At 46.3% G+C, this 144,179-nt stretch overlaps 2 protein-coding genes and 1 long non-coding RNA gene across 5 annotated transcripts; 2 read left to right on the top strand and 1 right to left on the bottom strand.

The window, feature by feature from the left end:
* Window positions 1–37,316: 37,316 nt before the first annotated feature.
* Window positions 37,317–62,569, bottom strand: LOC119448846 (uncharacterized). Of its 2 annotated transcripts, none has more exons than XM_037712057.2 (10): window positions 62,407–62,569; window positions 58,869–59,072; window positions 55,721–56,131; window positions 51,547–51,683; window positions 50,785–51,081; window positions 49,340–49,408; window positions 47,979–48,074; window positions 43,785–43,895; window positions 40,253–40,314; window positions 37,317–37,393 (listed from the first exon to the last, which is right to left on the bottom strand). In XM_037712057.2, coding segments are annotated over exons 1-10 (1,512 nt in total). In that variant the 5' UTR covers window positions 62,531–62,569; the 3' UTR covers window positions 37,317–37,392. The 2 variants fall into 2 exon arrangements, with proteins under 2 accessions (XP_037567985.1, XP_049522769.1); XM_049666812.1 differs by having other exon boundaries at window positions 55,721–56,125.
* A 23,573-nt stretch (window positions 62,570–86,142) lies between these two features.
* Window positions 86,143–100,932, top strand: LOC125945198 (uncharacterized). Its single transcript, XR_007466687.1, has 3 exons — window positions 86,143–86,259; window positions 88,029–88,173; window positions 100,824–100,932. It is a non-coding gene; the product is annotated as an uncharacterized LOC125945198 (long non-coding RNA).
* Window positions 100,933–108,832: 7,900 nt separating this feature from the next.
* LOC119450523 (ecdysone-induced protein 74EF-like) lies at window positions 108,833–143,240 on the top strand. 2 transcript variants are annotated; one of them, XM_037714007.2, is made up of 9 exons: window positions 108,833–109,641; window positions 123,243–123,364; window positions 124,650–124,759; window positions 127,246–127,386; window positions 128,170–128,234; window positions 131,169–131,415; window positions 138,888–139,160; window positions 140,439–140,769; window positions 142,726–143,240. In XM_037714007.2, the coding sequence occupies exons 1-9, from the start codon at window positions 109,232–109,234 to the stop codon at window positions 143,031–143,033; spliced, it is 2,007 nt and encodes a 668-aa protein (XP_037569935.1). In that variant the 5' UTR covers window positions 108,833–109,231; the 3' UTR covers window positions 143,034–143,240. The 2 variants fall into 2 exon arrangements, with proteins under 2 accessions (XP_037569935.1, XP_049521894.1); XM_049665937.1 differs by lacking the exon at window positions 127,246–127,386.
* The last annotated feature ends 939 nt before the right edge of the window (window positions 143,241–144,179 follow it).

Genomic DNA, 144,179 nt, shown 5'->3' with positions numbered 1-144,179 from the left:
ACACTGATGCAAATTCATTCAGCAAAATTGAAGGACCTAATTCATCAGTGCATTGAAGCAGTGAATCATCTGGTATAAAATAATAAAGGTCTTTGAAGTCAATTGAAAAGGACAAACAGGCTTTCGTTACATCGTGAGCTGACAAATCGCTTTACTGTACCAGAGTCCTTTTTTTACAAAAACTGGTCATCCACTTCTAAACAATTGAGGTATTTCTGTAAGAAAAGAGCGACACATTCTTGCCAGGTGCCAATTTCTGAATTGATAAGCTTAACCGACATGTCAACTTGGTGGATTTTCGCATTGAAGAAAACTTCAAGAAAATCATTCTTTGAGTTGGGCATGCCCTTTAGAACAGATTCAAGGTTTAACCTGCCACAAATGCCTTTGGCATTGCTATTTATCGTTTTTCAATGAAACCGTGTTGTGACTCAAAAAAGGAAGAAACCGTGCTTCCTGCCTTATCCTGATTCAACTGAACTGACATTACTGAAAGACCACCCTCTTCGTCCACTGGGAGCACACACAACAAATGTTAAAAGGTAACAACGTTTTATCGGGAGGTTTGAGACAGTTGGCTGAAGACGTCGACACCGTCTGCTATGCAACGTTCGTGCTCTTGCTCTCAAGCACGCCGGGAGACCTACCTGACGGTAGCCAGGAGGTCTGGCGGAGAACACGCCTAAACTGCTAACTTAGGTCCGAGTGAAAGCACGTCACTGACAGGCTGGGACAAGTTGAAGCACACGATGGAAGGCGTATGTTTCGTATGTGGCAGTATGAATTGTTATCGATTCCAATAAACTAAAATATATTGCAAGAACCCGGCAGCACTGGAAATCGGAAACAAAAGACTTCTGTTTAGGGGATAAAGACTGCAAAGTATGGTCCTGGTTGACTAGGCTTCCAGCGCACTGCTTGTTGCGCGACCTTGAGCCGGTTTCTCCCTTTAGGCATCATTCTACGACTGCTGAGCCTTTGCGTCAATGCTTCTCTAGTATTCTCGGTATTGCCAAAGGGCAATGCCACAAGGCACGTGCGCAAGCCCTCACATGATGACCTTTACAATGTCGTCGCAAACAGACGGCCATGGCAGGCCATGAGTTGGTCATGAGGCAAGTTCAGCGTCGTAAAGCCGCGTTAATATTTACTGTTTTTACTGTGATCACTCTTTTAATTAGCATATTACTATACCTCGCACTTGACGATGACTTAGATATTGTAGTAGATGTTTACTTCATTTCATAGGCGGAAAGAAAGAGAAAGAAAGTTGCTGCTGACCAGAAAGTAGCTGTATAGTTTTAAATAGTGTGATTTGTATTGCCTTGCGTTAAAAAATATTTTACCACATAACGACGTCTTGTCGCCAGAGCCCGGGATGCTATCGCGGTCAGAGGATTCCTGGAATGAGGGACCCTCCCACCTAGAGTGATCCAAAGCTGAATCGCTCGTGAACAGTTTCTCGAAAATTAAAGTTTATTTCATCATTACCACATTTACTCTATGCTGATAAGTGTGTCCTCCGTGCTACGACCTCTTGTGAGATTCGCAAAAAAGTATTTTTTAATTATGGGGTTTTACGTGCCAAAACCACTATATGATTATGAGGCACGCCGTAGTGGGGAACTCTAGAATAATTGGGGTTCTTTAACGCAAGAAAGTTTATTAAATAAATAAACTAATAAAAATATCGTGCCTCGGGTGGCTTGAAAAGTGAGGTGCCCTCGTTTCGAGCACCTGTTCGACCAGTGGTGCAGCATCTTCTTCAATTTGTGTTCCTTTGATTCATGCTAAATTATTGACCTCATTGATATTTAAGAAAGCTGTTCGAAGAGAATGTGAACGCTAAATATGTCATCTGTTATAAATAGTTAGCACCGTAACTTCCCACACATGTTTGCAGTGAACGATAAGTTAGCTGTGCTGCGAGTGTTTCAAGTTCGTAAGCTTTTTGACTTCAGTTGTAGTGACACCGCTTATTACAAAATTTATTGAACAACTCAGTGACCAAGAACATCATGCTACAGAAAACTAAGCACTGGGACAAACCGCGTCTTTTCCCGCATACATAGGACACCCACCTGCGCGAGATTGCATATTCACCTAATGTCAAGCATGGAAGCCACTTGCAGAGATTGTGGTTGCTTGCCTAAATTTGAACTGTGAAGTATCTTAAGAAGGTAATTAAATTAAATGATGGGATTTTACATGCCAACACCCCGATATGATTATGAGGCACGCAGTAGTGGGGGACTCATAATCCAGATATGAAGCTAGATATGAAAACAGTTGGGCACCAGCATAACTTTTGTATATATTACTAAAAGATTCTTGGTTGCTAGTATTGGCTCGTTGTACTCGCTGTCTTTCAATATTTCTACATGCTAGCGCTACGTTTTTTGTACTCAAAACCCTTCTTTTTCTACGCAACAGGAAGAGATGCAGAGGCATCAAACAAGCACGTTGTGCTTCGGCGGATCAGCATGTTGTGAAAGTAAATTTCTATTTTATTGCATTTGCTTAGGTATGTCTGTGTAATTGCGTGTTCGCACTGTCATCAGCAAGCTGCGTCACCTTCCTCTTAATAGACATACCTTGAGTTCTTGCGATGCAAGATAATGTTTATTTTATCACTAGACTTGAAGATCATTCTGGCATCACGAAAGTCACTGTCGTCGTGCTAAGCATGAGTGAATTGAGCACTATACAGATACTGGAAGCTCCCGAAGGCATCACCGGATGCGTCCGATTCGCAGCATCTGAGATTTTAGTACACAGTCCCCGCGACAGCCAATAGAAGCGCTGAAATGATTCACCTATTATTTTGTCTAGCCTTAGAAATAAAGCTGGCGCTTGCTTATCGAAGACAGCATGCACGTTGCCTACTAAGCGGCGCAGCAAGCTACGCTACTATAAAGAATTGTCTCTTTCTCTATTGTTGTGGTGTTGAAAGACGCCTGAAGAAGCTTTCTTATTCCGTCGTCCTGATAGACAATTGCGAAGCTACGAAAAATATTTCTGCAGAGTTCTCAAGTTGACATGCATTGCTCAAAGGAAGGTTTCCACCCATAATATGTTCTCAGTAGAATGCGTTGCGGTTTCAGCACAGAAACATGACGTACGGGCACATCACGCACTTGTGCGGCTTCGAAAAATAACCAACAAAGCTTTCTTTTTTCGATGTTTGCCCCACTTGCGGAGATTAATCGATGCCTGTAAGGCTTTAGGAAACCTGGCGGTTCCACAGGCATGTTCAAAAACATCTCACTATTTCAACATTCGAAATCTGCATAAGTAAAAAAAAGTTGGGAGAGCTGGCACACTTGGAAACTGAGTGTTTTCAAAGCACAGTACAGGCATAAAATTCAACGCCATGCCTGTCCCTGTTTTCCTTTCCGTGTTGTGGTGTGCATTTTTTTCTTCTGTTTCTCTCATAATGCGACTATCAGCAGCAGTGTTTTTTGTAAATTCGAAGAAGAAAATGATGATAATAATTACTGCAGTGTAATTGCCTAGCTTTGGATGCGCAATCCTGAACCGCGGTCAGCAGAGTGGGTGGCGGGGAGGTTGCAAAGGTAGTATTATTGTACAGGGAGAAAGAACAGCAGAACGAAAATGGCAAGTTCGAGATATTTTCATTGCAGCGGCGTAATACGCGTCTGCGCGGTTTTCGCGCAGGTCTGTACATGCTAGTTATCGGCATACGCGTTTGAGGTGGTCAAGCTGTGGCTATATTTCAGAAACACCTCGACACTGACCCCGGAATAAAGATGGGTCCCCCACCGGAATCTTAGCTCATCCGCAATGAACATGCAGTCTGCTTGTGCCTTTTGAAATAGGCTCCCTGAATACCGCGGGAAAATGGGGAGGGTGACAGAAACGACAATGTTTGAAGAACGGCTGCCGCCGTAAATAACTTCGGATGTGTAGCACGCAAAACTGCCTTTAAAGCTCTAGCCCTAGCTGTGAAAGCTAAATAGCTAAAAGGACAACGCATTGACAAGTCGCACGTGTTGAGTAGCTTATTGGTGAAGCGGGTAGCGGGCTTCGGAAAAATCGGGACAAAGCTGTGCAGAACCCCGACAAATTATCGTTCGCGAAGCCACGTTTGCGTTTATGGCCAAAAGGTAAATGTGGATGCTATCTCGCATTTGGAGGCAGTTCGAGGTCAGAATCACCGCTAGCTGCTACCCGCACCACTGTTGGTGGGGGTTTATCGATAGGAAACAATGACTTCCAACACCACTCTAAGGAGCTAGTACAGGGAAGTTCACTGTGTCGTGCCGCGCCAGCAATGTATTTCTGGAGACACACGATAAGGGTAAGCTGAAATGATAACCACAGGAACATTGAGTGCAGACCAAAAGGAAAATAATTTAGCGAAGGCATTGATGGTGCCAAAAACATTATCCATGTAGTAGGAGCCCAGCCACACCTTTGCTATGGATGGCTTCACGGCGTACTCTGCACACTTTCCAGGAGCGGTGTCATGTGTGTCCCTGCGATTTGAGGGACCGACATGGCCATCTAGGAGAGTTTCTGAGAGATAAGAATTGTTCCAACTCTTTTTTTTTTGTTCTGCAAAGCTCGAAGTGAAGGGATGCTGATCAGAGCATAGGGGCCAGTGCCCCATTTCAACCCTTTTGTAATTCTTCGTTTTGTAGTACGTTTGTCACCTTTGCTTCGTGCGCATTTTCTACATGTTTTGGCAAGTGGCGCTTATGAAGCATTAGAACAAGTGTGGGCCCCAAAACCTGCCACGACATACTACAAATAGATTCCTCCGAGGACTGCGCAACAAAGCTAACCTTTCGTACCAGCATTACGGACACACCTTGAGCCCAGACTAGAAATATCGGGCCGTAAATATGCGGCGAAACTGTGGAACTTCATTTGTGTTAATTATTTAGAAAGGCGAATAAAATATGTGGTTCGCTTAACACGGAATTCAGCCTCTTGAAATAATCATCAGGTTAATTGATTAAAAAAAGGACATTTAGAATAAACTGATAATTCGAAAAGTGTTCCAGTAAGCGCACGAGACAACCTTGTGCTACTATACTTACAAGCCTTCAGGGCACTCACTTCTTAAGCACTGCAAAGTAGGGATAGTTGACTGACTTTACGGTTAAGCAATAAGTCCATTAATTTTGAAGCAAATTTCGATCACCACATCAAAATCAACAAATCAAGATGCGCGAGCGTTTTTAGATTGCCCCTGAATGAGAATGTGGCCACTGTTGCCAGGAATCAAATTGACACTGCTAATCGCTGTTCAGGTGTGAGGAGTTGTATAGTTATTGCGGTCACCAGTAATTTCCTTGCCTTTCTATATTTATTGATTAAAAATATTTAAAACTTCTACTACTACTATTTCGTGCACAGCAGTACAACGCCATTGCCGCTGAGTCACCACGACAGATGCTGACTAATCCAGCCAAAATTTTTATCGGCACCCAGATAAAGTTCAAAGCACCCCTGGTAGCTCAGTGGAAAACCTGATTAGGCACTGAAATCATTTCAATAAATGATAAATAATTTACTTAAATTTGTACCCCAGAAGGTAGTATGTCGGCCTGAGCTTTTGAGGCTGCTGAGGTACCTAAATTGCAGGACATAAGTACGTTTTGTAAATGTGTATTTTGCACATGTTGAATAGCAGGGCAGTAAGAAAGTAACACTTATTGAAAGATTCCGTAAAAACACTGCTTGGAGGAAAAAGTTTCGCTAAAAACTTTCGGTTCACCCTCTAATTTTCCAAGGACAGTTGCGGATATAAATTATGTATTCAGGAAATGATTCATGGGCCCGAGTACCATCACATTCAAATGCCTGTATTGCTGATATATATATATATATATATATAGATATATATATATATATCAGCAAAACGGTCATATATATTTAATTGTTCAAAGACCGAGCAAATAACAGCCGAGAAAGACGACTGAAAAAGCGACACGTGGTCAGCGCGAAGCGCCGCCAATCCCCATATAATAAGCAGAACTAGATAATGGGGTGGAAAGCTGGCCTTCTGGTGCAAGAAACACGAGATAGACAGTATAAAAGACACCCAGCGCTGACTTCAAATTCTATCGGAATAAGGATGCGTAGCATATACCGCATAAACTTGTGTAATGCCCGCAGTTTCTATTTCGTCTTTCTTTTTTTTTGCTTTATATTGATGAGGTGTGGACCTTTCCCCGGGGTAAAGTATTTTGGTTGAATCTCTTCGGCCATGTGTAGGCCCCGTGATTCCTTTGTATCAAAAGAGTGAACGCTGCTGTTTAATAACGCCGTGCACCAAAGTGCCCATAGTACATGTCTCCCGGTGCCCAGGGTCGGTTCGACCGCGAATTCGCATGATGCCCTCGTTCTCCGTGCGATCTGTGGTGCTAGATATGCTTATATCTTTAAACAACTTCACAATATGCAATCTGCGAAGACACCGCACATACTAAAGTACTGAAAGTTGGGCGAGTTGGTAGCCATTCATCTTGAAACTGCAGCGCGCACACCAGAAACGAGGACAATAAGGCGAATCATCGATGCCTGTAATGGCATCGATGATTCGCCTTATTGTCCTCGTTTCTTGTGTGCGCGCTGCAGTTTCAAGATGAACTGCACATCTAGCTCGAACTCGATGAACTAGCTCGAATCGAGACGCCGTGCGCTTTTTTTTTCGTTTTTGGCTACGGGATTGAGGGCGTAACTCGAGTGTATGCGGTATACGGCCGAACGAATTGGCAGACGAGTACCACGTTGTGCTCGAACCAAAACCGGTCACACGCACAGCAGCTGGCTCAGAAGTTCTGGTTGCGCAAATCGCATTTAAACCTGGTCATGGCACCGGGGAAGTTGGCGCTAGCGTTGCCGAGGCGTGCACCACCGTTGTCGGGTTCCTGGAGGCCAAGACGACGCAGACGTTTGGCCTCAACATCGCGCTCCCTCAAATCGGGGTCCGCGGATCTTCGCTGACATTTCGCCTGGGCTTCAGAAGCCCTCACGCTGGAATCGGTACGCCGATGGCGAGCCCATTCCCGAGCGCGTTCATTCTGAATGGGTTTCCATAAAATTGCTTCAAAACTAAATCTGTACGTTACTGAAGACAATGAATGACTTATACCCCCGTAAACGCCGCCTTCGCATTACGACGACAGAATAGAAGTGAAATTATACGCTGGAATGATTCGAGGCAACGCAGCCAGCTATCGAAGCAGACGACGAAGGCGCGGGCAGTGGCACACGTACGAGAGAAAACCGAGGGGCGCCAACGAGCCAGCTGCGGAAGAGGACGACGATGCTCGAGCCGATAATTTTGTGCGTACATGGACGCCACCGAAGTCAGAGTTATAACAAGCTTCGCTTGAATAAAAAGATAAGAATGGGCTACGCGAAGACAGTGAGAAACACGTAAACATACAAAAAATACATGATTACAGCGACCATTGAAACACTTTCACAAAATTTGTCACCAAAGTGGCCATTTATTCCTTCCTGCCAACTTAGCCTCCCTAAGGACCGTAGCTCAAATAAATAAAAAACCACCAAACGTTGAGAAAATTTATTCCCTTGAAACGTAATGCGTTTTTAATGTGTGTGTACTTCAGCTGTCTTTTACTACGTAATATCTGCCGCAGATTTCATTCAACGCCTACAGACATTAGTAAAATGGTGCATCATTATTGTTATCTCTTGTCCCATTCTTGGTTAATCACACCCACAATCGAATGCACCACTATTCCTTTTCGGTAATTTTAATTTCCCTGGAATATTGTGGTCCAGCTCTTTTCATACGCATTCATTGTTTCATTAGAGCCTGATTCTTTACCAATGTCAAATGTCTGGCCGAACCCATCTATACCCTCGCACCCATCAACGATCCTTGTGCAGTAGAAAAGCGTCCCTGTGCACACTCCTCTTTCTGTTAGAAGGTAGGTGTGGAAATGGGAAAGGTTGGCACTATCTTCTGCAGCGCTTGTGCCTACACGGCTCAACTGCACCCCTTTGTGCTGCCTCACTCATGACACACACGCGAAGCCCAGTATGCCCTGTCGTACCCGCGCACGCATCAACGATCCATGTGTACTACTAAGGAAAGGTTAGCGCTATCTTCTGCAGCCCTTGAGGGAGCACGGCTCAGCGCCAGATCCTTTTGTGGTAGAAAAGCCTCCCTGTGCACATCCTTTCTCTTTCTGTTAGAAGGTAGGTGTGAAAATGGGAAAGGGTGGCCCTATCTTCTGCAGCGCTTGTGCCTAGATGGCTCACCCCCCCCCCCCCCCCCCTTTGTGCTGCCTCACGCATGACACACACGCGAAGCCCAGCATGCCCCTGCGGTGCTCATGAACGAGAAGGCGGCGGTAGAGTTTCTCACGTGACCATGCGTCCTACCAATGAGATCACTAGACTGGAAATCTAGGAACGCCCTTCTGTTTCAGAGGCGGGGCACATGACTTTAAAAGACATCGCCGATCTGGGAATATTTGTGGTTAGAAGCCGAGACGAGTTTGCTCTGGAAAGGTGGCGGGATGGCATCGCTTCGGTAAGGTCTTTTTTTGGCTGTTGTTCAATTCTACTGTGTAAATTGCATTTTGTCGAAAGCCCATATTTCGCCTCCTCATTGCGGTCATATCTTCACTCTTTTAAGTTGCCTTCAGTTCTTCGAGCGTCAAAAGTGTGGTTAGTTGAGACGCAGCACGGTTTGTTTTCGTGGCAAACCTTCGCTGTGCTGCGGGGTCGTTCTGACGCCCGGCTACTCGCTGAAAAGTTCGCAACCAGCTCCGTCACACGGAAACTTTCATAGATCAGATTTTGGAAGGACTAGAATAAGCAAACGAGTGTCTTAGCATGACCACATTGTAAAGATAGTTCTGTTGTAAGCAACGCAAAAGCACACGCTAGATTTGATCCAGGTTGAAAAAAATTTAGCAGAATTTAGTGCGAAGTTTAGCTAGTTGGTTGAGGCTTACAGTGCTTTTGTTTTTACATGGACATGCACTCGTTTAAACTTCTTCACGACAACATCGCAGCCACAGTTGTCGGGATCACTCTAGGTACTTCAACCAAAGAGCTGCAATCTAACGTGTGTGAGGTTTAGCGAGATGGTTCTAGTTGACAGTGCTTTTGTTTTGTCACTGGGGCCACACTCGTTAAACGTCGGCACTACATCAACACAGGCATGGGTAATGTTGAATTCTCTACCTACATTATAAGGCGTCAGAAGTTTAGCGAGTTGGTTCCGGTTGACAGTGCATTTGTTTTGTCACCGGGACCCCACTCGTTTAAACTTCTCCACTACAACATCGAAGCCACGGATGCTGTTAATTTCTCCAGGTAATTCCGCCAAATGTCTGCAAGTATAAGGTGTCAGAAGTTTAGCGAGTTGGTTCCGGTTGACAGTGCTCTTGTTTTGTCACCGGCACCACACTCGTTTAAACTTCTTCACGACAACATCGCAGCCACAGTTCTCGGGATCACTCTAGGTACTTCAACCAAACGGCTGCAATCTAACGTGTGTGAGGTTTAGCGAGATGGTTCCAGTTGACAGTGCTTTTGTTTTGTCACTGGGGCCACACTCGTTAAACGTCGACACTACCTCATTGAAGACGCAGTCGTCTGGATAACTATAGATTCTTCCACTAAAAGCTTGAAAATCTAATGTGTGTTTCGCGAGTTGGCTCCGATTGACAGTGCTTTTCTTTTCTCAGTGGGGCCACACTCGTTAACGTCGGCGCTACATAATCACAGGCATGGGTAATGTTGAATTCTCTAACTGCAATAATAAGGCGTCAGAAGTTTAGCGAGTTGGTTCCGGTTGACAGTGCATTTGTTTTGTCACCGGGACCCCACTCGTTTAAACTTCTCCACTATGTCATCCAAGCCATGGCAACTGTTGATTTATTTATCTACCCGTCTGCAAGTATAAGGTGTCAGAAGTTTAGCGAGTTGGTTCCGGTTGACAGTGCATTTGTTTTGTCACCGGGACCCCACTCGTTTAAACTTCTCCACTACAACATCGAAGCCACGGATGCTATTAATTTCTCCAAGTAATTCCGCCAAATGTCTGCAAGTATAAGGTGTCAGAAGTTTAGCGAGTTGGTTCCGGTTGAGAGTGCATTTGTTTTGTCACCGGGACCCCACTCGTTTAAACTTCTACACTATGTCATCCAAGCCATGGCAAGTGTTGTTTTCGTTATCTGCAAGTAAGCAAATATAACGTGTATGAAGTTTAGTGAGTTGGTTCCGGCTGACAGTGCTCTTGTTTTGTCACCGGCACCACACTCGTTTAAACTTCACTTCTTCACGACAACATCGCAGCCACAGTTGTCGGGATCACTCTAGGTACTTCCACTAAAAGCCTGAAAATCTGGTGTGTGTGATGTTTTGTGAGTTGGATCCGGTTGACAGTGCTTTTCTTTTCTCAGTGGGGCCACACTCGTTAACATCGGCGCTACATCATCACAGGCATAGGAAACGTTGAATTCTCTACCTGCAATTATAAAGTGTCAGAAGTTTAGCGAGTTGGTTCTGGTTGACAGTGCATTTGTTTTGTCACCGGAGCCACACTCGTTTAAACTTCACCACTATGTTATCGCAGCCATGGTAAGTGTTGATTTATTTATCTACACTTCTGCAAGTATAAGGTGTGAAAAGTTTAGCGAGTTGGTTCCGGTTGACAGTGCATTTGTTTTGTCACCGGGACCCCACTTGTTTAATCTTCTACACTATGTCATCGCAGCCATGGCAAGTGTTGATTTCTTCATCTACAAGTCTGCAAGTATAAGGTGTCAGAAGTTTAGCGAGTTGGTTCCGGTTGACAGTGCATTTGTTTTGTCACCGGGCCCCACTCGTTTAAACTTCTCCACTACAACATCGAAGCCACGGATGCTATTAATTTGTCCAGGTAATTCCGCCGAATGTCTGCAAGTATAAGGTGTCAGAAGTTTAGCGAGTTGGTTCCGGTTGACAGTGCATTTGTTTTGTCACCGGGACCCCACTCGTTTAAACTTCTCCACTACAACATCGAAGCCCCGGATGCTATCAATTTCTCCAGGTAATTCCACCAAAAGTATGAAAATCTAACGTGCGTGAAGTTTTGCGAGTTGGTTCAGGTTGATAGTGCTTTTGTCTTGTCACCGGAGCCACACTCGTTTAAACTTCACCACTATGTTATCGCAGCCATGGTAAGTGTTGATTTATTTATCTACACTTCTGCAAGTATAAGGTGTGAGAAGTTTAGCGAGTTGGTTCCGGTTGACAGTGCATTTGTTTTGTCACCGGGACCCCACTCGTTTAAACTTCTACACTATGTCATCCAAGCCATGGCAAGTGTTGTTTTCGTTATCTGCAAGTAAGCAAATATAACGTGTATGAAGTTTAGCGAGTTGGTTCCGGTTGACAGTGCTCTTGTTTTGTCACCGGCACCACACTCGTTTAAAATTCTTCACGACAACATCGCAGCCACAGTTATCGGGATCACTCTAGGTACTTCAACCAAACGGCTGCAATCTAACGTGTGTGAGGTTTAGCGAGATGGTTCCAGTTGACAGTGCTTTTGTTTTGTCACTGGGGCCACACTCGTTAAACGTCGACACTACCTCATCGAAGACGCAGTCGTCTGGATAACTATAGATTCTTCCACTAAAAGCTTGAAAATATAATGTGTGTTTCGCGAGTTGGATCCGATTGACAGTGCTTTTCTTTTCTCAGTGGGGCCACACTCGTTAACGTCGGCGCTACATAATCACAGGCATGGGTAATGTTGAATTCTCTACCTGCAATAATAAGGCGTCAGAAGTTTAGCGAGTTGGTTCCGGTTGACAGTGCATTTGTTTTGTCACCGGAACCCCACTCGTTTAATCTTCTACACTATGTCATCGCAGCCATGGCAAGTGTTGATTTCTTTATTTACAAGTCTATAAGTATAAGGTGTCAGAAGTTTAGCGAGTTGGTTCCGGTTGACAGTGTACTTGTTTTGTAACCGGGACTACACTCGTTCAAATTTCTCCACTACAACATCGAAGCCACGGATGCTATCGATTTCTCCAGGTAATTCCGCCAAGTGTCTGCAAGTATAAGGTGTCAGAAGTTTAGCGAGTTGGTTCCGGTTGACAGTGCATTTGTTTTGTCACCGGAACCCCACTCGTTTAAATTTCTCCACTACAACATCGAAGCCACGGATGCTATCAATCTCGTTAACACACTCGTTAACATCGGCGCTACATCATCACAGGCATAGGAAACGTTGAATTCTCTACCTGCAATTATAAAGTGTCAGAAGTTTAGCGAGTTGGTTCCGGTTGACAGTGCATTTGTTTTGTCACCGGGACCCCACTCGTTTAAACTTCTACACCACGTCATCGCAGCCATGGTAAGTGTTGATTTATTTATCTACACGTCTGCAAGTATAAGGTGTCAGAAGTTTAGCGAGTTGGTTCCGGTTGACAGTGCATTTGTTTTGTCACCGGGACCCCACTCGTTTAAATTTCTCCACTACAACATCGAAGCCACGGATGTTATCAATCTCTCCAGGTAATTCCGCCAAGTGTCAGCAAGTATAAGGTGTCAGAAGTTTAGCGAGTTGGTTCCGGTTGACAGTGCATTTGTTTTGTCACCGGAACCCCACTCGTTTAATCTTCTACACTATGTCATCGCAGCCATGGAAAGTGTTGATTTCTTTATCTACAAGTCTGCAAGTATAAGGTGTCAGAAGTTTAGCGAGTTGGTTCCGGTTGACAGTGTACTTGTTTTGTAACCGGGACTACACTCGTTCAAATTTCTCCACTACAACATCGAAGCCACGGACGCTATCGATTTCTCCAGGTAATTCCGCCAAGTGTCTGCAATAATAAGGTGTCAGAAGTTTATCGAGTTGGTTCCGATTCTCAGTGCATTTGTTTTGTCACCGGAACCCCACTCGTTTAAACTTCTACACCACGTCATCGCAGCCATGGTAAGTGTTGATTTATTTATCTACACGTCTGCAAGTATAAGGTGTCAGAAGTTTAGCGAGTTGGTTCCGGTTGACAGTGCATTTGTTTTGTCACCGGGACCCCACTCGTTTAAATTTCTCCACTACAACATCGAAGCCACGGATGCTATCAATCTCTCCAGGTAATTCCGCCAAGTGTCTGCAAGTATAAGGTGTCAGAAGTTTAGCGAGTTGGTTCCGGTTGACAGTGCATTTGTTTTGTCACCGGAACCCCACTCGTTTAATCTTCTACACTATGTCATCGCAGCCATGGCAAGTGTTGATTTCTTTATTTACAAGTCTATAAGTATAAGGTGTCAGAAGTTTAGCGAGTTGGTTCCGGTTGACAGTGTACTTGTTTTGTAACCGGGACTATACTCGTTCAAATTTCTCCACTACAACATCGAAGCCACGGATGCTATCGATTTCTCCAGGTAATTCCGCCAAGTGTCTGCAATAATAAGGTGTCAGAAGTTTAGCGAGTTGGTTCCGGTTGACAGTGTGTTTGTTTTGTCACCGGAACCCCACTCGTTTAAACTTCTACACCACGTCATCGCAGCCATGGTAAGTGTTGATTTCTTTATTTACAAGTCTATAAGTATAAGGTGTCAGAAGTTTAGCGAGTTGGTTCCGGTTGACAGTGTACTTGTTTTGTAACCGGGACTACACTCGTTCAAATTTCTCCACTACAACATCGAAGCCACGGATGCTATCGATTTCTCCAGGTAATTCCGCCAAGTGTCTGCAATAATAAGGTGTCAGAAGTTTAGCGAGTTGGTCGGTTGACAGTGCTTTTGTTTTGTCACCGGCTCCACACTCGTTTAAACTTCTTCACCACAACATCGCAGCCACAGTTGTCGGGATCACTCTAGGTACTTCAACCAAACGGCTGCAATCTAACGTGTGTGAGGTTTAGCGAGATGGTTCCAGTTGACAGTGCTTTTGTTTTGTCACTGGGGCCACACTCGTTAAACGTCGACACTACCTCATCGAAGACGCAGTCGTCTGGATAACTATAGATTCTTCCACTAAAAGCTTGAAAATCTAATGTGTGTTTCGCGAGTTGGATCCGATTGACAGTGCTTTTCTTTTCTCAGTGGGGCCACACTCGTTAACGTCGGCGCTACATAATCACAGGCATGGGTAATGTTGAATTCTCTAACTGCAATAATAAGGCGTCAGAAGTTTAGCGAGTTGGTTCCGGTTGACAGTGTGTTTGTTTTGTCACCGGAACCCCACTCGTTTAAACTTCTACACCACGTCATCGCAGCCATGGTAAGTGTTGATTTATTTATCTACACGTCTGCAAGTATAAGGTGTCAGAAGTTTAGCGAGTTGGTTCCGGTTGACAGTGCATTTGTTTTGTCACCGGGACCCCACTCGTTCAAATTTCTCCACTACAACATCGAAGCCACGGATGCTATCGATTTCTCCAGGTAATTCCGCCAAGTGTCTGCAATAATAAGGTGTCAGAAGTTTTGCGAGTTGGTTCCGGTTGGCAGTGCATTTGTTTTGTCACCGGAACCCCACTCGTTTAATCTTCTACACTATGTCATCGCAGCCATGGCAAGTGTTGATTTCTTTATTTACAAGTCTATAAGTATAAGGTGTCAGAAGTTTAGCGAGTTGGTTCCGGTTGACAGTGCTTTTGTTTTGTCACCGGCTCCACACTCGTTTAAACTTCTTCACGACAACATCGCAGCCACAGTTGTCGGGATCACTCTAGGTACTTCAACCAAACGGCTGCAATCTAACGTGTGTGAGGTTTAGCGAGATGGTTCCAGTTGACAGTGCTTTTGTTTTGTCACTGGGGCCACACTCGTTAAACGTCGACACTACCTCATCGAAGGCGCAGTCGTCTGGATAACTATAGATTCTTCCACTAAAAGCTTGAAAATCTAATGTGTGTTTCGCGAGTTGGGTCCGATTGACAGTGCTTTTCTTTTCTCAGTGGGGCCACACTCGTTAACGTCGGCGCTACATAATCACAGGCATGGGTAATGTTGAATTCTCTAACTGCAATAATAAGGCGTCAGAAGTTTAGCGAGTTGGTTCCGGTTGACAGTGCATTTGTTTTGTCACCGGGACCCCACTCGTTTAAACTTCTACACTATGTCATCCAAGCCATGGCAAGTGTTGTTTTCGTTATCTGCAAGTAAGCAAATATAACGTGTATGAAGTTTAGTGAGTTGGTTCCGGCTGACAGTGCTCTTGTTTTGTCACCGGCACCACACTCGTTTAAACTTCACTTCTTCACGACAACATCGCAGCCACAGTTGTCGGGATCACTCTAGGTACTTCCACTAAAAGCCTGAAAATCTGGTGTGTGTGATGTTTTGTGAGTTGGATCCGGTTGACAGTGCTTTTCTTTTCTCAGTGGGGCCACACTCGTTAACATCGGCGCTACATCATCACAGGCATAGGAAACGTTGAATTCTCTACCTGCAATTATAAAGTGTCAGAAGTTTAGCGAGTTGGTTCCGGTTGACAGTGTGTTTGTTTTGTCACCGGAACCCCACTCGTTTAAACTTCTACACCACGTCATCGCAGCCATGGTAAGTGTTGATTTATTTATCTACACGTCTGCAAGTATAAGGTGTCAGAAGTTTAGCGAGTTGGTTCCGGTTGACTGTGCATTTGTTTTGTCACCGGAACCCCACTCGTTTAAACTTCTACACCACGTCATCGCAGCCATGGTAAGTGTTGATTTATTTATCTACCCGTCTGCAAGTATAAGGTGTCAGAAGTTTAGCGAGTTGGTTCCGGTTGACAGTGCATTTGTTTTGTCACCGGGACCCCACTCGTTTAAACTTCTACACTATGTCATCCAAGCCATGGCAAGTGTTGTTTTCGTTATCTGCAAGTAAGCAAATATAACGTGTATGAAGTTTAGCGAGTTGGTTCCGGCTGACAGTGCTCTTGTTTTGTCACCGGCACCACACTCGTTTAAACTTCACTTCTTCACGACAACATCGCAGCCACAGTTGTCGGGATCACTCTAGGTACTTCCACTAAAAGCCTGAAAATCTTGTGTGTGTGATGTTTTGTGAGTTGGATCCGGTTGACAGTGCTTTTCTTTTCTCAGTGGGGCCACACTCGTTAACATCGGCGCTACATCATCACAGGCATAGGAAACGTTGAATTCTCTACCTGCAATTATAAAGTGTCAGAAGTTTAGCGAGTTGGTTCCGGTTGACAGTGCATTTGTTTTGTCACCGGAACCCTACTCGTTTAATCTTCTACACTATGTCATCGCAGCCATGGCAAGTGTTGATTTCTTTATTTACAAGTCTATAAGTATAAGGTGTCAGAAGTTTAGCGAGTTGGTTCCGGTTGACAGTGCTTTTGTTTTGTCACCGGCTCCACACTCGTTTAAACTTCTTCACGACAACATCGCAGCCACAGTTGTCGGGATCACTCTAGGTACTTCAACCAAACGGCTGCAATCTAACGTGTGTGAGGTTTAGCGAGATGGTTCCAGTTGACAGTGCTTTTGTTTTGTCACTGGGGCCACACTCGTTAAACGTCGACACTACCTCATCGAAGACGCAGTCGTCTGGATAACTATAGATTCTTCCACTAAAAGCTTGAAAATCTAATGTGTGTTTCGCGAGTTGGATCCGATTGACAGTGCTTTTCTTTTCTCAGTGGGGCCACACTCGTTAACGTCGGCGCTACATAATCACAGGCATGGGTAATGTTGAATTCTCTAACTGCAATAATAAGGCGTCAGAAGTTTAGCGAGTTGGTTCCGGTTGACAGTGCATTTGTTTTGTCACCGGAACCCCACTCGTTTAATCTTCTACACTATGTCATCGCAGCCATGGAAAGTGTTGATTTCTTTATCTACAAGTCTGCAAGTATAAGGTGTCAGAAGTTTAGCGAGTTGGTTCCGGTTGACAGTGTACTTGTTTTGTAACCAGGACTACACTCGTTCAAATTTCTCCACTACAACATCGAAGCCACGGACGCTATCGATTTCTCCAGGTAATTCCGCCAAGTGTCTGCAATAATAAGGTGTCAGAAGTTTATCGAGTTGGTTCCGATTCTCAGTGCATTTGTTTTGTCACCGGAACCCCACTCGTTTAAACTTCTACACCACGTCATCGCAGCCATGGTAAGTGTTGATTTATTTATCTACACGTCTGCAAGTATAAGGTGTCAGAAGTTTAGCGAGTTGGTTCCGGTTGACAGTGCATTTGTTTTGTCACCGGGACCCCACTCGTTTAAATTTCTCCACTACAACATCGAAGCCACGGATGCTATCAATCTCTCCAGGTAATTCCGCCAAGTGTCTGCAAGTATAAGGTGTCAGAAGTTTAGCGAGTTGGTTCCGGTTGACAGTGTGTTTGTTTTGTCACCGGAACCCCACTCGTTTAAACTTCTACACCACGTCATCGCAGCCATGGTAAGTGTTGATTTCTTTATTTACAAGTCTATAAGTATAAGGTGTCAGAAGTTTAGCGAGTTGGTTCCGGTTGACAGTGTACTTGTTTTGTAACCGGGACTACACTCGTTCAAATTTCTCCACTACAACATCGAAGCCACGGATGCTATCGATTTCTCCAGGTAATTCCGCCAAGTGTCTGCAATAATAAGGTGTCAGAAGTTTAGCGAGTTGGTCGGTTGACAGTGCTTTTGTTTTGTCACCGGCTCCACACTCGTTTAAACTTCTTCACCACAACATCGCAGCCACAGTTGTCGGGATCACTCTAGGTACTTCAACCAAACGGCTGCAATCTAACGTGTGTGAGGTTTAGCGAGATGGTTCCAGTTGACAGTGCTTTTGTTTTGTCACTGGGGCCACACTCGTTAAACGTCGACACTACCTCATCGAAGACGCAGTCGTCTGGATAACTATAGATTCTTCCACTAAAAGCTTGAAAATCTAATGTGTGTTTCGCGAGTTGGATCCGATTGACAGTGCTTTTCTTTTCTCAGTGGGGCCACACTCGTTAACGTCGGCGCTACATAATCACAGGCATGGGTAATGTTGAATTCTCTAACTGCAATAATAAGGCGTCAGAAGTTTAGCGAGTTGGTTCCGGTTGACAGTGTGTTTGTTTTGTCACCGGAACCCCACTCGTTTAAACTTCTACACCACGTCATCGCAGCCATGGTAAGTGTTGATTTATTTATCTACACGTCTGCAAGTATAAGGTGTCAGAAGTTTAGCGAGTTGGTTCCGGTTGACAGTGCATTTGTTTTGTCACCGGGACCCCACTCGTTCAAATTTCTCCACTACAACATCGAAGCCACGGATGCTATCGATTTCTCCAGGTAATTCCGCCAAGTGTCTGCAATAATAAGGTGTCAGAAGTTTTGCGAGTTGGTTCCGGTTGGCAGTGCATTTGTTTTGTCACCGGAACCCCACTCGTTTAATCTTCTACACTATGTCATCGCAGCCATGGCAAGTGTTGATTTCTTTATTTACAAGTCTATAAGTATAAGGTGTCAGAAGTTTAGCGAGTTGGTTCCGGTTGACAGTGCTTTTGTTTTGTCACCGGCTCCACACTCGTTTAAACTTCTTCACGACAACATCGCAGCCACAGTTGTCGGGATCACTCTAGGTACTTCAACCAAACGGCTGCAATCTAACGTGTGTGAGGTTTAGCGAGATGGTTCCAGTTGACAGTGCTTTTGTTTTGTCACTGGGGCCACACTCGTTAAACGTCGACACTACCTCATCGAAGGCGCAGTCGTCTGGATAACTATAGATTCTTCCACTAAAAGCTTGAAAATCTAATGTGTGTTTCGCGAGTTGGGTCCGATTGACAGTGCTTTTCTTTTCTCAGTGGGGCCACACTCGTTAACGTCGGCGCTACATAATCACAGGCATGGGTAATGTTGAATTCTCTAACTGCAATAATAAGGCGTCAGAAGTTTAGCGAGTTGGTTCCGGTTGACAGTGCATTTGTTTTGTCACCGGGACCCCACTCGTTTAAACTTCTACACTATGTCATCCAAGCCATGGCAAGTGTTGTTTTCGTTATCTGCAAGTAAGCAAATATAACGTGTATGAAGTTTAGTGAGTTGGTTCCGGCTGACAGTGCTCTTGTTTTGTCACCGGCACCACACTCGTTTAAACTTCACTTCTTCACGACAACATCGCAGCCACAGTTGTCGGGATCACTCTAGGTACTTCCACTAAAAGCCTGAAAATCTGGTGTGTGTGATGTTTTGTGAGTTGGATCCGGTTGACAGTGCTTTTCTTTTCTCAGTGGGGCCACACTCGTTAACATCGGCGCTACATCATCACAGGCATAGGAAACGTTGAATTCTCTACCTGCAATTATAAAGTGTCAGAAGTTTAGCGAGTTGGTTCCGGTTGACAGTGTGTTTGTTTTGTCACCGGAACCCCACTCGTTTAAACTTCTACACCACGTCATCGCAGCCATGGTAAGTGTTGATTTATTTATCTACACGTCTGCAAGTATAAGGTGTCAGAAGTTTAGCGAGTTGGTTCCGGTTGACTGTGCATTTGTTTTGTCACCGGAACCCCACTCGTTTAAACTTCTACACCACGTCATCGCAGCCATGGTAAGTGTTGATTTATTTATCTACCCGTCTGCAAGTATAAGGTGTCAGAAGTTTAGCGAGTTGGTTCCGGTTGACAGTGCATTTGTTTTGTCACCGGGACCCCACTCGTTTAAACTTCTACACTATGTCATCCAAGCCATGGCAAGTGTTGTTTTCGTTATCTGCAAGTAAGCAAATATAACGTGTATGAAGTTTAGCGAGTTGGTTCCGGCTGACAGTGCTCTTGTTTTGTCACCGGCACCACACTCGTTTAAACTTCACTTCTTCACGACAACATCGCAGCCACAGTTGTCGGGATCACTCTAGGTACTTCCACTAAAAGCCTGAAAATCTTGTGTGTGTGATGTTTTGTGAGTTGGATCCGGTTGACAGTGTACTTGTTTTGTACCAGGGGGACTACACTCGTTAACATTTCTCCAATACAATCATCGAAGCAGGATGGTATCAATCTCTCCAGGTAATTCCGCCAAGTGTCCTGCAAGTATAAGATGTCAGAAGTTTAGCGAGTTGGTTCCGGTTGACAGTGCATTTGTTTTGTCACCGGAACCCCTACTCGTTTAATCTTCTACACTATGTCATCGCAGCCATGGCAAGTGTTGATTTCTTTATTTACACGTCTGCAAGTATAAGGTGTCAGAAGTTTAGCGAGTTGGTTCCGGTTGACAGTGCTCTTGTTTTATCACCGGCAACACACTCGTTTAAACTTCTTCACGACAACATCGCAGCCACAGTTGTCGGGATCACTCTAGGTACTTCAACCAAACGGCTGCAATCTAACGTGTGTGAGGTTTAGCGAGATGGTTCCAGTTGACAGTGCTTTTGTTTTGTCACTGGGACCACACTCGTTAAACGTCGGACACTACCTCATCGAAGACACAGTCGTCTGGATAACTATAGATTCTTCCACTAAAAGCTTGAAAATCTAATGTGTGTTTCGCGAGTTGGATCCGATTGACAGTGCTTTTCTTTTCTCAGTGGGGCCACACTCGTTAACGTCGGCGCTACATAATCACAGGCATGGGTAATGTTGAATTCTCTAACTGCAATAATAAGGCGTCAGAAGTTTAGCGAGTTGGTTCCGGTTGACAGTGTGTTTGTTTTGTCACCGGAACCCCACTCGTTTAAACTTCTACACCACGTCATCGCAGCCATGGTAAGTGTTGATTTATTTATCTACACGTCTGCAAGTATAAGGTGTCAGAAGTTTAGCGAGTTGGTTCCGGTTGACAGTGCATTTGTTTGTCACCGGGACCCCACTCGTTCAAATTTCTCCACTACAACATCGAAGCCACGGATGCTATCGATTTCTCCAGGTAATTCCGCCAAGTGTCTGCAATAATAAGGTGTCAGAAGTTTTGCGAGTTGGTTCCGGTTGGCAGTGCATTTGTTTTGTCACCGAAACCCCACTCGTTTAATCTTCTACACTATGTCATCGCAGCCATGGCAAGTGTTGATTTCTTTATTTACAAGTCTATAAGTATAAGGTGTCAGAAGTTTAGCGAGTTGGTTCCGGTTGACAGTGCTTTTGTTTTGTCACCGGCTCCACACTCGTTTAAACTTCTTCACGACAACATCGCAGCCACAGTTGTCGGGATCACTCTAGGTACTTCAACCAAACGGCTGCAATCTAACGTGTGTGAGGTTTAGCGAGATGGTTCCAGTTGACAGTGCTTTTGTTTTGTCACTGGGGCCACACTCGTTAAACGTCGACACTACCTCATCGAAGACGCAGTCGTCTGGATAACTATAGATTCTTCCACTAAAAGCTTGAAAATCTAATGTGTGTTTCGCGAGTTGGGTCCGATTGACAGTGCTTTTCTTTTCTCAGTGGGGCCACACTCGTTAACGTCGGCGCTACATAATCACAGGCATGGGTAATGTTGAATTCTCTAACTGCAATAATAAGGCGTCAGAAGTTTAGCGAGTTGGTTCCGGTTGACAGTGCATTTGTTTTGTCACCGGGACCCCACTCGTTTAAACTTCTCCACTACAACATCGAAGCCATGGCAAGTGTTGTTTTCGTTATCTGCAAGTAAGCAAATATAACGTGTATGAAGTTTAGCGAGTTGGTTCCGGTTGACAGTGCTCTTGTTTTGTCACCAGCACCACACTCGTTTAAACTTCTTCACGACAACATCGCAGCCACAGTTGTCGGGATCACTCTAGGTACTTCAACCAAACGGCTGCAATCTAACGTGTGTGAGGTTTAGCGAGATGGTTCCAGTTGACAGTGCTTTTGTTTTGTCACTGGGGCCACACTCGTTAAACGTCACTACCTCATCGAAGACGCAGTCGTCTGGATAACTATAGATTCTTCCACTAAAAGCTTGAAAATCTAATGTGTGTTTCGCGAGTTGGATCCGATTGACAGTGCTTTTCTTTTCTCAGTGGGGCCACACTCGTTAACGTCGGCGCTACATAATCACAGGCATGGGTAATGTTGAATTGTCTACCTGCAATAATAAGGCGTCAGAAGTTTAGCGAGTCGTTCCGGTTGACAGTGTACTTGTTTTGTAACCGGGACTACACTCGTTCAAATTTCTCCACTACAACATCGAAGCCACGGATGCTATTGATTTCTCCAGGTAATTCCGCCAAGTGTCTGCAATAATAAGGTGTCAGAAGTTTAGCGAGTTGGTTCCGGTTGACAGTGCATTTGTTTTGTCACCGGAACCCCACTCGTTTAAACTTCTACACCGCGTCATCGCAGCCATGGTAAGTGTTGATTTATTTATCTACACGTGTGCAAGTATAAGGTGTGAGAAGTTTAGCGAGTTGGTTCTGGTTGACAGTGCATTTGTTTTGTCACCGGGACCCCACTCGTTTAAACTTCTCCACTATGTCATCCAAGCCATGGCAAGTGTTGTCTTCGTTATCTGCAAGTAAGCAAATATAACGTGTATGAAGTTTAGCGAGTTGGTTCCGGTTGACAGTGCTCTTGTTTTGTCACCGGCACCACACTCGTTTAAACCTCTTGACGACAACATCGCAGCCACGGATGCTCTCAATTTCTCCGGGTAATTCCACCAAAAGTATGAAAATCTAACGTGCGTGAAGTTTTGCAAGTTGGTTCAGGTTGATAGTGCTTTTGTCTTGTCACCAGAGCCACACTCGTTTAAACTTCACCACTATGTTATCGCAGCCGTGGCAACTGTTGTTTTTTTACCTGCAAGTAAGCAAATATAACGTGTATGAAGTTTAGCGAGTTGGTTCCGGTTGACAGTGCTCTTGTTTTGTCACCGGCAACACACTCGTTTAAACTTCTTCACGACAACATCACAGCCACAGTTGTCGGGATCACTCTAGGTACTTCAACCAAACGGCTGCAATCTAACGTGTGTGAGGTTTAGCGAGATGGTCCCAGTTGACAGTGCTTTTGTTTTTTCACTGGGGCCACACTCGTTAAACGTTGGCACTACCTCATCGAAGACACAGTCGTCTGGATAACTATAGATTCTTCCACTAAAAGCTTGAAAATCTAATGTGTGTGAAGTTTCGCGAGTTGGATCCGATTGACAGTGCTTTTCTTTTCTCAGTGGGGCCACACTCGTTAACTTCGGCGCTACATAATCACAGGCATGGGTAATGTTGAATTCTCTACCTGCAATAATAAGTCGTCAGAAGTTTAGCCAGTCCGTTCCGGTTGACAGTGCATTTGTTTTGTCACCGGAACCCCACTCGTTTAAACTTCTACACCACCTCATCGCACCCATGGTAAGTGTTGATTTATTTATCTACACGTCTGCAAGTATAAGGTGTCAGAAGTTTAGCGAGTTGGTTCCGGTTGACAGTGCATTTGTTTTGTCACCGGGACCCCACTAGTTTTAAACTTCTACACTATGTCATCCAAGCCATGGCAAGTGTTGTTTTCGTTATCTGCAAGTAAGCAAATATAACGTGTATGAAGTTTAGCGAGTTGGTTCCGGTTGACAGTGCTCTTGTTTTGTCACCGGCACCACACTCGTTTAAACTTCTTCACGACAACATCGCAGCCACAGTTGTCGGGATCACTCTAGGTACTTCAACCAAACGGCTGCAATCTAACGTGTGTGAGGTTTAGCGAGATGGTTCCAGTTGACAGTGCTTTTGTTTTGTCACTGGGGCCACACTCGTTAAACGTCACTACCTCATCGAAGACGCAGTCGTCTGGATAACTATAGATTCTTCCACTAAAAGCTTGAAAATCTAATGTGTGTTTCGCGAGTTGGATCCGATTGACAGTGCTTTTCTTTTCTCAGTGGGGCCACACTCGTTAACGTCGGCGCTACATAATCACAGGCATGGGTAATGTTGAATTCTCTACCTGCAATAATAAGGCGTCAGAAGTTTAGCGAGTCGTTCCGGTTGACAGTGTACTTGTTGTGTAACCGGGACTACACTCGTTCAAATTTCTCCACTACAACATCGAAGCCACGGATGCTATCGATTTCTCCAGGTAATTCCGCCAAGTGTCTGCAATAATAAGGTGTCAGAAGTTTAGCGAGTTGGTTCCGGTTGACAGTGCATTTGTTTTGTCACCGGAACCCCACTCGTTTAAACTTCTACACCGCGTCATCGCAGCCATGGTAAGTGTTGATTTATTTATCTACACGTCTGCAAGTATAAGGTGTGAGAAGTTTAGCGAGTTGGTTCCGGTTGACAGTGCATTTGTTTTGTCACCGGGACCCCACTCGTTTAAACTTCTCCACTATGTCATCCAAGCCATGGCAAGTGTTGTCTTCGTTATCTGCAAGTAAGCAAATATAACGTGTATGAAGTTTAGCGAGTTGGTTCCGGTTGACAGTGCTCTTGTTTTGTCACCGGCACCACACTCGTTTAAACCTCTTGACGACAACATCGCAGCCACGGATGCTCTCAATTTCTCCGGGTAATTCCACCAAAAGTATGAAAATCTAACGTGCGTGAAGTTTTGCAAGTTGGTTCAGGTTGATAGTGCTTTTGTCTTGTCACCAGAGCCACACTCGTTTAAACTTCACCACTATGTTATTGCAGCCGTGGCAACTGTTGTTTTTTTACCTGCAAGTAAGCAAATATAACGTGTATGAAGTTTAGCGAGTTGGTTCCGGTTGACAGTGCTCTTGTTTTGTCACCGGCAACACACTCGTTTAAACTTCTTCACGACAACATCGCAGCCACAGTTGTCGGGATCACTCTAGGTACTTCAACCAAACGGCTGCAATCTAACGTGTGTGAGGTTTAGCGAGATGGTCCCAGTTGACAGTGCTTTTGTTTTTTCACTGGGGCCACACTCGTTAAACGTTGGCACTACCTCATCGAAGACACAGTCGTCTGGATAACTATAGATTCTTCCACTAATAGCTTGAAATTCTAATGTGTGTGAAGTTTCGCGAGTTGGATCCGATTGACAGTGCTTTTCTTTTCTCAGTGGGGCCACACTCGTTACCGTCGGCGCTACATAATCACAGGCATGGGTAATGTTGAATTCTCTACCTGCAATTATAAGGCGTCAGAAGTTTAGCGAGTTGGTTCCGGTTGACACTGCATTTGTTTTGTCACCGGAACCCCACTCGTTTAAACTTCTACACCACGTCATCGCAGCCATGGTAAGTGTTGATTTATTTATCTACACGTCTGCAAGTATAAGGTGTCAGAAGTTTAGTGAGTTGGTTCCGGTTGACCGTGCATTTGTTTTGTCACCGGGACCCCACTCGTTAAACGTCGGCACTACCTCATCGAAGACACAGTCGTCTCGATAACTCTAGATTCTTCCACTAAAAGCCTGAAAATCTAATGTGTGTGAAGTTTCGCGAGTTGGATCCGGTTGACAGTGTTTTTCTTTTCTCAGTGGGGCCACACTCGTTAACGTCAGCGCTACATAATCACAGGCATGGGTAATGCTGAATTCTCTACCTGCAATAATAAGACGTCAGAAGTTTAGCGAGTTGGTTCCGGTTGACAGTGCATTCGTTTTGTCACCGGGACTCCACTCGTTTAAATTTCTCCACTACAACATCGAAGCCACGGATGCTATCAATCTCTCCAGGTAATTCCGCCAAATGTCTGCAAGTATAAGGTGTCAGAAGTTTGGCGAGTTGGTTCCGGTTGACAGTGCATTTGTTTTGTCACCGGAACCCCACTCGTTTAATCTTCTACACTATGTCATCGCAGCCATGGTAAGTGTTGATTTATTTATCTACACGTCTGCAAGTATAAGGTGTCAGAAGTTTAGAGAGTTGGTGCCGGTTGACAGTGCATTTGTTTTGTCACCGGGACCCCACTCGTTTAAACTTCTCCACTACAACACGGATGCTATTAATTTCTCCAGGTAATTCCGCCAAATGTCTGCAAGTATAAGGTGTCAGAAGTTTAGCGAGTTGGTTCCGGTTGACAGTGCATTTGTTTTGTCACCGGGACCCCACTCGTTTAAACTTCTACACTATGTCATCCAAGCCATGGCAAGTGTTGTTTTCGTTATCTGCAAGTAAGGAAATATAACGTGTATGAAGTTTAGCGAGTTGGTTCCGGTTGACAGTGCTCTTGTTTTGTCACCGGCACCACACTCGTTTAAACTTCTTCACGACAACATCGCAGCCACAGTTGTCGGGATCACTCTAGGTACTTCAACCAAACGGCTGCAATCTAACGTGTGTGAGGTTTAGCGAGATGGTTCCAGTTGACAGTGCTTTTGTTTTGTCACTGGGGCCACACTCGTTAAACGTCGGCACTACCTCATCGAAGACACAGTCGTCTGGATAACTATAGATTCTTCCACTAAAAGCCTGAAAATCTAATGTGTGTGAAGTTTCGCGAGTTGGATCCGATTGACAGTGCTTTTCTTTTCTCAGTGGGGCCACACTCGTTAACGTCGGCGCTACATAATCACAGGCATGGGTAATGTTGAATTCTCTACCTGCAATAATAAAGCGTCAGAAGTTTAGCGAGTTGGTTCCGGTTGACAGTGCATTTGTTTTGTCACCGGAACCCAACTCGTTTAAACTTCTACACCACGTCATCGCAGGCATGGTAAGTGTTGATTTATTTATCTACACGTCTGCAATAATAAGGTGTCAGAAGTTTAGCGAGTTGGTTCCGGTTGACAGTGCATTTGTTTTGTCACCGGAACCCCACTCGTTTAAACTTCTACACCACGTCATCGCAGCCATGGTAAGTGTTGATTTATTTATCTACACGTCTGCAAGTATAAGGTGTCAGAAGTTTAGCGAGTTGGTTCCGGTTGACAGTGCATTTGTTTTGTCATCGGGACCCCACTCGTTTAAATTTCTCCACTACAATATCGAAGCCACGGATGCTATCAATTTCTCCAGGTAATTCCGCCAAATGTCTGCAAGTATAAGGTGTCAGATGTTTAGCGAGTTGGTTCCGGTTGACAGTGCATTTGTTTTGTCACCGGGACCCCACTCGTTTAAATTTCTCCACTACAACATCGAAGCCACGGATGCTATCAATTTCTCCAGGTAATTCCGCCAAGTGTCTGCAAATATAAGCTGTCAGAAGTACAGGGAGTGGGTTCCGGTTGACAGTGCATTTGTTTTGTCAGGGGAACCCCACTCGTTTATTCTTCTACACTATGTCATCGCAGCCATGGCAAGTGTTGATTTCTTTATCTACAAGTGTGCAAGTATAAGGTGTCAGAAGTTTAGCGAGTTGGTTCCGGTTGGCAGTGTACTTTTTTGTCACCGGGACCCCACTCCTTTAAATTTTACCACTACCACATCGAAGCCACGGATGCTATGAATTTTTTCAGGTAATTCCGGCAAGTGTCTGCAAGTATAAGGTGTCAGAAGTTTAGCGAGTTGATTCCGGTTGACAGTGCATTTGTTTTGTCACCGGAACCCCACTCGTTTAATCTTCTACACTATGTCATCGCAGCCATGGCAAGTGTATATTTCTTTGTCTACAAGTCTGCAAGTATAAGGTGTCATAAATTTAGGAAGTTGGTTCCGGTTGACAGTGCTCTTGTTTTGTCACCAGCACCACACTCGTTTAATCTTCTTCACGACAACATCGCAGTTAAGTTGTCTGGATCACTCTAGGTGCTTTTGTCTTGTTGTCTTGTCACCGGAGCCACACTCGTTTAAACTTCTCCACTATGTCATCGCAGCCATGGCAACAGTTGTTTTTTTATTTGCACGTAAGCAAACCGGCTGCAATCTAGCGTGTGTGAGGTTTAGAAAATTGGTTCTAGTTGACCGTGCTTTTGTTTTTTCTGTGGGGAAACACTAGTTAACATCTGTGCTACATCATAACAGGCATGGGTAATGTTGAATTCTCTACCTGCAAATATAAGGTGTCAGAAGTTTAGCGAGTTGGTTCCGGTTGACCGTGCATTTGTTTTGTCACCGGAACCCCACTCGTTTAATCTTCTACACTACAACATCGAAGCCAGGGATGCTATCAATTTCTCCAGGTAATTCCGGCAAGTGTCTGCAACTATAAGTTGTCAGAAGTTTAGCGAGTTGGTTCCGGTTGACAGTGCATTTGTTTTGTCACCGGAACCCCACTCGTTAATTCTTCTACACTATGTCATCGCAGCCATTTCAAGTGTTGATTTCTTTATGGAGAAGTCTGCAAGTATAAGGTGTCAGAAATTTAGCGATTTGGTTCCGGTGGACAGTGTACTTGCTTTGTAACCGGGACTACACTCGTTCAAATTTCTCCACTACAACATCGAAGCCACGGATGCTATCGATTTCTACAGGTAATTCCGCCAAGTGTCTGCAAGTATAAGGTGTCAGAATTTAGCGAGTTGGTTCCGGTTCACAGCGCATTTGTTTTGTCACCGGAACCCCACTCGTTTATTCTTCTACACTATGTCATCCAAGCCATGGCAAGTGTTGATTTCTTTATCAAGAAGTAAGCAAATATAACGTGTATGAAGTTTAGCGAGTTGGTTCCGGTTTACAGTGCTCTTGTTTTGTCACCGGAACCCCACTCGTTTATTCTTCTACACTATGTCATACAGCCATGGCAAGTGTTGATTTCTTTATATACAAGTAGGCAAGTATAAGGTGTCAGAAGTTTAGCGAGTTGGTTCCGGTTGACAGTGTACTTGTTTTGTAACCGGGACCACACTCGTTTAAATTTCTCCACTACAACATCGAAGCCACGGATGCTATCAATTTCTCCAGGTAATTCCGGCAAGTGTCTGCAAGTATAAGGTGTCAGAAGTTTAGCGAGTTGGTTCCGGTTGACAGTGCATTTGTTTCGTCACCGGGACCCCACTCGTTTAAACTTCTCCACTACAACATCGAAGCCCCGGATGCTCTCAATTTCTCCAGGTAATTCCACCAAAAGTATGAAAATCTAACGTGTGTGAAGTTTTGCGAGTTGGTTCAGGTTGATAGTGCTTTTGTCTTGTCACCGGAGCCACACTCGTATAAACTCTCCACTATGTCATCGCAGCCGTGGCAAGTGTTTTTTATCTGCAAGTAAGCAAATAAATATAATGTGTGTGAAGTTTAGCAAGTTGGTTCCGGTTGACAGTGCTTTTCGTTTCTCACCGGGGCCACACTCGTGTAAACTTCTGCACGACATCATCGAAGCTGCGGATGTTCCTAATTTCTCGAGGTACATCCGCCTACAGTTTGCAAATATAACGTGTCTGAAGTTTTGCGAGTTGGATCCGGTTGAGAGTGCTTTTCTTTCTCAGTTGGGCCACACTCGTTATCATCGGCGCTTCATCATCACAGGCATGGGCAATGTTGAATTCTCTACCTGCAATTATAAGGTGTCAGAAGTTTAGAGAGTTGGTTCCGGTTGGCAGTGCACTTGTTTTGTCACCGGAACCCCACTCGTTTAATATTTTACACCATGTCAACGCAGCTATGGCAAGTGCTGATTTCTTTATCTACAAGTCTGCAAGTATAAGGTGTCAGAAGTTTAGCGAGTTGGTTCCGGTTGACAGTGCATTTGTTTCGTCACCGGGACCCCACTCGTTTAAACTTCTCCACTACAACATCGAAGCCCCGGATGCTCTCAATTTCTCCAGGTAATTCCACCAAAAGTATGAAAATCTAACGTGTGTGAAGTTTTGCGAGTTGGTTCAGGTTGATAGTGCTTTTGTCTTGTCACCGGAGCCACACTCGTATAAACTCTCCACTATGTCATCGCAGCCGTGGCAAGTGTTTTTTATCTGCAAGTAAGCAAATAAATATAATGTGTGTGAAGTTTAGCAAGTTGGTTCCGGTTGACAGTGCTTTTCGTTTCTCACCGGGGCCACACTCGTGTAAACTTCTGCACGACATCATCGAAGCTGCGGATGTTCCTAATTTCTCGAGGTACATCCGCCTACAGTTTGCAAATATAACGTGTCTGAAGTTTTGCGAGTTGGATCCGGTTGAGAGTGCTTTTCTTTCTCAGTTGGGCCACACTCGTTATCATCGGCGCTTCATCATCACAGGCATGGGTAATGTTGAATTCTCTACCTGCAATTATAAGGTGTCAGAAGTTTAGAGAGTTGGTTCCGGTTGGCAGTGCATTTGTTTTGTCACCGGAACCCCACTCGTTTAATATTTTACACCATGTCAACGCAGCTATGGCAAGTGCTGATTTCTTTATCTACAAGTCTGCAAGTATAAGGTGTCAGAAGTTTAGCGAGATGGTTTCGGTTGACAGTGTGCTTTTTTGTCACCGGGACCGCACTCGTTTAAATTTCTCCACAACAACATCGACGCCACGGATGCCATCAATTTCTCCAGGTAATTCCGCCAAGTGTCAGCAAGTATAAGGTGCCAGAAGTTTAGCGAGTTGGTTCCGGTTGACAGTGCGTTTGTTTTGTCACCGGGACCCCACTCGTTTAAATTTCTCCACTAAAACATCGAGCCGCGCATGTTCTCAATTTGTCCACTTAATTCCACTAAATGTCTGCAAAACTAACGTGTCTGAAGTTTTGCGAATTGGTTCACGTTGACAGTTCTTTTGTCTTGTCACCGGAACCACACTCGTTTAAACTTCTGCATTACAACACCGAAGCCACACTCGTCTGGATCCCTGTAGGTACTTCCACCAAAATCTGCAAATCTGACGTGTGTGAAGTTTAGCGAGTGGGTTCAGGTTGACAGTGCTTTTCTTTTGTCATCTGGGCCACACTCGTTAAACATCGGCACTACATCGTCGAAGCCGTAGCTAATGTTGAATTGTCTATCTGCTAGTCTGCACGTAAAAGGTGTCAGATGTTTAGCGAGTTCGTTCTGGTTGACAGTGCTCTTGTTTTGTCACCGGCACCACCCTCATTTAAGCGTCTGCACTACAACATCGAAGCCACACTTGTCTGGATCCCTGTAGGTACTTCCACCAAATTCTGCAAATCTAACGTTTGTGAAGTTTAGCGAGAATATCTCGAAACTGGTGTCATCCTGAGAATTAATTCCAAGTGCATCCGTCTTGCGTACTCCACGGCTACAATTTGTTAATAGCAATATGGGTCATCAGGTAATTATTTAAAAACTTGATTAGTGAATTTTTGTTGATTAGCCTAATATGCATTTCAATTTTTTGTGCAAATAGTGTCCGCCTCTTTGAGTATACCCGCTCATTAACTAGAATTGGGCTATCTGCCACAGGCTACCTTAAATAAATTTTGAAAGTGTTCGCTGAAACACCCTCTATATACCACCGACCTGTATTAAACGAAAAAAAAGAAAGACACGAAAATAAAATCTGTAGCCGGACAACAGTTAGGTGGGTCGGTAATTCGGCCCCGCTTTTCTCTGCATAAGCGAAATGACAATTTGCCAATATTTATTATCGTAAAGCAAGTATGCGATGGCGCGCTCTTCCCGATTCGTCTTCTTTGCAATCTGAAAAGAGCAAATCGGATTAAACAGTTAAGTCCCAACGTCTCAACAGGGTTTCCGGAGATAAACACGGCGAGTTCGCTCTTCCCATAGCTGCAACGTATACGGCAAAATAAACGTGGCCCCATGGACGGGCCATAATTAGCGCTTATGCTCCAAATAATTGCAATAGTGCATAAACAAGGCAGAAGAACGCGTTTAAAAAGCCAACTTTATTAGAATATCCTCAGGGAGTTATCCGAATGATGCGTAAGCATTTCGTAGTAACGACGGGGTGTTTAGTACTCAGTGCTCACACTCAACACTGCTGGTAAACCTAGCACTGCGCAGCGGCTGCGGTCGTCTTGACGCCATTACGGTAAATGCGACAGCGCTGCGGTGACATGAACTGTTGTGGAAGGCGGCGCAACGTGAACTGATGAGGCAAGCAAACTAGTGCAGGTGGCGGCGCCAGGTGCGCTGATGATGTTCCGATCCTAGGGAGCCTACATGCAACGCCGTTTTGGGGTGGTGACAACACCAAGATTGTGGCCGCTATTTACCGCCAAATTTGGTGGTAGCCATTTTGGTCCCCAGTCTTTCTGCCTTTTTTTTTTTGTCACGCTCTGATGTACTCATGTTGGCACGCGATCTATTCAATTTCTTTAATTTAGTTTTGCGCCAATGCGCACAAGAAACCTGCATACATCTTTAATATACTAGTTACATTTTCCTTTTGTTTTAGCACATCAAACTTACTCTTCTATTGCATGTCGTGCGACACATGTAAAGCAACAAGTTATAAGGCACGATGGCATGCTCGTGGTAGAATTATCTCACGCCAAGAATGTGAACTGCATTAAGCATTGTCGCTGCCTTCCAGTTGTGCATAATATATAAAGGGTGCTTTTCGAAGTGTGCTGTAATAAAGACTGTTCGTACTAGTCTGTTTAACTAAAACGTTGACTTGCCGTGTATGGCGCTCAGACGCGCCATTTGTCTCTGGCTGCTGATGCCAAAGTTTATTAAAAGAAGTTAATTAATTTACGTCACCAGTAATTTCACGTCACCAAGGGTTGCGGGAAATGTGGTCTGTCGGCTGGTCTTTCGCCATTTTGTGCCCCAGATTTAACCCGCCAATTTAGCTGGCGGCGGCAAGAGCCCTTACAAAGGCTGTCACCACCCTAAAACGGCAATGCATGTAGGCTCCCTATCCGATCCGAAGCCACGGCTGCTCCACAGTTCTGGCTTACGAAAGGTGTGCCTAGTGCGTGCCTGATGACACACGTCACGTGGTCACAGAGACGCGCTCGCGCCACTGCTCGCGCATTCGTCGTCGTCTTCTTCCACAGCTGGCTCCGGTGCCGTTGGTCATACCAGCGTTCCCACACTGCCCCACGCACTGGCGGTGAACGCTATGCACGAAGGCGCGTTTTCTGGTAGAAACGCGGCCACTTGCGTGCGCCAATCTTCTGTTACTAGGGCGAAAGCCTTATATATCTCATCGTTCAGTCGCAACGTCCTTGAGCGAAAACGGTGTCGTCGAAGCGAAATCGTACACAATGACGCCGGCATCGTGTCTTGCCTATATGCAAACGCTCACGCAAGAATTGTGATGGTGTGCGGCTCACCGTCGTCGTCTTTTATGAGTAAGCAAGCAACGCTGGCGCAACAATTCTGATGGTGCATTGATCACCGTGTTAAGATGGAGTTAATAAAACCACTCAAACCCACGACCTGCGGTGGGAGTCGAGCCCTCGAGCTTATGTGGGAATCGAACCCACCACCTTTGGCGTCAAGGCGAAGTTAATTAGGGCACAGTTAATTAATATAGAGTTAATTAAGGCACTCGAACCCACGACCTTTGGTTTTGCTTATGGCAAGGTTAATTAAGGCACAGTTAATTAAAATAGCGCCAATTTAGGCACTCAAATCCACGATCTTTGGTCGGAAATAACGAGAAGTAGCAATGCATTCGAATGAGAATAAGTAATTTAATGAATGTCTCTTGAGTAAGCATGCTTTCGCCTTCACCCTCTTTGGCGTATGCTAAAGTGACTATCAATTTTTGTTTCGCACTTGTAATATTTAGTTTGAGAACATTTAACATAAAAGGCATGCGCTGCCGGCGTTTTGTTTCATGACATCTTTTATGGGCTGTCATTATCAAAATATTGAGGAATAACTTTGTAAAGAATGTAAGAAAAAGTGTGAGCAACTTTAGTGGCAATTTCAGTAAAACTTCATTTGGGCCTAGTTGGTACACACTTCTGAACTTAAACTTGCAGCTGAGGTTGTATTTACAGCGCTCCCGTTCTTGTTGATATGTTTCTGTCTAGTGTGGACCGTTCTTTAGACCATGCTTTTATTGAGCGGAAAGTTTTAAAAGTTTTTGGATACGTCGATGTTTTTTGTATTTTTATCGCTTGACTCCTTCTACCCAAGATACGATCAATAAGGTTTTAGATGATATTAAGGAACATGGACAAGGTCTTGTTTTTATCCACGAGAGTCCACAAAACAATGTGTTGCAGTTCTTGGAACTAAAGCCTGAGTTCTGTGAACGTCATGTGTGTTGGGTGTATTAACCATGTGCGAAAAAGGAACTTTTATCCTTTAAGTCTGCGCACTCGAAGATTGTAAAAAGAGGCATTGCGTCGTCTTCCATCGAATCGGCTCTTAAAAGTTCGTGTACACAAGATGCAAGAAAGCTTTGATAATCAGATAAGCCGGCTTCTGGCAGCTGGGTTCCCTATGTCGCTTTTGACTGCCGTGGTTGAAGCTCTGAATCAGAGAACCAAAAACCACAAAAAGGCCGTCCGCCGAACGTGAAACACTAAGACCTGCGGTGGTCCCTTATGTGCATAAGGTCACCCACCAACTCAAGGAAGTTGCTTGCAGGCATGGTGTTCCTTTGGCGTTTTCTGCGCCGGACAAGGTTTCTAAGCTGTGTTCCCGCACCTGTGGAGAGAACAGAGGAGGATGCCAAATTCGGCATGGTGCTTTCTACGTGTCGTGCGCTGTCGGCGTGGTTTATGCCATTCCACTCTCATGTGGTAAGACGTACGTTGGCCAGACAGGGCGTTGCGTCAATAAGGGAACATGCGCAAAAAGCAAACAAAAGTGTCGATAGAGGAGCGCAACTTGTTGCGAATATAAACTCTTGCATCAATTGTGAGGCGCGACTTGATGGGACGTCGATTCTTGGCAAAAGCAAGAATAAGCATGCGCGGTTTGCCTTAGAGGCCTACCACATAAAAAGACAAAGCGATAATTGCATCAGTGATACATCTTTGTCAATGCACCCATCTGCATTTGACTTTACATGTTTGCGTATGTGATAATTTTAGCTGATCTCTTTAATGTATTCTGTGCGCCTGCGCGGTTGTGTGGCCTAGGGTTTTTATATGCATCGAAGATGAAGAAATGAAGTTGTTAGTCAGCGCCAGTGTGTGTCGTATCTTCCTTTTGTGGCTCGTCTTAGGTGTTTGCGCTGTAAGTTTAGGTTCAGAACTTTAGTGGTAAAACATTGCTGCTGGCTTGGTCTTGAAAGCGATCGTCTTACACGAAGGACGGACGCGCTCTCGGACAGTTTTCTCGTTGGGTAACGATTGAAATGCTTACGCATTTAAAACACATACTCTTGAAATGCGTAAACGCGACTTCATGCATAGCGTTCACCGCCAGCGTTTCCAGGTAAACATTGCGGTTATACATAAGTTGCAGTTGCTGGGAACCGTGAGGAGCAGTCAAGGATATTTGAATACTATCGCTCTTTTCGCCAGCTGTAGAAGAAGACGACGAATGCGTGAGCAGTGGCACGAGCACGTCTCTGTGACCACGTGACGTGTGCAATCAGGCACGCCCTAGGCACACCTTTAGTAAGCCAGAACTGTGGAGCAACCGTGGTTCCAGATCGGAACATCATCAGCGCACCTGGCGCCGCCACCTCCAGTAGTTTGCTTGCCTCAGCAGTTCACGTTGCACCGACTTCCGCAGCAGTTCATGTCGCCGCAGCGCTGTCCCATTTACCGTAATGGCGTCAAGACGACCGCAGCCGCTGAGCACTGCTAGGATTACCAGCAGTGTTGAGTGTGAGCACTGAGCACTCAACACCACGTCGTTACTACGAAATGCTTACGCATCATTCAGATAACTCCCTGAGGAAATTCTACGTAAATTTTATTGCGAGAGCAATTATATGGACACTCCAAGCGGATTTTTGCCGTCGCCGTCGCCGTGAGGTTCCGTATGATGCCCAACGGCGATGAAATCGTCACCGCGTGCCGTATGCTGTATGTGCGAGTGAAAGCGCGCGAGGGACGTGCGATTTCACGGGGAGCGAACGCACGGCGGAGAGCAAACACGACGTCTTCGGTCGTGCGAAAGACCTTGGGGGGATGGGAGGGAGGGAGTGGAGGCGACGTTTAGCTACGGCACTAAATGCGTATCTTGCGACCGGGCGCAAGGGAAACTGGCGACTCAATCTCCCACGCGAAGGGAGGAAAGCGGGAAGGCAGTGCGGGAGGGAGGGTGCGCGGCTTCTATACTTTGCCAGGAATCGCGTATTTGTAGTTTGCGCAGCTGAGGGCTGTCGCGGGCACCGTATCTTGAAAGCGATCTCCACACGGCTCTGCCCTTTGTATGCGCTGTGCTTTCGGTCGCTCAGTTTCCCTTGAAGCGATACACCACACGAGCCTTCGGTCACTGCTCCTTCCGCGCGCGCTCACGCCAGCGTTTTGACAGTGCTTGTCTGCGGTCATCGAGTGTTATCTATTCATGTTTGCTTGAGCGCGCTGACACCATGCTTGTTAATTCAGTTAGTAAGCCAATGTTTCCAAGTTTATGCAGCCCATGAAACTACTATCCTTACTCCGTATACTCTACTATATAGTAAATTTGCTATCGCAATTGATGCTTCGCCTTTCGGGCGAAACTGCGACATTTTAATAGCTAATATTGCCTGAAGTGAAATTTCGTTGCAGTTTAACACACCCTAGGCCTCCCGGCATCCTCAGTTATTTTTCGACACTTTACATTTATTATTCATATACTCGTGCTGAGGAGAAATGCAAATATACGAACGAACAAAGCATTAGCGACGCGCGCACCTGTTTAGCATTCGTGTTTTTAAAGCACCTTGCACACATCCGCACCTAAGCAGGACAATGCCGAAGATTGATCTACTGCGTACAGCTTTCTCATTTGTGTACTACATGTCTTTAGAGCGCCTGCCTGCAATAAACCCGTAGCCATAATAACTATATGCTTGCTACTCTTCATTTAAACAAGAATACTACCAAGTTCCAACCCTATTGTACAGAATACTACAGGAAGGTCAGAGACGCGACAAATATGAAAAAAAAAACTTCGAAGTAAAAATTTGCTATTATACAATCCTCAGAAGTCTATAAGCGCAGACCAGTTATTGTAGCATTTTCAAAGATAGATAGCGCCTGCCTCAGTCTGTCGGAGCTATTTCGTCGTTGACAAGGCATACAATCCGGTTAGACTGCATCGGGTCAGGGAACTGAGGTCAGAAACGCCGTGTTGAAAATCACAGATACCAATAAAAATGGCAGTTCATTAAAACAAATTGTTGCTACAGTGAGAAGACCGCTACTATATAGTCAACACACGTTATATATGTATACAGGGTTTATATCTCGCGAAGTCTCTACGAATACAGGGATCTACCAGAAGAAGTAGACGGGAGAAATTTTGTCGCTACAATTGTCCCGTCTATTATTCGAGTATATATTTTGTTTGCGCTACCTCTATCTTTAAGAATGTTAGTTGACATGTATACGGCTACGTTTGAGTCAAACCGACAAAAGGCGGGCCGAGTCGGCCTGTCGGGCCGAAAAACAGCCGTCGTGTTTATGTAAAAGCTAGCAAGTCGGGCCTCTAATGTCGATATGTATTCTGCCAACCCGCCTGCAAGGGTCGACCCGCCTGCCATCTATTCCCGCCCTCCTTGTTGTTCCCGTGTCGAGAAAGTCTCGCCCTTTGTCAAAGCGCTCCGTCGACTACGGTAATAATCCACTTGCCTTGGATACGTAGGGGGTTGTGTCAGTGCCAGATCTCGTAGCTTCCCGTCCGGGTCAGGCTGAAAAGAGAGCCAGGCCTGTTTCGCTAACGGTTAGTCCGCCCGCAGTCGACCGAGGGGCCCGGGGAGCGCAGTCGCAAATCACCCAACCAAGTCGCAGTCGATAACCATTCGCGTGAAGCGTGGCGTCACGTGCGTAAAAATTACGACATATTCGGTTTAGGTTTCCCAAGTACTGCATTTCCATGGCCGGCGGGATGCGAACAGGTGCAGGGGGGACCTGGTGGAGCGCCAACGCATGAGGTGACGTCTTCCGCTCCCGTCACCCAGCCGACGAACAAGAGACTGCGAGAGCTCGCCTTCCGTCTCCTCTCGTGCTAATCATAAGGCCCCTAGATTTTTTTTTCGAAAGTTCGGTTGTTTTATCTAGGGACCTTAGCTATAATCATCGAGCGAAGCACCACGCCAGCTTCGTAGAACGCCAGCCAAACTGCGCACGCGCTGTGTTACTCGATCGGAGCGCTTCGTATAGGGACGCTCGGACATAATTCGTGCTTGCTCATGCCCTGTGTCCTTTTTATGCTTGAATACATGTTTGGGTGCCGTGATTGCCGAGTTTGTTTTCTTGCTGCCCTCGGAGGTGTATGTGACTGTTACAATTAAGCTTTCTCTCCAAACCAAATATTAACATATGGATAGCATAAACATCGGACCCAAATCAGCGGTCGGTATTTGTTCTGCGTGCAAAAGTGTTCGGGTTCTGTGCATAATCCATGCCACTGACGCTATTTTGCGTAAGATAAGAATCCCTTTAGTGTGGGCAAAACGTATTTGCACACCGCTGTTCAAGTTGTAAAGCCTTACGCGTAATACCGAACCTACGTTGATTCCTTTTTATTTCTTTGAGTTGCATCAACAAACCGAACTTGAGAAGCAGCCGCTGGTGCTCCGTGGCCAACTGTTTTGAAAGCTACTGTTCAGAACAACGGGCTGATAGGGGGAAGACCTCCGTTTAATAATGTTTAGCGTCAGGAGGTGGGAGCTACATGAACTGTGAGCTACAAGACGCATTGGATATAGTGCAGTGCTCCGAATTCATTCTGACTACACCAGACGGTGTTTAGCATACGGCATCTTGGTCTCATGGTTTGTTGGTTTCTTATGATATGACTAATAAAAATCGGGTCCCTCGGTTTCCTCTCTTCTCGTTCCCATACAAAGTGGAATGTCGTTGATAAGATCTTCACGGGAACCGGGAAATCAAACGTATCACCCGAAAATCGTATTATGCAGAATCGTGTCAAATAGATTTCACTGTATATATATATATATATATATATATATATATATATATATATATATATATATATATATATATATATATATATATATGTACAAGGGTATTATTTTAGTGCATTTCTTGTACTCAATGCCTTCATCGTGTTTCGTGTGTTCTGCAACGGGGTGACTCCAGTGACTGAACCAATGAGGCATGCAATAACAGTGTAACGAAAGAGTCCGGAAGTCTTGGGCCTAAATGCTATTCAGAACAATGCAGCAAATTTTATAGCGTTTGCGAGTTATAAAGGCCATTGTGATAAAAGATGAAGCTTGCACGTCTCAAACGCTTTTTTCCCAGATCTTACGCGTGCTTCGTTTCCTAAACGCCCATGCTATAGAATAGGCTCGCTGTATACCACGCATGGTGGGATGTGGACGCGCCGACGCCATGTGACAACGGCAGGTCGAAAATACCCCGCGGAAGCGCGTTTTGTTAGGTTGCGGCTCATTCCAGTGTATAGGTTGCCACACGATAATATATGGAATGCAATAAAATTGAAAAGAACAGAGTAAAATAGTAGTTTATAGTCCGAGATTTCCGTAAAAATGTCCAGTGATCGACATTGGGACAAAAGGCTCAAAACCTTACCTGACGAGGTTCGCGGCTGTCACCCCTTGATTGCGAATCGACCGGGTTAAGAGATTTGCTGTCAGGTATGTCGCCCGATGAATGTGTTTCCTTACGCAGCTTCTCAGAGTGTAAAGTTGCTAATTTGCAATTTATTCTTGCTTCAGTGATTTAAGGTACTGCTTTCTTAGGTTCACGACCTGTACTAGAAACACCAATCATGTATGTGTTCTGTATAGAAAGAAAGAGCATTCGTACTTTTTGCACAAACAAAGCAAAAAAAAGGCGATGATTACACGAAGCCGTTGTTCGAAATTTCATAATTTATTTCAGCTGACGCTCACTTATGCTAAAGCTCAGGAAAGCGTTCACTACCATGTCTGCTAAATTGCTCGATTAAAAGGGCACATTGCTCACTACAGCAGACGGTGGTAGAAAAAAAGAAATTGTGTGTAAGAACCCCACGAACTAATTCTTGAAAACAAATGATTTGCTACACTCATTCCGCGTCAATAATTTTCTTATGTCAGTGTATAGAAATATGTGACGGTGCCTATTCTTTGCTCTGAGTCTTGTCTTTCTAAGGCTTCTGCATTTTTAATAGTTGGTGCTTAGTGTTTTGTTGCTGCGCTTATTTCTGCAGTTTGTACGTTTGTTTCAGTAATGCGCTTCCTCATTGATAGTAGCACGCAAATCCTGTTTATATTCTGCTTGCAACACAACCCTCATGCAGACTTTTTTGCCGCGCAACCATGCATCTCTCACGTAATAATAGAATGACTTTTCTTTTTCCCGCCCTATACTCCTGCCATCTATATGATAAATAAATGCCTGTCGAGCTACCACGAGCCGCTTTAATTCTTCGTAATCTCGATGAGCTGTACCAGTTTGTGGAAATGAACTCAACCTCAAACAACCGATATTTCGAGGGGCTGTTGGGCGTATATTAGGAGGGCGACTGCGCTCCCCGGGGTCCCCCCCAATGCTGAGAAGCGTGCGGGTTGTCGCAGATAACCCGCCGTACTCACTATGGTTTTGGCTCCTGCAGGTGAAAGACGGCGTCCAGCAGTTCGCGCAGGGAGTTGTCCATCTGAAAAAAAAAAAAAGAGTGCACGACGAAAGCAGGGGCATCACGTATGCACGGGAAGCCGTAACAGTTGCCGCACGCACGCGCATGCGCACGTCCTTTAAAAGATAGTGAGCTATATACTGAGTGTACAAAGATAGCTTTGCGCTGGTACAGCAAATCACGCAACCGCGAGGCGCAAGTGGAGCCGCCACGTTCGATTTCCCCGTGCTGTAGAATGGGCTCGCTGTATGCCACGCATGGTGGGATGTGGACGCGCCGACGCCATGCGACAACGGCAGGTCGAAAATACGCCGCGGAAGCGCGTTTCGTTAGGTTGCGGCTTATTCCAGTGTTCCTCGTGATCCCATAGGGCGAATGTCTGATCACGATTTGATAAATAAGAAATGATTGCTACCCTACAGACAAACATTACGGCGGAACCCATATCACGCTGTATGTCGACGTTTAATGTGATTAGCATCGAAGTAATGTGTTGCCAACGTATTGCCAACGCCGAAACGTTTGTGCAGCTGGCTCCTCTGTCGCGCTTAATTCCCGCAACGCACGCAGTGCCATCCAAGGGTGCCGCCTTAAGGACCGCGACTTGGCGCAGGTTTAATTCCGCAAAGCATAGGAGAAATGCGCCCCTATAGCTGCGTTGTTCGAGGCGCGTTGAGAAAGAAGACCCGTGTTGCTGGCTAACACTATATACAGTGCCTTCGAGCAGTTCCCCTCTCCCCTCACGCAACACCTGGCGCGCTAACTCCCAGCAGATGTTGCCTTTCGCCCGCTCTGCTCCGTCGACACGCGCTCGTGACATGGCGTCGCAGCCAATCGGAATTTAGGTGGTGTTTTTCGCTTGTCCAGACGACAGACGCCGGATCTTGCGCTCAATCGGCCATTTGATTCTTTCGCATCAAAACCGGCACACGGCTGCGTCAGCGGTATTACTGGCGTGGAATGTATCGTTTTGTTCAGAAGTATACATACGTCCGGTCTTCCAGCACCTGTCAGCACACCAAAGCATCTCTACAACGCCCTACTGGCGCATTTCAGCCGTTATACCATGCCCGGCTCGACCGTTTGATCGCGACGTCATCGACCTCTACGGCCGGCTCCCATGCAGCGGGTGTGGAAACCGATTAATAATTGTTGACGTCGATCATCTGCCACACTACCCCGAGACGGTGGCCCTTCCCGCAGTGACCACCCGTGATGTTGTTTTTTTTTTTTTTATTCTTCGCAACTTCGTTCTTCGTTACGGTGGTCGTCGAGAACTACTAAGTGATAGGGATCGTGTCTTCATGTCAGAAGTCATCTAAGCCCTTCTCGGCGAGTGCAACATGATTCACATGAAATCGACTGCGTATCACCCACAAACAAACGGTCTGACTTAGTGATTCAATCGCACACTCGGCGACATGTTGAGGTTGTATGTCTCTCCAGACCTGCCCAATTAGGACACCGTACTTCCGTTCGTTACGTTCGCCTACAACACCGCGACGCAAGCAACTACAGGCTTTCCCCCATTTTCTCTCTTATACGGACGTGAGCCTTCGTGTCCGATAAATTCTCTGCTGCCATAGCGACCTGAAGCTTGCGAGTGCACTGCCATTTCAGAAGGCACCAGGTACGCGGAAGTATGCGGACAGCTGGCTCGTTCACTAACAAGCGAGGTTCAAGGGCGTCAGAAGGCACGACATGACGAAAGTCATCAGCCCGCGCCTACTTTCAGTACCGGTTTTCTTCTTTGGCCTTGAGTACCTCCTCATGCCCCTGACCTCTCTTACAAATTTGTTGCACGGTATCACGGTCCGTACCGTATCATCGATGCCACATCACCAACAAACTACATCGTTGAGCGCCTCACGCCTTCGCCAGACCTGCATCGTCGTGGGCGCGAGACAGTACATGCATGTTAGCCACCTGAAGCTATACTAGCTACGCCTTCATCTTGCATGCCCCCTGAGTCGCCAGGATTGCTCCGCTTCAAAGCGATCATCATTGTCATTGTAGAGCAGGCACATAATCAGTGGCACATACCTAGTTACACAAGTTGGCGTCAATGACGTTCATTTAAGATCAGCCCTGACCGAGTGGCAGAGACCGAGTGCTTAAAGTCGGCGTCAAAGAGTTTCATTGAACTGCGGTGCCTACCCATTCCCGCATCTGCAGTGACCCATATCGGCGTGAAAGAGGCTCGTTAAAGAGCCGCACATGTGTACACATTGCCGCGTACCCAGTGACCCAAGTTGGCCCGACAGTTGGTTTCGAATAACCCTGTTCGCTTAGCACCACATAGCCCGATGCGCTGCCCATTCAAACATGGACTACCAAGTGACCCAGACGCGGGAAAACGGTTAGAGGCATTTATACATACATGGACAGTAATCCACGGGAAAGTACATGAAGTAGTCTCAAACTGATAAGGCATTAAGATCATGCGCTGTTAAATTTGTGGCATAGTACATAGGACGCTATTGACGCCGCGGTTTTGGTTCTATGCAAGCCGTCGTTCTTATAGCTACAGGCTGAAGCTTTGAGCCGCTCTCCTTGCCCTCTCAATACAATCTGCTCGTGTTTATATGAATGCCATAACCGGTTGCATTGACTCCACGAAGCCCTTTACTAGAAGGTTAAATCTTCGCTCGCGCGAGAAGTGTAAAACGAAATTTGAACTGATAGAATTCCAGTCTATATAGTCGAACCCGGTTATACTCGTATAACGAGCCGTCGTATGCGCTAAAAATAGTTCGGTATAACAGCTCATGCCATATACCGGCCAAACTCGCCTATAACGAATTTAAACAAGCTTTTATGGTGCGTTCGAAATATACGTTTTTTTTTAATCTACCGTGGACAAAGAAGAAAAAAAAAGCAGCAAGGAACGAATTTTGTACTTGTGTGTAATGATTCTAATAAATTTCCATTTATTGAAGTCATGCAGCGCTCGACCTGCTTTTTTTTTTTAAGTCGAGTCCACGTTTCCTTGTTGTTTTTTTTTTTCGCACTGTGCAGCTATAACATGGAGTCATATATTACACACTCGTCCCCGCTTCCAAACTCCTGAGGAACATATTTATTGAAAACAAAACTACGCGTTGTTGGCAGGAAGCTTTCTTCCTGCCAACAACTGCCAAGCGTCTTGAACCATTCTCGAGCGTCACTGAAAATTGCGTTATCGATGCGCGGGATTGTGTAGCAGTCTACTTCCTTCAATATCGGCCCATATACCTCCGCAAGACATTCACCGCATGCAGAAAGTGTGCCCTGAAGCGTCGGGCGAGGCGGCTCCTCACTATGGCTTGATGGCGCTGGTAGTGGAAGCTCCGAGCTCGATGTATACAATGTCCAATTTGGTTATAAGGGAGTTATTTTACACGAGTATTTATATATAGTCATTTTTACGTGTTCGATATAGATAATGTTTCGCTTAATCCAGGTTCGTTACACCCGGGTTCAACATGTGTTATCCGAACAGGAGCGCTCACCTTGGTCTTGTAGTAGGCCCTTGTTGTTTCTATGAAGGTGGAGAAACTCCGGAGCGACGACATCGTGTGGTTTAGCTTGCTGATGGTGTTCTCGGCGTGCTTGTCAGGATGCTGGAAAAAGAAAAATGGCATTGGAAGCTTCATGGTGAACATGGACTGTCGCCTGACTGGAGCCGATTGATGTACACGGGCAATTTTCCGTATAGGTTTACACGGCTGTTCATCGGTTACCCTTTGTTCCAGCCCCGGAACGCGCGCATAACAGTCCCGAAAGCTTCTACAGGCCAGCGTCGATAAGTGGTGATCCCGCCTCGCATTTCATTTTCTTTGTGAGTTTTCGACTGATAGGAAGCTGGACAAATCAAATCAAATCTAGCAATGTTTTCAGTTTTCCTTGTCCGTTCCGTCGCATTTCGACTGAGTGAATACATAATTGCAGGGCATAGCGAGAAGAATAAAGAAAACAGAGAATTGACCTCCGTACAAATCCTAGACGCAAATTGAAGCCAAAAAAGAAATGCATGGGAGTTTTTTTTTTCTTTTTGCGATTGCGAAGTTACGTGTGTTCTTCGAAGTCGGTACACTCACTATATAAAGCTACCAGCCTTACATGCAAAGTGGCCGATAATTCGAATATACCAAGATGGCGACTACTTTTTGGAGCGATGAAGAAGAAAAAGCAAGAAAAAGACGGCAGACGTGCAACCATGCAAAATCGCAGCCCAATTTCCACCCAAGCTGTTTCTTTCGAGCAGTTCCATTAAGAATTGACTCTTTAAAAACGTTGCCCGCGTTTGACTCACCCGTTTGCTACGTAACTGCCTGCTTATAACGCTCATCCTTAGGGAATCTATAGCTAAGGCCATATACTTCACCCACAAACTTTTAACTTCGCAATCCGTTCCTCTTTTCCGATTTTATGTTTCGCCTGAAAGGCGAAGAATCGATTGCAATAGCAAATTAATAGGCAGCTATACAAAGTAAGGATAGTAGTTTTATCGGCATACAAACTTGCATACGTTCACTTACTGACTAAATTAACATGCATGGTAAACAGGCAAACTTGAACACATAACACTCGATGAGCGCGGACGCTCTCTGTCAAAAGCTGGCGTGAGGAAGGGCGGCAGCAGCAGCGAGCGAAGTGACCTTCGTGATGCCTATCGCTTCAACGCAAACTGAGCGGCGAGAACGCAGCACGCGGTCGTCGGCGCACTTATACGTATGCTGCCGCGCAGCAGCGAGCGAAGTGCTCTTGGTGCGGTCTATCGCTTCAACGCAAACTGAGCGGCGAGAACGCCGTACGCACAAACGTATGAGCCGTCGAAGCGCCTAGACTCTGCCCTCAACTCAGATCGCTTTCAAGATATGGCGTGCGCGGCCACGAAATACGCAGTTGCTGCGGGAGTACAACACCGCCCCCTCCCTCCCTTCCTCCCCTTCCCCCGGAACCTGGCGCGCGACGGAAGATGGTGCGCTTGCTTCTCGCTTTGGTCCCTTGCGCGCGTGAGATTGAAGCGCAGTCGTCGGCTCCCCTCGCACTCTTTCACTAGCACATATGTTATCGCCCTCGGACTGTATATGGAACATCACGGCGACGTCGGTGCCGATGGCGAAAATGCGCGTGGAGTGTCTAGATAATTGCTATCGCAATAACATAATCAAGGTAACTCGTTTAGTTGACCGAGGACACCGTGGACGCCTGGCATGGTGCACGAAAACAGGGAGAAAACGAGGGCCCTTTGTTCCCAAGTGTTCCACCGAAGGCTGGCGCGAGGTGGCGCATGGTATGTGTGGATGTATCTTCAGAAAAAAAAAAGAACGTTCCTAGATATATGCAGAGTCGAGCAATTCATATATCGAAGACAGTAAAGCCGTATAAGGGAGTTCTCACATTCTTCGGAAGTCTGATTTGCTACTGCTTGAAACCTACACGACTTTAAACGCTTCCCTATATCCGAGCTTAGTACAGCTATCATCATCATCATCATCATCAGCTTATATTTATGTCCACTGCACGACGAACGCCTCTCTCAACGATCTCCAATTACTCCTGCCTTGCGCTAGCTGATTCCAACTTGCACCTGCAAATTTCCGAAAGGCGCAACCCCATGCACGCGATTTTCGAGCGACAGCGACAAGCGACGGCGACGAGCGACGGCGACGAGCGACAGGTCTTGCCGTCGCGGAGGGCTATCCGTCGCTGTCGCTGGTCGTGTCGCCGGTTTCTGGCCAGCCAGAAAATATCGCTTGTCGCCCGGTAGTCAGCGCGACGACATCCGCTGGGGACAGCGATTGCACAACAACATGGCAGCAATCAGTCTGCCCGCTTCGATCTGAATTCGCTATTGCAACTTGCTCTCTGCTGTGACAGAAAAAAATAAATAGTACAATCAGTCGTCGCTTCACCTCATCGGTAGCTGAAGACTGAGTATCGGCGCTCTTTTGTCGTTATTACTGAGATCGGTTGTTTTGTTTTGACGCTGTTAGGCCTGAGACGCCACCGAGAGCCGAGAAAGTGTTTTAAGTTTTACTCAGCAGATGGCGCCACGGCACCTTACGCTGGCGGCATGGGACGGAGTTCCACTGGGGATGCATGGGACGGATTTTCACTGGGGATGATAGCATATTTTAGCTAGGTCTAGATAAAACATTGACCTTTATATAATTGAGATTTCTTTACGCGCGCAAGATAACATTTATTCGCACAACAATGTAAATCCGTCGCTACTCTTTTTCGCGATGTCGCGTTCATGTGGTTGCTCCACGCCGCGACACGACAGCGCGACAAGGTGTGCCTGTCGCGTCGCTTGAATATCACGTGCATGCGGTTGGGCCTTAACTTCATCACCCCGCCTAGTTTTCTGCCGTCCTCAACTGCACTCCCCTTCTCTTGGTATCCATTCTGTAACTCTAGTGGTCCACCGGTTATCCATCCTACGCATTACACGGCCTACCCACCTCTATCTTTTTTTTTCTCTTAATGTCAAGTAGAATATCTACTATCCCCGTTTGCTCTCTGATCCACACCACTTCTCTTCATGTCTATTAACGTTAGGACTAACAGTTTTCGTTCCATCGCTCTTTGTGCGGTCCTTATAACTTGTACTCGAGCTTATTTGTTAGCCTCCAAGTTTCGGCCCCATATGTTAGCACCGGTAGAATGCAATGATTGTACACTTTTCATTTCAACAACAGTGGTAAGCTCCCAGTCAGGATTTGGCAATACCGGCCATATGCAATCCAACCCAATTTTATTCTTCTGCAAATTTCCTTCTCATGATGAGGGTCCCCTGTGAGTAATCGACCTAGATAGACGTACTCCTTTACAGGTTCTAGAGGCTGACTGGCGATCTTGAATCCTTGTTCCTTTGTCAGTCTATTGAACATTATCTTTGTCTTCTGCATATTAATCTTCAACCCCACTCTTACACTTTCTCGGTTAAGGTCCTCAATAATTTGTTGTAATTCGTCCCCATTGTTGCTGAATAGGACAATGTCATCTGCAAACCGAAGGTTGCTGAGATATTCGCCGTTGATCCTCACATCTAAGCTTTCCCAGTGCTTACATGATACCTATTATGCTATACCAGACTTTACCGTCACACGAAACCCGGTGACGAAGCCGCGGACACGGCTTCGCTGCAAGATGGATATATAGGATGTCCATCCGCGGCAAAAGCTCCCGTACAACCATACACTGTTCGCAGAGACTGTCGGAGTCAGCCAGCCCGCGAGCTATGCCTTTTTTCTTTTGTAGGTTACCTGCAAAGTAATATAATAGTACTGCATACGTACTGCAATATATATGTATGCACCACCTATGAAAATTAGAATAAAATGAAAGTAATGTACCCTTTCTGGCATGGTGGTATTGACAGAGACATAACTGCCTGATGGCCATAACCTGCAGCATGTGTATTTACAGAGGGGTCCACGGTTAAAAGGAACACTTAAGTGCAGAGCGTGTCCGAATTTTCCTATCTTGCAAGAGTAGAATCGCCTAGATTTGCAGCAAGTAACTTGTAGTTGATAGCTCTGACTCCCTTTGACCGACCCGTGCAATGCAATGACATTGCTTCGGCTGCCACTTGTAGCTAGGGCGCCAGCAAAGTGAGAAACGGAAATTTGAGTGTTCCCTTTAACAGACTACCGCCTTTGTGGGAAGCTTGTGTGCGCGATTATCGCCCTCACATCTTCGTTGGGTGGAAGGTCGCGTCGGCGGTGCCTCTCCAGGGGTGACATGCCCATGTCCTCGTCCTCACTGTGCCGGTTCGAACAGTCCCTCGTCTGCGGACACGAATAAAAGATACACGACTCACAGTTTATGGCGATAGATATGACGTGCAAGAAGATACCGTACTTTCTGACGGCGCAGGAGCGCTGAACACGCATTTCTGATGTTTCGTGTTTCGGATAATTCGTGAAGAAACCATTCGATGATCATCTATAAGTATAAGCGAATAGACAGGCCTGTCGGTACGTGCTGTCGCGCGAGAACTTTGGCGTCTGAAGGGTAGTGGAACGCCTTGAGAAGGACAGCCCTCCTCTTCTCCCACTGCCCTCTCCCCCTGTGGCAGCTTCAGGAGAGGTCTCATTGGCGGGAGAGGAGGATGGCAGTTGCGTTCCACGCCGGCGCCTCGCGCCGCTGGAGACAACACACGTATGACGAATCGGCTTACATGTATAACCAGCTCTATTTCCGCTGCAGATTTGCTGATTAATGGTTCTGTTCTCTATGGAATAACGCAATGAAATAAGAAACGCTACCTAAATATTCTCACTGCAACAACTGGTCTTGTGGACACATGCACCCCGTGCAAAATGAGCTTGAAAACTCCACAACTTTATTTACAAATACCTCCGTATCATACGTCGAGGTACAAAAACAGGAGTTACTTTCTTTGAAGTGTCATGCGCAAGCTTAAGGATTATTTTATATGGGTGACTGTGATGGCAACTGAAATATCGTAAATTTTCCCGTGATTCGACCTACTGCCTATGCTCTGGGTTTGTATTGGCCGGGCTTTAGCCGACGATGAGTGCCTGCTGTTCCGGCCCCAATGGTCACGTGATCTCAACCATATGCTTTCTTGTTTGCTTGATGTTAAGAATCAAGCGCCACTAACCGACACTTGCTTCTCTTAATCTAAGGTACATATCGCGCCCCCTGTAATGTCCAGCATAAATCACGATGTGCCCCGGCACGTGTGAGCAGATTTGGATTATACTTGCCGTGTGTGTGTGTGCAGAAACGCTGGATCATATCGAGTACTTCTAGGTTTTGAAATAAAACCCGGGAAGTTCTTCCTATCGGATACTAAATGTATTTCAGTACCATATATGCTTTATTTTGAGAATACAATACAAAACACAGACTAAATCACAAATGTCACGTGCTAGCCTTGTGTTTATCTGGCGTCCTTAACAAAACGCTCGTCCTGTCCTGCTTGCGCTTTATGCACGTGACTTTATCGTCACAGAAAACAGCGCAGCATGCACCTGGAACGAGGGGTGCAAAACATAGAAGGGAAAGAATTGGGAAGTGGGCTCACGTTTATGGCCGGTGTGGCGCTGTTCTCAAGGTAGCGCCTCAGTTGCATCAAAACGTAAAGGCACCTCGTCTGCAAAGAAGAAATAACTAAGCAGCAGTGAAACACTAAACACCAGCCGATAATGAGATAAATGCCAGTGCGCTTCTAGCAAAGCACTTTATTTTGGTAGTTCGTTGATAAATCAGACCAACAAACGAAAGGCCGCAGCGCGACCACTTCTGCCGAAGTGAATGCTTGGACGAGTTGGTTATGGTTACTCATTATATGGTTGCATTGCGCGCAAAGCTGAGACAAAAGGACGTGAAAGGACTCGCGCTTGTGTCTGTTTTTAACGCGTCCTTTGTCCAGCTTTTAAAAGCCGACTGTTAGTCCGTGAAGAGCGAACAGAAATTGTGGGCCGATCCGGGCTGTAGTGCAGAAAGTGTCCAAGCGCAATGGCACATACCCCTGTGAACTAGCGAAGGTGTTTAAGCCTAGCCCAAATACGTGGTCAATACCTTGTGATAGCCAATCAACAGCTAATCAATAATCAATAAATTCCGGTAAATATGCTGGGTATGACTTGGTATTGCATAGCCTAGCCCAAATACGTGGCCAATACCTTACGATAGCCAATCAATAGCCAATCAATAGCTAATCAATAATCGATCAATAATTAATAAATTCCAGAAAATGCTGGGGATGACTTGGTAGTGCTTAGCCTAGCCCAAAAGCCAGGACTAGCTAGGTGCCCATCAGCTCCGCTGTCTTTTTATCATTGCGCCTCCAGTGCAAGCTACGCATTTTTTTTTTTTTTTGTAATACCACTATTACTTTTTGGCGAGCACTACGACTAGGCTAAATAGAGAGGGCTGTACCGTAGCGGATTGTGACCTCCGCTCCGTTCCCATAACGGAGGCAGTTTACAATTTTTTAGTTCAACAGAATAAATTACTCGCTCTCCTATAGGCATGAAGGCCAGCTTTATAAGGCTAGATGGTGAGGGAACCAACAGTTTAAGGAAAGTAATTAGAAAATTATAAAGACGCATGCAAAGGAAGTCACTCGGAATCCGACGAAAGTAGATTACGTACAGTACAAGTTGTGCTCTCGAGCAAGCAAAAAGCAAATGAAAACTCTTGCAGGCGGCGGGGTGTGCCCCGCCCAAAATGGTGCCCCGGCACCATTTTGACGAAAAGGTTCGGTCCCGTGTAAGGGCCGCACCTCAGCAAAATTGTGAGGAAAAAAAGTGCGGCCCTTACAACAACTCTATACGGTATGTTTAGACCGAAGCGGATATATTGTGACTGTCTCACGTGACGGCCGGCTACGAGCCGCAGGTATATACGACCCCAATTGGCTGGCATGACCACCACTATACAAGTTCGAACAAACAAGCGAGCCTGACATCGCGAGGTGGTGCGTGTGAGAGTGGCGAACGAAGTCCGAGTGTATAGTATGCATACCACCATGGCGAGGAGTATGATAAGCGGAGTGCAGAGCACGACCCGGTAGACGTAGTTCTTGCGCAGCACGCTCAGCAGCAGAGCGGTGGCGCACAGTGCGCGCGAGTGGTGCAGCGTCGAGTACACCGCGTACACCACGGCGGGGGTGCGCGACTTCCAGGCGAGCCGAGCCTGGGAGCACGTCGAGTTCGCGTCGTAGTCGCACTCGCACGAGTGGCACAGCGCCGTGCACACGTCACCGTGGGGCCAGAACCTCGCCGCAGGGCGCATCGGGTAGAGACGGTAGCCCGCCGACCGCTGCGTGTAAAATAACAAGTGTCGGCCTATATAAAGTATGCGGGCTGTCCCAACTATCGTGCACCAAGCTTTTTAAAAATACGTAAATTCCAGGTAGCTGAACAGAACCATGGTGATGTTGTTTGCCGTCGCTTGGAGACACTTGGAGTATTTTAAATGCGAAGCATTTCTTGGCAAACATTTGCTACTTTGACATTATATATATATATATATATATATATATATATATATATATATATATATATATATATCTTTCTTCTATTCGGCCCATGAGTTGAAATTTCGACGACCGACGGCCGTTGTGCTTTGAGTGTTAAATTGCTTGTTTTGCTGGGCACAAGTTTGCCCAATGAAGAGTTATATTCCAACTCACTTTTTTTTGTCAGTTATATGCTTCACCTTCAGTACAACGAGGCAATATTTTTTGCGACGTTCCCTATACGGATGCGTGAATAGAGTGCCCACCAAGAGACAGGCGAGTCTGGTGAGTACGGCCTTGGGTTTCTTGTGGCCCGCCTCCCTCCAGGCGCGCCAGTCGGCCAAGCGACCACCCTTCTGACTGCACGACGATGCCTTCGTCTCGCCGGCTCCTTTGTCCTCGCCTGTTGACGGTTAAAAGTGGTATACATAATACACATACACAAACACATAGTCATAATCATCATCAGCAGCAGCAGCAGGAGGAGCAGCCTATTTTTATGTCCACTGCAGGTCGAACGCCTCTCCCAGCGATCTCCAATTACTCCTGCCTCGCGCTAGTTGATTCCAACTTGTGCCTGCAAAGTTCCTAATTTGATCACCACGCCTAATTTTCTGCCGTCCTTGACTGCGCTTCCTTTCCGTTGGCACCCATTCTGTAACTCTAATGGTCCACCAGTTATCTGCCCATGGCCTTCCCAGCTCCATAATGCCGCTCACCTTACTTCGTATGACATTGCTGTGTTGCTATCGCATTCATTGCTTCGCCCTTAGGGCGAAACTATGACATTTTTTTATTTCAAATGCGAAGCATTTCTTGCCGCCGGCTCTGTCCGTCCCTGCCGCGTCCCACACCCCCACAGCGCATGCGCTTCCCCTCCCCCTCACTCTCCTCTCCTACGCTCCCCCTTTTCTCTCCTCTAGGAAGCCTATACGGAGCGGCGTCCGCGTGCCACAACCCCACAGCCCATGCGTGTCCCCTCCCCCTCTCTCTCCTCTCCTACGCTCCCCCCTTTCTCTCCTCTAGGAATCCGGGCGCGCACGACAGGTGGTGCGACAGCTGCATACTCCGCCGGGGGCGCCACGGTAGTTCCACGGTATGAAAATGACGGAGCGCGCGCGCCTCATTCTCTCTCCTGTGCAGCGCCGTGATGAGCGCTCGGGCCGCTGCCGCGAAACCATCTCCCGTTCAAGCTAACCATCTCCCCGCTGCTTCGCGTCCACACATGGTTCCCTTTAGCGGGAGATGGAGTAATTTTTTTCTCTTAATGTCAACTAGAATATCGGCTATTCCCGTTTGCTCTCTGGTCCACAACGCTCTCTCCCTGTCTCTTAACGTTGCGCCTAACATTTTTCGTTCCATCGCTTTTTGCGTGGTCCTTAACTTGTTCTCGAGCTTCTTTGTTAACCTCAAAGTTTCCGCCCCATATGTTAGCATCGGTAGAATGCAATGATTGTACACTTTTCTTTTCGACGACAAAGTGGGCAAAAAGATACCGGCGGCAAGTTATATTTTCTTCCACTTTCACTTCTCTTTTCAGCATTACTTTCTAAATTTTAACTTCAACCACAGCTTATTTCCCCTATGCTTTCTTTAGCTTCATTATCTGTTGGCTTTATATGGTCACGATTAAAAAATCGACTCCTAGGTTTCCCTTCTCTCGTTCATAGACAGGATGTCCAAACTATCATGTACCAAGATTGAAAAAATATGCAAATGCCTCGTAGCTGGACAGAACCGAAGTAATGTTGTTTGCCGTCACTTGGAGATACTCAGATTATTTTTGCATTCCGCCTAATTACATAACTAGTCTTAATTAAGCAACTTCTCAAATGTTATAATAAGATGAAAAGTGTCAATGGGAAAACTGTACAGCAACATGAAAAACACCCGATACAGCTTTCTGTTGCTCAAGACGTGCTGCATAAAAGTGTTTTTCCGAGCGTTTAAGAAGCCCGCGAATACACGCAAAGTTCCTCGAGCCGCCTCTCACGGCAATTTTGCGTGTATTCGCGGGCTATTTACCGGGAAACGTATGCGCATGCGCTACGTGTTTCGCATTGTTAGCAGGAGCGCCTTATCATCAATTACGTCGTTTGGATGCTTGTTTCGTGCTTGTTCTTAATTTAACCGAACGTTGTGTTGCATGTTGTACGCGTGATACCAAGAAATGTATGCACTTTTCGCTTCAATCGATGATGGTTTTCATTTGTTTTTTTTTCTTTCTTTTTAGATGCGAAGCAGCTTAAGGCGGGGGCTTTGTCCGTCCCTCCTTCCATCCCTCGGCGTCCCACACCCCCACAGCGCATGCGCGTCCCCTCCCACTCTCGCTCCTCTCCTACGCTCCCCCCTTTCTCTCCTCTAGGAATCCTCTACTCTACGGAGCGGCGCCCGCGTCCCACACCCCTACAGCGCATGCGCGTCCCCTCCCCCTTTCTCTCCTCTAGGAATCCTCTACTCTACGGAGCGGCGCGCACGACAGGTGGAGCGACAGCTGCATACTCCGCTGGGGGCGCCACGGTAGTTCCGCGGTATGAAAATGACGGAGCGCGCGCGCCTCATTCTCTCTCCTGTGCAGCGCCGGTAACGCTGCCGGTGACGATCGCTTCCACCATAAGAACGACAACGTGGACAAGAACATGATCGACGAATTCAAACGCCTCGACAACCATCGTCTCGACACCGTCACTCAGCGTTACCTCCGCGCTTTCAGAGAAGACGTCGACCCCGAAACGGAGTTCTCTATAGCACTGTAAATAGCCGGTCCCTCAACGGACACGCCCGAGACATCGAACGTGATCCCGTGCTAACCAAAGCAGACGTGCTCTGTCTCACGGAAACGTGGAACGCCGCAAGACCGACGTTCAACGCTCAAGCTAACCATCTCCCCCTGCTTCGCATTCATACATGGTTCCCTTTAGCGGGAGATGGAGTAATTTTTTTTTCTTTTTTGTGAGGCCAACGCCGCGAAATTTCCCGACCAACTAGAGGCTGACAGCTTCGTTGGAAAACCCCCTATATATATACATGTATACGTTGGACGTAAATGTAACCAGTCGTTAGAACTATAACGTCTTAACCATTTCTGGTCCAATAATTTCTGGGGGAATCGTAACGGTTTACAACAAGTATCCCACATGCGAAAAACAAAATACCAAAACTAATCTTACAAAAATTGGCGGCGCATCAATCCTTCGGAGATGATTGGCGACCTTTATGTTATCAGCCATCTTTGTTAAGATATGGGTGTCTATACTTGGTAATACGCTTTATCTTTTATGATGATTATCACAAAGAGCGGAACATATCCAGAGGTACATATCCAGTGACTGACCCATGTTGCCGTGTAAGGAAAACGGTTAGATCTGGACATAGATACCGTTCAGTGCGTGAACTATCCTAAGAATGGTAACTAAAAATCTCAGTGTCAGCAACTCGAACTACATAACTTGTCAATTTGGTGCCGCGGGTAAACGTGGTTCTCCCTGACATTTTGTATATGTCCATGCGTCCCATCACGCCGAAGTTCACTTAAGGAAGCTGCCTGAGGCGCATCCCTTGCCTCGGTTGGCACAAAAATGGCCTCGAAATATTTTGCGGCCGTACTTCACATTGTTACAATTGTCAATTAAAAAAAAGTTCAGAGAACAGAGAACCATAGGCTAATTCCAACGCCTCAATTTCGCGGCAGTTTTTGAGTAAATTTGCCTTTGATATGTAGCCAAAGACTGCAATGAGAATTTTTTTAATTAATTTTGCCTGTGTTTTGTCATTAAGATGCAGTAAATATAACTTTTTCACTTTAAATATAAAATTCGGGACAGAAAGGGTTAACAAATGTGACTGGTTGATTAATCTTGTGATTAACCGATTAATATCAAATGAAGTATGTACGATGTATTGTATTCGAAAAAATATTCGAATTTGCGAATAGTGAGATTTCATTGGAGGACACAATTCCAATAGGACAGTATTCGATTAGTTATTCCAAACTTCTCAATATTCGCGCCGAGCAGACACTCCGAGTAGTCAAACCGGGTGCCGGGAAGCCGAGTGACGCAACTGTGTATGTGTACACCATACAACCTGGGGAGTGTCAGCCAGTGACACTCATGGCATTAGCCGCAGATTTGGAACATCGTTTTGACCAATGGCGTCGCGTATAGTATATACGTGAACCATACGTGAACGTGTAGTACGTGAACTATAGTTACAGCGCTCAAAAGGACAAAACTCGAAATGAACTGAGCGAGTGAATTTCAGAGCACCTGTGTTTAATTCTGCCTAGCCACCCGGACAGCCGATGATAACGATCGGCGACATGGTGGTGGCTAGTATATAGCAGTGGTCCACTGCTCTGCTCGTATGTCCGCACACGACCTTTCTTATACGCACTACAACAAAGTTCATCGCTCAGCTTTCAGCAACAGTAACGAATACCTTTGCCCGTTGCTGCTGGTGGCGAGGTCTGTGCGTGGACCGCTGGTTGTGGATTCGCGGGTTCCGGGATGGCCGACGCCTGGCAGAAGTCGTACGTGATTATGGAATACAGTGAGCGCAGAGCGTTGTTCACAAACGCCGACAAGCGTCCTCCAACATCCTCGCGTCTCGACTCCCCGCCGTCGAGGACGTCCTTGAGGTGTTGGAGGTCCTCCAATGCGGACGGGTCCGCGGAGTCCTCCAGCAACAGCTGCTCTTCTTCGTCTCCGACTCCACTGTCCGAGGCGCCACCTTCTCTGGCGTCGTCTTCCATCGACGCCGCGATCGGCTGCTTCGCGCGACGCTGGTCATCCGCGGAACCGCCGTCTTTGTCGTGACTAGCGCTTGTATCTCGTGGACTCCCTTCTGCCTCTTGACGTTTAACAAAGGTAGATAAAATAAACGATGCACGTACTGGCATTACAAAACTGTAGCAGGCCTGGCTTTACCGTTAGAGAAAGGATCGAGAATAAGTTTGAGCGTCAGTACAAGGCTGTTTTTTCAGCGTGGACAGGGGCAACCAAATACGGTCGTCGGCATTTCAGTATAGTGCATGCAGACTGTACTGGTCACTATGTGTACATAACGCACGCCGCGTTGTTCGCTTTCCACACTGGCCGATAGCATACGTATGTCAGAAGCGGGCGCTGGTCAGTGTACAGTCGCAATCTTTTTGAGGGTGAACACGGGAACGCGTGGCCTTCTTAAGGCCTTCTGAGCTCACAGCGCGGTTCAGCGGCGGCAACGAGAAGCATTGCTCATGCGCAGTGTGTCCGGCGTGCGCAAATTCTCCCGCCACGCGCATTGCGTTACGCAAGCAAGTGCGTGTCGTCTGCTGCGCGCGTACCGCAATGAGGTGGCCGTACGGTTCGGGATTGGTGACGATGTTTAACTTTTCATTACGCTCCCCACGATGCATCAATAAACTTGAAAATATACGTAATGTTTTGTGGGCGTTCTCAAGACCATTGTTGATCTGTATCCAGGCCACGCATGCTCATGACACTTGTGGGCGTAATTAAAAAGCGGCTTCCGTTTTTGAGGAGCGTATATATATTCTTGCACATTACCGCATCTGTCATAGCAGCAACTGAATTTCAGCATGGCCCGCGTTCCCGAAGAAGAGAGGTGGAAAATCGTACAATATTCGCTCAAGGGATATTCACACCGCTCCATCGGTGCTCTCGCGTGCACAGGCCGCTAAAGACCGTCAACAGGATTATGCAGGCATTCAGCAAGGAAGGCCGACTCTGTGATGCCCCACACAGGCGTCGACCAAAGGCAACGACGGAGGGTGAAGACGCGCTTATGGTAGCTGCTGTCGTCGAGAACCCGTTCCAGTCCGCGAGGCAAGTGCGGGAGCAGCTAGATGTGGACGCTTCCCTTGCTACGGTCCGGCGACGCCTCCGAAGTGCTGGACTGCGAAATTCTGTAGTTGCACGAAAGCCAGTCGTCACTGCTTCGAACAAGAAGTCACGTCTCCAGTTTGCCGAAGCACACGCCTCATAGATGGCAGATGACTGGGGCCGAGTGATCTACTCGGATGAGTCGACTTTTACAACTCGCCAAGACCAACGGATGCCAGTTTGGCGAACCAGAGGCACACGGTAAGAAACTTGTCTTAATGCACGTTTGATTTTGCGAAGGATGGTCAAAAATACGATTTCCATGCAGTTACGAACCAGCCAATGTGCAGGGAGTCGCCGCGAGTGGCCGAAACTGCGTGAACGTGTGGGGCGCGGTGTCAAGGCATGGTCTCGGGCCTCTGCATCGCATAGAAGGGGCCCTTACATCGCAACGATACTGCACAGAAATTTTGGACTGTGTTGCTGCCCTACGCCCACAGCGTCTTTCCCGACGCCGACTTTGTTTCAACATGACCTGGCGCCGGTTCACACGGCAAAAGTTGTCAAGGAACATATAGAACATCGCAGAATCAGCATGCTTTCCTGGCCGGCCAAAGGCGCTGACATGAACATCTGCGAAAATATATGGGAGTACATCAAAGCAGCAATGGTGCGAAAACCTGTCCGCCCAATGACTGGGGACGAGCTGTGAGCAGGCGTTCGACAAGAATGGTAGGACCTTCGAGCGCATCATGACTTTGTGCCAGCGCTGTACGCGTCACTGCCCTCTAGGATGGCAGCAGTCGTTTCCGCAAAGGGTTGTATGACAAAATATTAACATCATCAAAGAGAAAATTATTCCTGCTTACTAATACTACTTTAAACGGATCAATCTTGTGTTGAACTTGCACCAAATAAAAGTGCGGATGTTTGTGTTCCCTTGCCTGTTCGTTGTACGATAAGAACACAGCAGAAGGAAAACTAAACAAAGTGAAAAGTTGAAGTAATTACAATAATTCCAAGCATAAGAAGCACAACGTTCTGAATTAAAAGCATCAAAATCGTGGCTTCTGTCATAATTTGGTTTCTATTGAAGGGGAAAAACTGCTAGCAGACGACACACGCGCGCTACGATGACGTAATGCGCACGAAAGGAGCCTACCCTCCCCGAGCATGCGCGCATTTATTGTGGCTGCCGTCTGACGGCGCTGGTGATATAGAAAGCCACGTGCTCCCGTGTTCACCTTCAAAAAGATTGCGACTGTACATATATTCATGTCGTGACAGTAATCACACTACTACAAGCATCTCAGGATGTGATTGCAAGCGGGTGGCGACGAATGAGTTCATGCCGGTGGATGTTAACGTGGATGATACATAGTAACCCTGAGTGTGTATTGTGCGGCGGCAGTCGATTAACGTCGAGTCTATTAACGTCGACCCGTATATAACAGAGCCATTACATACGGGTCATTAAGTAGGCATGGGGGTACGCTCACCATCGCCCGCACTTATGACCGAGTCGTGACTCATGAATATCAATGTGTTTTAGCGAGCGTGAGTTAAATGTGAACACGATCGACAGACTGCCGTTGAGCGTGCGGCACGCACGAGCGTGAGTGAGTTTCACCCGAATAAGATTTTCGTGAGTTAGTGGAAATGAGCGTCGTTTAATTTTATTAACTATATCATCATGCATGCATCGACTGCCCGAAATAGACGCTTTCCCAAGCATGCCTGCCTACGCCTTCCACTCGGCTTACCTTTCGGAGCTTCGGGCTGCTCGATGCGTTCCGCCTTCTTCTCAGCATCCTGGACTTCGGAGTCTTTGGGCTGCGCCGGCGGCGCTGTTTTTGCCGCCTGATCACTATCGCCCTGTTTTGTCTGTGGCGTGGGAGGAGCTTCGAGCTTGCTCGAATTCGTCGCAGCCTCTTTAACCTGCTCTTTTTGCTTCTCGGACCGCTGATCTGGATAGACAGCATTGTGGAGCAACATTTTTTTAGGAAGATGGCTCACTTGCATGCATAGTATAGGTCAATGCAAACATTTTCCATTATAGAAGCCCTAACAGCCTCGCGTCCCATGGTATGCCTCCAGTCAACGTCGCCCAGTTTTGTGTCGTCAAGCCACGCGATATAATCTCACTGCACCGGGGGCAGGTAACTCTTAGCTTCGAATTTGGTGACACATGCCTTGCTCCTTCGCAAAAGTTTACAATATTGCACAAGCTTAGGAGCTTCACAGTGTGTACTTGTGTGTACATCTGCCGGCAATGTCTATTCCCGAACCGATACCAGCCGCTGACAAATAATTCGCTCTTTCCAAAACTCTGCGACTGTTGATCTGATGACCACACTCGCTCGTTCAGAACCCAACTCGGCCAATCCTAATCTGCCGAGCTGCTGACTATAAGGCAGTGTGCACCAAAGATGGGCGGTACGATTACATTGAATTGGAAAGGATGCGAGCCGCTAGCAAGATTCCGGATTCTCAGGCTTGATCACTTATTAATCTATAGTCAGTGAAAAGCCCGGAATGCAGGAGATACCCCAGTAAAAAAAGCAATTGACTCCAATTGGGAAATTTCCAATTGATACCAATTGGAAAATTTCCAATCGTAAATTAGTACATAACTGGACCAATTGAACCAACCGGAACGTGACCAATTGGTTTTTGTTGGAGTGACGAATTGTACCCAATGGGTGCCAATTGGTTGGAAACCAATTGGTTGGAATGGCCAATTGCACCAGTGGGCAATACCAATACACATATATACCCCACAAAGCAAACCTAAATAGGATTCCAGCTGTCAGAAACAGGTTTGCTATAGCCTTAGTACTCCATGTATATATAGCTACAACTCATTCCAGTTTCCTTGAATGGGTTCATAAACTGAAAGTATGATTTCCCAGTTGGTTATGTTCTAGCTAGTTTATTCCTATTGGTAGTCCAATTAGACTCAGTTGGGAATGTAAGGTTGGCCTAGATGGTTCAAACTGGCAAGTCCAATTGGACTCGATTGGTTCCATCCCTGACTCAATCGTAACCAATTGGAGGTAAGGTTTTCTCAATGGGCCCAGTTGATTCTAATTGGCAAGCCCAATCGGACTTAAATGGCTTCACTTTGACTCAATCGTAACCAGTTGGAACTAGGGATTTTCCAATCGGTTCCAATTGGGTCCAGTTCATTTCAACTCGCAACTCCAATTAGTTTCTCCTCTGATCCAATCGTAACCAGTCGGAAGTAAGCATTTTCCAATTGGTTCCTATTGGTCCCAGTTGGTTCCTATTGGAAAAGCTAATTGGAGTCAATTTTTTTTTACTGGGACTCCCAAGAAATCGTGATGCACATGCCATTTACCCTGCCGTGCTTTGCGAAATAGTTCCCTTACATGCGCCATCGGCACGAAGGGCAGTATCACTAGCTGTTCAGCAAGGAACTGCACAAGGATGGCGAATCGGGCGAGTTTTAACTTATCCATAATAGCAGCGCATGGCAAAACGAAGACACAGAAAACTATCGGCCGTGCAAACTTGCAAACATTCGCTTACTAACTAAATTAACAAGCACGGTGTCATGCGCGTACAGGTAAACATGAACACATCTAGCTCGATGACCGCGGGAACTCGCTGTCCAAATGCTGCAGGAAGCACGTGAGCAGCAGCGAGCGAATTGATCTTCGTGCTGTCTCTCGCTTCAACGCAACTAAATGTCGAAATCACAGGGCATACGATGCTACCGGCACTCGGCGCATGCACTTTCTCCGCATCGCAGATCGCTGTCAAGATACGGCGCCCGAGCGACCGCGCCGTAAGACCCGCCGGAGTAGCCCCCCCCCCCCCCCCTCGCCTCTGCCTCGCCCCTGTGCCTCGCGCATAGCAGAAGTTAGCGCGCTTTCGCCCGGCTTCCTCCCTCGCGCGCGCGAGATTGAGCTGCCATCGTCGGCTGACCCTCGCATGCTTTCACTCGCACATACAGCGTACGGCGCGCGGCGACGATGTTACCGTGTTTGGACTTTATACGTGACATCACGGTGACGACGACGGCAGAAATGCGCTTGGAGTGTCCATATAATTGCTATCACAAAAAGTTCGGCAGGTGTTACACTCTTGTAACACAGAAGGCGGAAGCCTGCTGCCCTTTCGTAATACATGAAGTTATGCAATCGGGGTTGGACTTCTCTGTAAGACATATTGGTAATGGATTAAGTTATACAATCGCGGCTATACTTCTTGCAACGAACCGCAATGGGATGTACCCATGTGGCACTAAGGCGACCTTCTGAAAGCGACATGAACACTTAGGTAGTACCCAAAGTGCAGCATGCTAGTGCATGCACTAGGCCACACCTTTAGTCAGCGATATGGCTGCGACGTGACGTGTGGAATCACGCACGCACTACACATACCTTTACTAAACCAGAACCGTGGAGCAGCCGTGGTTTCAGGCCCAGGTTCGATTCCCACCCCCCAAATGTACCAAATTTTACATAGGGGAGAGCAGAAGTGTTGCAGGAAAAGGATGCTAGGACAGGAAAGACGCTCCTTTTTCAGCAACACTTCTGCGCTCCCCTTTGCAAAATCATGTCAAACCAACTAGCCCAACAGCTTACTGTACCAAATTTGCTTTTCAAAGCTACTAATTTTCTTGTTTACAGGAATCTCCCTGAGAAATGTGATGTCAATCCGAGCATTTTTTGCGGCCTCAGCCATTTTTCGTCACGGCGCAGTTTCGCCACAAAGTCACAAGCCAGGGGCACGCTAAGGGCACCGCCAACATAGACACCTAAGGCTTTCGCCTTAATAAAAAATTAGATAAGCGCTCCTCCCGTCTTTTTCTCAGTAGCAATGAGCACGTCGTTGTCATGAACAACACCATCGAACAAATAGGGGGGGAGACAACTCTCCGCACTAACGGGGTGTTTCAAAAGGGCATTAGAAAAATGACTTTACTGATCTCATCCACAAGCTACCTCCTCGCCAACACCCCCTCCCCCTTTATGTGTGGGCACTCGCAACGCTACCTACATATACAGAAACTTTCTAGAGAATTAAACTTTGTCCGCTGTCGAGATACTCTTTCAGCAGGACGACGGGTTTCGTGCTAAGGAAGCGTCCCAAGAAGGTGGTGGCGGGGACGAAAGGATAAGAATGAAGAGGGGGACTAAGATTAGGCAATTCGGTGGCGCATGTATACATAAGTTCCCGTTGATATGCACTTGCGGCTGCGTTCTTGACCTGTCGCTGACTACATAATACACCTCTCTCACTCTTATTCGAAGGAAATGGGAGCGCACGTACCACCTGTTCCCGGCGGATCAGCTTGCGCGGTTTGTTGCTGGGCCTCTTCGGTGCGAGCAAGCGGCGTCAAGACGAGGAAGACCGCGAGGAGGACGCAGCGGACGGGCAGACGCCAAGGCGCCATTGCACCCGAGCTGTGGGAGCAGCGTCCTGGTCCTCCTCCTCCTCCTCTTCGCCGGTGTTGCTGTAGTTGTGGCCGCCTCGAGAAAATGGCGCAATTATGATGACGATGAGTGACCTTAGCGTCTTTGGCACATACCCACTCACGGGGATTGGCCAAGAGTTGGGCAGATCTTATATATGTGCTTAGTGAATAAATTTAGAAAATCGATAATTTTGGTGAATAAACGAAAGCGAGTAAATTTTAAGACCTTCTGCGGAGGATGTAGGCCAAGAATTGGGCGGCATGGGAAGGATCGAGGATATTTTAAAAAATCTGTAATTCAATACGAATCGAAGTAAATAACAGAAAATTTTGATAGTTAAGAGTTATCCCATACAAATATGCATTGAATAATAACTGAATAAACATCACTGTAAATAAAGAAGTCGCAGTTTCGCCCGAAAGGCAAAGCATCGATTACGATAGCAAATTATTACACAGCTATACGAAGTAAGGATAGTAGTCTTTATCCGCCGTGTAAACTTTTAAACATTCACTTAATAACTAAATTAGCGAACATGAACACACGCACGTACAGGCAAACATGAACACATCTCACTCGATGACCGCGCACACTGGCTGTCAAAACGCTTCCGCGAGGAAGCGCGGTGGAAGCAGCGAGCGGATTGACCTTCGTGCTGCCTCTCGCTTCAACGCAACTAAGCGGCGAGAACTCGGCGCACACGAAGCTATCAGCTCTCTGTGAGTCTAGACTCTGTCCCTATCGCAGATCGCTTTCGAGATAGCGGCCGCACTCAGCCGCGGCCCCTATCTGAGCTACCACGGCGCCTTTTTCCTATCCACTTTCTGGGGTATTTATGTCTTACAACTAGAACCCTGGGAGTGTTAGCCAGCGCCACCACTCACAAACCTAGGCGGCGGATGTGGAACATCCTTTCTGCCGCAGGCGTCACCAGTACGTAATCTTTTTGGGGTGAAGACAACTGGTCAATAAATCCACATTAGGGTGGCCTATCCACATACGCGACCTGAAGGCACCAATGTTGCCGGATTCGAGCCCTCGCTAAGTAATGAACGAGTAGAAAGGGAACCGAGGGGCCCGATTTTTATGAATCATATCATAAGAAGCCAACAAACAATGACACCAAGGACAACATAGGGGAAATTACTTGTACTTACTAATTGAATTAAAGAAACGATAAATTGATGAAAATGAAAACGGATGAAAAAACAACTGGCCGCAGGTGGGGAACGAACCCACGTCCTCGTATACGGAAGATCACGGAGACGTCGACGGGGAAAATGCGCCTGGAGTACATGTCCATATAATTGCTATCGCAATAAAATGAGAATAGCACAGGGTATCTGTAAAAGTGTACTTTTAGTGGAAAGAAGGAAAGGGGGGTCGGGTGAAGGGGGGTTCTGGAGCTGCGTCTTAATTTTTCCTCGTATACATCTTTAACGCGACAGCGTTAAGGGCCCCGTGTCGCAGAAAATCCGCTTTCGGCAACCGGCGTCGGCGAGCAATGTCGGCGGGTGGCGGAGAAAATCATTCCCAACCACGCAAGCCCTCCGAATATATTTAGGTATGCCACACCATTCTATCATTAATGTTGCTCATACCTTGTCTTGCATTATTGGCAAAGCTATTCCTCGGAATTTTGAGAATGCCAATGCACAAACAAATTCATGAAACAAAACACCCACAACGCATGCCTTTTATGTTAAATCTTCTCAGACTGAAATATTAAAAGTACGAAACAAAAACGGAAACCTGAAAATTGTGTTTTTTGTTTTTTTGTTTTTTTTGGCGTGGCTGTGCAATATCTCCGGGTGGTGGTGGTGAAAACTTTATTGAGTCGTTTGAGCCTTATGCGGTTACACCTCAGGAATGGGTTGGCTCTTGGCTGCGTGCAGTGGCTGGGAGCTGGTGCTTCTCAGCGACGACTAAAGCCCAGTCCGTTAGCTTACGGGATCGCCCCACACAAGAGGCCGAGTTTCTACCAGAAAGCTCGCCTTCGTGCATAGCTTTCGCCGCCAGTGTTTCCCGGCGCTACAGTTGTCGGGAAGCGTGAGAAGCAGTCAGGGATCTTTGAAGGCTATCGCGTTCCACTCTTAAAAGCGAAGCTTAAGCGTCCTCCAATTTTTTTGGTGTGAAAGGAGGCTTCATTTTACCAGATTAGGGGGGGGGGGGGGGGGGGGGGGGGCACTTCACCTCTCTTGCAATGGGACCTGCTGGGGTGCGCCCTATTGACGATAATCTTTGATTGCTTCTGCAACAATGTTTTAATACACTGTGTGTTCTCACCTTATACTGCTAAAAATGGTGTCGAAAGTTGTATATTTCACGCATTTTACTTTCTTCAAAGTGTTTTCCTCGTGTCTTGTAAGTGTATGCGGCCTCGTCAAACTGTTTTCAACAGATTTTAGCGGACGGTGCTCCCGAAAACGACTTCGTCATCTTTGGAAACAGAGTTCAGTTCAATTCCGTGAACCGAAGTGCTCAGCAGTGCCGTTCTTTATTTATAATTATGATACATGCATGTCTTGTCGGCGAGCCACACAGAACAACGAGAAAGAGGTATTTTTGGAGATCGGAGGGATCCCTGTCCTAATCCCTGTTCAAACTTCCTGTTTGTGCTGTGATCTTTCTTCAAGAGAGCTGCTTCTTGGGCGAGTGGGAATTGCATACTGTGGCCGGGGGCGCTTTGAGCTTACTGTAAGAGGTACTGCCCACTGGGTACTGCATTGCATACTGTAAGGGGTGCAGCTACTCGCTGCTATAACCATTCATTAGCCACGTCATGGACGCGGTCTCGCTACCCTGACGTTTCTTCAACCAGAAGAAATTTTTACCCTGAAAAAAAGAAAAAAAAAAGAAAAAGTCCTACAGGCCCATTATGCAATGCTTTTGCCAAACTATCCGAAACTTCAATGTGTGCAAGTCAGCGGTGACCAGGAAAAGAAAAAAAAAGAAAAAAATTTCTTGAAGATGGAATGAAAAAGAAATGGTGCGAAAATTCAGATTAATTCTTTGTTCTTTGTATATATGTCCATGTCCTAATTCTCCTGCGCACATAGCGATGTACATATAGCGATAGCATGTGTAGCGGTAAATATACCAAATTGGTCGTTTCTTATTATGTTTGATCACTTCATCGCATCGCAGATAACTAGCGATGAAGTTAGAAGAGCCTTGAAAGACATGACCAGGGGAAGAGCTGCTGGAGAAGATGGAATAACAGTCGATTTAATCAAGGATGGAGGAGATATACTTGAAAAGCTTGCGGTCCTTTATACACAACGCCTCACGACTTCAAGTGTACCAGAGAGCTGGAAGAACACCAGCATTACACTAATCCATAAGAAAGGAGACGTTAAAGAATTCAAGAATTATAGACCGATTAGCTTGCTTTCAGTATTGTATAAAATATTCACCAAGATAATTTCCAGTAGAATCAGAGCAAGACTTGACTTCAGTCAACCAAGAGAACAGGCTGGCTTCAGGAAGGGATATTCTATGATGGATCACATCCATATCATCAATCAGATAATTGAGAAATCTGCGGAGTACAATCAACCTCTCTATATGGCTTTCATATATTATGAAAAGACATTGGATTCAGTAGATATACCAGCAGTCATAAAGGCATTGCTTAATCAAGGAGTACAGTAGGCATACGCGATTATCTTGGCAAATATCTGCAAGGATTCCACAGCTACCTTGGTTCTCCACAAGAAAAGTAGAAAGTTACCTATCAAGAAAGGGGTCAGGCAAGGAGACACAATCTCCCCAATGCTATTCACTGCATGCTTAGAAGAAGTATTCAAGCCATTAGACTGGGAAGGCTTAGGAGTGAGAATCAACGGCGAATATCTCTGCAACCTTAGGGTTGCAGATGACATTGTCCTGTTCAGCAACACTGGGGACGAATTACAACAATTGATTGAGGACCTTAACCGAGAAAGTGTAAGAGTGTGGTTGAAGATTAATATGCAGAAGACAAAGATAATGTTCAATAGCCTGGCGAGGAAACAAGAATTCGGGATCACCAGTCAGCCTCTAGAGTTTGTAAAGGAGTACGTTTATCTAATTCAATTACGCACAGGGGACCCTGATCACGAGAAGGAAATCTACAGAAGAATATAATTAGGTTGGAGTGCATACGGCAGACAATGCCAAATCCTGACTGGGAGATTGCCACTGTCGTTGAAAAGAAAAGTGTACAATCATTGCATTCTACCGGTGCTAACATATGGGGCAGAAACTTAAAGGTTAGCAAAGAAGCTCGAGAACAGGTTAAGGACCGCGCAAAGAGCGATGGAACGAAAAATGTTAGGGCTAACGTTAAAAGACAGGAAGAGAGCGGTGTGGATCAGAGAACAAACGGGGATAACTGATATTCTAGTAGACATTAAGTGAAAGAAATAGAGTTGGGCAGGCCATGTAATGCGTAGGATGGATAACCGGTGGACCATTAGAGTTACAGAATGGATACTATCAAGAGAAGGGAAGCGCAGTCGAGGACGGCAGAAAACTAGGGGGGGTGATGAAGTTGGGAAATTTGCAGGCGCAAGTTGGAATCAGCTAGCGCAAGACAGGGGTAATTGGAGATCGCAGGGAGAGGCCTTCGTCCTGCAGTGGACATAAATATAGGCTGATGACGATAATGATGATGATTAAGTCGTAATAAACAAGTTGATTTTTATCAAGTTATCAGCCTCTTATGGTCACCGTTTGTCACAAGAAATCGGCGCACATATGAAAAAGCCTACGCGGCTCGAATAAACACGCTGGCGTGCGCTGTAGAAGCCTCCAGAACGATGGAGATAAATCGACTGCAGGAAATTTTTACTGGAACAAATGTCCAATAAAATATGCGAAATATATGCAATGTGCCTACTCGAAGTAGAAGAAATGCACACAACTGATAACGGTACTGATAACCACAACTGATAGCCCATCATGTTCTCGTCTTATTATTAGCTTCAATGTAATGTAAAGTTGTCCGTATATATATACTATATCAGTTTGTGTTAGATACCGCCCATTTCCGCCAATTTTCCTTTGCATTTAGAATAAGTTAGAACTTATATATCCCAAGGCCACGTATCATGGCTTATTTTTCATGGTTTCTATGTGCATGGTGTTTAATATAGTGTAACGTTTTCAATGTGTTGTTAATGTGATTGCATCCGCGCCCCCTTCTGAAGGAATCCAGGAATATCATCAACAATAAATCCATATCTCCCACTTATTCTGGTTGAATAAGCCGTTATATACAAACAGTAGTGAGGCACAAACACTCGCAGTCCTCTACGTCACCGGCACTTCTTCTTGTGCAGTCACGTTATGTCCTTTGTTTACTGCTCTAAGAGAGCATGAGAGTTATATATATATATATATATATATATATATATATGAAAATCTAACGTGTGTGAAGTTTTGCGAGTTGGTTCAGGTTGATAGTGCTTTTGTCTTGTCACCGATATATATATATATATATATATATATATATATTGGGGCCTTCATAACTCTACTTTTAAAGTAGATGCAACAGCATTTCCATATCATCTTGAATCTGCTCAGCCTTAAAATTTAGGGGCGCATGGATTAAAGTCAATTAATGCGGATTAGCGGGTAGACTGGTGTGGATTAGGGAGATGAGTGGGTGAGCTAATGTGAATTAATGGCATTGGTGCGTTGATGCATTTGGATGAGAGGAATTTGCTGACCGGTTAAGGTGGATTAGTGGGTCGGACCAACCTCGATATTTTGGGATCCTTGGCATTTGCAAATTTTGCGGCGCTCTCCCTCTCGACCAATCAGAAAATTTAGTTGCACACAAAAAAAGCAGAAAAGTGTTTAGGTGACGACAACCTAGAATGGCTATAAAATATCTTTCTTTGTGCACGCTGTTATGTTGTTTCTGGCGTAAGACTGACATATCGCACTGATGTTAATAAATAATTGTCTAATGCATATTTTGTATTCATCCAAAGGTTTTCGAAACAAGTGTTTATATGAGGTAAGACTGCAGGAAGCAACTAAATTGAAAGAAGAAAAACATTAGGGGTCGATCAACTGGTTTGACGCGAAGGAAATCCGACAGCATTCTTCAATACCTTCTCTTCCTTGGTGCTACCGTTCTGCAGCCTTGGAGTACCAGCGACCACTACCGCTGCTTGTGACTTCACTACGCTACTATCTTTACTAGAACCCAATCGCTGTCACCTGTCGCACCGGGGCGGCACCGGGGCGCTGCCCATTGGCAAGGAGGCTACATGTCAGAAGATTGTGGCGAGGAGGCATTATTTGGAGACGAGGTGCGGCCCGTCACTGGCCGGCGAGGGGAGTGGAGCACAAGGTGGCACCGCGGCGGCTACGTAGAACCATTGTTGTTGTTTTCCTTAAGAAAACAACTGCGGGGTATCAAACTGCGGGTTTATGAGCCAAGAATAAAATTTAATTTAATCACATTAATGAACTAAATTAAATTAATAAAAGTAAACTTGCGGCCATAAAGAGTAATGCTTTCACACTCACACACGTAAGCATCCTTAAGTGTCCCTGCGAACCTTTTATTTCGCTTCAGTTAGCGTTGTAATCGTGGGCCTCCCATGGAAAACGTTTTTCAGTGGATTGTAAAGTTAAGTTGGCCAAGTCACAACATTTACAAAAAGAAACCTACATTATGAATTTGTTTTTATACCGACGTAACAGAGAAACGAAAACGCAGCACTAAAGGAGTAAAAAAAAAATTTATCGTAGCTTGCACTAGTGGCGCAAGGCTAAAGAAACAGCGGAGCTGAACGGCACCTAGCTGGTCCTGGCCTTACGGGTTATGCTTTTCCGAAATTTATTGATTATTGATCAATTATTGACTACCTATTGATTGGCTATTGCAAGGTATTGGCCACGTATTTGGGCTAGGCAAAGCACTACCAAGTCATCCCCAGCATTTTCCGGAATTTATTGATTATGGATCGATTATTGATTAGCTATTGATTGGCTTTCGCAAGGAGAAGCGAGGCGCAGCTGTGCGCAGTGACGTCATCGCTAGGCGAGTTTTCGCGAACGCTACGCGGGGCAACGAAAAGCTTAAACAGCTCCGCTGTCAAAAAAAAAAAAAACAAAAAAAAACACTACAGTTTTTTTTTTTTTTCGTACCCGTTTGAACCGGTTCGAACCTGTCGGAATGGTGCTCGGGAACCGAACCCGGAACCGAACCGAAAGGCTTGAACCCGAACCGAACCCGAAAAAATCCGGTTCGACACACTGACACGTCAAATCGTCTTCTAACTGGCGCCGCTCTCGGTTGCGCCGTAACATAACCCCCGCCTGTAAAGGCGCCGTCTTTGCGTTAACTATAAGGGACGTGAACTCGCAGCAAAGTAAGGCTTCAGCCGAGACACATGCACGACGTCAGTGGGGACAGGTGAGTCCAGCGGGGCGATCTCGTAGTTGACATCGCCAAGCTGCCGCAATATCGTGTAGGGCCTGGTGTAGCCCGGCATTAGCTTTTGAGACAAGCCGATGCGGCGACATGGTGTCCATAGGAGGACAACGGAGCCAGGCGGAAATCGAACGTACCGATGTCGGCTGTCGTACCGGATCTTCTGCGCGGCTTGAGACTCAGTGAGCCGGGAGCTGGCAATCTGGCGCGCCGTGTGAGCCCGGGCGAAGACGTCTTGAGCATACACAGTGAGAGTGTTCGTCGAGGAAGGAAGCAATGTGTCAAAGGGCAGAGCAGGGTGGCGGACGAATGAAAGGTAAAATGGTGAAAAGCCAGCGGTCTCGTGACGGGACGAATTATAGGCGAAGGTCACGAAGGGTAACGTGCTGCCTCAATCACTGTCAGCTGGGTCGTCAGAAACGTACATAGACAACATTTCTGTCAACGTGCGATTCAGGCGCTCCGTGACATAATGACAAAATGGGTTCGAAAGCTGCGAAAAATTATTTTTAATATTTCTGCATTCGCTTTTGCAGTGAAGCAAATGTGAACTGACACAGATACACAAATGTGGTACAAGTAGACAAGAAAGTAGGCACTAGGTACAAAGCTATTATCGGAGATTGACGAGCTTCATGACTGTCATGATGAGAGGGCGTTGGGCAGGAGAGGTCGTCAAAGGAGGCTGAAGGTCGCTGTTCGCTCTGCCGTTCTAGATACGAACTCTTTCATAACGCTATCCAAATGCTGTTCCGCAGCTCTCTTCTCGTGCACGTGGAGAAGAAGAAGGTGTGTCAGCCTCCTCCGGGTCATTCGATTTCGCAAAGATGTTTTATTACGATAGCAATTATATAGACACTCCAAAGCAGATTTCTGCCGTCGGCGTCGCCGTCGCCGTGAGGTTCCGTATGACGTCAATGGAGATGAAATCGTTGCCGCGCTCCGCCGAACGCTGTATGTGCGAGTGAAAAGGCGCCAGGGACGCGCGCTTCCACGGGGAGTGAACCCACGGCGGAGAACAAACGCGCGTTCTGCGCCGTGCTCCCTTAAGGGCTGCAGAAGTAGGCGTCTCTTTCCTCCTTTACAATCACCATATATGTCAAACAAACGTGCCTTCTTCCGACGCGCGAAAAGCCGGGGGGGGGGGGGGGGGGGGGGCGACGTTTAGCTGCGGCACCAAGTACCTATTTATATTAAAAACGTTGTGAGGCGCGAATGTGGTAAAGACTTCCGACGCTGCTCGACGAGTGTCCCGTTCCGATGTGGTCGAAAACCTCCGAGCCGCCCCCAGAGGCTCAGGCAACAGTCACCAACGCCGCACGCGTTTTGTGCGAACGCGGGCAAAACGCCGACGGCGTCGACAACAGTTCTGCGTGTTGCCGGTGCTGCTGCATGTCCAAGTTTATACAGCTGATAAAGCTACTATCATTACTCTGTAAAGTCTCTACAAATTTGCTATCGCAATTGATGCTTCGCCTTTCGGGTGAAACTGCGACAACTTTTTTATCCATGACAGCGCCAAGACTCAGGCTGCTGTTACGGTGGCGCAGTGCCAGTTAAGCACACTAGATAGCACATGATAGAAGTGGCGCCACTGTCGGCGCAATTTGACCACTACTTTCGTCCATCTAACAAAGTAACTACCATTGGTTCAATTTACCATTCCCCATTCTAAAATAAGTTGAATATGCTTTTATTAACAATCACGTATATTTCATCGTGGGGCAACACGTACCCGACGCACCAGACATACCTCGTTCCCCTTAGGAATCAGGCGGTCTGAATAGTTCGTTCATAGTTCGGTCCCATAGTTCGTACACCACATCAGCAGCACCTGTTTTTCGCACTGTGCAAATTCTACCATTACCTTGCACCTTTCAATCAAACTAGGTCTTTTATTGTTTAGAAGTAGAAACAGTGACATTCCCACTGAGCTACTTACCCCGGCGCAACTTTACAATACAAAACACATGCTTCTTTTCGGAAAGTTATAACTTCTTTATTCAAAAAGTAAGCACTAACTCTGGTAAAAGGACCACCTTCTTTTCTGCAATTTCATTTTGGAATTCTCTGCGATGAAATATTAAATCATAGCTTTTCACTACACTATTTCCAGCGGCTTATAAAACAGTTTTTACTAAGAACATACACTACCTTAATAAATACATGTATACGCGTATATAAATTACTGTGCAGCTATGTTTCACGGTCTCGGTTTATGTTCCTAGAATATTACTTGCTTATAAATTCATTTTGTTGCTGTGTTGTATTGCGCACCCTTGATGTTATATAACCATACTATTTCTATTTTATTACTTCTATTTTTGTATTCACATAGGTATTTCAAAACAGAATTATTCTTGTGCATTTCTGTGTAATCTTCAACTTTCCAGATGTTTGAATAATGACTTCTAATACCTTGATTTGCATTTTTCCTTAATTGTATGCCTTAGGTTATACGATGTCATATTTATTTACTTCTGTTACGTTGATTTCTGTTGCGTTGATCTTCTCGCTGGTATTACCTTAGTTGATAATCGTATGTTCTACATTTTTATAGATATATACCAGGAGGTCCTCCTTACAGTTTATATTTTTGGACCCCTTTGTGTGCTACATATACTCTGTAATTGCATTATTCTGTAATACTAAATTGGTTGATTGATTGATCGATTGATTGATGTGGTAAAGATAAAGTAAGGTGCGACATCCGAAGTAGGCATGACATCAGGGAACTCAGAGGATCCGGATATCCAATGTATGGCGTTCTGCAAATGATGTTTGGAGGGCAATATCTCATCAATAGTTAGCTCAAAATTCTCGTTTTTGAATGTAATTTGGGAAAGAAATGCGGTTTGCCTGTCACATTTAAAAATGAAATTTAAGTGAACTTTTAATGTTTTTTTTTCTTCTTTTTTATGCAGCTTGCTAACCTTTACTTAATACTGCAATTTTCTTGTTTGCGGCAGGCTAACGAGCGGACTGACCAGTATAAGCATGGGTTCGTCAGGCTTGCCGCTGGTCTTGACGTACCTTATCTTTGTCTTCGACATCCCGCTTCAAAATGCCGGAATCCTCATCTACACCGACTGGTTCATGTGCGTCCTTCGAAATAGTAACCACAAAATTCTTTTTGACATTTACGCGAACAGACGCAAGTTTTGATATTGTCATATATTCACAAAGTTTCTCTTATAGAAACGGTGTCATGATTTGTCTCTCAGTGTCCTTTTAACGCATGTCTATTTCCTCGCAGGCAAAGCTGTTTTCCCGTGTTGTCTCAAGCATTTCCGATGCCATTTTTTTTTTTTTTTTTTTTTTTTTTACTCGCCTCGGAGCACTGAAAGATCGCTCTCCTGAAGCACCTGATGCAGGCACAGAAAACACGAGTTGCAGGTACCGGACAACCTGGTCCATCATCTTACGCATATCTGCAGACTTCCCCTGCATAATTTGTAAAATGCGTTCACTTGCGGCCGGACCCTTGTCACGCAGGAGCGTTGGGAGAAGCACGAGTTTCTCTGTGACGACTTGCCGTCAAGCGCTGCAGGCTCCTTAGGCTTGTATGTGAATTGAAGCCTTCTGGGCGGCTGCGAAACTCTGGGCACACGAGGTTCCTTTAGACCTAACTCTGTTGCTCTTGAGTTCGTCCGCTTCCATATAGGACGTCAAATGAGGCGTCAGACCGTAACATTGGCAAGTGGTCACAAAGAGCCTCTGCTGCTTCTTTTGCTCTTGCAGCGTGGTAAACTGGGTGTTGAAGCATCCTCGCTAATTTCTCGCATGGGCCAAACAGCGCTGTATGTTTGGCCCATGCGAGAAATTGTAAAAAGATAAAAAGGTTGATACCCAATAAAGTTTCGAACTTCTTTAATACTTTCCCATATTCTTTTATGGCTGTATTGCTGGTGCTACTGAGAGAGTTTTGAACTTGTACCGGTTCCTGCAAAGTCGCCTGCACACTTTCATAGTTCTCAACGAGCCTGTCCATTTATTTTGCTCTTAATGACCACCTTGTTGGACACAGTGGTAGCAGTAGGGTGTGCGGCCTGGAACAATCCTGCTCACCGGCATCATTACCCCTAGGAAGTACAACGCTCAATTACAGCGCTCAATTACAACGACAATTTGCGCGTCAGGAGTAGTCTTTCCTTTCTTGTATATAGGGGGCAGTCTATGAGCTGGTCATCGATCTTTTGTGCAGGTTTGCCGCATTTGCAAGAGTTGTGGTCGGTTTTGTTGGATCTTAAGATATAGTTTGGAAATTTACAGTGTCCGGTGATTGCCTGGCTTGTGTATTATTTTGTAGGGAAGTGCGGTGGCATGAGGGAAATGTTTCTTATCCATTGATGTGTTGTTCGCTCACCGTGTGTAAGTCAATATTCCGCCAATTTTTTGTGCGTCTGTTTGCGTATAGTTGTGATTTAATGAAGAGTTTCATTACTGTTATGTTGAGTGGCGTGCCTTAATTTGTGCCTTCTTAACCGGCCATCGTGCCACCATTCTACGTCCAGTTGATCATCGGACTTCTGGAAAGCATCGGACCACACAACCACCAGTTTGAAAATTGAACTATAGCTCTTGTCAAAAATTTCATTTCGGCGTAAACGGTCGGAAAGTGAGGGGGGGACCCCCCCCCCCCCCTGCCCCCCCGGTTCCGGAGTCCCTGGGTGAAGCCGTCCAGCGGGCAGCACAACAGGTTTTTTGCGGCGCTGACAGAGCGCACAGGCTGCAACGTAGCGGTGCACATAGCGGTACACGCCTGGCCAGTAGAAGCGGCGCCGTACGCAGTCGTAAGTACGAGAAACGCCGAGGTGGCCTGCAGTAGGTGCGTCATGCAACTGCTCAAGCACAGATGTCCGGAGATGGCGCGGGAGAACGATTAAAAATTCTGGTCCTTCGGGGCGTAAGCTGCGACGGTATAGAGAACGTCGTCGAGAGTGCGAACGTGCGCAGCGTGGGCTCCGAATGTCCAGAATTGAGACAATCGACGAGAACACGTAAGCAGTCATCACGCCGCTGTTCAGTGCGGATGTCACGCAGATCAGAAAGGGCGAGGACGCCGTGTCGTTGTCATGCATGCGCATAATTTTCAGGGCGGTCGACAGGATGACGGGAGAGGCAGTCGGCATCCTTGTGCAAGCGCCCTGACTTGTACAAGACAACAAATGAATGAAAATGAAGTCTGATTGCTTGTTCTTGGAGCATTAGCGCCCATCTACCCAATCGTCCAGTGGGGTCATTAAGTGACGACCGTCAGCACAAGGCGTGGTGACCGGTAATCACGGGAAATGTGCGGCCGTACAAGTAAGGGCGGAATTTAGCTACTGCCCAAACTAACGCCCGGTACTCCCGTTCAGTAATTGAAAAATTTCTCTGAGCGGGTTACAGGAGGTGTCTGGCGTATGCAATTACGCGGTCTTCGTTACGCTGCGATTGAACGAGTACAGTCCCAATGTCATGGCCACTGGCATATCCATGTGAAGTTGGAGCCGATGGATCATAATGAGCCAGTAATGGGGGAGCCGTAGCAAGCATATGAGGGCAGAGAAGGATTTGGTCTGAGCAAGGCCCCACATGAAAGCAACGTCCCTCTTAAATAAGTTGTTAAGTGGGCGAGCAGTGTCGGCGAAATTCTTGATGAAGCGACCGAAGTACGAGCATAGTCCAACAAAGCTTCTTACGTCTGTGGTGGAAGACAGAACAGGAAAGTTTTGGACAGCGCGAATCTTGTCAGCGCGAATCTGAACGCCAGCGGCACTGACGAGATGGCCAAGAACAGTAATTTGACGACGTACAAAGTGGCACTTGGTTGAGTTCAATTGCAGGCCGGCGCATCGAAAAAAAAAAGCAAGAATGGCAGACATACGTGTTAAATGACTCGCGAAAGTTGGTGAAAGGACTATCACATCGTCTAGGTAACACAGACATGTAGACCATTTGTAGCGGCGAAGTAAGGAGTCCATCATTATTTCGAAAGTTGCCGGGGCATTACAAAGACCGAACGGCATAACCTTGAATTGGTAGAGGCCGTCAGGTGTTACGAAGACAGTTTTCTCGCGGTCCATGTCATCTACCGAGATTTGCCAATAGCCTGATCGAAGGTCTATGGACGATAAGTACTTGGCTCCATGCAAGCAGTCCAAAGCGTCATCAATACACGGCAAGGGATAGACATCCTTGCGCGTGATTTTGTTGAGGTGTCGGTAATCGACACAAAAGCGGCCAACTGCCGTCCTTCTTGACAAAGACAGCAGGGGACGCCCATGGACTGCAAGATGGCTCGATAACGCCTTTAGTCAACATCTTATCGACTTCTCGTTGTATCACTTGTCGTTCAGTATGTGAAACATGGTAAGGCCGGCGGCGTATCGGATTAGCGTCTTCGGTGTAAATGTGATAGGTGACCACCGATGTCTGGGCTAAAGGTCGGTCGTCAAGGTCACAAATGTCGCTGTAAGTTTCCAAGAGACGGCGGAGGTCAGCAGCTTGTGCAGTAAGAAGGTCAGGTGCAATCATCTTGCTAAGTTCGTCTGTGAGAGAGTAGGTGAATCGGAGGTTCCTGTAGAGGTCGGCGAAATCGCTGCGTCAAAAGCCAATATCTTGCTATCGTTGACAGGCGAAGACATGCCTCCGGCAACAATTTGATGCGAGCAGTTAAAGTTACGGAGAGGGAGCGAAGTCTGGTTGCTTGTAATAGTGAGCACGGTATGGAGAACGGCCAAATTATTTTCAATCAGTATGTCAGCGGTGGGACATAGCACATAGACGCCGTCAGGAACAGATGCAAACTACATGAGAGTGACGTACGTAGTGGCTTGAGGCGACAGGCGGATGTCTCCGGCTACAGCAGCCGTGGGGTAGCTCAAGCTGAATGACACAGACGTGCAGTCAAAGAGGACTGAATGGGACGACAAAAAGCCTAAGCCGAGTATTGACCCTTTTCGCGGAGCAGTTAGCTCTACAGGAACGAGATAGCGCTTTCGGCCGCGCGCCATACGTTGCCTCAGCGAATGCGCACGAATACGAAACCTTTACTGCTTCTACCCTGCTACTGTGCGATCAGCTGTTCAAAATGCAACTGGGTGTGCGCTAATGCACTGTGCCCAATTCATACTGCAAAATGTGTCACGATAAAGGGAAGACGTGTGCGGTAGTTCGCTGCAAAAATAGTGATTCACATATTATTGAATGGAATCAACCTGTGTCGCCGCTGCTACAGAAAGACTAACTGTGTTGCCGCCCTTCGCGATGCACGGATTACTTCAAGGATAAAAAATATAATTCATCCGCCTGCGCTGTATAGCCAACCTCCAAAGAAAGGACTTCAACTCCGGAACGTCGGCACTTTGGAGTGAGTACTGCTCGTTACAAAATGAAGTAGTGCCACTTACTGGCATAGTAAGTTTCACGCACGCTATCTACACACATCCACCCTTACTCGCACGAAAACTTACGCCCACCCTATCGCCAATGTGTGATTGAAGAGGCGCACACTTGAATCAATGTGCCGAAGCATGAGTGACGGCGACTACACCGACAAGACACGAATGTTGGAAGCTGAATGTTTCGTGACGCTCCACAGAGTAAGCGAGGGACTAGCGATATGTCTTTGCTACCGCAAATTACAGAACATTTAAATTCCAAGCTTTGTGCACAGCAAGAACAAATTTATCGCAGCAGAGTACACCCGCGAGTGATTACGCTGAAAATAAACAATCAGATAGTGGCCGCACCGAGGAACTTTACTGAGTCAGAAATATGACAAGCCACTGGTTCAAAATGTTTGCCTAATAAAGAACGCAGAGCACGCTGATTCCGATTTATTTCATAAGCGGAAAGATTGGACAGCTTGGAATACATTTCTAGCCCCGCTCTTAGTACAAGCACCGTATACGCTGCTCGCGCCGTTTGGACAAGGCGTAATGAGCTCTGAAAGCACTTACATGGCCTCTAAAGCTGTCACCCAAAGCTTCGTGCCGTGCACGCAGTCACTGTCTACGATACGCGTCGAAACAGCGGTTTGCTGCGCCGCGCCGGCGTCACGCGCTTGTATTGTAAACGCGGAGGCAACGGAGGCGGCTGAGGCAAGCAATGGACGCGTCACCACGTGATCAAACACCGCCCGATTTAAAGGGCGGTGGCATACGCCTCATCATAGCCTCATCCATCCATCCATCCATCCATCCAGTGTAAAGCGCGCGTTCGCTGTGCTTCCGTCATTCTCTCTCTGTGCAAACATAGACGTCATCGACGGTCTCGTAAACGGCGCAGTGGGAACGCTCAAACTCTGTGAACGAAGCGTTGATGGTGCGGGAGGAAGAAGACTTCCCCAGGCGACTGTGGCTGCACTTCGACGGTCCCGCGACAGGGAAGCTCGCTCGCCTTCGATCGACCCACGCAGTGAGCGAAGCCAGCTGTAATGTCACGTTGACGATCGACCGTAAAACCGGTGTGGCGTGCAAATTAACGGACGCAGTTCCCCTTGGTTCAAGCGAGTGCCATAACCGTGCACAATAAGTGCCAGGGTGGAACCTACGCGTCGATCGTTTACGACTATGCCAAAACCCACCCGCAGAAACTCGGACGCTAGGAATCACGTACGATCTCTAAATAAAGACGCAACCCCGTACAAACGTCTCCTCTCTTCTCAATACATTCTCTCACTCTAACTTTCATTGGGTTGTGTTCCCAAGTGAAACGAAACGGAAACTCGATGCGCACCCCCCGCGATGCTTTCGCATCCTACCATGGTTTCCCGTAGGGTGATTTGATGTGATTTTTTCTTTATTTTTTGCTTGCGAAAGCAAGTCGGCGGTGGCGGCCCTACAAAGTCCACGTTGAAACTTTCAGGCCGGGCACGCGCCGCCGCCGCCGCCGGAGACTGCGGCTGCGCAGAGGTACTTTCAACATGGCTCTGAGGCGAAAAAAAAAAAAACAAAAATATAAAGACAAAGCGCGCGCTATCATCGTCCAATCAGAGATATAGGAGAGAGCGAAGCAGCGTTCATCAAAGGATGGCGGTACTTTTATTATATAGTGATTTAGGTGCTAGTTTAGGTGCTAGGACACTAGCGCGCCACTCTCGGTAGCGCCGTAAGTCACAGGCTAGGTAGCACCTAGCCTGTGATGCCTTATGACTTATTCTATACTAGTCTTATCATCCACCGCTCACGGCCGGCTGATCCCGTTGATAACGCGAGCGGACCGTCGCTGTGACCACTGACAAAGCGCGATAAGCGCGAAAAGGCATTAGCACCGGAAAGGCATCGCTACAAAACACCCGCCCTGCTTGAGCTAATCAGGTATTAGACACGCACACACAGCAGTATAAAAATTCGCTTCTCTCCCCCCGTTTTTCTCTTCATTGAAAAATAAATATTTCAAGTTAGGTAACGTAACTCGTATGCACCCCTTCAGGCAGTCGCCCAGCCTGCGTGAAAGCGTAGTGGTAGTACGAAGTGCTCCTACACAAACTTTGTTGCTGCTTTTGCAATTCAAACTTAACGCGATATGGGTATGGTTCGGAGCACGTGGTTCGGGCCATAGCCTAGCCAATGGCCTAGCGTGACCAAGCAGCAGGTAGCAATGGCTAGAATTATGCTAAATTAGGCTTTAATTTCGACAGGTTAGTGCTGCTATCTTGCGTGGTGCGGTTAAGTACAAATCTCAACGAATATATTTGCCTGTTTCTTTTATGAGCTATATCATTTCTTCCCACTTCCAATTACTCCCTACAAATTATTAGCTTACTTTATTTATTTACCTGCTCATTCATCCTGTAAGCCGTTGTTTGCATCTGTGTGGTATGTGGCCATAGGGGTGGCCACATCTATCTATATCGCCTCAGCTTATTCTTGGCGCTGATGGCGGGATCGGTGGATCACCGTGACTGGAGTTACTTACGAAACAACCGTCTTACATTTTTACAGCTATCGAACCATCGAACGGCCGACAGCCACTTGTGGTCCGCATTTGCTACAGCTTGGGTGACAACTTACTGTGCTACTACTTCTAGGGCGACGACGGAGGCGACTGCAAGGGAAGTTTCTATCGCACGCTGCCTTCCTTCGCCCGCTTTCATCATAAGCAGCTTTCTATTAATAATAATAATAATAATAATAATAATAATAATAATAATAATAATAATAATAATAATAATGCCTTATTCGTACTCGGAGAGGGTGAGTCCAGGCATACAGGGTCGCAGAAGGCAGAACTGTCCATACCGGAGTGGTTTGCGTGCCCAACCTGGGACCTGGGATTTTGGTTGTCATTCGTCTAGGTCGGTCCAGCAAAGAGAAGTCGCGGCAAAGAAAACGCACCTAGGTATTGAGCTAGTTGGGTTTTCACGTTCTGAAAATCATACTGACCTTACAGCGCTCACTTCGAAGAGTTAAAATGTTTTCAAAAGTCACGCGTCTGAGGTTTCATACGAAAAGCCTGGCACGAGCGAAGATACTGCTCCAGGAGAGTAGGCTGCTACGGCCCCTACTGCACCACCGGGAAAATCAGTGATGTTATTTTGATGGTAGATCGCCGTAAAGCGCGAGAAAGGTATAATCCGGCGTGACTAACTCGGCACGAGCGCCGCATGCCCGAGAAAGTGTGTTTTACGTACCGTGCCCGTACGAAGAGAGTTATGTAACACCAACTAGAAATCTACCTATATCATTTTAAGTGCATGCGGCATCTCTTCAGTGTTTTAATAATTTCACAGGAGCGTCGACCGGCACGACGATCAGCGCCTTGTCACAGAGCGCACCTGTGCAAGTACCGAAGGTAGGTGCATGCGGGCAGAGCGTTCTCATGCGCTGAGCGTGTCCGAACATCGTCCGCTAAGATGTTCCAATGAATCCTGCGCAGCCCCAACTGTTTATCGGGACATCTGTCGTTTGCAACCGCTTATTAGAACCATTGTGCTCGCATGAACACGTTGCGCATTTTGTTAATGCGTTTTTTATTTATTTATTACAAAAACCCGCATTCGCTCCAAGAGCATTACAGCGGGGGGGGGATATAGACATATTTATACATTTGTGGATGCAAACATTAAACACAGTGTCACACAAGCGAAACAAGGCTTTACAAGCAGGTAAACAAAGGCAATAGATCGCTAGCATCTAGGTATGATACCCGTATAAAACAAAACAAGTACAGAAGTACAGTACAGAAAACAACACAAGTACAAAATCAGGTAACAGCAGCGCTATAGAGCTTGAACACACTTATAAAACTGAGAATTAGATGCGATGCTTGCAACGTTTTCAGGAAGCCTGTTCCACTCAGATGCCGTTCGTCGAAAAAATGAATACTTCAGCAAATTTCCTCTGGAAGTTATCTCCCGAACTTTAAAGGCATGGTCGCGGCGATTCGAAATGTAATGTGGTGCCAGCATGTAGTTCGTTTTGTCTATGCCAGAGCGCCCATGGAAAATATTATGAAAGAACTTCAGCCTAAGATACCGTCTACGATCGCTCAAAGTCTGCAGTTGCAATCTGGTCTTCATAGCGGTGACGCTACTTGTGCGGCGATAGTCACCGACTATGTACCTGGCTGCTCGATTTTGTACGCGCTCCAGCAAATATATCATGTTCTGTTGATAAGGATCCCAGAGTACACTCGCGTAGTCGAGAATAGGTTGGTAGCTGATTAGCAGCAGGGGCTACTAGCCTAGCGTATGATGCTCAAGAAAGAAAATGCTCTGTGCGAAGCACCTACCGTAGCTGCTTTCGTAGTTGTGCTCCGCGACATGGCGCTGACCGTCGTGTCGGTCGCCGCTCCCGCGAGAAAAGAACTCCTTGGTGAGCTGTGCATGTGCCTGTTCCCAGAAGTGCCAAGTTTTCTGAACAAGCTACATTGTTTTAGTTGCATGGAGACTGTTGCATGGTTAGCTGGCTGTATAGTCACACAAAGTAACGAGCAGTGGAGCCAACACAAACTGCTATGATGAATGGAGCATTTCCTGCTGTTTCTAAATACTTATTCGATTGACTTAGTTTTTGACTTAATGTAGATAACGGTAATTTGATTTAAGTATTTGACTCTAACGTGACCATATGAAACAAATCAATGTTCCTTGTGATTACTGTGCTGCTGTTGCACTTGCAGCATTTTAATGTATTTACCTTCTGCTTCTAGGTTCTCAGACAAAACAGAGCCCATCTTATGAGGGATGTCGATATTAATTCAATTAGCATTGAAGCAATGTAGCGACACATCGCACAGGCAACGTCAAAACGTCTATGCAGCCACGCTCCTCTCTCGAGCTTCCTACTGCACACGCTGCACCATCTATTGGCCTCACCATAAGGACCATGTGTGGCGCGAATTAAATTCCACTGAGCATTAGACAAACTTAAAGGACCATTTTTGCCAATGAAGAGTGTGCGATGCATACCCAGTGGCTTATACTTAGTTACCCAAGTTGGTGTCAGAGAGGTTCGTTGAAGAGCAGCACAGACTGAGTGGCACGTACCCACTGCTCAAAGTCTGCGTCGAAGAGGCTCATTGAAGAGTGCTGCATGTCCAGTGCCACATATCCAGGGCTAACATGTGGGCAGAAACTTGGAGGTTAACAAAGAAGCTCGAGAACAAGTTAAGGACTGCACAAAGAGTGAAGTTAGGCGTAATGTTAAGAGACAGGAAGAGAGCAGTGTGGATCAGAGAGCAAACGGGCGTAGCAGATATTCTTATTGACATTAAGAGAAATAAATGGGGCTGTGCAGGCTATATAATGCGTAGGGTAGATAACCAGTGAACCATTAGAGTTACAGAATGGGTGCTAAGAGAAGGGAAGCGCAGTCGAGAATAGCAAGAAACTAGGTGAGGGGATGAAATTAGGAAATTGGCAGGTGGAAATTGGAATCAGCTAGCGCAAGACAGGGGTAATTGGAGATCGACAAGTGAGGCCTTCGCCCTGCAGAGGGCATAAAAATAGGCTGATTATGATGATATTCAGTGGCGCATCCCCAGGGACCCATGTCGCCGTCTGAGGTTCGTTGGAAGTGTGGCACACAGGTACAGAGTGCCACATACTCAGTGATCCAAGTTGGTCCGAATGTTGGTTTTGAACCGTGTTTTCTCAGCACAGCAGCCCGATGTGCTACCCATTCAACTATGGACTACTCATGACCCAGGTTGGCGGGAAAACGGTTAGAGACATATAGGTAGATTAGTCAGCCCGTGAAAAGTGCATGAAGTGTCTATAGAATGGTAATCACATTAATATGTTCATTTACTATCCCCTAATGTTTGCTTTATGTGAAGCTTAAGGGACTTGAGTTTATTTGCTTAAAATTGACAAATGAGTTTACGCCTGAGGAACCCTCTCAGGTGCAGTCTACCACATAGTAATTGTGAAGCTCTTAGATGCAAGAAGACAACAGCGAGTACCTCCTGTAGTCAGTGACAAGTAAAGGATGTAGAAGAGGCACCTCCCCCCGGAAATGAGATGTGCCTGCCATTTTTCCCTCTGTGCTTCGAGAAATAGTTCCCTTACAGGAGCCACCAGCATTAGCAGTTGAATATTGAGCATGCTGCAGTCATGCACCACACACACAAGCAGCCAGAATGGCCAGGTATGGGGACAAGGAACAGAGCTCACGGCACTAAGAGGTCATTTCAGAAAGGATTGGGACAGGATTTAGAAAGTATTTGGCAAGGAGGTACCCCTTGTACCTCCTTGCCAAAGTCTCATCCCACTGCATGTGTGGGTACGCACCACTGCAATGAAGATGCACCAGGAAAGGCCAAATGGCTTGCTTAATCTCTTCATAGATGTAGGTACCGCTTGCACCTGACAAACAAAAAGCTGCCCCAGGAGCATGAGGCGCCTCATGACTAGAGACCGGATTTTAGGCAAATGCCCTTTTTGTTCCTTGCGCTCCTATCGCCCCACTTTGATATATGAGCATGAATTAGAGGTTAAGAAGGTCTTTTATAGTGTTTTTATAGTGCTTATAAATGCCTATTTTGGCGTTTGTGCCTAAATGCCTACAAATGCCTATTTTCAATATCGGCGCCTATATGAACACTATTTAGCCTCAAGTTTCGCTTTCGAATGCAGTTAGAGACCGTTATTCATGCTACCGGGCAACACTGACTTTATGGGGTTCAACCTAGTCCTTTAGTTCAACCAACTCCCGGAAAACAACTGCTAGCAGCATTGAAATGGGACGCCCCGGCCAGCATACGCCGCCACGCTGACATTGCGCGAGCGGTTGGCAAATGCAAAACCGCGGAGAGCTGTCAGGGGAAAGGAGAGTGAAGAGCAAAACAAAGAAAAATGTGATGTGCATGCGTCTTTTGTTCTGTTTGTAATTTACTTTTTAAATTTTTCACCGCCGTCGGGCGTTCTTTCTCGGCGTACGAGATCATTCTCAATGACAAGAGGCACAATTTTGAATCCAAAAATCTGGAGATGGTGGTAGTTTGCTATACCTAGTTTGCACGGACGTCATCGCGGACGCCATCTTTGGGTACCTGCAGGTCGAGAAGGGGCATAAGCAAGGAACATGACAGCATGACAGCAACAAAAAGCGCATCTTGCATCGAACGTCAGAGCAATAACAATGATAAACCGGTGAAAAACAATCGCCATGAAAAATCAAAACAGTTTGCGCTTGATAATACGTTGCACTGATGTCATCGTAGTCGCCATCTTTGGGTACCAGCGCGGTGAGATATGGTTGCGTGACGTCACATGAACACTCTCAAAATCTTCACAGTGATATTTAGACTACGTTCCGCGTGCTCTCCAAACAGATTTCTTCAAACATGTGCACTTCAAATGGGCGGTAGTGTATTTGGCAGCGTTGGGACGTCTGGCCTGTACAATTCGGATTATGTCATTGTATATGAGAAAATTGCGAAGCGTTGTACCTAACAGTCCTCATGTAAGAACATGCTAATTTCTTAATAAATCGTAGTCTCTCTTGCATTTGCTATTTGTCTGTTTTTGTTGTGTCTTAATTTAATTGCGTCAGGCAGACATAAAGTATCAGTTTTTTTAATCAGTATTCCCAGCTTCCAAGTATTCTTTTTCATGCATGTTTCACTATATGCGACGCTCGAGTACAGTGGCCATTGAACATGAATATCAGCAGTGTGCTTATTGAATGAAGACAATTGATCGTCATTAGTCCAACAGTTTTATGGGACAATTGCACGGCTATGTTCAACTGTTGGCACTTTTGTGCCATCATAGACAATAACATTTCTTGTTTTCCTATCGTAGACATAGGTCGTGCACGTCTTCGTTTGAAATTATTTGATTTATGTAAAAATTTATTGTGCCTATATTTACGACGTTGGAGGCCTAAAACATTGTTTTGCCTGCCTATTTTCGGCACCTAAAAGGCACTTTTTTAATGCCTAAAGATCCGGCCTCTACTTATGACAAGCGAGCACCTGAGGAAGGCAAAGATGCTTGCGTGTCATGGATACGAAGGATTAGAAATTAGAGGGAGATTAAGATGGAGACGATTGACCGGCGTGTGTGTACATGTTCCCTCTGCTGCATTCTTGATCTGTCGCTCACTATGGGCAGTATTGAGGAACTTACATTTTTTACTAAACAGAGTTTGGGAAGCAAGGAGGTTAGCCTGAGGTGGTCGGGCTTTTTCTGCATGGGGGTACAGAAACAAAGTGAGAGAAGGGTGTTGCTTATAGAGGCAGAAAAGATGGGCAAGGTATGTGTACTGGAAGCAAAGGTAGTCAGTCTCACATTTTGATAACTATGTAAAAAGCACACAGTGGCCTTCAAAGTGTGACCAGCTTGTCACAGGGCCAGCCGTTATCCCAAAAGGGCAGCTCCTGACTGTGGCCAGTGATCATAGTGCACAAAATAATGTAACTGTGAACTACCATTATACGTGGTTCAAGAGCAGGCTAACAATGGACTCTACTCTTCTTGGTAGGGTGTGCTTATTGCAGTGCTTGTATTGCCAAAGTGGCAAAAGTAATGTCGTGTAAAGGCTGCCCCAAATCTCTGTGATATAGTGGGCTTGCATGACATCCGTTTAATGGGTAGCACTCTCAAGTTCCAATGTGGCCCAAGTTCAATGAAGTCTTGATTGGTGTTAGACCAACAGGTTGCAGTAGTCATGCATGCACGACATGTATGTTGCATGATGTTATATTGGCCATGAACACAGGTTCACTCATGTTGGCCATGGAACCAGAGTGCTGGCATCCAGTCTTTACATCAAAACACGGATGTCAGTAGCGTCACTGAGGACCATCTTAGCCTCTGCATCATCTCGTAGATAAGTAAGTGGCAATGACCAGGTATCCATTGATGTGTCATGAAGTGACCACTGTTCCAAGCGGAACTACAACTCGGCAACATCATACGTATGCAGACAGCACACCCCTGTTGTGTGGCTAGATGCACAGTTGCAGCAAATACCACAGACTGCTGCGAAAGTTAGAATCATTGGGTGCTTTTTATATTAGGAATAAAGGACATTTGACTATTGAAGCAGTCTTCAAGAGATTGCTGAGATAAACTTTGTGATACGGTGCCAAAGTAAAGTTTTACGTAAGTGTATAGTGCATATGTAAGACAACATGAACATTACTGCAGTTATTAATATGCTAGTGTAAAACAATCACCCTTCTCTTGCTTTGTTTCTATACCTCCATGCAGGATAAGCCTGATGTTCTTCTAGAGAAAATCTTCTCCGGCTAAAGAATGAACCAAAATGTCAGACTGCAGTTATTAATATGCTAGTGTACAACATTATCGGAAACCTAAGCCAGTTGATAATGAATTCTAGTATAATTCAGTTCCTTATGTCCCTGTCTTTTTTTTTTTTTAAGGAATGAGAGAATAACTGGGATCCTGTTGCTGTTATCAAAGTGTGATCTTTAACATCCTCTTGATCACAGTGATGTTCATGTTGTCTTACATATACAGTTACGTAAAACTATTGTGCACTATATTTGAGGCTTTTTACAAAAGAGTGAATGTTCACTTATGATGATGGACAAAATAGAAGCTAAACTGAAACATAAAGTCGGCAATTCTTGCATATGTCAAACTGTAAGTGATTTTCCGCTGCTAACAAGTGATGTATGTATAGTATTACAAGGAAAGATTAAGTTCAGAATGGGGCCTATGTCTGAGAAACAATCTTGTTTGCAAGTGTCAGAGCGAATATTGACAGTGGAGAAATAAGACATATTGGCAAAAAGATTCAAATGGTGATAGCCCAGAAGACTCGGCAAGTATTGACAAATATAATGCCAGGATACCAGGAAAGAACTGGGTAGATGATATAGTCAAATGGTAAGGATTTAGAAGAAAAACCTCTGTATAGTTTTTCACTTTCACTGAGGGTATTGGATGACACTTATTTTAATCAAGCATAAGCCAAGACCACAAAAAAAGCTTATGCTCGGGTATATTTGAAAATCAACGTAGATGCATTACTGGGTGCACTAAAATGTGTTCCCATGAACAAAAAAAAAAGCACCTTCTGTCTCTTTTCATTTTAAAGCCTTTTATTTATTTATTTTATTTTATTTTTCTCATTCCAGAATCTACTCACACATTATCCAAAGATTGGTCCAAAATGCATTTTATATTATTTTATGTTTAATTCATTTCAGTTTCATTTGGTTTCGAAAAGCTTGACTTCCACATCTGTACTAAAATTATTCATAGAGGCAATAGCACTGATAAAATTGTTAAAATGCAAAGATGTATGGTAAATAAATATTTGGTTGCTTCAAGTGGTCCTGTGACACTATAGCACCATTAACCGGAATTTCAGTAACGACTGGCTAGTTACAGTTGTAGCAAGCTCTGTTTTTATGTTCTCAATTGAGACCATACACTGACTCCTGCGTTACAGTTGCGTTGCTAGCCTCCATTAAAAAACGACGTTAATACCCTGTTTTAAAATATTGCCGAAAAGTTGGTGTGTGCATTCTTGCCACTGGTGGCAGAAACAACCAGGGAGAATCCTTTGAAAGCAAATAGCTCCGAGGCAAGCTTATTCCTGCTTGAAGAAAATTTTTCTCGGCTTGCCCAGGCACACGACACATCAGGGAGCCCTTGCTCAGATGGTCTGTCCTCCACTGTGACCGGCATGCTGACTTCAGCAAGGGGAGTCAAGACAGCTGTAATCAAAGAGCATGATTCCTGCACGATGCAGGGTTGCATTCATATCCAATAAGGTATTTGTTTTTCTTTACTTTGTTGTAAGGCTCAAAAAAAAAAAGGAAGAAAAAAATGTGATGACGAAGTTTCAGGAAGTAATGCCTAATGAAATGTGTTATGAAAAAAAGTCTGGAAAAGTGAACAGTTGTATGCTAAACATTAGAAAACCCAAGGTGCCATTGATGTGACAGGTATAATGTATAGAAATTAATGATCTCACCAAATACTATTAAGTCATATCATGTCAAGCTTTCCACAAATTGCACCAATCACCTCCTATTCCTCTGGAAAAATGAATGTTTACTGACATGAACATAGTAAACCTTGAATAGTTTTGTAGTAAAAGAGCCGTACAAAATTATGAAGCCATGTGCACTGTTTGAAATTTAAACATTACACTTTAAGTAGGTGGTGCATAAACATGTCTAAATTAATATTTTTCTGCATTTGCGTTTATGTTCTGTAGCTTAACAACTCTGACATTTCCTAATCAGTTAAATTCATTACGTCTCCTTAATTATTGCATTCTACCATCGACCAAAATTACAAAATTCAGCATACTTGAGAATTTTTGAAAATAAAATTAATGAATATCAGTGTTAAACACTTTGTTGCAGTGTATACTAACTGTGAAATACATTTTTTTTTAATAGAGAAATCACATCCTCTAAACTGATGGGAAGCATGACAAATTTGCATTTTGGCTCATTTTCAGGCCTAAGTACATAATGAGGCAGTCAAAGAAGGAGGAGGAATAAACTTTTATGAGAGAACCAGCACTTTATGATGGCCGGGCCTAAGCCTCCCATGAGAGGACCCGCTGCCTCACGGGCGTGCTGGGTCGCCCAGGTTTGGTCGTCAAGGGCGGAGCTCCGCAGAGCCTCACGCAACCTCGACAAGAGGATCGTGGTGTTAATGTGTGTGTACTGTGCTGGGCACTCCCACAGCATATGCAGAAGCGTAGAAAGAAAAAAACATAATGGTACCGCATTTCATAGCATGCTTCATGGACACTTTATTCCGAAAAGAATTTACTGGATAACATTTTGCTAGGTTCCACTGGAATCTATTCAAGTAAAGAGCTTTACTGTTCCCACCATTAGCCGAAGCAACTGCCATTGATGGTAAACAAAGCTTTTGCCGCTCTATGCCCGATAACTATTTCCACCAGTATTAAATTTTTTTCAACGACAGAAAATGTTATACTGTAAAAGTAAATTTTGACTTAATCTGTCAATCACTACAGCACGCACATGATGATTTAATAAGAGCCGTAATGAGCCAACAAACACTGAAATCAAGGAAAGCATAGGGAAAGTTAAATGCTTTGATTGAACTTTATAATTATTAAAGGCGACTGTTAAATTCATTATTAACTTGTCGTAACTAATAAAGCAAACGGGAGGGAAAGTGAAAGAAAACTTTGCTGCTGGTGGGACCCAAACCCACAACCTCTGCTTGACGCGTGCAATGCTCTGCCAATATAGATATATATGGCAACAGCTGTCCCTCCATCAACTTTCTCAGGTACTTACTAGGGATGTTTAAATAATGAAATTTCCTTATTGAATATGAAAATTCGAGAAAGACGCCCCCAAATATCGAAGTGAATATGTAATACTTTTTTTCATTTCTAAAAAAACTGAACTATTGAGTTTGCATGGATTCCGTCTGGTAAAAAGAGACTAAATTACATTATTTGACACATGCATATAATGCTGTTCACAACTACGTGTCTGGTCGGCTGAAGAGCTTTTGGATTAGAAATAACTGCTTTCAGTTGTCTGATGCTTCATGGGAATGACAGCAATGAAACAAGTGCCCCACTAGATCACATAGTGCACTGTGTTCGTTGAAGGAGAGAAGTGCGATAGCACAACACCACACATTGTTTCGAAGGGATGCAAACACAGTGAGACTGGGCAAATAATAAATTGCTTCGCCTAACGCCGTATGTTGTAGGCATGCTTAACAGTAAGACGTTCTTATTGAGTGACTAGAAATTATTGAACAGAATTTATCTGCCCTATGTGTTCACTGAGAAACTGGTGCCTCTGTGCAACAATACCACGACTCTCCTGCAGCAGAATAATTCAGAACAGTCCTCACTTTTATCGATCTCGCTTCATCGAAACTCCGACAAGTGTTGTCATTTATATTGAAACAGAAACAAATGATGGACAACATAAAGTAATAAATCCTTGAATCGAATAGAACTATAATAGCAAGGACTACTCAATTTGTATTTGAAATTTTCAAATATATTACACACCTCTTGTATTTGCATCATTCACAGCCACTGCTGTAGCTACATCGGTAGAGCTTCATTAGCAATGCAGAGGCTCTGGGTTGGCTCCCACCAGTGGCAAATTTTTCTTTTCTCCGACTTTCTTTCTCATATTCTTCTGTTTTTCCAAAAATATGAAGTTTATAGTAAATTTGGCCTTCATATTTGATTGTACAATTGGCTTCATTTTCTGTTGGCTTCGTATGGCCATTACTAAAAATTGAGCCCCTCATAATAAAAGATAAGTTAATGAGCAGTTGGCACAGTTAGCATGTTTATAAAATGTGACATGAGACTTACAAGCAACAAATTACAGGCCCTTCTTTTCACTAAATTTTCTTTTGCCCTTGATACAGTGCCTCAACTTGTATGCAACGCATCTGGGGAAAAAAAGCAGTTAAGCAGCCGTTTTATTACTGTGGTGTTAGTGTGACCAATCAACTTGTCCATTCATTCTGCAACTTAACTAGTGCACTCACAGGCATTCTGTGAATACAAACTGAAGGAAAGAATGCAGGGGTGCCCCAAGGCACCCTTGCTGATTGCTCAGATCAAAGTCCTTTACTTGCTAAAGACAAAAGTTTACATAACAAATGTCAAGACAAACAATAATGTCAAAATAAAATCTTAATAAGGTCTAATGTAATGACTAACCTCCATATTTTTAGTGTAACAGCCTCATTGTTTAATTTGTGCATGAATATGAGAAAAATACAGAATGGAAAACCACAAAACTTGAGCAGAAATTAAGAAAAAGAATGCAAATATTGTCAGCTGGAGCTTTAATTCATCAGAGCTTTTTGTTATGTTAAGTACTGAAAATGTGATGACAGTCCATTTTCTTTCCTATTGTTTTCATTTCCTCTATTCTCTCCTCCTGAAAGAGCAGGCAGGCGTTGTGCCCCTCTCGGTGGCAGTTGTCAGCTTGCTCCCTCCCTATTTCCTTCGTGTCCTTGTGTTATATGTGTACAAACCAAATAATAATAATAATTGCTGTGCCTTACCGATACATTTTTGGTGCTCTGAAAATGCCATGATGTAACTGCCTACTGAATCTCAATTAAATTCCTTTGCCCATTTCAGTCAAAATAATGTTATTTGTGTCATGCATTTATTATTGTCATATTGTCACTTCGTCTGCTAATACAGAAAAAGACGTGCTAATAGTATAATGAAGAGAATGACATCCCGGCGATCATCATCATGAGGAGAAGGCACGAGATCGGTGTTTGAACACCACCATCTTGTTCTCCCTGCCTACTGTTCCGAGCTACTGCCTGTTTGTTTTACTCGCCCAATAAACCTCTTTACATTTGGTGGATTGTGCTGGGTACGCACATCGCCGGCACCCTGGAACTCCGATCCCGCACGTTGCACTCGACCATGCCAGCTGACGCTACCCAACCACCGCCACCTCTCCCGGCCGCTGTTTGCCCCGGCCCGGTTCGCCAGCTAGACCCCCCGGTATTTTCGGGTATGGAAGACCAGGACGTCGAGGACTGGCTGTTCTCCTACGAAAAAGTTAGTGGACTCAACAAGTGGGATGACGCTGCTAAGTTGAGTACCGCGAACTTTTACCTGGCTGGGCGTGGTGAAGTTGTGGTATACGCACCACGAATCTGAATTTGAGAAATGGTCCGCTTTCAGGGAGGCAATATCTGCCGTTTTCGGTTACCCTGCCATGCGGAAGTTATGCGCCGAACAACGGCTGCGCACACAGGCACAGGAACCTAATGAAACTTTTACCGCCTATATTGAGGACATAATCGATCTCTGCAGGCAAGTCGATGCCTCAATGAGCGAAAGTGCCAAAATACAGTATATTATGAAGGGTGTCGATGACGATGTCTTTCAAATGCTTCTTGCGAAGTCTCCTGGCACTGTGTCTGAAGTGGTAACCCTGTGCCAGAGCTATGACGAATTAAGAAGGCAGCGAGCTCTCACCCGACGTTCATCTCAGACGTACAACCAACCACTCGCTGCACTGGACGTCATGCCTGACCAGTCATACCTTCTCGCACAAATGAAAGACTTTGTGCGTGAGGAGGTGGCCTGTCAGTTGTCTCTCCTGCCATTTTCTCAGCGTCAGGAGCTCCCACAGCAGCAGCAACTGCAACAACCAATCCCGTTGGCTCCCGTGCTTCAACACGTCATTCAGGAACAGATTTCCAAGGCCACGCCGGTGCCCATTCAGCAGCACCCTGTCACCGCGCCTCTTAGTTATGCTGAGGTAGTAAAGCGGCAGCAGCTACAACAGTGCTCGCTGTTCTATGGTGTGTCGTATGCTGCAGCCCCGACTCAGCCATCCGTGACATGGGCTGCTCCCATCACTGCAAATCCCTGGCGAACGTGTGACAACCGGCCGATCTGTTTTGCATGCGGCGGCCCTGGTTGTATCGCCCGACACTGCCGTTGTCGCGCCCCAGGATACTCAGACGCCCGTTCACCAAACTACATAGATCGTCCCCGCTCTCGTTATGAAAGTCCGGATCCCCAAACAAGCACGTCTTCACGTGACTATCCGCAACCCACGTCTCGTCGCTCACCTTCACCCTGTCGCCTCTCCTTGTCGCCCATGCGTCGTCGACCAGCCTCTGAAAATGAGGGGAACTAGCCCCCGCAATTCAAGAGGCAAGAACTGCGCTGTCGAAATGCTCAAGTCCTCGAACTTTGCCGTCAAATATTGTCGAAGTTTTTGTTGAAGGCACCCATGCATATGTTCTTGTCGATACCGGTGCTGCCGTTTCTGTTATACTAGATGCCAAACTTTGCCGCAAGCTTCGAAAAGTGACTACGCCTCTTGAGATGATGCCCTTACGTACAGCGAATGGAGACCCTGTTCGGCCTATAGCCGCCTGCACTGCTCGACTGCTCGACTTAGCTAAAGAACACTATATTTTTGAGTTTATCGTCCTTTCATCCTGCTCGCACGACATCATACTTGGCTGGGACTTTCTATCGTGTAATCACGCCGTTATTGATTGTGCCAGATCTGAACTTGAGCTCTTCCCCTTGTGTGACCCGCCCTACAACCACATTCACCAAGCTGCCCACAAACTAGTCGTAACAGAGGACACAGAAATTCTGCCGACATCAGCTGTTTTGCTCCCAGTGTTCTGCAAGAGCATATGTGACGAAGCTGCATTCTTTGAACCATCGCGCCTCCTTCTGTGGTTCTCGTTAAAAAAAACGATGGCTCGATTCGCTTCTGCGTGGATTACAGGTGCCTAAACAAGGTCACTCGGAAAGACGTGTACCCTTTACCCAGAAGTGACGATGCCCTTGATTGCTTACAAGGTGCCGAGTTTTTTTTTCATCGTTAGATTTGCATTCCGGGTATTGGCAGGTGCCTTTAGCAGAGGCCTGACCGTTCAAAGACAGCCTTCGTCACGCCTGACAGTCTATATGAATTTAATGTCATGCCCTTCGGCCTCTGCAATGCACCTGCCACCTTCGAGCGCATGATGGACTCGGTTCTGCGAGGTTTGAAGTGGCACATATGTCTCTGCTACCTCGACGACATTGTTGTCTTTGCGCCAGATTTCGCAACCCATCTCGAACGTCTCAACCATGTCCTGACTTGTCTGAAGAACGCTCAGCTCAAACTCAATCTGAAGAAGTGCCGTTTTGCTGCGCGAAAACTTACAATTCTCGGTCGCGTCGTATCAAAAGACGGTGTACTTCCGGACCCGGCTAAACTACGTGCCGTCACCAACTTTCCCAAACCGACGACTCTAAAGCAGTTAAGAAGCTTCGTAGGGTTATGCTCCTACTTTCGTCAGTTTGTGCGCAACTTCGCCTTATAATTGCGCCTTTGACCCAACTTTTAAGCAGCGCCACCAGTCTCTCGTCGTGGTCTTCTGAGTGTGACCAAGCCTTCTCCACCCTCTGCCGTCTCCTCACATCACCACCTATACTGCGCCACTACGATCCTAAGGCCGCAACTGAGGTTCACACAGATGCCAGCGGTGTCGGCCTGGGTGCTGTTCTCGCACAGCGAAAGCCTGGGTTCGCAGAGTATGTCGTCGCATACGCCAGCAGAACGTTCACCAAGGCTGAGTCAAACTATAGCGTCACCGAGAAAGAATGCTTGGCAATAGTCTGGGCACTTGTCAAGTTCCGGCCATACTTATATGGCCGCACGTTTGATGTAGTTACGGACCATCATGCATTAGGTTGGTTGTCTTTGCTGAAGGATCTGTCAGGTCGCCTTGCCCGCTGGGCTCTTCAACTTCAAGAGTTTGATATCCGCATTATATATCGTTCCGGACGCAAGCATGCTGATGCTGATGCACTGTCGTGGTCACCACTATCCACCAAAACTGCATTCATATCCACCATAGACCACCCACTGTCAGCTCTTGACGTCGCCACCGTGTCCTCTGCACAGCGCCACAATCCATGGATCGCTTTGCTTCTTGACGTTTTATCCGAGGCACCCACTCTTTCGCCCACTCGAATGCTGTGACGCCAAGCTTCGCACTTCAGCATTCGTGATGGCCTCTTGTACCGGTGGAACTACTCACCAGATGGTAGGAAGTGGCTCCTAGTGATCCCCCGAACGCTGCGCACTACAATCTGCGCGTCCTTTCACTCCGACCCGCAGTGTGCTCACGGTGGTGTCTTCAAGACCTATGAACGCTTACGCAAAAGATACTACTGGCGCAGAATGTTTCGCTTTGTCCGCAAGTTCATTCGCGGCTGCCACGAGAGTCAGCGACGAAAAAAACCACCGCATCCTGCCACAGGTTCATTACAGCCCCTTCCGTGCCCAGACGGCCCATTCGACCGCGTTGGAATTGACCTATATGGACCTTTACCTATGACCACAGTGGGAAACCGATGGGCTCTCGTTGCTGTCGACCACGTTACACGATACGCCAAAACCGCTGCTCTTCCCACTGGCGACAGCACAGGACGTCGCCTCCTTCATCCTCAATCATTTTGTGCTGTGACACGGTCCTCCTCGTGAACTCCTCAGTGACCGTGGCCGCGTATTTGTCTCCGATGTAATTCAAGCACTTCTCCACCAGTGCAATATTATACATCGGACGTGTACTGCCTACCACCCTCAGACGAACGGTCTGACTGAGCGGTTTAATCGGACACTGGGTGACATGCTTGCGACACATGTTGCATCTGATCAAACAAACTGGGACCTGGTTCTTCCATTTGCGACATACGCGTATAACACCGCTACTGCAACTCGCAACCGGATTTTCACCTTTCTTCCTTCTGTACAGTCGCCAGCCGTCGCACACAATCGACACGCTGCTGCCATACGCACCAGATGCCTCAGAGTGCACGCCCGTGTCGGAAGCCGCCCGTTACGCTGAAGATTGCCGACAACTAGCCAAGCGCTTTACTACGGCTGACCAACAATGCCAGAAAAGCGCCCGCGATGACGACTACCCTCCTGTCACAACATTCGCTCCTCGAGCACTTGTCTGGCTTCATGTACCGCCCTGCGCTCCTGGCTTGTCATCCAAACTGCTTTCCAATTATCATGGTCCCTACCGCGTTGTCGAGCGTACCTCCCCCGTAAACTACGTCATTGAACCTCTTACGCCGCCCAGCGACCGTCGTTGACGTGATGTTGTTCATGCAGACCGCCTCAAGCCGTACTTCAACCCTCTTGTCCCCACCTGTTAGATCGCCAGGATGGCTCCACCTTTCTCAACGGGGGCAATGATAATGAAGAAATGAAGAGAATGACATCCCAGCGATCATCATCACGAGGAGAAGGCACGAGATCGGCGTTCGAACACCACCATCTTGTTCTCCCTGCCTACTGTTCCGAGCTACCGCCTGTTTGTTGGACTCGCCCAATAAACCTCTTTACAATAGTAATTTTGGAGGCTTCATGTCTGGGGGAAAAAAAAGGAAGGGCAGGGGGAGTTTTGAGGCAGGGAGTCTAACAAATGTGGTTCCATCTTGCTATTTTGTATGGGGCTGGAGATAGAAGGGTTGGAAACATGCAACAATGTAAAAAAAAAATCCTGCTAGGAGTAAGCTTGGGTTGATGTCTGAGTAAGCGATAACTTGTGCATTACGACAAGAGACATGCTGTAGATGGCAGTGACTGAACATGCCGCTCAGCCACCTTGGTGGACCTTGCAAAGAATGCAGTACTTTTAGTCAGCATTTAAACGTGTTCTATCACAGGACAGTGTGCTTGACCGTGCAGAAACGTGCCACAGCACGACAGTACGATGCTGAGACTCGTAACAAATTTTTTGTTGTTGCCAAATGGCTCATGCCCACTACAGAAGATTGGCCATGAATCAGATGATTTTACAAATGTTATTAGGATTGTAACCAAAATAAGACTTGGCATATTTGAGCATAATTTCAGGGATGCATGCCTCCCGTAACTTCTTTCTTCATTGTTGTCTGGAAGATGCGTGCTGCTCACTTGTTATATGGAAAGTGTTGCCATGTGATGCGCCTAGCATTTCAAGCTCTAGATTGCACAATTTTATTCCGCTTTCTCAGGGAGGGGGTTATGCATCTATATCTAATTGTATTCGAGCATCGGACTTTCATGCTAGGGGTTTAGGGTTTGAAAGCGACCATCAGAAATTTTTATTTATGTATTTAATTTATTTCTAGTAAAAACTGATGTCCTAAGTTGTACATAAACAGACAGAAACTGACAAACTACAAAGGGGGAGAGCCAAAGAAAGCTATCACTTTAAGAAAAAAAGTTCCGCATGCTCACAGAAGCCACTGAAGCACAGTAATGCTTGCATTGCCTTGGTGTAACGATTGGTCAATTCAGTGTTGCAATGTTATCTCTTTTGACAGAGGCCAGTTATCGAACTGGTTGAGCACAGCAGGGTGAGCACCTCGGCACACTATACAGTCGAACCCGAATATATTGAACTCACATATAACGAATTATTGTGTATATGGAACAGCTGTAAAATCCTCTTGAAAGTATCTGTATGAAAATTTTATTTCATATATAGAATTACCATATATATCGAATATTTTTGTGATCCCTTTCAGATTCGATATATCCGGGTTTGACTGTAGTGCACGCACTGGAGCAGAATATGATAGCTGCTTTCTTGTCAGCATAGTAGTCACAGGCTGCAGTGTCTGACATCTCTATGCAGAATGCGTAGGAATTGGTGAATGCCACGACCAACCGTATTCAGAAGCAAGACGACAAAGCTCTTAAAGGTCCAGTCTCTCTTGATTGAAAATTTATTTTGTGAGTTTTTTTCAACAAAACAGATAATGGGAGAATTCGTGTTTAAAAGCACTTTGCATATATGCAAACGCATGTAATTTTTTTCACATAGTTTACACATTTAGCTTGTTTTACAATCATACGAATGTTGCGTCAAGCTTTGCGAGAAGTAATTTCTCTTCATATTGCAAAAAATGCATGCAGCGATGAAATCGGGATGGTACCTGCGCCACCCTCTTCTGGCAGCGCAAGACGCCTGATACTAGAAGGGTACTTAGATTGAGCAACTAATGTTGAATTCCAATGGTAGATCCAGATCAAGTATTTCTGCTCTGTGTGGAGCAAGTCTATTCCAATGGCAGAATGGGAGCGTGAGTTGTGTGTTCCAATGGCAGATTGGGACCAGCCGCCGAATCCGGATCGCTCTGTGGAGCAAAAATATCTGCTCCGCCGAAATCGGCAGATTTCACCGGAAGTCCGCGTGACGTATTTCCTTCACCCGCCTCTGCTTCCTGTCATGGTCGCCTGTTTCCGGTCGCAGGCAGTAGACATGGAAAAACATGGACCGCATGGATGCTGCGACGCGCCGTGCGCTTTTGTTCATGCTACTAGATAGTGACAGCTCCGACTCGAACACAACTTCCAAGTCCAGTGATGATTCTACCGACACCGACAGTGAATGTGACGCTGCTGTGTGTCAACGGGCGTTTGATGTGATGTTTCACCTGCCTGCAAAGAGGCCTAAAGTGATTGGGTTCGTCAAGGATGTCGTTCGGCGATACTCGGACGACGAGGTACCGTACAGCCCAAGGTGGTACAAGCGCGCCAACACGTGCGATGCTCACGCGAAATACCAGAAGGAAAACAAACCCAGTGAATGCTGGGACGATGCACATGAAAGGATGGATGCTATAAGCATCTCCTTTGAAGCGGTGTGGTGGGCTGCGCCACCAAGTTGTTGTTCTCCTTTCTATTTTACCTCTAGTTCGGCGCCCTCTCAATTCATTTCCGTGTACTAAGTGCCCCCGCGGGAGCGCATGCATTCCATTCGCAGATTTGGTGCGAGCTGGTGGGAGCGATCCGAGTCGGAGCGACGCGCTCCGTTCGTGATCTGGCCGAGCACTCGCGATCTGCCATTGGAATTCAACATTAATTAAGGCAAGTTTGTCTAGTGGGCGAAGTTAGCAACAGCAGAGTCATTGAAGAGGTTATCTAAAAACAATGTGTTGCTTCTGAGTATCTACTGTTGAAGCTTGCTGCTGCTCCTTAGCTGCAGAGTCTAAAGTAAACATTATAGTTTCACCCGTAATGCGAAGCAATGATGTGGTAGGTGGCGAAGTGTACTGCGCAGTAAGCCTTAGCTAGACTGTTTCGTATGGTGTTTGTTAGAGTGAACATTCGCAGGTGCGAGTTTGCAATCCCCTTTCGTGAAGTGAAAAAAGTTGGAATCATTTATTTGTGGAAGTTGTGCTTCTCGGTGGTGAATCGGAAAGACTCAGCTTTTCTTCCTCCTTTTACCTATCCAGGCTTAGCCACTGGTCTTTACTAAAACAAACCTTTAGCGTCTTACTGCTGGATTTGTTTGGCTTTTTTTTTTCACATTTATATTTGGGCTACCCTATCAATGGCCTCACACTATCCCTGAAAGAATTAAGACAATGTCAACATCACTCAGTAAACATGGGAAGCAGAGCGGTAGAAGATTATTAAAGATGAAGCAAACATACTCAGTCATTGTAATTACATGTAGAAGAATAAAACTTACTTTAGGTCCACTTCCACAACTGGAAAGGTGACACAAAGAAGGCACAGATTCCAGCTCTGTCCAGTGTACGCATGTTGAGCAGACATTAGCCAATCACTACAGCTACTGGCGTGATCGCAGTCTCCAGGGTCACTATTTTTCTCGGGTGTAGCATCATCAGAGTGGCTGAGAGCTGGCCTGAAAAGGTCTCAGCCACTCTGCTGATGCTAGACCAGTAGAAAATAGTGATCCTCGAGAGTGTGATCACAATCGTGGGCTGGGATTAGTGCATCTCTATCTATATCAAGCAGTACAGTACCTCATTTCTTTTTTTGTGATAGTTTGCATCCCATAATTAGGTCATTCTTGCAGGTTAGATTTGTTAATGCGTTTCCTGATTTAGTTGTTTCTTTCAGTTTTTCTGCACGTCTGTGTTTGTGGGGGTGCATGCATGAAGTTTACTTCCCAGTTCATTTCCTCGTCTTATTGAGCACTTGTAAACAGTGTCGTGCAAGACGCTATAAAGGATTTAGTATCCATGCATTTCCCGCCCCGTTTTTATCGCTCATTGTACATTATTCTTCCAGACCACAATGCACCAAAAAGAGTTTGCAAAATGTATATTTTTTTAACTCAACAACCTTCTATAAACTCCATTCTGAAACCTTGTTTGTGAAAATGCAGTTGCAAAGGAAAGGTATTTTCATTTCTTCAGTTAACTGCCATCTATGTGAGGTACCAGAGACAATTAAACATTGTTTTATTAACTGAAAGGATGCTATCCTGTTTTAGGATATTCTTCAATGAACTTTGAAGAAGGACTTCAGCATCAAGCCTCACACTGCCAACTTCTCGTAATGATGTACCGTTTGATATGTTTTTTTTTTCTTATCAGAATGCATAGGTTTGGGAAAACACTTATGCAGGACCGTAACAAAGAACAGGCCATTTCTTCAAGGATGCGTTTTGTTGAAATGACTATCCATCTGAAAGGTGTTTATGATGAATGTGACATTATATCAGACTGGTTACCCCATTTTGTTGAGGTGCTCATCCTTAACAACCTTCTAGTGAAAAACATTCTTTTGAAGAACTCCCTGGAAGTATGAACAGCGTTTTTTATGGTGGCCCTTGGGTATGTGCCTAGTGCCTTTTACAATGAATGTCACTAGTTTGCATATGTAGTGATTGCATTATTGTGTCAAAGTGTCTGTAATAATGAGTTTCTATAGTTTGTTTGTAAGAGGACAGTACTTGCTCATGCGACTGTGCACATTGTTAAATAGCGTGAAAGAGAGAAGAAAAAAAAAAAGCAACATGGCTGAGAGGTAGAATCCTAGATTGCTAATCCATTGGCCATAAGTTCGAATCCTCAGAGCACGAAAATTTAACTTGCTTTGTAATTTTCTCACAAAGCATTTTGGAATTCTAGCGACAGGTGGCGGCGGACACCAGCAGGTATCAAATCTATCAAGGGTGTGAATCCCATAACAGTTGTTGCTGTAAAATCATCGTAAATAAAGCGTGTATGCATTGCACAAAAGGTGTGTGGTCAGAGCAAACCTTTAAAGTATGTTTGCTATTCACCGTCTCCCTATCCCCCATGTTGTCACCACAAATTTTAGAGTTTCGCAGGTTGGAAGGTATGACATAATACTGTTGCTAACAAATTGCTTATCCTACTATGGATATGTACGGCGTGTTCTTTCTTTAGCTGCCCAAATTTTTAAGAATTGCCTGTGACAAATAGCACAGTTCTAACCCTTGATCTAAATTACTCAATCAGGTGGCCATTACTTCTATGAGTAATCAAAATTCTTAATTGAATAATTAACATGTGTGCTAATTATTTTTTCAATTAATTATTTTACGGCACATATTTCAATTTACAAATTCTAGCTAGTGAATGTGCAAGGCATGTCACCTTAGAACAACTTGTGAGGATAGCACTGGTTTTAAAACATGCACCATCAAACTTGCAGGTAAAAATGCACTGTGTTCCACTTACTTCTTGTATGTTTTGTGCATTGAAACACAAAAGTTACTGGAATGTCAATGTATCTGGTCAGACACTTTTACAGTGAATATCTTGAAACTGGCATAGCCCTGAGAATTCATTCTAAGTGGATATGCCTTGCAAACTCGCTAGCTGCAATTCTTAAATTGAGATATGTGCTATAAAATAAGTAATTAAAAATATAATTAGTGTAATTATGTTAATTATTCAGTTGAGCATTTAGATTTCTCCTAGTAGAAGTAGAATTCAAAGGTTAGAATTGTGCTGTCGGCCATGGGCAATTTTTTTTTTAATTTGCTGCAGCTAAAAGAAAACACCCTGTATTATGAATATGTTGTTCGTCTTCAACATTCTGAGTTTTCTTCCATGTCTGCGGAAACTGTTTTAGGATGTGTACATGCCAATCATAATCACATTTCCAGTATCTCCTCAGTGTGTCTTGTACTTTTAGTCTCCTCAGATGATAGCCTAAGTAAGTTCTGTGGCTAGAGAGGTTATACCAATTTTCTGGCCATTTACCTCCATGAGCTCTATTAGTATGCTTATGTGCATGCTTCTTCAATCCTTTCTTTTGTGTGTTCTCAGATTAATTTCAGTATGTGTGTGATATGATGCACTGCAGATGTGCTGCCATTTCACGTTATCAAAATCAAGAGGCTTTTAGGCTGCAATCATAGCTCCATTTTTTCTTAGCATTTGATTCCTTCAAAACAGCAAAAATGTTAATGTAAAAGCTAGTCTGATTAAAGTAGCTGTTGCAGATCTCCTTCAGTCAAGAACTTTAATGAACTATTGATAAACATGTCAGTTGCGTAATTTTATTCCAAGGCACTGTGATCTACTGAAAGAAAGTCAAGGTGGTAGGATAATGTTTTGTGTGTAATAGAGTAATTGAATGTATTGTACTGGAGATTATCGGTGCCGGCACGGTGAAGTGTGAAAGAGGAAGTTGACGAACTAGTAGTGCGCGCTCGATCGGTGTCCAGCTGAGACTGCTCTGTCTTCTTGTACTTCAGTCAGACGCCCTGTGGACTTACAAGAACATCCCGTGACATTTGGTGGAGGTGCTGGGTTAACGTCTTCCCCGACCTGAAGCTCCGCAGCCATACTTTGCCATCTGCGGCCACAATGACCGACGACGCCGGCCCTTCGCAATCCGCTCCCGCCCCCCCGGCTGTCGTGTGTTCGGGTGCGGCACGTCAGCGCGACCCTGCCATCTTCAGCGGCACCGATAATCTCCAGTACAGTATATGTATTGTAGTCATACATTTTGTGATTTTTGCTAAGAGTTTAATCGCTGGATCAAAGCACATGCATGGGTTAATTACTGGCTACAGGCATTACGAGAAAGCACAACAATTCCTTCACCATTGCTGATGGAATGCACCACGTCAGACATCCCTTGAAACATGGTAGTGCCTTTAGCGAAGTGTTCCTGTGTAGCAATACCAAGCACACTGAAGTGAAATGGTACCACATAGAGTACGCAGCAGGTTCAATTTACCCAAAACTTGATGGCCGTGGCTTTTTATGATTTTTTTTTTCCTTGCCACCATTGGAAAGAAATGAGTCAAGGTGCATACACAAATTTGTATACTGTGACTTAAGGAGATATCCTTCAATGGTGAAATGTGTATACATGTGCGGCACCCATTAAATTCCCTTTTTCTTTCTGTCACTTCCTTAGTTTTGCTTTGTCATCACTTGGCATCTACAATTGGTTACTAAATGCTGCTACATGTCTCCTGGCTTCTCAACTCGACTCTTTGGTATTGAAGTATGTTTTCATAATTTATCAAAAATTTATCTATTTCTCAATGATAATTTTAAAGCAGTGTTCAAACGTGTTCTTTTGGTGACAAACGCCAGGTATCCCGGCTACTGTCCAGAAGGATATGGAACAAATTGTATTGAAAATGAGCAGATTAATGTTTTGATTGTCCCCAGGTGGGTGGCTTCCATAGTCCAGGATGCCATGGTCCCTCACCACAAGTTTGGCCTTGTCCACTGTTGGGACTGATCCTCGGGGCTTGAGCTGGTCCTCCCACTGCTCTGTGGTTGGTTGAGAAACGGAGTGTTCCTATGTGTTTTGCTCGCATTCCCTTACCATATGGTCGAGAGCTTTGGGCACTTTACAGGTCTTTTGTAGTCGTAGTTGGTTGGATATATAGCGCGAAGTAAAGTGCCGTGCGGGAAAGTGTTTGTAGTTGTCTAAGTGTGACTGCATCTTCTCTGGATAGCTTGGGCTGTGGGGGAGGGTAGATTCTCCTTCCTAGTCTGTAATGTGCCAAAATGGCTTTGTATTTTTTTTAACGCCTTCGTCCGTATCCCCTGGAGCACGGTCACATATGAGGTAACCCATGTGCAAATTTTTTTGTGTGGATGAAACCAACTTTATGTTGTTAGCAACCTATTGAAGAAGTCGGCAGTATTTCTTGTGTTCTTATTGACACGTTCACTGTGAAGTTTGTGACAGGTGGGTTACTGTCGTTATTCCCGCTCGGCGGCTGTGCAAGGCTTTCCCGCAGTATGCATGCGATATCTTTGCTAGAAATCAATGGAGAGGAATAATTTTTGTTGCTTCTGATCTGACGCACTGTGGTGCCAACTCTCTGCACCATGAGAAAGTTTCAAAGGAGCACAAAATCCTGGTGACCCATTGGTGGTTCACCATGCACTGGAATTGAAATTTCAAAAAGCGCTGCCACAATGAAAATGTAAAGTGATCGGTAGTCACAAATTGCCTAACATTTTATTGTTAACTTTATGGACACAATGTCAATACAAGGTTTGTAGAGCACTTTTGAAGACACCAGTTTCAATCGTTTGCAACATGCTACCTTTACACAGCTCTTACTTCCTATGTTTAAAGAATGCCTCTGTGACAAGTAAATGGAAGGCAGTGACAGGTTTTAAAATATTTTGTAAGCTCTCTTTTAGCATGGTAAAATGAGTTATGCAAATGTGAATGTGTTGCAAACAACTGAAAATGGTGTTATCAAGTCTGTTCAAGTAACCTTCTATCCATTTGACATTGTGGCTATACAGTTATTAAAGTGTTAATTAATGAGCACTAATTTACTTAACACGAAAATACTGGAGGCTTCTTCAGGTTGCTAACAACATAGTGTTGGTACCATCTGCACAGAAGGCTTCATTCTATTGCTTTTTTTTTTTTTTACCTGCTCCATGTTAGATACGGACACGCAGTATACTCGCAGTGTTGACTCTGGAAAGGATATGGCAGGCCTTTCAGTGGCTCATGTCAATGTTATTTTATTGTGTGCTTGCTTTAACTAAGGAAGGTTCCTTTTAACAAGCCCAGTTCTTGCATAATTGTCTTGAGGTTTATTTTTTTTTATGAAATAGTCCCCAAACAGCAACATCAGACTGGTCTTGTGGAAAAACCGGTTATTGGATTAACCAATTAATCGAATTTTAAAACCAGATAACCAGAGTTATCGGTTATTTGGTTGGTTAATAGTATCCGGAGATACGAATATTCAGATAGCTGGATATTTGTTCTTCTATATTTGTGCTGAAATTACCTTTATAGTTATTTTACCAACCGCTCGTGTGAACCCAATATCTGCTCTGGTTAACCTCTTCACCTTTCCTTTCTTAAACACCAAATATCTGTGTCCGAATATTCTAATATCTGGTTAACCGGTTATTTAAACCAGATATCCTGAATATCTATTTCTTGAAATCTAGATAACCAGTTAAACCGGACCGCCAGTTTGACGGATATTTGCAAGCACTAATTAGTGTCAAGGTTGCTAGCATTCCAATTCGTTACCAAATCTAGACTAAACAAAGGGATCCTGTGAAGATGGGGACCTTAATTGATCAGCAGTGGGCAAACAAGCGATGCCTCTCAGAGCTAACATTTAAAGTCTTCCTCCAATGTTGAACAGTTTGTCATTAGCATGTTTTAGTGTTAGAGTCTTATTTATTCCAACACACAGCACAAACAGTTTGTGAATGTTTAGGGGTGCTGGAAAAAAGCTACAGAAGGCTTGACAGTGACCTTCAACCCGTTAATAACCCAGAGGCAGTACGATGCAGAAAGTTGTAGCCTCCCTTACAGCCTGCTCACTAAATTAAGGTGCAGCTACCACTACAAAGAGAGACAAAAACAAAAGAGAACCATGTTTGAAGTAAAGAACCATGCGAAGTCATTCCTTTACAACTGTGTTTAGTTGTTAAAATTTTCCTGGTGCCGTATGATCTTTTTCTTTCTTTTGAAATTCCAGGAACCATCACCAACAGCTGCTGAAGCATGCGAGTGAAGCAGACTGAGTGTGAAGAGCTGTCAGTTTTTACATGTGAAGAATGGCTTGGGCTGCTTTCTGCCTTATTTTCTTTCTTTTTTTCTTTTTTCACGTGTTGATGCCTGTGAATGCCTTTTTTTTATAGCATGCAGCAATGTTAGTATTGCAGTCTTTTGACATCCTTGCGTCAACTGAGGATGGAATACAAGCACTCTTTAGTCTTTTCTCTGAAATGGTCTGACAGTTATTGACTCAAGGCTGTCAGGGTTGGAACAGTAATTTTTTTCTTTAATTTGCCTGGGTTTCCATGCGGCATAATGTCGGTCTGAAATTACACGTAAGCATGGAGGCCCATTTCATGCAGATACTGCAACAGCGACTTGTGAAATGTTTTCTCCATGAGTCATTGTTCGTAGCCTTCAGGTTGGTTACTTCACAACCCTAAGTACGCTTTCCATGGTGTCCACATTTGTCGACACGGCGCTTTAATCTGGAAAAAACGTTGCACTGTACTTTCTAGTTTGCTTAGCTAAGTAAGTGGGGCAAAACATTTTTCCTGTGATTTTTCCCTTCATTGTCTCAACATTTGCAATCTACTTTGTGTGGTAAAGATGAAGGCAGTCATTCTGAGCCGACAGGCACAAGAACACCTGGCATTTTGGGCAGTGAATTCGGCTCTTCGCTGCGCATCCCTCACGGCGGCAATACTGTGCATTTGGTGTGCGCACGGGCTCCTGCCAGTGATCCTACCTGTCATACCTAATGGCAGCGGTCAGAAGTGACTGCAGTGTCGCCTTCTTGACAACGGGCTTAGAGCTGTCACTACTTGGCCTACCGCGCTTTTTTGGAGCATTTCTGTTGCAAGTGATCAGGCTGTTTCGCAATGTCTGTTTGGAATGCCATCATGTGCATGGTGTTTCTCTGTAGGAGCTTCTCAGCGCTTGCATTCCTGAGGTACTCTAACCAGCTGTTGCTCAGTGCAAAACACGAAAAATTAGAAATCACGCTCACGGGCCACCGTATGCACCAAGTCTTGCTCCGTGCATTCATAATTTGAGAGATCTGCATCAGATACGTCGCCATTTTGAATTTTTGCTAAAGTTTGTCGACAGTCTGGTCATCGGCCTTCCTTCTCTCTACTGCATGGATAGAAATGCCTGAAAAAAAGTTAGATGTTATGTTTATTTTAGCCACGGGGTGTCATGTGCTATACAAGGCAGCTCACTCGGAAAGGTGGCTTTCAGGCGCCATGTCCACAAATGTGGACACTAAATTTCGGTAGTTGCGTGCGTCTCTCTTACACTTGGTACTCCAAGAAAAGATAGTATTTGAAAATCACGAAACATTGCTTTTGAGAAAATAAGTGGCTTTTCGGTGTATTTAATGAAGGTAATACCATGAAAACAAATAAAAACGAAGTACTACTTACGGTTCGCACCTTCGAATTTATAGAAAGACCTTAGATAATTCGGCCTAGACTGACCAGAAAAACAAGTCTAATTTGGCCCCCCTAATGAGCTGCAACACAGCGCTTGTGGTCGAAGGTACCCAAAGACTGCATGTAGGCAACCGCATACAAAAAATGGGACAAGTATACATGATGCCAATTACTAATATGTATTAAAGAAATTTTCCATATATCTGCACTGTCATGCAATAATGAGGCCCCTTTGACCATAGGGATTGTGTTGTACCTCATGTTGCACACAACTGTACATACAATGTTCAGTAAGACACTAGTGCCCTTCCATGAGAACATATAGGGTCATTCAAGGCCTTGATGTGGTAATGTTGCATGTTCCGGTGCTATTCGTTTTCACACTTTGTCAGTGGTCAGAGCGATGCTCCGCCCACATTATGAATAGGATCAGCTGGCCGTCAATGGTGGATGATAAGAGTAGCGCAGAATTGAGTGGAAAACGTCACTTCAAAATTGCACTCTAGGCTGCAGAAAAGAAAATTGGTAATACGGAAGGTATATTCACTGTATCTTTACTTTTCCTTGTGTGGTTGCTGTATGGCCTCAAAAATCAATTCCTTGCAGAGCTGTGAAAACTGGTTGTGCAGTTTTCCTCTCTGCACTTCTCATGAACAGTTAGTACTATTCTGCTGTTAAAATGACGCACTGCATCCACCTGTAATGTCTTTCTATTTATGGGCTCCAGGCTTCTTGTGTGAATGCTAAATGGGTCTAGAGAATTCAGTGAAGTGTGTAGAGCCCTTCAAACTCCGTAACCTGCACCTGAGCATCCTGAATAAAATTGCATTTGCCTAACAACTCTCTGTTCTCAGTTTGCTTGAAGTCAGCCTTATTCTGTGTGTGAGTCTGCATATTGTGATATATAGCAGTGCACATCCTTGGTCATATAGAACTGCTATACAACCGTTTGGTTTTCTCTGATTTTTGTTTGACAATGCTATAAAGTTTGGTGCATAAGTTCTGAAGCATTGCAAATTTGTTACTGCTGATTCTATGCACGTAAGATTAGCGTGCATAATTTAATTGGCATGTCCTATGTCTATGTCACGGCACATAAACATAGGTGGTTGCTAGTTGTGAAACACTTGGAAATTTACGACCGCTAAAGGGGGGACACAGCAGACGTCACAGGCGAGTCTCCTCGAGAAATTGGGAGGGCGCCACAGTAGACACAAAGGCCGCCATCTTTATTCTTTAAAATTTTTTTGAAAATTACACGAAGCAAACGTGAATGTTATATCACGACGGAACCCACTCTTCGTGCATATGAGGCGCCTAATGCAAGTACTACATGTAAGTACACTTTTCTAACTATTCGCAGCCGTATAGCTGTGCTGAGGTGGTAATTACTTCTGGACAGATGCCACCACTGCAGCGAATACACGTTTTCGGTTTTCGTACTTCATGCGGTAACACACGCACGTACTGGTCTGGTGACCGCGTTAAAGTCTGTTTAACGTTCGCAAACGAGTGATTTGCCGTTGGCGAATTGGAATGAAAACGCGCCTTTCGGTATCTCCAAGTCGATGGTACTTCTTATCGAATTGCCGACACAAATCTGCATGCAGAAATGTTGACGGTGTGTTTAACATCAAATTGTACTACGTGTGATTGCATCCGGCGCTGGTATCGGCGGAATTGCCGTTATCGCATCGACTTTGGATTTGACAGCTTGTCCAGCGAGTAATCGCGTTGTTAACGGGTGAGGGCGTTTCGTTGATGCGGCGGCTACTCGCTGGCGGATGCGCACCTACGTGAAGTCAGCCGTCCGTCCGTCCGTTCGGCCGAGGGGCTTGTTAGGAGCGGTAAGGTTCGCATGCGGTTTGCCCAGCAGGCGCTGTGTTTCTACTTGCCGCGCGGCACCGTCATTGTCGAATTCTGCTTTTCCCGGTGCTCGCAATGAATGGGCGGCGAACGAACGACCCCGAGAGTCGGTATTTCTGGAATCGTCTGCACTGATTCGCCCCGCCAGCCTCTATCGCGACTGACTGAAAACGCATGCACCTCGGCTCGGCGACACTGCCACAAAGAATCATCCGTAATTAAGCGACCTGAACCAGGTGAAGAAGGGCAAAATGACGGCTACAGATGCGGACTCGCATGCCGTGTGCTACAGGATGCTCGAAGAATTGATGCAGGACACGGACGCCGTCGTCATGGACCTCAAAAGGCACGCCATCAAGCAGAGCTGCGGTGGCGGCAGCGTTACCAGCGTCTTGAGTGTTGTCCCGCCAGCTGCGCCGCTAGACGGATGTCTCAGTCCGCAGGAAGACGAGCAGGTGGTTACTAACGGTGGCAAAGCTGGGAGCAGCGGGAGCGTCGATGACGGAGGCAGCTCGACGGACGAGGCTTCGGATGTCCCCGGCGTCGTGGTAGCGCGTCGCGGGTCGCCGGTCAGCTGCTGTTGCGGCGACAACCGCGGTTTCAACGTAAGGGACAACCAGAGAGACGACATGACTGGAATCGTGGTGGCCAATGGCGGCAGGTGAGAGCTCATCTTCGCGCCACTCGTATGCGGCGTATTAGTTTAGTTCGTAGGAGGAAAATTAAACGCATGGGTTGATGTCAATCATTTTCTCGATAGCTTAAATTCTCTATTACGATGTATACGCATTTCCTTACGTCTGGGACTCGCACTGCGCGAATAAACAAACGTTGCTGCTTAGTACGTAGGTGTTGCTCTTGAGCGTTCATCTGGCCGTAGCTGAATTCTCGCGCGTTTGGTAGTGTGCGCGTGTGTGTTTAATGTTTGGCGTTTACTGGTTGCCAGCTGCGATGCCATCGTGTTCAACTTGTCGCTTTCCGCGGTGACGCATTGGCTATGACGTTGCTGAGGTTGCAGTTTCGATTCCTGGCCGTGTTGACCAAATACCAATAGGGGCGTAGTGCAGGGGCGTAGTACTGTGGTTTGGCAAACTTTGGGTTTAAATGTGGTCCTTTGCTAGTAGCTACGCCTTTGAAGGAAGCGCGTGGTGCCACGTGTCAGCGAGCCGCGGCATTACGGCGAATGGTAGCCGTGAAACCTCAGCATCCAATTTTGATGTGCTGCTATTGTCAATGCGTTTGCGTGTAGATTCAAGCCGAATTTTGTAAACTGGCGCAACGGTAGTAGTAAAATCCCTGGTGACGTTGCAAACATCGACCATCCAATTACAGAAAACAAATTCGCATCAAGTACGAACAGCGTTGTGTTAGTCGTTAGCCTTCCTTGCCTTTATGTCAAGTGCTTTTTCGCCTCAAGAATGGAGCACCAACGGGACCAGCAAACTGTCCTTCTCGAGGATGGGAAGAGCGTCTTTTGATAAGTGCAAGAACGCTGCTAAAATACGGCGGCTGCGTGAATTGATCTGCGAGGTTATCAAAATAGTACCGCAGTTGCATTCAAAGAAGTGAGCAGTGACAGCGATATAGCTGGCGATAGTAATACTTGCAGCATGTTTCAAGCGGTGCCCGGAATACACTGCATCTAGCCAGTGTCAGTTCAGCATGCTGTATTTTAATTTTTACTTCACATTTGTTGCCTTTGTCTCAATCAGGTCGATTCCGATTCCCTCCCTGACTAACCATGTGACGTTGTCGAAGCTATAAAGCGCGTTGCACTGAAAAGGAAATATATAAGGAACTCAACCAACCAATAAGGGCGCACTGGAAGTGATATCGCCGAAAGTGACTGTGTATACGACCGAGTGGAAAAAAAAAAAAAAAAAAAAAAAAAGCTATTTCACTTTTCAAAGGTGGATGACCAGCGAAGCTGTAGCACATCACACAGAATTGTACAAGGGTACATGTATTTATTTTCGTCATTTGGTCATGGTCGTGATGATACCTTTGTTATTACTGTGATACTCTGATTGGTACGGTTACAGCCTTAGACAGGTTCTTACCTAAAGTTAAATCTATACACGACCGTTGTTGAGTAGTTGACTGACTTGAATTGGTGTTGCACTTCAAACGAAATTCTTCTAGCACAAATTGAGTGAACCATTTCATGTCTAGTTTTTAAATATACACATTGAAGTCTCCAACGATGATCGCAGGGACAGTGTCATCTCGGCTAACACATGTAAAGTGCCTGGTCATGAACTTCTCGATGTAACACTTGGGTGTGCCGGGAGGTATATACACAGTGGATATCACAATTCCGCCTTTCGTTTGTACGGCACCGAGATCCCCACAGCCGGTGACATTGTCATCTTGCGAGTCAACGGTGTATGATTGGACGTAGATTCTGTCCTTGGCGTATTTGGCAACGCCTCCTGCTCGTGAGTCCATGTGCTGTTCACAAATGATTCCAGTATGTACATCAACTTGACACAATACATCTTTATTTATTTATTTCAAATTATTATTATTATTATTATTATTATTATTATTATTATTATTATTATTATTATTATTATTATTATTATTATTATTATTATTATTATTATTATTATTGGGGGCGGAGTGCTTGAGGCCTGCTTCACCTCCGCAGCGGGTCAGCCCAGTCCACGCTACTCTTTTATTGACGCACGGACACGAAAAATACACGGAACCCTAGCCATATATAGCTTTGCTGTAAAAGAAAGACGGCACAATTGTGCGACCTTCGAGCAGTTGCGATAAAAAATTTCATTTGCCAGTAATTAAACCACATTTATTTTGAAACATTGCCCGCATCTACAGGATGCCCCAACTATCACGCACCAAGATTTAAAAAAGAGCAATTGCGTTACTCGAAGAAAACGTAGTGCATATTGTTTCCAGTACAGCGGAATAGCGGCCAGTATTTTTTTTTTCGTTAACTGAGATTTAATTAGGTAATTGTAATTATCTAACTCTAGAAGTATACTGTTCTAATTATCAAAGTGTCAATGAGAAAATTGTAGAGCAACATGAAAAACTTCCGATACAGCTTGCTGTTGTTAAATGCGTGCTACATAAGTGTTTTTCCGAGCGTGAAAGAAGCCCGCGAATACTGCACGCCAAGTGCCTCGAGCGGCCAGTCGCGCGGCAAATTTTACGTGTATTCACGGGCTTCTTTCGCGCCGAATTCCATGTCGTTCGATTGTAGGGGTGTGCGAATGGCGATTTTTGAAACCGAATCGAAAATCGAATACTTCTCGAATAGCTTTCGAATAACGAATAGCCGTTATCACAATGTAAAGCGATGTTCACATCCCAATATTCTTAAGGTTGACAAGTTTGTCATTACACAGTATGTTATGAAGCGCTGTTTATTAAAATCACAAATAGAGCATTAAGAGCCAACAAGTAGTTTCTTCGAATGCGCAGGGCTCCTCAGAGATTGCGAATGATCGCTGTCCGTCTAGACTTGTGTAAAGGCCGCACCAGTGTACGGGCCGCACCCCCAACTTGGCAGCCAAAAATCTGACAAAAAAAAATTCCATCGGAGAAGCAAGCATTCGCGTTCGGTGCCCCGACGCCGCGCGCGCGCAATGCGCATCGGCGAATTTTCTGCTCGCTCCGTACTGAGTGAGTGGTTCTGATCCCTTTTGACGCAGGGCAGGCGTTTGTCAACGCCACAGGAGATGTAGAAAAACAAGAAAGGAAATAATTCGGCGTGCCGCTACTAGATGGCGAGAGCTGCGTGTTAACCTCTGACGTAATGAGTGTCCAAAGCGCCGGCTCCGGCGAGGGCCTTTTTCTGTGAACTGCCGCGCCGCGCCGCTGCTGCTCCGGACCCGTTAGGGAGCTTACATGCAAGCACAGCGCTTGCATGTAGGCTCCCTAGGACCCGTGGGCTTTTCGCGCTCGCGAAGCGCACGGGAAGCGTGGGTAGTCTGCTGCGCGCTGTAGTTTTTTTGCGTTCAGTTTCCACGCAAAGCACTTAAAGTCTATTTAACTTCAACAGTGCGGTGCTGCATGGAGCTTAACCATCTTTGAGCGCTGTCTTTGTGCTTGGGCAGCAAGAGAATGCAAAAACTAGCGCGTCAAACTCATCAGCGCGCACTAGCACCGGTGCTAGAGTTCGGGAACGGTAATGCGGTAACTGTGCGTGCGTAGAAGCGCGCTAAATGAACCCGCGCAAGGAAAGTACGTAAAAAACGGTACTCGCATGGGTACGCGGGCAATAGCACCATGCTTGCAAGAATAAGAGTAACGAAAAAAGGTAAATTACTCTCGAAGTCAAGTGAAATATTTACGCGCGTGCATGTGACCGCTTCGCTCATCACAACGCGCTTTTCACTCACGGTCAGTAGTGGTTTATATAGAGCCATATGCATATGTATTTATTTATGATTTTTTTTTTTGCCTCGACAATACTTTATTATGAACAGAGTGCAGTGAGAAGGTGTAAGGTAAACGAGAAGGAGCAGAGACGGCCCTAACGCCGCAATATTGTTGGCCTATTTCGCTTCAGAGATAGCGTACACGAAGAATTCTTGCTGTACGCTCAGCGCACAGCTCAGGTCGTCCGGTTGTCAGGCACCAGAGCTGGCAGGGACATCCTGGTCACTATGGGCATGTTTACTGAACGTGAAAAGGATAACATCAGACATCTTAGCGAAGAAATTAGGAACGCGATTGTGGTACGTCCTAAATAAATTGATATACAAATTTCGCGCACGATGTACCTTAAGGTTCACCGTGAGCGAAGCTTGTTTCAAATTCAGACATTCGAAAGAAAAGCCATTCCAGCCAACAGGTAAACAAACATAAAAAAATGTGAACAAGTAAATTTTTCTACAATAGATAGCTACTACTGGCCTAGCTATTTACTCATTTCTTATGCAAAATGTATTGCTACAATAGCCTTGTTTTAATAATCCGTGAATCCTCTCTGAAATTACCAACATGTAACTTCTCATGATATCATAGTTATTGCTTAACGTGTGATTTTTTTTTTTACGTAAACTAACAAGCATTCATGGCGCGTGATGATGTTTGTGCTTGCATTGGTGGTGGTGGTGGTGGTGGTGAAACTATTTCCAAAAAGGGTCCTGAAGGACACCAGACTGTTCGTCAATGTGTAGAGGGCACCTCCCACGTTGGGACGGGGAGCCCTAGGCTCTCCGCCGCTTCGCGGGCCTTCTGGACAGCCCAGAGTTGGTCTTGGAGCTCGCTGCTCCTAAGAGCGCCGTCCCTCTTGTTCTTGTCCTCCAGATAGGAGGCCTGCGTCGCGCATCTCCACATGTGTCCCAAGTTCACACGTCCACCACACTGTGCACAATTGAAAGTTCCGTCGTAGTCTGGGTTGATTCGGCTCATACGCCAAGGATTGGGGTACGAGTTCGTCTGTAGCAAGCGGAGAGTCACTGACTGCGCCCTGTTAAGTTCCTTGTTTGGAAGGGAGAATTCTCTACGTCCTAAATAAAAGTTGATCAGCTCATTATATGTCTGAAGTTGGTCCTTAAAGACCTTAGGAGGAGACGAGGGGGTCTGCAGGGGAGCGCGGCTGGCAAGTCCTCGCACGGCCCTATGAGCGGATTCGTTAAGCTTCCGCTGTCCTCCCACGAAATCGCCCATATGGGCTCGGTAACCAGACTATAGAGTGGAGACTAATACATCTACCTTCCAGTAACTTACAAACCTTCGCATTCACTACTCCCCTAGCAAAGGCGCGAGTAGCTGCCCTAGAATCGCTATAGATTACCGAGCGCTCTGGATCTAGCAGAGCGAGTGCAATGGCCATTTGTTCGGCCATCTCCGGATTCTTGGTATAAACAGAGAGTGCGTTGAAGACTCTTTCGTGGGCGTCTATTACGGCTACCGAAAAAGCTTCGCGACTGGCCACCTGGGCGGCGTCTACGAAGGTAGCTTCTGTGGAATCCGTAGCAGCCTCAGCAAGAAGAGCCTTCGCGCGGGCGAGCCTTTTCCCTTGGTTAAAGACCGGGTGGACGTTCCTGGGAAAAGGACGTACCACAATCGCGTTCCTAATTTCTTCGCTAAGATGTCTGATGTTATCCTTTTCACGTTCAGTAAACATGCCCATAGTGACCAGGATGTCCCTGCCAGCTCTGGTGCCTGATAACCGGACGACCTGAGCTGTGCGCTGAGCCTCAGCGATTTCAGCTAGAGTATTGTGAACTCTTAGTTTCGAAAAAAGCTCGGTGGGTGCGTTCAACGGTAGCCCGAGGGCTATACCTTGAAGACGGATTGTGGTATCGAGTCGTTTCTCTTGTTTCTTTTCCAATAGAGCATAGCCGCAACATAAGTAACATGACATAGGACGAAAGCGTGTATGAGCCTAATGGCAAATTCCTCGCTCATAACTTTATTTCTATTGACAATATATTGAGCGGAAAATCGTCTTGAAAATTACAATCTTTGATGCACTACAAATATCGCTATTGATTCTACATATCCCTAAAATAGTTACCTTCAATCAGGAAAACATGAAATGTTTATGTTCTGGTGATTATAGTAGCCTCTTTCATTACGTAACTACAAGTACGTAACTATTTATCAGTAAGTATATTTGCTGTGTACCAACCAGCCAGCATACGCAATAAATATTCCCAAAGTTACTTTCATGATAAATTCGCTTAGTGTTTGCGCTCTTGCAACACAAGAAGGCGAAAGACGAGTTGCACATCCGCAAAGCATCAAGTTCGTTTTCTGACGTTCGCTCGTAATTATGAAATGAGGCGTACGTACACAATGTTGCACTGTTAGCGTTTAATTTATTTTGGTTCGTCTTGTTTTTTGCCGCCGTATATTCCTCGCGTACCCTTTACCTACACGCCGTGGTAGCTTGTGGCTTTGGTAGGTTGGAGTGCTAAGCTCGAGGAAGCGGGTTCGATTCCCGGCCACGGCGGCTTACAGTTCGATGGAGGCGAAATGCATAAAACGCCCGTGTACATAGATATAGGTGCACGTTAAAGAACCCCAGGTGGTCGAATTTGCCGGAGCCCTCTCATAGTCACATTGTGATTTTTGGATGTAAAACCCCAGAAATTGTCATTCATGTTATTACCCTTTACCTCTGCTCTCAGTTCTTCACGATATATGGGCAAGTTCGACACGTTGAGATCGAGATTGGCATTCAACACGTTCTTATCGTCACGCCCACACCATCAGAGGGATTTCTGGCCGAAAAATGCGGGTTTGCACCACACTTGATATTGTTGTCGTTAATCGCGACGTGAATGCAAGTATGTCAAGTTACTAATGTCATGACCCGTCGGTCATCTTAGTCACACATTTGTGCCTTTCCACGCTATACTTTGGTATATATACCAAGTGAACGAGACGCGAGAGTTACGCGGTTTGTATTTCTTTTTGGTACCGCGGCCCCACCGACGGACACATTCCGCTTCCCAAGAGCCAGTTAAGGATTTCGCCTTAATACAGAAACAGCAGAGCTCGGAAGGCAGTCTTGTAAAACAAATCGAATGCATGAAATAAAAGAAAGGGAACGATAGGGTGTAAAAGCGTTAGCATCAGCTAGCCATATCTGCCACGTTATCGGGGTTATCATCGCGATCTCCAGCTTATTTTCTCCTGCAGCATGTGTTCACGTTGCTCATTCCACGCATAACTAAATGAAGTAAGCGCGCGGAATGCGTTGCTTAAAGGGACACTAAAGAGAAACCGGAAGTTGAGCTTAAATGGTAGATTATCCTTTCACGATCACAGCCATACCATTCTTACTGCAAACAGATGTTTAATAGGCGAGAAAATAGCGAAAAACTGAAGGATAGGTGCTGACGCCCCTTCGAATTTCCCGCACTACACGTTCTGACGTCGGAGATTACAAATGCAGGCCGGTCGCGATTGGTCGAGAGCGATTTATCGCTGTTAATAAAACGCAAAATGACATACACCTTAAACGTACATAAACAGCATTTGTCAACTTTTTAAGCCGTTTCAAGCGAGGAAGTACAAGTTTAGTACAAAATTAAATAAATAAGAAAAAATGGCATGGTGATACATCCGGTCGTGATAGTTTCGTAGTTTCGTTTTTGGTCAATGCATCGTCGCGCGCGCCTGTTCTGCTCTACGGTGTTTGGTTGCGTGTTGCGTGGCTCAAAAAACGTTGACTTCGCGGGAAACAGCCAGAAAATGCCTCGTGTGTGTAGTGTTGAGGGCTGTATAAATGGCCCAAGGTGCTTGCTCAGGGGCAGCGGCAGTGTTGACTCGATTGTGTCCTTTCATGTGGTGTCGCGCGGTGAGCCCCGGCTCCCCGGCGTTCGCAATGGCTCAGTGCTCTGCCGATGATAAAACGGTAAAAGAGCCAGAGAAACCGATGGTGTGCTCTCTGCATTTCTCGCCCTCGGATTATGTATATAATCCTGCCCTCGAAAAATATCTTGGCGTGCCCCAGAGGCCAGTCCTTTCTCGAGCAGCTGTTCCCTCAATGCGGCCTTCATCAAACCCCCTTCCGGCGCCCCTGCAGCAGCAAACTGGCGGCTCGGTGAGTGCTGAATGTCATTAAATAAAGCCACGAAATAACCGTACCGAGTACGTGCGCAACTTTCTACGCTTGTTGTGTCGGGAACATCGTCGCCTGGCGGACCGGACGCTTCGCCTTCCGTCGACGAAAACGAAGCTCTCCGCCGGCGCGGCCGGCGGCTCACCGCAATTGCACGCGGAAACACCTACCGCTCGAGCACGGAGGATCATTTCGCGCTCCCTTTCACTGAATATCGCTGAAATGCAGTCCTGCTTCCCTGGCGAGCTCTTTGTTGCAAGGTTTAGCTGCAGCAACGGTATCCATCGCGGCGAACGCAAACGCAGCGACCATGCATGCAGCCATGATGCATCCAGTGCCGCGGCCGTTTACGCAAGCGGTGACGTATCATGGCGCATTCTGATTCGCCGAGAGCAATGAAATCTGTGACGACACTGCTTCAGCGCCAAATCTGGGGTGAGAGAAATTGAGGAAGAGATATTTGGTCTTTGTTTACGAATTTCTCCGCTAATAACTCATATTTTTGCACCCTACAAAAACTGCATGCATTCCTGAAGGTCCCTCTTTTATTCCAGCTGAACTTCCTGTTTCTCTTTAGTGTCCAGCGCGGACCAAGCGAGCTAGGATATAGACAAAATAACCGTATTCACAGCCGGCAAGCGCGTTCTCTGTGCGGTGAGTCACTGCTGTATTACCTTGCGGTGACGTGGTACTTAATATATCCCAAATTATCGCGATGTTGGCTAATAGCAACCAAAATATCTCGCTTTTAGCAAACGCCCGACGCCTTGGCGCGTCTTCCGCAGCGCAGAAAGCTCACGGGTCCGATATAGCAGCGCCGCGGCGCGGAAGTTCACAAGACAAGGTCCTTGCTCCTCCCATCTATTCGCGCGGCGCTTTGGACACTCTCCGATATTCTAGGTCACTCTAACGTAATGGTACATCTGGGGATCCGGGGTGCGCAGTACTCGCCGGCTGCGCAGGCAACATTTTGACCAGAAGGTTCGGTCCCGTGTAAGGGCCGCACCTCAAAAGGTGCGGCCATTACACAAGTCTATACGGTATGGCTACCTAAGTGACGTAGCCTGCGTCAATACGCAAGTTGTCATGTTTTATGTATATGCTATGACCGTGGGGTGAAAATTTACCGTTCTTTTGCTCAGTTCTTGTTTATTTGGGCGTAGTTGACGTGAAATATTCGAAAAATATTCGCATTCACGAATAGTGACTGTTCGATTCGAAGAAAGAATCGAATGGGACATCGTTCTTCGAATCTTCGTTTGAAAGTTTGAAATATTCGCACACCGGCCGTATGCACTTGTTTCTCGGTCAATACTTCTGAAAAAGAAAAACAAAAGATAATAAGAAGCCTTGCAGAGCGTCTGGACAGTTTTTGGAAATTCAGTTGAACGGCTGAAGCAGTGTGACCTAACCTTGGGGCTTTCCCTGTCAGCATTTAGCATTTAACCGGTTCTCGTGTCCTTCCTCGGACGCTGTTCTGTCGTGAGATTCTGGATACTTCCGGTACCAGCATGTACTCCTTATTAGGCGTGACACAAAGCCTTCCTTCAATTACATGCATTGATTCCCTATACCCCATCAAAACTTGTTTCATATCAATACTTGTTGCTGTGCTAGTTGGTTCATCTTATTCCGCAAATTTAAGGAGCAACCAAGGACGGGAAAAAGCTTTAGCACAGGAAAACGCGGACAGGGCGCTCTTTCCTGTCCTGAAGTAGGGTGCCTCGATGCGCAGCGCCGCCGTCCAGGGTGGAGACAACCCCGCCGGCGCCGCCATATTGAGTCACACGAGCTGAGACTCAGCTACGCTTGCGTTCATAAATAGTGTTACTCGCGACGCACTTCCAAAGCTTTGCCTTGATGAGGATTTTTTTATCGGTATCGCATCTGCACATCTTTATAATCAATAGCCGTTAACTCGACGAAGGTCCAAGACGTAAATGTATGGCGCCGGGAACATGCCCCAAGTTGCCTAATTCAATTTACATTTAACATGCCGTGTGTATGTTTGAAATACGCACTATTTTTTTTTTTTTGCGCTTCGATGCTTGGTATATAAGGTTTGCGACCCCCTGTGTGTGGAAGTTTTTCTTTTTCGCTGTATTTTGGTTTACACGTCACGCCTCCTTTACCGTAGCCAGCCACTCGCGCACAGCGGTTAGCTTCCCTTGCGTTGCGCGTGCTCTTCAAGTTCGTTGCAATTATTTGACGATATCTACGCGCAATTTTGCTTGTTTTTTGCCCACAAAACTGTGTGCTGACAGGAGTAAGCTGGTGTAAAAATAACTGCGATGTGAAAATAAGGTTTAGTTAGTGCTGTAGAGAAAAACGTAACGTAACTTGTCTGTGTCAATCTTGCGTAGTACACACAAGAAACCAAACGATGCACAAAATACATTTACTTATAATGTCTAGTACAATCAATCATGAAATAGATATGTACATGAAAAATTATATGTACTGTGTGGCGCCTGAAGGTTATGTTGAAAGACGAGATAAAAAAATTCGCAAGGTAGGCTCGACACACAATTCGGGATAGTGAGTTTTTTTTTTTTTTTTTTTATTCATTACATGGGTGGGGGGGGGGGGGGGTTCAAGTGAGTACATCAACCTTATTACACACAATATAAATCGAAAACAAGAATGCAAACAAGAAAACGCAACCGCGGGTAATATTAATCAAGACATCCAGCCAGATATCCAGCCAGGATACATACATCAGCTACCATCGAATACGTCGCATCAGCCAAACACATCGATGGCGAGTACAGAACATTTTATAAATAACCATTAGAACACTGATAACTACATTGAAAAAATAAACAACACTGCATACATATCTCGTACAAAAACCGTAAATGAAACTAAGACAGTCAAATACAGATTAGCAATGTTTTTCACTTCGAAAATATAGTCCATGATGATGTAGGGCTGTTGACTTTAACAGACGGCGTCCATCCTGTCGATTTCCCTCGTACTGGTCCTCTTCAAAGTGTTTCTAAGTACAAGTAAAACAACAAAAGTGATTATTGATATGAAAAGTTGCCTTGTAAATACAGAGAACCCATTACAGTGCTTAAAAATAAATTTTCGCAGAAGCAATGCTGTATTACCTCGCTTCAAACGTTTCGAAGAAATGCACAGGCTACAACAGACACCATGCCAGAAAGCGCCGAAACATTTTGGTCCCATGATGCCCCTTAACTCTACTACACCTGGGCATACCGTGCACAGGCATTTAAAGACCGTCGCAGTACCCACTACGATCGGGAATGAGCACGAATGACCATCGGCTTACGAGCACCACGCTACAAATATATTCGTCTAAAAAATCAGCTATATAACGTAACAACCTGAGATCCGCAAGATATCTGCTGAGAATAGAGAAAATCACAATGCTTCGCTTGCCACGTACACAACAGCCGCTCTCCCCAGAAGAAGTACTGCGTTCTTTAGTCTCAAATAACCAGTAGCGAAAAAAGAAACTGAGGGGAAAAAAAAGAAACAAGAGACACACGATGTGTGCTTCCCGTGAAAAAGTAAAATAGGTGGTTTACATGACGATTTGTAGCTAATGTAAGGCTATTTCGCGGCGAAGCATTTTCGTCAGTTCTTAAAATAAGGGTACTACTCGCATAGACTGCGCTGATCAAAACGGCGCTCGCAAACCATAGGCTACTCAGCATCGGTGCAGTGCTTAGTTCGTGAGCGAACGTAGGTACGTGAGCGAGGATCAGAGAATACTTTCTTATTTATTAAAAACACGATGCGATAGTCTAAACTTTCTTGACACTTACCTCGCAAATGTAGGAGCTATCCGTTGCCTTCCAGTGATACCGCTTTACTTGGGCTTCCCATCTCTTCCTTCGCTCTGGGTCCCGGGGGAAGCGTAAACAACAGACAGTTTTAGTTTAGCGTGGTTACCGGAATAGCGGGCGTACCCGAATAGCGGGATCGAACTGCGCATGCGCAGAACGCTAACCGACCCATACCGTTTACCGTGCGCACGCTATTTCTCAGAGTTAACGTTACCGTGTTAGCGTGGTGTACGTAGTGTACGTAAAACATGGCGGCGGTCCCGGTCGCCCGCTTCGAACTGAATTTGGCGTTGTTTTTGTAGAATTCACTTCGTTCGTAGCAAATGACTGCGTAAACGGCTTTTGCTTAGTCTCATGCCGCTTCGCCGAGAGAGTGTTATGGCTAATCTTGAGGAATTTTCGAGATCGCTTCTCGTTTCGAACGCGCCTAAGCCTAACGAGAGAAATTTTTTCTGAGATGCGAGCGCCATCTGTCGCTAAAGTCGGGAGATAGGCGCGACGACGGCATATGGCCTCTGAGATGGGAGGATTTCGGAGGCTATGGTAGACAGCTTGTACTGCTTGTCTGTTTCGTTGCAGATCGACGGACATGTGAACTAAAAATACAACGCGCTCCTGGCTTCCATTGCGCTGCCTATCGCACTTTCCCGACGCACACACACATAGAATTAGGTGCCCTGTGTATGCGAAATTCAAAGCGTAATGGAATAGCGTCCCGCACGTAAACTACGCTATCACGCTATACTAAAACTCTCTTTCTGCAAAGTTCGTTTGCGGAACGGTAACGCTATTTCCCGTAGCCCCGCTATTACGCTAAACTAAAACTGTCTAACGAAGCCCTTTACGCGTCGATCCGGTGCACTTGTGAACACAACAGCCCGTCATGTCGACTCGATGCACTTGACAAGCTTGTCATTCATGCGGCTGAACACTGTCCAGCAAGTAGAAGCGTCAGCGAAGCATCCGCGCGCACTGTGTCTCGAACTAAGCGCCGGCACCAAGCACTCGCAACCGCTCGCTGTGACTCAAGATGGCGTCGCAGCGAGAAAGCGGCGGCGCGGGTGCGGTCAAAGGATGGCACCACCCTGAACGGCGGCGCTGGCATCGAGGCACCCTATCCTGAAGCTTTTACTGCCCTTGGTTGCGTCTTAAGTTTGCGGAACAAAACTTGTTTGACGAGTTCGTGCTTCAACACCGTTATATCGGGCGGGGAGAGTGACACACAGTGCACACACACCGTGCACACACACAGAGGAACAATTTAGCGTCAATGCCAACTGAATTTCATTCTGAACGGAAAGATAACTTGTACAATCATGGACTGGCACCTGGAAGGGTATGCTATAGAGTGGGCGCGAAGTTACTGCACAAATTACTCCCAAAATGCAAATTAAGCGGCATGCAGGAAAAGTGGCGTACCCCTGATATTTTTCAGCATTACCCTTTTTTAAAACTTCACCTATCCCTCAAGTGGCAGCCCCGTGCCGAAATAGTGAACAAGTTCTGGTAATACGTGTAGAATGTGAATCACCCGCTGTGGTGGCATATATAGTGGCTTTGGCGTTGCCCATGCCAAGTCCGAGGGCGAAATGCAAAAACGCCCGTGTACCGTGCACGCTAAAGAACCCCAGGAGGTCCAAATTAAACCGTAGTCCCCCACTATATACGGCGTGTCTCATAGTCATTTGTTTTTTTTGGGGGGGCACGTAAAACCCGAGAATTAAATTTGTATAAAATGAATTGTTCAGTTATGCGTTCACACATAACCAAATATAGTTGGTCGATAAAGCAATTTATCACCCTTGCATTTAGTCGACCAGTGCCTAATTGTTTCGTTAGTTGCGTCATTCAAACCTCGTTTAGTGATGCCCGCAATTGACTTCTTCCCAGGTTCCCCTGCCTGCACATCGGCTTGACTGGGCTCCGCCACAACCGGCGTTACTTCCTGGCGCTGGACTTCGTCGAAGTGGGCAGCGGGGGCGGCGACGGTGCCCCTCTCTACAGCTTCACCGGTACGATCTCGCGGGAGACAAGTACGTACCGCGTGTCCCAGCTAACGCCGGACAAGCTATTCAACAACAAAAAAAGAATTAAAACCACGGTGCAAGATACGATTTTAAGACCTACGGTGTTCGCTTGTCAGAACTCTGACGACCAAACACCGTTTGGGCCCTAAAATTGTATCTTGCATCGTGTTTTCTTAAATCTGTTTTTTTTTGTTGTTGTTTTATTGAACAGCTTGGCTAACGTTAGCCGGAACACGGGGTATATATACTGCCACTGCTCTTTATTGGCTCCCGAGGCGATCGAGGCCCAACAAACACAGGCTGTACAGAATGTGCAGCCCGAACGCATTCAAACCGGCACTACCACCTGGAAATACCGCTAATGATGTCCTCGTTTTGAGCAGTCCAGCGCTTTTGCTCTAACGTAGAGGTCAAAGGACTTGTCGAAACACTATGTATAGAAATATCTGTGACAGAAGAGAGGTCGAACGACCGGAAGGCGCGCGTGCACGTCTATACTCTTGACAAAATGTTCGTGTGCAGTACCCGACATCAGCATCCAGCTCTCCTTAGCGTTGGCTCGAGCAGCTGAGAAACGGTGACATCACGGAAAAAATTGACCGACGATTACGATACTCCCTAATGCGAAATCTGAGCGCAGCTCTATACGTGTTTTCATTTCGCGATACATTGGCTGGTGCGGACAATCTGACTCGTGCGGCACGTTGCAAACGGAGCGAAGTGTGGCACGACTGCCTCGCGAATTTGGAGATCGCAGAGGCAGCGCGTGAGTGACGCGTGGGCGCGATTCACAGCAGCAGCCGCCGCAGACAGACCTCCGAGACGACGCGCGCTACTCTGGCGCCATCTCGTAGCCATCGTCGCCGCACTACGCTTTTCTTCTCACGCTTTCGCCATAGAGTAGCGCGCCGTCGTCTGTTCACCAATGGCATGCGGCAAGCGCGTCCACCGATACCATATATGGGGGAAAAAAGCGCTGCATGAGCGGAGGGTCTGTCTGCGGCGGCTGCTGTGAATCGCGCCCACGCGTCACCCACGCAATGCCTATCGCGATCTCCCGATTAGCGAAGCAGTCGCGCCACACTTCGCTCCGTTTGCAATGTGCTTCACGAGACACATCGTCCGCACCAGCCACTATACCGAGGAATGAAAACACGTATAGAGCCGCGCTCAAATTTCGCATTAGGGAGTACCGTAATGGGCGGTGATTTCTTTTTTTTTTTAAGTTACTCGTTAAACTGAATGCAAACTTGTCCCAACTGTGTTTCAGAGCCCTACTACACGCCGAGACCCAACAACCTGTCTGGCTTACAGTGGATGGGCAGCGTACTCTACTTCAATCTAAACTCCATCGCCAACGGTGGACTGCAGGAGAGCGGCGTGAGTATCTACAGGGTGTCCCAACTATAATGCACTAAGATTTAAAAATAAATGCTACGTAGCTGGACAGAACCAAGGTAATCTTTGCTGTCGCTTGTAGATACTGAGATTACTTTTTTGCATTCCGCCTAATTACTTAATTAGCGTTAATTAATCAACTTCTCAGATATACTTAAATTAGATGAAAAGTGTCAGAGAAAATTCTAGAGCAACACGAAAAGCTCCCGATACAGCTTTCCGTTGCTCAATACGTGCTGCATAAGTGTTTTTCCGAGCGTGAAAGAATACACGCAAAGTACCTCGAGCGGCCATTCGTAATTTTGCCTGGATTCGCGGGCTTCTTTCACGCTCGGAAAAACACTTTTATGTAGCACGTATTGAGCAACAGAAAGTTGTATCGGGATTTTTTCATCTTGCTCTGCAATTTTACTGGATTACCGGACACGCTAAAACTCTATATTGACGTACGTTTTTTGAAAGAAACAGGGTCAGTTGTATTAGTAGTTATGGGCGGTGGATAATTGCTTCCATTTCCTTGCTTTTTCGGAAATAAATGACTGAGCCTCCAATGGTTGAGGAAATATTGCTACACGCCGTTTTAATTTTTGCCGGCTTTCGTTTTCACCGAATTATCACTGATCATGTCGTATCGCTCAGCGCGAGACTCAGCATGGTATCCGATATTTCTTGAACGTTGGCGCCAGTTGACGCAAGAATGTGCGCTCGTTGCGAACATAGTGTTGTATACGTACATTCTCGAATGCATGCGAGCACCAGCGACAACTCTGGAATGTTTAATGAGTCGTGGTGCGACGACCGACGACTGTGCTCGCGCTGCATGTTATCGTCGTGATTTAAGTTGTACATTTTTTTCTCTCTCTCTCTCTTTTGGCACAAGTTCGCGAAGGGAAGAGTTAAAAATTCATAATTCACAGAATTTGCAGTTTGGTCATTCGCCGTAACTATATGCAGCGTGATGGGGTAAGATGACGATAGTATACTATCGCCATCTTTATTAACACGCGAGCCCGTGGCAAATAGCCTCGTCGGCGACATGTGGCGCTGCGCTGCGGTGAGATGCGAAAAAAAAAAAAAAAAAAGACGGACGGAACACGTAATTCTTCTTCGGCTTGCATCTGCATCCTGGACGTTTTTCCTTTAATCATAATTTTTCTTTATACACGCCTGCGAATGAAAACTTTTTTTTCTTTAATTCGAATTTTGATGTGGATGCATTGTATCTATCGCAGCTTCGGAAGTAAGCGGAGTATAGACTGTGAGTATAACGGCTAGCATGATCACCATACTAGATTCTTCTACTAGTTAGTCTCCGCTCACGAGCAGTATCTCGTAGACTCGTGTAAGGGCCGCACCCTCAACTTGGCAGCCCAACGTTTCGAAAAAAAAAAAAAAATTCCAACGGAGAAGCAATCGCGTTTGGTGCCCTGATGCCGCGTACACTATATAAAGAAATTTACGCCCTCTTTCACTTTTATGGGTGTAAATTATTTTAGTGTGCCGCTATTAGATGGCGAGAGCTGCGCGTTGACCTCTGATGCAATGGTACATCCGGGGTGTGCACAATTTGACAGAAAGACACGAGTCTATATGTATGTAATCACAGAAAAATCACACCCCTGTGAATCCTGTATACGCCTACAAGTGGGGTTACCCCGATGCGCGAAGATGCTTATACACAACACCCGTGCACCTGACCTGCCCATACAGAGGACGTACTCGCCAAATGGACAATGAACATCCGAAGTAGAGGGCCGGCCGACCGACTATTCACCACCAATTGTGGGATTGCGTCGGCCTTCAACAACTCCGCAGCCAGTTTCTCACCCCGCATATCAAACGTTTGAGGGATTGGCTTTTACCTCGAAATGCCGCTCGCGCCAAGGGCGCCCTGCTATCGTTATGGGCCTTCGCAAGCACCCCCGGCGTCGACCGCCGAATTTGATTCCTTCTTTATTCTTTTTGTCCTCCAATCTTCTTAAGGCCGTCGAGCCATGCTTATTACAATAAAGGGATTCAATCATTCACAGAAAGAAGGAATTAACGTTGAAGAAGGGGGTGCAGGCGGCAGAAGGAACGGCACCACTATCTCCATTTGTTTTCACGGTTGATGTGTCTGTCCACCAGTGTGAGATATTTAACGCGGTATACCTCTATTTATGGCCTCCTCCTCCTCCTCCTCGCCGCGGCGTCGCGCCATGCCACATTTAAACATTACGAAAGGGAACACGCGAGTCATAAAGACGACAGTGCACTGACCTTACCACGATGGATCCTATACACGAGCTTAAATGGCGCCCCAGAAACTAAAGCAAGGAACAGTATACAAATCGGGGTTATATGAAAGCACACTTTATGAGAAAGTGCGCGAAGTTTCCTGCACACGTGAGCAAAATACTCGTGATGACAGTTTTCACGCAACGTGCAGTGCCCGACTTGTGAACAGGTGTCTTCTCCCTTGCCGACAGACGACGCTCAAGGTCGGCGGCGAGTACGAGCCGACGCTGCGGCTGCTGGAGCTCCGCGACGACCAGTGGCCGTCGGGCAACTCGGCGGTGCGCTTCCCGCTGCGAGGGACCGCCTTTCTCGTCGTGTCGCTCAGCAGCGAGGTCAGTTGCTGCTTCTTCCCAGGCGTCGTCGTCGTCGTCGTTTGTCGGTGTCGTTAGAGCTACTACGATTTCGGTGGCCGTTGCGCTGATCAACTGGCCGCTGCAGGGACAAGCAGGAGCATATACGGTAGCTTCATGCTGCTGCGCACATGGTCGCGGGTGCGATTCCCGGTCGCATACCGACGGAGGCCGAATTCGAAAACGCTTGTGTGAAAAAGGGAGCCCCAGGTGATCGAAACTATGTTCCGGAGCCCTCCCCCCACTCTACGGCGTCCCCCGTATAGTCATAACCTGCGTGCAGTGTCGGGACGCTAAACCCGATAATTTGGAGGGAGAATATAGTGTGTGCCATGGTCTCCTGGCTGACCGAACGATCGAGATAACTAGTTATGCACGTTTTTAAAAAAAGGGAGAAAAAAATGTGGCAGATGTCTTAATCAGTCTGATTAATGCGCCATCTGTGAACATGTCCCGCAGCTACGCCGCGTATTTAGTGAACGTGTGAAAGCAGCATGCCAAGTGTTCAATACGAAGTAGCCCTAACGTTTGCGCGACGTCCGTGACCACGACTGTCTCGTTTCGCAGGATATTAAGAGCTAGTGACAGGTCTTCTTGAGAGTTGTTACTTTGGTGGCCAGTCTCTTAAGAGTGGCCATCTTGGTGCTAGAGAACAGATGAAAATGCCCAAGTGAAATTACGATGCATTAGTATACGTATACTATAGCAATTACAGGGGATCTATCCACATCGTGCCTCGATCCTGTTCTCTCTTGCTCTTTTCAGGTCCGCATGAACAGAACGGCACTGGCCAGCGAGTTCTTGCTCGTCCGCAAGTCTGAGATGTCCAGGTGAGCTAGCGTTGATTGCTTGATCCCAGAATAAAGTTACAAAACGTGGCGTCGCGGCATTGCGGCCGTCGCATCGCGCCTTGCGCGCGTGCGTGTGTGTGTGTGTGTGTGTGTGTGTGTGTGTGTGTGTGTGTGTGTGTGTGTGTGTGTGTGTGTGTGTGTGTGTGTGTGTGTGTGTGTGTGTGTGTGTGTGTGTGTGTGTGTGTGTGTGTGTGTGTGTGTGTGTGTGTGTGTGTGTGTGTGTGTGTGTGTGTGTGCGCGTGTGTGTGTGCGCGTGTGTGCGTGTGCGCGCGCGCGTTGTGTGTGCGCACGCACCTACTTTGCCTTCACTCAGTACGTCTTCGTTATCTGTGGTGGTCTTACCTTTGTTTAGACGTTCACTTTAGTTTGTCTTGTCTGTGAACACACGTGTTTGCAAACGCAAGGGAGCTCGCCTTTTCCTTCGCCGTCCGTAACGTTTAACAATAACAGTCTACAGAATATTTTAAAAGCTTGACCTCAAGTATTAGTTTCGTCGTGTCAAGAGAACTGATGGCAGACGAGTTCGTCGCAACTGCGATGATCATTCTCACAATCGCCAGTCCCTGCTACCGTTAGACATTGCACAACTGCGACGATGCTTCAACGCACTCGCGTCTGTCGGCCTTGCTCTTCGCGGGAACGGCTGTTTCTTTTGCTTGCGCCATAACGTAAGACAGCGCCACCGTGTGACACGCTGTGACACGCTGGTCCAGACTATACCTGTTCTGATCCCGTCATGGAGAGAGCGGAAAAAAAGCTAGGAGGGAACGTCGCGTGATAAAAATGAAGCGCGTAGAAGTCGGCGCAGAATGTGACCACGTCATGGTAGGTTTTAATGAGGCTTCCACCGCCGCGCGCAGCGCATGCTCTTGCAAAAGGACAACGGGTGCGACAGCAACACGCGGCTGCGGCATTCGCGCGTTACAACGAAGACGATGAGTGTATACGTTGCAACAAACTACCTAAATCGCACAAGCAAATCTGGAGAGAGAAAGGGCAATGATAGCAAAGGTATAAAGGTCAAACAGAGCTTCCCGTTTGTTACCCTACACTGGGGAAAGGGAAAGGAAGAATAGAAAGAGCGAGAGTGAACACTGCGTGCACAGAGGGGAGGGGGATACAGGACAACTATAAACGGTCACACAGGCCGGTGCACTTCAAGAGCTGCAACGAGTGCACGAATAGTTTTTGCGCCAGCGACGGATGAGGCCATGGTCCTCGAGTCCAGCCATGGAGTTTAAAGTTGTGCGGAGAGACAGAGCGTTGGACGCTATAGCGAGGACAGATTCGCAACAGGTACTCGATGGTTTTCTCGCACCTATAGTTGTCGCACTTCGATCGGGCTATCGGTCATTCCAATACGGTATGACAAATCGTTCGTAAACACCACTCCCAGCCGTAACCGGTACAGCAATGTTGCTTCGCAGCGGGAAAGTCAACATTGCAGTCGTAGCCGTAGCGAGAGGTCCAAGCTTACGCTGTCAGAAATTGGAGACACTCGGAGCTCTCCAGAAAATGTCTTTGTGCTGGCAAGCAAACGAAGTTTTCTTCTTTAGGCACGTAAAAATCCATTTTAGGGCGCAAAGCCTAGGAATGAAGGAAGGTGACAGGACAGAGCGCACTTCCTTTCGCCGTCTTTCCTTCCTATACGTTTTGCGCACTAAAAATGATTTTTCGTCGTGTAAAGAGTGTTGCACCAACCAGCCCGAGCAGCCACCATTTCGAAGTTCTTGTGCGCAGAGCGTTTAGCAGAGCACCCGAACAAGAGCGTATACATCGAACCAACCTATGAACCAAACACACACTTCCGCCGAGCTCGGGGCCACGCGTTGGGCCGACTTTCAGAGGCAAGGGAGAGAAGAAAACGAAGGGGGGCAGCTTCGCTGAGAGTTGCCTTCTGAAGGCTCGCTGCGTGACGTCACGCTCCTTCTTTCTATCCTCCAATGCCGGAGTTTGTTTTCTTGTCTGCATGCGACAATGTCTGTTTTGTTTTAGCCTTTGTTTCATTGTTGTGAGCGTTGACTGCATACTGTTCCCGTTTCAGCGACCCGCTAGGGCTTCTTCCAGCGGACCTGCACTGGTGCCGGTTCTGCAACCCACTCGTGACTCTCGGCCTTTAATTATAAAACGTCGCATCACCTGACGAGTGCCGCCGGAAGGAGCTCCACACGCAGGCGGTCGCGAATTTTGGGACGGTTGAAAGAAATTAGTTCGGTAGGAGGAGACGACGCCGAATGAACTAATTGGTAGAAATAATCGTAGCGAATCAATCCGGGTGCGTACAATAATACGCCTTTGGGCGATGCCAGCCTACACCAGCCACGTTTTCACCGCCACGCTGCTCTTAGACATTGACGTGCATATCCGGAGGCAACGTTGGCACCGGAAAGTGGTTCCAGCTACTCGTTATGGAATGGCGATGAAGGTTGGTGACTATAACACCGACCACTAAAGATTTAGTAATGTTAAAGTTTAGGCTTCCACGCTCGTTCTTAATTAATGTGATCAAGGCGCCCGCGTGGGCGCCGAAGCGTTAGCATCACTAAATCCTTCGCGGTCGGTGTTTGTCATCTTTCGTCATGCTCCGTCCTGACTTGACGGGATTCCGTCGTAACTCTCGACTTCATTCGTTGTGAAATGATTGAAATACTAAAAGTACGAACACATTTTTTTTTCGACCAAACGAGACTATCGAAGAACGAAGGCGCCGCACACTTTTCACTGTACACTTGACATCCTCGAAGTAACGGGACTAGTCATTCATTGCTCGAGTGGTACAGGCTTTTTCGCTGTCGTTCTTTTTCGGCCACCAATAAAAAAGACTGGCCTGCAAGAGCCGTTCAACTGGCCCTTCGGTGTGTGTTCTGAGTTGTTTCCTTCCTCTCTTCCTGTTCATCCCGGGACTGCCGCCAGGGGCCGTTTCCCCGCTCAACAGCAGCAGCAACCTCAGCAACCGCAGCAGCAGCAGGAGTGCTGCCGCACCAGTCCCCCCACGCGCAGCTTCCTCGAGCCGACCCCCATGACTCCAACAACGCCGCAGTCTGACTGGCGCCGGCTCCTCGAGCTCCGTGTGGGGAGTCACCAGGCCGTAGCCGCAGCAGCAGCAGCCGCCGCGGCGAGCAGACTGATGCGCACGGCATCAGCGCCCCACAGCCTGCAGGTGAGCTTCCGCTTGAAGGGTAGTTGGGCCTGCTTAGATTACCTCGGCGCTGTACAGGCGCCGTTATATTTAACCCGAACAATAAAGACGCATATCTGTAATGGCATAACGTTATCAAACACTGGCTGGAAGCAGCAAGCAACGAATGTTTTGGAAGAGATTAAACTAATTCCAGGCACCCAAACCAGACATCTCCAGCACCCTCCGGGGGAGACTGAAAAAGGCGGCGTGTTCGGTTCAAGTATGAACGTGACTGTACAGCTTTACAAAATAATAATAATAAAGTTACCTTGAAATGATTTTGTACAATCGTACTGAGTCGTTAGGGTAGGAACTTCTGATCATTGATACTTTTAAGCGCTCCGCGTAGAGCCCGTGCCTCCTATATAGAATTTATAAGAGGAGGCGCTGCTCGTACCTGGTCTGCCCGCAACGCCGGCTCCTCGTCTCGCCGTTGTCGCAATTTCGATATCTCGAGTTAAGCTCGAAGTCGTGGTTAGCAGCATTCGCCCGCCATTGGCGCTTGCGTTCCAGCTTCGCGATTTCAACGTGGACGTTTCGTCGCAGCCGAAGCCGAAGTGCCGCTCGAGAAACTCCCGCCGAAAGCGGGCGTTGGCCCCAGCGAACGCGTTTTCGCCATTGCCACGTTGACGCTGCTCTGCCCGCAACGCCGTCGTCCTCGGCTCGCCGTTGTCGCATGCGTTCGATATCTCGAGTTAGCTCGGAGTCGTGGTTAGTAACATCCGCCCGCCATTGGCGCTTGCGTTCCACTTCGCGATTTCAACGTGGACGTTCAACAACGCGATTTCGTTGCAGCCGAAGCCAAAGTGCCGCTTGAGAAACTCCCGCCGAAAGCGGGCGTTGGCCCCAGGCGAACGCGTTCCCGCCGTTGCCACGTTGACGCTGCTCTGCCCGCAACGCTGGCTCCTCGGCTCGCCGTTGTCGCATGCGTTCGATATCTCGAGTTAGCTCGGCGTCGTGGTTAGTAACGTCCGCCCGCCATTGGCGCTTGCGCTTCACTAGAAACACAAACATGTGACTAATAATTGAGAAACGCTTCAATACAGCGTCGGGATTAACCCACTGCTGAACACCGGGGCCGCATGTTTCAGCTTCGCTGGTTAACCATCTGTACGGAGTGCTGCGCGGTGGTTTTCTTTCTTTTTAGGGGCGAAGCTCCTTAGGGTGTGGGTCTGTCCCTCCTCTGTAGTATGTAGTAGTAGTCGTCGTCGTAGTAGGTAGCCACGTCTACTTTTATGAAAAAAAAAATCACAGCATATCCACGGGGTGAATAATGATGAGTGGGCGAAGCTCCGGAGGGAATCATCGGATCTCCCGCTTAAGGGGACGCTAGCACAAACGCGTTAGAAACGTGCAGTACTCTCTAGTAAGAGGGAGCGGCCACAGCGTCTTACGCAGCCATTTACACATGCCGGAACGTGCACCGCGTTTGCCGACGCCGTCACGTGACTGCTGAGAGAGTATACCCCCCCGTATTCATAAACGCTCCTCGACTGGAACTTGACTTGCCACCGCCTTGGGCAGCGCGTTCGAAACGCGTTGAAGGCGGTGGCAAGTCAAGTTCAAGTTGAGGAGCGTTTATGAATACGGGGGTTATACTCTCAGCAGTCATGTATTTCCGTGACGTATTTCCGTCACGGAAATACGTCATAGAACATAATACAAAGAAACCAGAAGAAAAAGTTCCACAAACATGCAAAATTTGGAAATCGAACCCACGACCTCTCGGTCCGCGACGATAGATCGCCGAGCGTTTAACCCATTGCGCCACAAACGCATTTGCAAAGAGCTACACAGACGCGCTTTATATATCTAACACTCCTCCGTGTACCCGCGCTCTTGCTCGGGGCGGTGCCGCCGCCTACGAGCAGAAAAGAGAAGTACTGCATTATGACACTAACGCGCACCGACAGTGAACGCTTCGGTGGTCTCAGCACTACGACGCCTCGATGCCAGCATTCGAAGGGACGCTGGCATCAAGAAGCACTACCAACGCCACCTAGGTGGCGTTCACCGTACTCAGCACAGCGGAGCGTGGCCTCCGCAATTAGCTCTGAAAATGTTTCTGAAGTTGATCGCGGAGGCTGCAATTACGACGCGCTGTACGCGCTGAATTGACTCGGTGACGATTCAGTTACGTGCTTTGTCTTGCGCGTTGTATTAGTGTGTCAGTTACGTGCTTCGTCTTTCGCGTTGTGCTAGCGTGTGCAGCGTAGTGCAGCTTCCATATGCACGACGGTTGCTCATGGTCATCGACGTTGGTAGTCGTGATGGAGGAGACGTGCCACCAGGCGTCAGCGTGGGTGCATCAACGCCTAAGGGCGCTTTAGCCACAAAACACCAATAGACATTATATATCAATGTGCAATAAACATTACACTACTTCTGTGAAGACACGTTTCACTTTCGTGTTCTATACCGATTCCTATATAAGAGGGATCAACCACATTTTTTATTTTACATAACTGCCGTCCGTTTTCTCTCGTCTTCAATAAAGTTTTCCACACACACTGCCTTTCGCAGTAAGCGCTGGGTGGTCGCCGCCATATTCGCGGCTGTAGCTGCTGCTGAAGCGTGGCCTCTGAGATTGGGCGGCACCGCCCAGCACTGCCGCTTGCTATCGAAGGCCGGGTCTAAAGGATAATGCACGAGGCTTCCAACGGATTGCCACAGGCTACGAACGAGTTGTCTCCAGCGCCGTGAGAATGTAGACACGGTGCTCTGTCTATACAGGGTCCTGAATATTTCGCTGCGCCTGTTCGAAAATAGGTTTTGCGCTCACCGCTTCATTGTTCTTGTTCAAATCTTGCAGAACGACCTCATTTTGGGGTCGACTTCGTTTAGTATGGTGTTTTTCACTGGTCGTTCTGGAGCGGCCGCCGAAATCCTGGAGCGAGTGCTCGCAATTCACCAACCCTAATCTGCCAGCGGAGAGCGAAAATGCTCCGCGCTGGTTCGTACCGGAAGTCTTCGCGCACACGCCATAAAAATCGACTTCTGCTCTGCATGTTTTCATGTCCACCAAGATCGCCGTCCCCCAGTGAGCAGCAGTGACGTATGCTTCTTGTCTTATTTCCGCCCGAATCCGCGTCTCGGCAGCGGAGCAAGCGAGAGCGATCCGGCGCGGAGCGAGTTGATCCGAAACGACCAGTGGAAAGCGCGAACCCGCTCCAGCTCTACCAGTGAAATTCGGATTCGCAGCCCTGGAGCAAAAAACCTGCGAACCTCCCACGGCCGGAATAGACTACGGGCGCGCGCTTTCCGGGAGAGCGCGCGCGTAGTCCAGTCCGGCCGTGAACCTCCCTGACCGCTTTATGCAGCTGTCGGCAGGCGGCGGCACAAGTTTATGCTAGCGCCTTCGCTGCAGCAGCGAAGTGAAGGCAGATTTGCGCTTTTTTTTTTTCTTAAATACCAGAAAATTAACTGTGGTAAGTGTTATACTAAACGAAGTCGACCTCAAAATTGGCATTGGTCAAGTACTACCGATTGTTGCACGGAACGAGCGAACCACTAAATTTTGGTACGTGCAAGGATAAGAACCTAGTGCATGACCTTTAGAAACATTTATGCTGCTCTTTACAGTAAAGCACATCAACATAAATTAATAAAGTACGCGTCACGCCAGTTTCGGCGTGTATTTGCTGCCCTCATACCGGCGACACCGGGGAGACGTCGCTCAAAGCCGTCGCTCGTGTGCGGTACAATTTGTAGGCGACGAGTGAACGCGACAGTCATCTCCATCGCGTCGCTCGCTCACGCATAAGATCGTGTGTATGCGGCTTATACTTTAAGGGCCCCGCGCCGCAGAAAATACGGCGTCGGCGTTTAGCATCGGCGTCTGGCGCAAATAATCATGCCGAACTACATCATCCCGACCACACAGGCCCTCCGCGTGGCGCAAGGCGTTAGTGAACAAAAATTGAATTTCCCAAAGTAAGAACCCCAGGTGGTCCAAATTATTCCGGAGTCCCCCCACTACGGTGTGCCTCATAATCATGTTGTGGTTTTGACACGTAAAACCCCATAATTTTTTTTTCTAGAGTGGAGAGTTGAAGTGAAATGAGTTTTTCACAGCCATTAGATGCTTATGAAGGGGATGGCTTAGCGTGTTGAGTGATGCAGGTGGGCCATTGTGATGACCGTGAAGGTTATAGATGACGCTAAGTGTGCGCTTCAAAAAAAAAAAAAAGCCTTCTGACAAAGTCTCACATTTACTGACTGGAAAGTTCACTTTAGGAGCCCGCGCACTGGCTAATAACGGTGAGTAAAATGTCACGCATCTCGAGATGCATGTACTTAACAGCTTTCTTCTGGCGCTCTTTAGCCATACGAGGCCCTTGCGCCACAGAACACCCCATATCACCAGCTGATTTCTTCTGTTTGTCATTACCGACCGACCGCTCTTCCGTTTCCTAAATTCTCCCTCTCTCTCGCTACCGTACGAATATTTGTTTCACACACCAGGTGCGGTGGTAGTGAAAACGTCTTTACTCACTACGAGATGTGCGGCACATCGCCCCCATGCCATAGGTAAGTGTTACGGCCATCGTCTGTATATACCGGATTCAAAACCAGCATTATTAGCTACTCCGTAGTGCGCAGGTAACTTATCCGGCAAACAATTTGGATTGCAAATGTGCTCGTTAGTTTTTGAATACCACAAAGTTCCACAGCCAATACAAAGATATCGCCACAGTAACGAAAACAACCGCACAGCTCGTCTAAGGTAAATTATTCTCTTATGCGTATTGTTTTTAAATTTAACCTGTATGATATCTCGTGCACATGCGGTCGAAGAATTAAAGAGCACGGTGTAAAACTCCGAATGTTAAACATTGACTGAACTGCACTACTTATCTCGGTGACTCGCGCATTAAAAATTGCATACATTTAGCCAAGGTTTATTTGCATATTTAAAGTCAAAATGCAGTTCGTTACGATTCGATTGTATTGGTAACAATCTCATCGCGATTTAGTTTTTTTCCTTTCATGCTCTTTTCACATAAAAATTTTACAGGCCATTGCAGGTGCTGTCGGAGTAGGCTATGACCTAATGAGTGTTGAACCGGCAACACTATTGGTGAATGTAAATAAATGGAGGCTCGGCAGATCTCAAGCACTTCGTCGATGCCCTCCGAGGGTCGAGTTTTCGGCTGGTGCGTTTGGCGTGGATTGGCCCTGCGTAGTTTAGCCGAAGTGCCTCACAATCTATATACTACACAAAGCGTCACCTTATACATGTAGGACATAGCTTAACGGACAGTTGTCGTCCGTTTCTCGACACCTTTAGCCTTGCCATCGAAGACCTTCACTGTGTCTGAACCAATGCAAAAAAAAAAAGGGGGGGGGGGAACAATGCAAAAAAAAAAGGGGGGGGGGGAGGAAAATTACATGTCCTCACTCGGGCTTACCGATTCCAACGAACCCCGCTCGTTGACACATTTTCACTCTGCATCGGGAGTGTACTCGCCGTTGCATGTCTGCTCTCGTTTACTGAAACCCTTGGAATCGTAAGTGTTTCAGACTTACTTGAACACACTTAGACTCGCGCAAGTTTCCATTCACCGGGGCTCACTCTGACTCAGTGGCCACTTCAACTCGCATCTACGCAGAATCGCCTCAACTGATACCCAGACTCGCGCTCTCTTTCTGACTCTCTTCGACTCACGCACACTATAGCACTATATACATAGTAGCCACTCATACTGGCTCACTCGCGCCCGCTGACATTCAATAGGATTCACTTCGATTCAGATTCACGGGTGGCTGCGAGTCTGTTCGAGTGAGTTTGCTAATTGATACCATGCAGAGATCGTAACGAAATATGGCGGCCTTTTTTAATTACCGTTGCGCGTGAACGAATGCGAGGTAGCCGGCCCACATTACGCGACGTGTTGTGTCACGGTTCGCTGTACAGGGAAGCCGCGTGGGGCGAAATATTTTCCACTTTGGGAGCACACCGTGTTCGGATCATTCGCTGTGAGCCCCTCTTTAGCCGTAGCCTGTGTAACTTTTCATCTCAGGCTGTCCACCCTCTCATCTTTTACAGCGAAGCTGTTTATGGTTAGGGTTCCGTGTACTATTTTTCTTCTGCCTCAACGAATGCTCAGGATGTTGTTGTCGTTGCCTCAAAACATGGCTCGCACCCACAGGGGGTATTGGCCACATTAGATTGTTTGAAATGTGCGTCTAAAAAACACAAAATGGGGGAAAGGCAAACATTTAACACAAAGCAATGGTCTCAGGTCCCGCGCGAACGCGCTCGTGCCACTGCTCACGCGTTCGCCGTCTTCTTCCACAGCTGGCTCGTCGGCGTCCCTCGGATATGCATTTTGAGTAGCTTAGTTATCAATAGGCACCATTTTCAGGATAGTAGACTCCCAGGCAGATGTTCGATGGAAGGGCGAAATGCGAATATACCCGTGTACTTAGATTTAGGTGCACGTTAAAGAATCCCAGGTGGTCCAAATTTCCCGAGTCCCCCACTACGGCGTGCCTCATAATCAGATTGTGGTTTTGGCACGTAAAACCCCATAATTTTTTCTCAAGCTTTCTCAAGGATTTGCCACTGCGCGACCCACGTCGGCCATGTCTACGTTCGCACCGCCCTCTCTTTGTTGGCGTTCCAAGTGCTTGCATAACTAGTTTCCTTTCCATCCGCCCTCCCGTGGTGGTGGTGGTACCGTCGAAACGTCACGCGTCTGTAGTTTCCTCCGGATCCTCGGGGCGGCGATCCCGTCGTCCACGCGAACGTATACAAGAAACCAGAAAGACAATTAAGTTGCCGTTCTCCATTTGGAATTTCACTTCTCTTCTGTCGTCGTAATGGGGAGGCCGCGTATATATAGTCCGGACTCCCGAGTAGCAACGCGCCTTCGTGCTGAACAGCTTCGCTGGTCATCCACCTTCACAGAGTGGAATGGCTCACGATTTTTTTTCTTTGTCCCACTACCATGTATGGCTGTAGGTGCCCTCAGTCTATCCCTCCCTTCTGGTTCCTCCTCTCCCTGCTCCTTTACAGTCACAGCGTCTTGTCCCTTCGTCCCCGTCTTCGTGTTTCCTTGTACTGTTTAGCCACAATGAATTCGTGTCGGCTAGCTCAGCTTTCAATGTTCCTACAGTCCTCGCAGGTAGATAGACATTTACAAGTAATCACACGCCGCTTTTCTTCCTATATATCCCACTTTGACCAAAAAGAATCACTCTACCACGCAAATTCGTGCAACTCAAAGCGAGAATTAGGTCAGTGTATACGTTGGCAGGACAATATTCTTTTTGCTGTTGTTCCGAGGTCGAAGGGATCGGGCACACTGTCGATCAGATGTCCGTCCCCCTGTCACTTTGGGAATGTCTCTATAATAATTCACTTTCGAGAGCAGGCAGCTTTATTCTTTCGTCTTCGCCAGATCAAAAGCGCCTCGAAGATTGAATTCGCCGACTGAATGTTGCAGGCACTGCCCGTTGTCTCGGACCCCCTGTCGGTGGGCGCAGGCAACGCGCCGTCCTCGCTGCGGCCCGTGTACGCGTCAACGAAGTCCGTGGTGCACGACCACTTCTCCGGAGGCGTGTGGAAGTCGCTGCCCCCTCAGCCGCAGCCCAGCCACCAGCCGACACAGCCGCAGCCGCCGGTCGGCTCCTGGCACTCGTCGGCGCGGCAGTCGCACAGCTGCCTGGCGCCGGGCGCGCACCTCGAACTGGGTGCCTTGCTGCACCAGAACAGGGAGGTGCGTTTATACATAGAGCGCCCTCTAGTGTGTGTCTGCGGCGGTGGTGGAATGCCGACTACCGTATAGACTTGTGTAAGGGCCGCACCCCCAACTTGGCAGCCCAAAATTTGGAGAAAAAATATTTCCAACAGAGAAGCAGTCTGATTCGGTGCACCGATGCCGCGTGCGTGTCGTTTAATTTTCGCACGCTGCGTACTTCCGCGTGCCGCTACTAGATGACGAGAGCCATCTTGTAGCGGCATCTAGCAACTAGAGCCATCTATCTAGTAGCAGCCCTTACACGGGACCGAACCAAAAGGTTCGGTCCCCTGTAAGGGCAGCACCTCGTCATAATTGGGAAAGTGCGGCCCTTACACGAGTCTATACGGTAGTACAGTCGGCTTTGGGGATCGACTCGCGGTTGTGGGTCCGCGCGCGAAAGACCAACTTATGCGGCGCCGTTTGGCGCTGCATGGAGTTCGATGTATGGAGTGTGGATAAGATTTTTGTTCAATGTAGCCGTATATTTAGCGATGTAATCTCGCTGAAACTTCGTGTTCAGAAATTGTTCCATGTGTAAGAAGTCGCCTCCTTGGCTCAGTGGCAATGGTCTTCTGCTGCCGAGCACGAGGCCGCGGCTTCGACTTTTTAGCCGCATTCTGATATATGGGCGAAATGCAAGAACGATTGTGTACATTCGTTTAGATGCACGGAAAAGAACCCGAAGTGTTAGAAATTATTCAACAAAGTTGCCGTCATTCCAACTCCTCTCACTACAGCTTCCGGACCAAAACACTGCTGTAAGCGCAGCAATAATTGCCATCTAAGTGCCGTAAATGCGTACGTTATTGAAGCAATTACTCTCTCGATGTTGCTAACTGAAACTTGTTGAAACTCGGCAGATCTCTTGAAACCTTTTTTTTTTTTTTTTTTTTTTTTTTTTTTTTTTTTTTTTTTTTTCTTTTTGAGGAGGCTGCACGTTGAAATCCGCATGATGTATTGCTGTGAAGTTCACCAGATTGCCGTAGGGAAGCGTTCAAAATCTCTGGGCATCTGTGGCCTGGAGACCACATATGCCGCGAAAATATTTTTTTTTTCGCAGCCTATATGAGAGGGTGCATACTAATGTCAAGGGGTACAACTTACGTCTGACCAGTGCAATGCATTGAGACGATTGCAGGTTTGGATGGCTGCGTTAGGTTAAGTTAGGTTAGGTTTCGTGAGCTGATTTCGTGGGTCTCTGGATTTTTGCTCGCGCGACTGTATTATCACCCTCCCACCCTCTCTCGCTTATAGACCCTATCGTCGCTGGTCCACCACAGCGGCGGCGTCGTCTCCCAGCCCAGGCCCCCGCTGTCCGACTTTAACGGCGGCCGAGGCAACGGCGGGTTGCTCGCCGCGGAACCTCGGCCCTCGTTGCCGCCGTTCGGGGGCTCCTCCTCGGCAGCTGCGGTTGCGGTCGCTGCACACGCCCTCCAGGAGTGCTGGACTCGCGGCAGCGCGCCCAGCGCGGCGACCCCGCAGCAGCTGTTTCGCCTCAACTACGACCTGCTCCCCTCCGGTTGCCTCCACTGGCTCGCGCTCGCCAGGAACAGCGTGGTCAGGCCGCAGGCCGTCGCCCCCTCCGGTATACATTTTTCTTGTGTTTAGCGCAAGGAACTATAGTGCAAGAGAGGGGGGTATGCTGTGTAAGTGTCTACCTAGTGGACATGTCCATTTCGTCTGCAGCTGAAGTTCTGATTGGCTGGGCTGGGGTGCGCGTCAGAAGGATAGATGTAGGGGGGGGGGGGGGGGGGGCGATGTGCAAAAATGCTCGTGTGTACATTTAGATTTAGGCGCACGTTAAAGAACACCCCAGGTGGACCTCCCCGACTAGGGCGGGCCTCATCAGATCGTGGTTTCGGCACGCAAAACCCTACCATTTCATTTTCGATTGCTGGCCGGCCGCCCGAGAATATTTTCCTAACGTGCGGGCATAAACGTGCCACCGAGTTGCACGTGTCTTGAGCAGATATACGGCGCCACGAAGCCAGATCGAGGCGATTATGAGGAGCAGAGGTGTAGAGTAACTATACCATTCCGTCAAGTTTATCTCGTTACCCATTGAGACTATCCAATATACAGGGTGTTTCAGCGAACACTTTAAAAATGTTTTAAAGTTTGCCTGTGTGGCAGATAACACAATTTCTAGTTCATGAGCTGGTCTGCTCGAGGAGGCGGACATCGACTAATAACAAAAATTAACTGATAAGCTTTTACTTACCTTATGGTCCATATTGCAATTTACAAATTCTATCCATGGAGTTACTTTCTTAACAAAACGTCGTTTTATGCTCTGAAGCGCAAAATTAACTGGAACGCCAATGTATTTCTCCGCAAAGTTCGGGAATTAATAGAGAGCTTTAGATTAGGGGGACGCAAGCGTAGGGGCCCCCGAGCGCTAGCGGGCCCGTATACGCTTGCGTCCCCCTAATCTAAAACTCTCTAATATCTCGAAACTGGTGTCATCCTGAGAATTCATTCCAATTGGATTCGCCTTGCGAACTCCACGGCTACAATTTGTAAATTGCGATATGGGCCACAATGTAATTAGTTTAACTTAATTAGTGAAAATTTGTTAATTAGTCAGTTATGTATTTGAATTTCTTGTGCAAACAATGTCCGCCTCTTCGAGTAGACTGGCTCATGAACTAGAATTGTACTGTCTGCCACAGGCAACCTTTAAAAACTTATGAAAGCGTTCCCTGAAACAGCTGGTAGATCAAGCGATTGGTGTCGTTTAGCATTACTTGCTAAGCTTCATCGCTCGCTGAATAGATCGGTGTCTTTCAGAATGACTTCAGGTGGAGTAGGAACACCTCTCTCCTCAAGACCTATAGCGTCCCCGAGGCAAAGTTAAGTCCTCCACGGTCTTCGGAATCCTGCTGGTTGCGTGCTGGGGTTTGCGAAAAGTAATTTTTGAGACTGAATCAATTGCGAATCGAGTAGTTTCAGGATGGAATCGAATATCGAGCACTTTTCGAGTGAAATACGGCCGCTTTCACGATAAATATAAAGCGATGTTCATAACTTGCAGTATATTCGCAAAGTTGGGAAGTTTCTGTCATAACATTCCATGTTACGAAGCGTTGTTTGTTAGAAGTCGAAAGCGGAGCATTCGGAACAAATAAGCAGATTGTTAGCACATACCGAGGACTCATGGGAGAGCGCGAATAATCACAGTTTAGAAGGAAATGCCTGGCTCCGTGAGCGATGTTTGTAATGTTCCACTAATGAATCCTTGCATCTTATGTCTCCTATGGCCGCCAGAACGATATTTATCGCACTTTTGCTGCAATTTCATATTTGACAGCGCACACTCGATGGTCTAAACTAGTTGTAATAGTTTCGCATTTGCGATTCGGTATTATAAATTTTCGAATAATCGCACACACCTAGTTTTGTGTGTGTTGGGGAGCGCCCGTACTTCCGGTTTCCCTGTGACCGGCATTGTAAGCGGTTATACATGCTCTGGTGGCTATCAAAATTGCAACGCCTATATTCTAAAATACGGTGGGACGATTTCGCTTCTTCCGTCCCGCAGCCCTCGACCATGTGCAGCAGTTGCAGCAGCAGCAGCAGCAGCAGCAGCTTCAACAACAGCAGCAGCAGCAGGCCAAGCAAGACATGGGCGTGCAGACTACGACGACGACGACCACTACCACCACCGCCAACAGCAACTTCTCCAATATGGCGCCGTGTCAGGAGGAGGCCGAACTGGTTGTTACCGACCCCTGCATTGGCCCGAATGCGGCTGCCTCCGCGGTGCCCGCAGCCGTCACTGCGTCGTTCGCCACCGCGCCGCATGGCAGCGCCTTCTACGCGTCGGCTGCCGCAGCATCGACAACTTGAAGCCCGTGCCCCAATAGTTCTGCGAATTGTCTTCAGAAGAGCATTTATATACGTGTGTAACTACACTGTTTGCGTCGAACAATCACGCCTATACGTTCATTCACACGACTAATCCCAAAAGTAACTTAAAATAATATGTATGTATATAACTGATCTTATGTTCGGTTGCACACCGATGGATGAACCTTTTTTTTTTACTTTGTTGTTACTGAAAGCACATGTACATAGTATTTATTTAAAATATCCACGTTTACACCAATAACCGGCGTGCTTCTTTTTGTTACTTAAAAGATATATATGCTTTGTCTACTAGTGTTCTTGTTTCATTTCGTAATTAGTTTTAATTAGTTTTAATAAAGCCATTTTGTCATAACTTGTAGAGCAATACTACGAAGCTGTTTTAAGATACTGCCTTTGTTATCGCGTTGCATATTGACAATCGGGCTCCGTGGGTGTCTGTAGTACACGTTTTCACCGTTTTGTGCGGCATGAAAGTTTCTGTCGCACGAAAGGGTTTCTCTATAAATTTTCGAATGGCACGAAGACCGCAGGAGGGTAGCTTTACCCTACTGCGGTCCTCGTTATGTGCTAACAGGGAATGTTTACAGTTCGTAAAGCATTAAACCGTATGCTTCTTTAATTGGGCGTAACTACTACCGTCTTCGTTATAAGCTTCTAAAGAAAAGTTGTGTATTGTCACGTTGTAGTGACGATGAAGAAGCAAACGTTGCCAGAAGTGTGATTTAAGAATCGAACTCTTTATTGGCCAAACTTGTGCGTCGAAATACGGGCACCACTCGAAATCACCATACCGGCGAGCACATTCGGCCGTCCAACTATAGAGAAACATATAGGTAAAGACCGGACACTCCTGTAGAGCCCTGCGAGGCGACGCGTTGAAAAACGCGGTGGGGTGGGCGTGACCACCGGCACATGACTGGCGCAGCATCAACGTCTCTATGGAAACGGGACGCGTGGACGCAGCCCGGTGGATGTATGATAACCTGTCTACCTTTGAGGTGAAATGCAAGCGGTCATCTCTACGCTACCTGGCGGTTGGTCGAGCCCTTACTTGCTCGGCCGCGAAACGGCTCCTCTTTACGTAGGTATGTTTCTCTATGGTCAAACCTGAATGTGTCAAATCCG

The sequence above is a fragment of the Dermacentor silvarum genome, chromosome 4 (genome assembly GCF_013339745.2).
Source record: "Dermacentor silvarum isolate Dsil-2018 chromosome 4, BIME_Dsil_1.4, whole genome shotgun sequence".
NCBI classification, from domain to species: Eukaryota; Metazoa; Arthropoda; class Arachnida; order Ixodida; family Ixodidae; genus Dermacentor; species Dermacentor silvarum.
The sequence above is the reverse complement of the archived record's forward strand: the minus strand, read 5'-3'. Positions and strand labels throughout refer to the sequence as shown.

What these genes read in the sequence shown, in the direction of transcription:
- LOC119448846 (XM_037712057.2), bottom strand. Translation starts at nt 62,530, where the DNA reads ATGGCGCCTTGGCGTCTGCCCGTCCGCTGCGTCCTCCTCGCGGTCTTC. An exon ending in GCAGCCCGAAGCTCCGAAAG is followed by an intron (nt 56,132 to 58,868) that starts GTAAGCCGAGTG and finishes TTAAACGTCAAG; the next exon opens with AGGCAGAAGGGAGTCCACGA. An exon ending in ACCTTCCACCCAACGAAGAT is followed by an intron (nt 43,896 to 47,978) that starts GTGAGGGCGATA and finishes TTCTTTTTCCAG; the next exon opens with CATCCTGACAAGCACGCCGA.
- LOC119450523 (XM_037714007.2), top strand. Translation starts at nt 109,232, where the DNA reads ATGACGGCTACAGATGCGGACTCGCATGCCGTGTGCTACAGGATGCTC. An exon ending in CAGCGCCCCACAGCCTGCAG is followed by an intron (nt 131,416 to 138,887) that starts GTGAGCTTCCGC and finishes TGAATGTTGCAG; the next exon opens with GCACTGCCCGTTGTCTCGGA. An exon ending in GCAGGCCGTCGCCCCCTCCG is followed by an intron (nt 140,770 to 142,725) that starts GTATACATTTTT and finishes TCCGTCCCGCAG; the next exon opens with CCCTCGACCATGTGCAGCAG.